Source organism: Ornithorhynchus anatinus, chromosome 2, assembly GCF_004115215.2.
Source record: "Ornithorhynchus anatinus isolate Pmale09 chromosome 2, mOrnAna1.pri.v4, whole genome shotgun sequence".
Lineage (NCBI taxonomy): Eukaryota > Metazoa > Chordata > Mammalia > Monotremata > Ornithorhynchidae > Ornithorhynchus > Ornithorhynchus anatinus.
In genome coordinates this window covers 4,216,332-4,359,176 of record NC_041729.1, presented here as the reverse complement: position 1 = coordinate 4,359,176, position 142,845 = coordinate 4,216,332, and the positions used below count along the sequence as shown (strand labels likewise).

At 53.8% G+C, this 142,845-nt stretch overlaps 1 protein-coding gene across 1 annotated transcript; it reads left to right on the top strand.

The window, feature by feature from the left end:
* Positions 1 to 24,773: 24,773 nt before the first annotated feature.
* Positions 24,774 to 134,648, top strand: NOS1 (nitric oxide synthase 1). Its single transcript, XM_029057606.2, is given in 34 exon segments — positions 24,774 to 25,004; positions 42,384 to 42,516; positions 63,670 to 63,798; positions 68,344 to 68,489; positions 69,063 to 69,225; positions 70,310 to 70,401; positions 74,496 to 74,637; positions 79,301 to 79,440; positions 80,066 to 80,240; positions 81,654 to 81,755; positions 83,220 to 83,414; positions 87,086 to 87,171; positions 92,555 to 92,699; positions 94,294 to 94,398; positions 95,743 to 95,801; positions 103,947 to 103,974; positions 103,976 to 104,029; positions 104,031 to 104,065; positions 105,577 to 105,751; positions 109,726 to 109,864; positions 110,517 to 110,595; positions 115,985 to 116,178; positions 116,358 to 116,571; positions 117,712 to 117,919; positions 118,074 to 118,099; positions 123,530 to 123,675; positions 124,759 to 124,846; positions 126,986 to 127,014; positions 127,017 to 127,106; positions 127,833 to 127,981; positions 129,101 to 129,295; positions 131,981 to 131,996; positions 131,999 to 132,095; positions 134,137 to 134,648. Coding segments are annotated over 34 exon segments (3,897 nt in total). The 5' UTR covers positions 24,774 to 24,897; the 3' UTR covers positions 134,153 to 134,648.
* Positions 134,649 to 142,845: the final 8,197 nt, after the last annotated feature.

Below are 142,845 nucleotides of genomic sequence, written 5' to 3'. Positions count from 1 at the left end.
TTATTATTCATTCATGCATTCAATCAATAGTATTTATTGAGCGCTTACTATGTGCAGTGCACTGGACTAAGCGCTTGGGATGAACAAGTCGGCAACAGATAGAGACGGTCCCTGCCGTTTGACGGGCTTACGGTCTGAGTGCTTACAGTGCAGAGCACTTTGCTAAGCGCTTGGAAGAGTACAATATAAGAGAGTCCATAGACACATTCCAATCAGTTAATCAATTGTACTTTTTGAGCACTTACTATGTGCAGAACACTGTACCAAATGCTTGAGAGAATACAATAGAATAGAGTTGGTAGACATGTTCCCTGTCCACTGGCCTAGTAGATAGAGTCCGGACCTGGAAGACAGAAGGACCTAGGTTCTAATCCGGCTCCACAACTTGTCTGCTGTGTCACCTTGGCCAAGTCACTTAATTTCTCTGTGCCTTCATTTCTTCATCAGTAAAATGGAGATTAAGACTGTGAGCCCTTCATGGGACAGGGCCATGTCCAATCTGATTAGCTTGTATCTACCCCAGCACTTAGAGCGCCTGATACATAGTAGGTGTTTAACAAATACCATCAAACAAAAAAAAAAAAGGTGACAGTTTAGAGTGGGAAACAATTTGTAAGGTTACTGTGGGGAGGAAAAGTTTCTGCTAAATCTGTTGTATTGTACTTTCTCAAGCGCTTAGAACAGTGCTCTGCACACAGTAAGTTCTCCATAAATACGATCGATCTCTGCATGTCAGGGTTTAGTAACTATTATCCCTAACCTAACAATCAGGCGATGGTGTTTATTCATTCATTCGATCACATTTATTGAGCGCTTACTGTGTGCAGAGCACGGTACTAAGCGCTTGGAAAGTACAATTCAGCAACAGATAGAGACAGTCCCTACCCAACAACGGGCTCACAGTCTAGAAGGGGGAGACAGGCAACGAAACAAAACAAATCAAGTAGACAGGCATCGGTAGCATTAGTATAAATGGAATTATAGATATATACACGTCATTAGTAACATAAATAGAATAATAAAATAATGGGCAGGGAAGGGGGTAGAGCAGAGGGAGGGAGTCGGGGCGATGGGGAGGGGAGGAGGAGCAGAGGAAAAGGGGGCCTCAGTCTGGGAGGGCCTCCTGGAGGAGGTGAGCTTTCAGTAGGCCTTTGAAGGGGGGATATCCCGAGATTTATTTATGGAAAGCTTACTGGATGCAGACAACTGTACTAAGCACATGGAGAGCCCAGTAAAAGCACTATCCTAAAGATGTTCTGTCCTGATGTAAACTATAAATTCTGGAGCTCTTGGAATTGGTTTCCTTCGATGCGGAGGGAATGGATAAATAAACCCGTCCGTAGATCCGGGAGGTCTATTAAACTGTCAAAGTGGGGAATCAAGAGCGGGTCGATATTGTCACTGAAAGATTATTTACAACAATTTGGCAGGTTTTTCCCCTTTGCTTTTCTAAGCAGAGAGAAAGAAGCTAGCCCCTACCTAGAAGTTGATGAGGATTCGTATTCCTCTAGTTCCAAAATGTTTGGATAGCCAAGACTCCGGATACGTGATGGGAAAATTAAATCCAACAAGGTTTTACGCGCGGTCTGGTGGAAATACCGCTGGTCTGGGAATCAGAGGATCTGGTCTCCTCAATAGCAATAATTAGAACAATAATGATGAATCAATCAATGGTATCTATTGAGCGCTTACGATGTGCGGAGCACAGTACAACACAGTCCTTGGCAGAAACAAATACAACAGGATTCAGAGACAGGTTTCCGGCTCAGGACAAACCTCTGGTTTTAACCTCTAGAGGATAAAAGTAATAATGATAATATTCATTCATTCATTCATTCAATCGTATTTATTGAGCGCCTACTATGTGCAGAGCACTGGACTAAGCGTGTGGAAAGTACAGTCCCACAACAGATAGAGACAATCCCTACCCAACAATGGGCTCACAGTCTAGAAGGGGGAGACAGACAACAAAGCTAAACAAGTAGATAGTAGATAATGATACTGATATTTGTAAAGTGCTTCCTAAGTCCCAAATGCTGTGCTAAGCCCTGGGGCAATAATAATGATGGTGCTTATTAAGCGCTTACTATGAGTCAAGCACCGTTTTAAGCGCTGGGGTAGCTAAAAGTTAATGAGGTTGGACATAATCCCTGTCCCACTTGGAGCTCAGTCTCAATCCCCATTTTATAGATGAGGCAACCAAGGCCCAGAGAATAATAATAATAATAGCTCTGGTTAAGCGCTTGCTATGTGCCAGGCACTATACTCATCGCTGGGGTGGACGCAGTCCCTGTCCCACGTGGGGTTCACAGTCTCAATCCCCATTTTCTAGATGAGGGAACTGAGGCCCAGAGAAGCGAAGCGTCTTGGCCAAGGTCACACAGCAGGCAAGTGGCAGACCCGGAATTAGAACCCAGGTCCTCTGACTCCCAGGCCCGGGCCCTACCCACTAGGCCTCAACGGTACAGTAACCTCAGATGAAGTTGCTATCCAACCAGCAGGTTGGCCCTGTCAGAGATGGAATCCCGGGCTGGAGAGGTAATTGGTATAACCTAGGACAGCATCTCTCAGGTATCTATCGATCAATCGATCAAGCAATCATATTTATTGAGTGCTTACTATTTGCAGAGCACTGCACTAAGCTCTTGGGAGAGTTGTTGTCGTTGTCTTATGCCGTCCAGTCGTGTCCGACCCTTTGCGACCACATAGACACATCTCTCCCGGAACTCCCCACTTCCATCTGCAATCGATCTGGTAGCGGATCCGTAGAGTTTTCTGGGGAAAAATACGGAAGAGGTTTACTACAATAGAACAAAGTTGGTAGACACGTTCCCTTCCCACAAAGAGTTCAAAATCTAGAGGGGGAGACAGACAAGAGTATAAAGAAATGAATGATATGGGTAAAAGTGCTGTGGGCTGAGGGAGGAGTGAATAAATGGTGTAAATCTAACTGCAAGGGTGATGGAGAAGGGAGTGGGAGAAGAGGAAATGAGAGCTTAGTCGGGGTTTATTTTATTTATTCCTGTTATATTTCTTTTCCTAAGGAGTGAACGGAGATTCGGTCAGACATTTCTCATCAGAGATTTCCAAAAGACTTTATTTCCAGCAGGACATCTTCCGTCCAGCCCTGTCCCTATCTCTCCACGCCTGTCTTTTGTGTGCCCCTATCTCTCTCGGGCTTTCTCTTTCTCTTTCTTTTCCTCTCATTTAAAAAAAAAAAAAAAAAAGATCATCCAGTGGACCGAGAAATCAGTGTGGCTTCCGTGACGGCCCAACCTTAAATTCTCCCCAGCACTTTAATTAGAGGCGTGAGTCATTCTTCTTTATGAAAATCAGTGACACCACCACTTATTGTTGTTTGGTATCCTAATTGAGCCTCTTCTCCCTCGCCTGTTACCCCGGGAGGGATTTTACAGCAAGGGGGGACCATTTCTTCTGGTTAAAGGAGAACGTGAAAGAAGCGGGTCCTCTGAGAAATCGAGAAATTAGCTTGACAGGTATCCCCGGGACTAATAATAATAAATTATGGTACTTGTTAAGCGCTTTCTATGGGCCAAGCACTGTTCTAAGCACCGGGGTAGATACCAGCGAAGCCGGTTGGACACAGTCCCTGTCCCACGTGGGGTTCACGCTCTTCATTCCCATTTTACAGATGAGGTATCTGAGGCCCAGAGAAGTTAAGTGTCTTGCCCAAGGTCACGTAGCAGACGGGTGGTGGACTGGAATTCGAACCCAGGTCCTTCCGACTCCCAGGCCCGGGCTCTAGCCGCTAGGACGTGCTGCTTCTTCGTTCGCTCCTGGTCTAAGCTCTCCCTCTTATTCTGCGATCAGTCTGTCACACATAAGGATGTTTTGCCATTTATTCCCCACTGGTCTACCCTGAGCCTTGAGAAGCACTCGATAATAAATACAATTGATCGATAATATTCATTCTTCAGTAGTATTTATTGAGAGCTTACTGTGTGCAGAGACTGTACTAAGCGCTTGAGAGAGGACAATACAACAATAAACAGTCATGTTCCCTGCCAACAACGAGTTTACGGTCTATAGAAGGAGACAGACTTTAAAGGAAATAAATCAATGACAGATGTGGACATAAATGCTGCGGGGCTGGGAGCGGGGATGAAGAAAGGGAGCAAGTCAGGGCGACGGAGAAGGGAGTGGGAGAAGAGGAAATGAGGCCTTAGTCAGAGATTATTATTATTATTATCAAATGTCGTTGAGTCGTATCCGATTCATAGCGACTCAATGGATATCTCTTCTCCAGAACTTCCTATCTTCCGCCATATTCCGAGACCTTGCTAACGATTCTTCCCTTATCGTTCTAAGGTTTCCGTGGCATAGCGGATAATAACAGGGGCCTGGCAGTCAGACGGTCATGGGCTCTAATCCCGGCTCTGCCACTTGTCTGCTTTGTGACCTTGGGCAAGTCACTTTACTTCTCTGGGCCTCAATTACTTCATCTGTGAAATGGGGATTGAGAAGCAGCATGGCTCAGTGGAAAGAGCCTGGGCTTCGGAGTCAGAGGTCATGGGTTCGACTCCCGGCTCTGCCACTTGTCAGCTGTGTGACCGTGGGCAAGTCGCTTCACTTCTCTGGGCCTCAGACACCTCATCTGTAAAATGGGGATTAAAACTGTGAGCCCCACGTGGGACAATCTGATCATCCTGATTCCCTCCAGCGCTTAGAACAGTGCTTTGCACATAGTAAGCGCTTAACAAATACCACCATTATCATTACCGTGAGGCCCATGTGGGACAGGGGCTGTTCATTCATTCATTCATTCAATAGTATTTATTGAGCGCTTACTATGTGCAGAGCACTGGACTAAGCGCTTGGGATGAACAAGTCGGCAACAGATAGAGACGGTCCCTGCCGTTTGACGGGCTTACGGTCTAATCGGGGGAGACGGACAGACAAGAACGATGGCGATAAACAGCGTCGAGGGGTAGAACATCTCGTAAAAACCGATGGCAACTAAATAGAATCGAGGCGATGTACGATTCATTAACAAAATAAATAGGGTAACGAAAATATATACAATAAAATAAAAACAATGGCAACTAAATAGAATCAAGGCGATGTACAATTCATTAACAAAATAAATAGGGTGACGAAAATATATACAGTCGAGCGGACGAGTACGGTGCCGTGGGGATGGGAAGGGAGAGGTGGAGGAGCGGAGGGAAAAGGGGAAAATGAGGCTTTAGCTGCGGAAAGGTGAAGGGGGGATGGCAGAGGGAGTAGAGGGGGAAGAGGAGCTCAGTCTGGGAACGCCTCTCGGAGGAGGTGATTTTTAAGTAGGGTTTCGAAGAGGGAAAGAGAATCGGTTTGGCGGAGGTGAGGAGGGAGGGCGTTCCGGGACCGTGGGAGGACGTGACCCGGGGGTCGACGGCGGGACAGGCGAGACCGAGGGACGGTGAGGAGGTGGGCGGCCGAGTCCAACCCGATCTGCTTGTATCCATTCCAGTGCTTAGTACAGTGCCTGGCACCTAGTTAAGTGCTTAACAAATACCATTATTATTATTATTGTTATTCTCTGGTCCTCAGCTATCTCTCTGTAAAATGGGAATTAAGACTGTGAGCCCTTTCGGGACAGGGACTGTGTCCAACCCTACTTTCTTGTGCCGACCCCAGCGCTTAGTACAGTGCCTGGCCCCTATTAAGTGCTTACCAAACCCTGTAATTATGATTATTTTTATCATCACCTAGCTTTTGGTCTGCCTCTTCCACGTACGCCTTGGACTTTTCGTTGCATTAGTCTAGCAGCCGGTCTGCCTCTTCCACGTTCCCCCGAACTTTTCCTGGCATGAGTGTCTTCTCCAGAGAATTAGTTCTCATCTGGAGTCTTCCGGCCCTATTTCAGAAACTCTAAGGACTTGTCAGAGGTCTGGGGTGAGAGGGAGGATGAGGATGGGTGGGAGGGAGTCTGGGAGCCAAGCCCAAACCAGCTTCGGGAGTGAAAACAATGGTAACGCCCAGGTGCCCCCCAAGACTTGGCGCCGCTCCAGAAAACTCAACCCGGGAGTCCTAACCGCCAACAGGAGTCAGTTAAAAGCATTATATGCAGCTGAAAGGCCCAGCTCCACCCCCGCTTCCCCCCTCAGAAGAATGTCTTAGGGTTTAGCCGGCCAAGCCCACTCCCCCGGTTCCCTACTAAGCACCGGCCGGTACCCCGAGATCTCTTTGTTTTTCACCAAGCCGTTCATTCTCCCTCCCCGGGGGCAGGTGTGGTCTCTGATCACCGAGGAAAGGACAAGAGAGAATTGGTCCGTGGCCTGACTCAGTATGAGGTGGCTCAAATCTAAATGCAAACAGGAACTCCTTGCCATCGTCATGGGTTCTAATTCCCAGCTTCGCCACTTGTCTGCTGTGTCTCCTTGGGCAAGTCGCTTAACTTCTCTGGGCCTATCTCGTCTGTAAAACGGGGATCGAGACGGTGAGCCCTACGTGGGACAGGGATTGGGTCCAACCCAATTGGCTTGTCAACACCCCAGAGCTTAGTAGGGTGCATAGTAAGCGCTTAATAAATAGCAGAATTATTATTAGTATTATCGTCAGTCAGTCGTATTTATTGAGCGTGTACGGTGTGCAGAGCACTGGACTAAAAACTCGGGGGAGTCTTCTGCATAGGCCGTCGAGTCATTTCCGACCCACAGCGTCTCCGGAATGTCCCACCTTCTGTCGTAAAGTCGTTCTGGTCTGTGCATCCAGAGAGTTTTTTTGGTAGAGACCGAGAAGTAGTTAACCGTCGCCTTCTTCCCCGCAGTAAAAACTCGAGCCTCGTCTGTTGTCTTCGATCGAGGTTTCGATCACTTGACTCTTGGTGTCTTTGAATCTTTCCCACGCCGCTGCTGCCCAGGAAATTGACTTTGAAGCTACGGCTTAGACCTTTCCATCCCGGGTAGCTCCGAATGGCGCAGCTCTAAGCTTCATCGGTCACGCGCTCTCCTGTCACGATAAGGCATCGACTCATAGGAGAGGCTAAACTCTGGGGCGAGTACAAAAAATAGTCACGTTCCTTGCCCAAGTGCTCTGCGCACAGTAAGCGCTCAATAAAGATTAGACTGTAAGCCCGTGATTAGACTGTAAGCCCGTCAATGGGCAGGGATTGTCTCTATCTGTTGCCGAATAGTACATTCCAAGCGCTTAGTACAGTGCTCTGCACATAGTGAGCGCTCAATAAATACTACTGAATGAATAAATATGATTGAATGAATGAGGCATTCGATCAGCTCCCCCCGACACATACCTTTTTCTCCCCGATCTGTTACCGATTTGTCCGTTCCAAGCGCTTAGTACAGTGCTCTGCACATAGTAAGCGCTCAATAAATACTACTGAATGAATGATCTCCCACCGCAACCCAGGCCGCACACTTTGCTCCTCTAATTACTACTATTAGTATGGAATATGTTAAGCGCCTACTTTGTGCCAGGCACCGCGTTAAGCTCCGAGGCACTGTACTATACGCGCCAATGCCAAGTTACTCTCTGTGAGCGGGGAACATGTCTACCGAATCTGTTGGATTGTACCCTCCCAAGCGCTTATTAATAATAATAATTATGGTATTTGTTAAGTGCTTACTATGCATGTGCCAGGCACTGGTGGATGGGCAACCACTGGAGTGTTTTGAGGAGTGAGGTGACGTGTCGTGAACATTTCCGTAGAAAAACGATCCGGGCAGCAGAGTGAAGTAGGGACCGGAGTGGGGAGAGACAGGAGACGGGAGGTCAGCGAGGAGGACGATGCAGTCACCCAGGCGGGAGAGGATGAGTGATTGGATTACGGGACAGCAGTTGGTGTGGAGAGGAAAGTTGGATTTTTAGCGATGTTGTGAAGGTGGGGCAGGCGGGATTTAGCGACGGATGGAATACGTGGGTTGAAAGAGAGGAGTCAAGGAGAACGGCCAGGTTACGGGCTTGGGAGACGAGAAGGATGGTGGTGCCGTCTACAGGGTTGGGAAAGTCAGGGGGAGGGCAGTGGGAGGATAAGGAGCTCTGTTTCGGACACGTTAAGTTTGGAGGTGGGGGGAGGACATCCAGGGAGTCTGGATGAAGGCAGGAGGAGATGCGAGACGGGAGAGAGGGAGAGAGATCAGGGCTGGAGATGGAGATTTGGGAATCATCTGCGGAGAAGAGGTAGTTGAAGCCTAGGGAGCGAATGAATTCTCCAAGGGAGTGGGTGAAGATGGAGAATAGAAGGGGACCCAGAACTGAACTTTGAGAGACCTCCACAGTGAGGGGGTGGGAGGCAGAGACGGAGCTCGCGGAGACTGAAAACGAACGGCCAGAGAGATAAGAGGAGAAGCGGGAGAGGTCAATGTCAGTGAAGCCAAGGTTGGATAAGGTTTCCAGGAGAAGGAGCTGGCCGACGGTGGCCAAGGCAGCTGAGAGGTGGAGGAGGATCGAGATGGAGTAGAGGCCGTTGGATTTGGCAAGAAGGAGCTCGCCGGTGACCTTGGAGAGGGCGGTTTCTCTGGCATGAAGGGGACGGAAGCCAGATTGGAGGGGGTCCGGGAGAATTGGAGGAGAGGAATTTGAGGCAGCGGGTGGAGGCCACCCCCTCAAGGAGTTTGGAGAGGAAGGGTAGGAGGGAGATGGGGCGATACCGGGAGGGAGCCGTGAGGTCAAGGGAGGGTTTTTTTAAGCTAGGGGAGCCATGATCATGTTGGAAAGCAGTGGGGAAGAAGCCATTAGAGAGCGGCGATGGGAATCGTTCACACCCGCTCCCCCAGTTTCTCCCTCTTCCTTCCAAACTCTCACACTTTCACCACCTCTGGGGCCCTGCCGGTGGCTTCGATCTTCATCGTCATCATCATCATCATCACCATGATCATCGCTATTAGCAACACAAGTAACAGTGTTTTCAGACTGCCTGATGCTAAGTAGGGCGTCCTCCCTTGGAGAAGCAGCATGGCGTAGTGGATAGAGCACGGGCCTGGGAGTCAGAAGGTCATGGGTTCTAATTCTGCCTACCTGAAATTCATTTTTGTATCCATCTCCCCTGCTAGGCTGTAAGATCCTCAGAAGCAGGGGTCATATCTACTAGCCCTATTGTCCTCTCCCAAGGGTTTAGTACAGTGTTCTGCGTACAGTAGACTGGAAGCCGCTTGAGGGTAGGGATTGTTTCTACTTACCCAGTTGGACTCGAAGTCCCCCTTTTCCTCAGCTCCCGCTCCCCTGCCCATCGCCCCGACTCGCTCCCTTTGCTCTACCCCTCCTCCCCACCCCAAAGCAATTGTGTTTATAATTGTATTTATTCACAATACTTTACTAATGTTTACTTGTTTCGATGTGGATATATCTAGAATTCTGTTTATTTATATTGATGCTCTTGATGCGTATTTACTTGTTTTGATGTCTGTCTCCCGCTTCTAGACTGTGAGCCTGGTGTGGGCAGGGATCGTCTCTCTTTATTGCTGAGTTGTACTCTCCAAGCGCTTAGTACAGTGCTCTGCACACAGTAAGCACTCAGTAAATACAACTGAATGAATAGGCTGTAGGCTCCTCGAGGTCAGGGATCATGCCTACTAAATCTATTATCCTCTCCCGAGTGTTTTTTTTCTTTAAAATTTGTCGGTTAAGCACATACTATGTGCCAGGCAGTGTTCTAAGTGCTGGGGTAAATACAAGAAAATCAGATTGGACAGAGTCCCTGTCCCACATGGGGTTCACAGTCTTGATCCCCATTTTACAGCTGAGGTAGCTGGGGCACAGAGAAGTTAAGGGACTTACCCAAGGTCCCACAGCAGATAAGTGACAGGGGCAGGTCCTTCTGACACGCGGGCCCGTCGTTTAACCACTAGGCCAAGCTGCTTCTAGGGTTTAGTGCAGCGTTCTGTGCGCCGTAGATTGGAAGCTCCTTGAGGTAAAAAATGTTTCCACTTACTCTGTTGCAGTCTAGGCTGTAAACCTCTTGAGGGCAGGAATTACGTCTGCTAACTCTAGTGTCTTCCGCCAAGCAATTAATCCATCCCTCCATGCAGAGTAAACATTCAATAAATACGACCGATTGATTGATAAGCATTCATTCGTATTTATTGAGCACTTGCTGTGTACAGAGCACTGTACTAAGCACTTGGGAGAGGACAGTAGAACAAGAAACGGACAAATTCCCTGCCCACAACGAGCTGACAGCCTCGAGTCAGTAAGTGCCTTTGATAATGAGGCGTGGCTTAGTGGAAAGAGCCTGGGCTCGGGAGTCAGAGGATATGGGTTCTAATCCTGGCTCCGCCGCTTGTCTGCTGTGTCACCTTGGGCAAGTCGCTTAATTACTCTGTGACTCAGTTATCTCATCTGTAAAATGGGGATCAAGACCGTGAGCTCCCCTTTTCCCTCTGCTCCCTCTAACCCCCCTTCTCCTCTCCGCAGCTAAACCCTCTTCTCCCCCCTTTCCCTCTGCTCCTCCCCCTCCCGTCCCATCCCCTCGGCACCGTACTCGTCCGCTCGACTGTATATATCTTCATTACCCTATTTATTTTGTTAATGAGATGTACATCGCCTCGATTCTATTTATTTGCTATTGTTTTAATAAGACGTTCTTCCCCTCGATTCTATTTATCGCCATCGTTCTCGTCTATCCGTCTCCCCCGATTAGACCGTGAGCCCGTCAAAGGGCAGGGACCGTCTCTATCTGTTACCGATTTGTCCATTCCGAGTGTTTAGTACGGTGCTCTGCACTTAGTAAGCGCTCAATAAATACTCTTGAATGAATGAATGGGGGACAACTTGTTGATCTTGCATCTACCCCAGCGCTTAGAACAGTGCTTGGCACATGGTAAGCACTTTACAAATACCATCATCATTATTATCATAACGATGATCTAAGGCACAATCCTTGTCCTTGAACTTACGATAAAGCGAGGGAGGCAAAATCCTACATTACGGACAGGGATCGGCACCATTTATGGTTGAATTGTACTTTCCCCCGTGTTCTGCACACAGTAAGCGCTTAAGAAATACGATTGAATGAACCAACTACGTAACAGTTAACAGACTGTGAGGAGAGAAAGCCGTGACCAGCAGAAGGAAGTGGTGAGGCGTTGAAGAGGAAGGAGGATTTATTAGGCCGGGATGGAGGGAGGTGAGCGAGCAGGGAGCTGTTTAGAGGGGTTTTCATTCATTCATTCATTCAATAGCATTTATTGAGCGCTTACTATGTGCAGAGCACTGTACTAAGCGCTTGGGATGAACAAGTCGGCAACAGATAGAGACGGTCCCTGCCGTTTGACGGGCTTACAGTTTTCAAGGAGCGGGGAGAGATGCGGTTTTTCCAAGTCGAGGGCAGAAGGCTGGGGGAGGAGGAGAGGAGTGAACTTTGTGATTTCTTCCCACTTGGCTCTCCAGATACGGCAATTTTCCCCGAGGCTGAGGAGAGCTGGGTCAGCATAACCAAGGCGAAGCCTGACCCCCCGAATGATTGGCAGAGAGAGCAGCTCTAAATGAAAACCAACGGGGCCACTGAAAAATGTTCACTATCCGGTGGAATATACGCACCCGAGGGAAGGGAAAACATATCTGCCAGACTAGCGGCTTGGGAAAGTAATGATAATAATAATAATGGTACTTGTTAAGTGACCACCGTGTGCCAGGCATCGTACTAAACGTTAGCGGATCAGTTTAGACACAGTTCCTGTCCCACGTGGGGCTCACAGTCTCGATCTCCGTTTTATAGATGGGGCAACGGAGGCCCAGAGAAGTAAAGTGACTTCATAATAGTAAGAATAACTGTGGTATTTAAGCGCTTACTATGAGCCAAGCACTGTACTAAGAGCTGGGGTGGATACAAGCAAATCGGGTTGGACACCGTCCCTGTCCCACGTGGGGCTCACAGTCTCAATCCCCATTTTAGAGAGGAGGGAACTGAGGCCCAGAGAAGTTAAGTGACTGGCTCAAGGTTACAGAGCAGACAAGCGGCAGAGCCGGGATTAGAACCCGTGACCTTCTGACTTCTTTAGTAGAGATACCAAATCTGGTTTCGTGGCCACTGACCTTATCACAATCAACTGCCCATAAATTGGTCGGCTCGTTTATAAAGGCCCCTGTTGCTCTTTAGGGTAGAAATATTAAAGGAGCCTAAACCAGCCAATCCCCTCTCTCTCTCCCGGCGTAATAACGCAATGCCTGGAGAAACTGAAAAGCAGAGCGGCCTAACAAGAATAATAATAATAATAATGATGATGGCATTTGCTAATAATAATACTCATATTGTTAAGCGCTTACTATTTGCAAGCGGTGTCTAAGCGCTGGGGTAGACACAAGGTCATCAGGTTGTCCCACATGGGGCTGATAGTCATAATCCCCATTTTCCAGACGGTCCCAGAGAAGTGAAGTGACTTGCCCGAAGTCACACAGCTGACAAGTGGCGGGGCCGGGATTAGAACCCACAACCTCTGACTTCCAAGCCCGGGCTCTTTCCACTAAGCCACGCTGCTTCTCTATGTGCCAAGCACTGTACTAAGCGCTGGGGCGGCTACAAGCAAATTGGTTTGGGCACAGTCCCTGTCCCACGTGGGACTCGCAGTCTTGATCCCTATTTTGCAGGTGAGGTAACTGAGGCAAAGAGAAGCAAAGTGACTGGTCCAAGGTCACACAGCAGACAAACGGCGGAGCCGGGATTAGAACCCATGACCCATGAGAAGCAGCGTGGCTCAGTGGAAAGAGCACGGGCTTTGGAGTCAGAGGTCATAGGTTCGAATCCCGGCTCTGCCACTTGTCAGCTGTGTGACTGTGGGCGAGTCACTTCACTTCTCTGGGCCTCAGTGACCTCATCTGTAAAATGGGGATGAAGACTGTGAGCCCCACGTGGGACAACCCGATTCCCCTGTGTCTACCCCAGCGCTTAGAACAGTGCTCTGCACATAGTAAGCGCTTAACAAATACCAACATTATTATTATTATCATTATTATTATGACCTTCTAATGGGTAGAAAGCAGACCTGAGAGTCAGGAAACCTGAGTTCTAATCCCAACTCTGTCACTCGTCTACTATGTGGGCATGTCGCTTAGCTTCTCTGTGCCTCAGTTTCCTCATCTGTAACGTGGGGCTTCAATATCTGTTCTCCCTCCCCTTTAGTCTGTGAGTCCCATGTGGGACGGGGACTGTGTCCGAAGCGGGGAGTCAGAGGACACGAGTTCTAATCCCGGCTCTGCCACACGTCTGCTGTGTGACCTTGGGCAAGTCACTTCACTTCTCTGGGCCTCAGTGACCTCATCTATAAAATGGGGATCGAGACTGTGAGCCCCAGGTGGGACAGGGACTGTGTCCAACCTGATTACCTTGTATCTACTCCACTGCTCAGGACAGGCTTGGGTACATACTAACCGCTTAACAAGTACCATTATTATTATCATTATTGTTATTACTGTGCCTCAGTTACTTCATCCATAAAATGGGGATTCAATCCTACTCCCTCCAGTTTAGACTGTGAGCCCCAGATGGGACAGGGACTGTGTCCAACCTGATAACTTCTACTTGCCCCAGTGCTTAGAATTCATTCATTCATTAGTATTTATTGAGCGCTTACTACGTGCAAAGCACTGTACTGAGCACTTGGGAGACTAAGATGCATTGCTTCATGGGTTCTAATCCTGGCTCTGCCACTTGTCTGCTGTGTGACCTTGGGCAGGTCACTTCACTTCTCTGGGCCCCAGTTATCTCATCGGTCAAATGGGGATCGAGATCGGGAGCCCCACGTGGGGCAGGGACTGTGTCCAGCCCGATTTGCTTGGATCCACCCCAGCGCTTAGCACAGTGCCTGGCACATAGTAGCGCTTAACAAATACCATTATTATTTCCCCCTCTAGACTGTGAGCTCGTTGTGGGCAGGGAAGGTCACTCTTTATTGTTGTATTTGTACTTTCCCTAGCGCTCTGTCCAGCGCTCTGCACACAGCGGACGCTTAATAAATACGACTGAATGGAAGAATGAAAGAAAGGACTTGACAAGTACCGTAATTATTATTATTCAAGGAAAGACCAGAGCCCCTTCAAAGACTCCCGGCTAAATGGGCGATCCGTTAGCAGAACTCGGTATTTTCGGGGAGGAGAAGGGGTATTGGGGGGCTCCAGGGTGTGAGCGGAGGGTTATTGTGGAGGTGTGGGAGGGCAGGCCCTCTGGTTGGAGTTCTGAAAGGGGTGTGAGAAAAATTGGCCATTGTTCTCGGGAATTGGCCCCAGCTGCTTTTATTTGAATGAGACTCCCACTCAGTGTTAATCTTGATTTTCCTTGGCTAGATGTTCCCAGGATTGCATGGGCTGGGAGACTTTTGGGGGACAGGTGTGGCTTTTTTTCCCCCAGTGGGGGTTTTCCTGGTGGCTTTCTGCCATACGGCAAACAAGTGGTGGAGCCAGGATTAATAAAACTTAATAATAAGTACAGTATCTGTTACACACTTAATAATTGTATTTGTTAAGCACTTACTCTGTGCCTAGCGCTGTTCTGAGCGCTGGGGTAGGTACAAGGTAATCAGGTTGTCCCATGTGGGGCTCACAGTCTTAATCCCCATTTTAACCAATTCTTATCCTGTTTCTTCCAATTGCTTACTGGGTGACTTTGGGCAAGTCGCTTAACCTCTCTGTGCCCCTGTTCTCCCTCCTACTTAGACTTTTAGTCCCATGTGGGATAGGGACTGTGCCCAACCTGAAAAGCTCGTATCAAAGAAGCGGCGTGGCTCAGTGGAAAGAGCCCGGGCTTGGGAGTCAGAGGTCATGGGTTCGAAGCCTGGCTCCGCCACTTGTCAGCTGTGTGACTGTGGGCAAGTCACTCACTTCTCTGTGCCTCACTTCCCTCATCTGTAAAATGGGGATTAACTGTGAGCCTCACGTGGGACAACCTGATGACCCTGTATCTCCCCCAGCGCTTAGAACAGTGCTTGGCCCATAGTAAGCGCTTAACAAATACCAACATTATTATTATTATTACCCCAGCTCTTAGAACGGACTTGGAAGCCTAGGAAGTGCTTAAACATCATTAAAAAAGACACAGAGCAGTTAAGTGTCTTGCCCAAGGTCGTATAATAGGTGCTTAATAAATTACTATTGATTTGAATTGGCTGAAAGGACTTAATTTACCAAGTCCACAGGGGAAGATGTAAGAGACCAGTGAGGTGGTCATCATATGTGTCTGACCTGATTAGCTTGTAATAATAACAAATAATAATATTTGTTAAGCGCTTACTATGTGCCAGGCACTATCTTCCCCAGAGTTTAGCGAGGTATACAATGGCAATTAAATGCTTGTTTTCTTTCCCCTTTAGATCGTGAGCTCCGGGTAGGAGAGGGACTGAGTCTGACCTGATTATATTATATCCGGGGCTTGGCAAATAGCAAGCGCTTAACATATTCTACAATTATCATTATTATTCCTGGGAGCAGAGCCCTGAAGGAGGCACTTAAAAAGGACAATAAAAATAAACAACATGGATCCTCGCCCCTGAGGAACTGACGATGATGACGACGTTGCTGTTAAGCGCTTACTATGTGCCAAGCGCTGTTTCAAGCTCTGGGGTAGGTACAAAGTAATCATGTTGTCCCGAGCGGGGCTCAGAGTCTTAATCCTCATTTTACAGATGAGGTAACTAAGGCACAGAGAAGTGATGTGGCTTGCCCGAGGTCACACAGCAGAGAAGGGGCGGAGCCGGGATTAGAACCCACGTCCCCGGACTCCCAGGCCCCGGGCTCTTTCCATTAAGCCACGCCGTTTCTCCAGAGTTGACAATCTAACGGGGAATTGTCCGTCCTCGCCGTTCGATCTACCGACCGTCTTGGTGGCTTGGATTCTCTGTGCCATCTTACCCGCCCTGTTTTGTTTTCAATAGTAGTCGTTAAGTGTTCACCGGGTGCCGGCTTCTGTACTGAGTGCTGGGGGGGATACAGGTCGATCAGATCGGACCCAGGCCCTGTCCCACATGAGGCTCACCATCTTCATCCCCACTTTACAGATGAGCTAAATGAGGCCCGGAGAACTTAGAACAGTGCTTGGCACACTGTAAGCGCTTAACAAATACCATCACTATTAAATAACTTCCCCACGGTCACATGGCAGACAAGTGGCGGACCCAGATTAGAACTCAGGTCCTTCTAGCCTGCGTCTGTCGGCCTTCCGGGGACCCATCCCCGACTCTCTGAATCCAGAGATCCCTGTCGCTCCTCCGCAGACAGCGCCGGCCGCCGGTCCTCGTCCCCGTCGGCCCGAGGGCCGGCCTGCCGCCAGCCTCTGGGGACGGTCACCCGATGCTCATTAAATGTCCTCAGAGAGTAGGAGAGCTTCGACCTCTCCGATTTAAAGGCCCGCTCTCCCTGCTCATTATACCATCAATCCCGGGGCCGGGCTACTCCACAGTCCAAACCGATTGCCCCCTCTTGACTGGCTGTTCAGGTGAAGCCTTTAAACACCACCCACTCGGTGTGGAAGTGGAGTCCGCGGATAGTTTAATTGCCGTGGAGGACTTTCATCTGGGCCCGGAGGGGAGCCATTGTGGAGAGAAGGGAGGATTAGGGGATTTGTCTGGTTTATCCGAGAGGAATTTCTGGGCTTCGATCGTTCCCCGCCAGCAGGCCGAGGGAGGAGAGAGTGGTGTTTTCGGAGCAGACTTTATGGGATCGGGTTGGACGCAGTCCTTGTCCCACATGGGGCTCGGGCTTAACCCCTATTTTACAGATGAGGCAACTGAGGCCCAGAGAAGGGGAGTGACTTGCCCAAGGTCACACAGCAGACACTTTTAGCGTCTATAAACTCCTCCTCCGCCTCCTGCTTTCCTGATCTTTGGGGCGCAGGAGTAGCATTTTGGGGTCTCTTGCCCGGAGAAAGAAAAAGGCAGAGAGTCGGGGGCTGGAGCTGAAGGGAATCGTCCTCCACTAAGGTGGGTAGGAAGTGATTTTTTGCTTTTGGATTTTCAGTCAAGTAATTGATCTGCTTGCATCTACCCCAACGCTTAGTTCAGTGCCTGGCACGTAGTAAGCGCTTAACAGATGCCGTCATTATTAAGTAACGGTATTTATTGAGTGCTTACCGTGTGCAGAGCACTGTACTAAGTACTTGGAAAAGTGCAACGGAGTACAGGTAGACGTGTTCCCTGCCCCTAGGGAGTTTACAGATGTTAAAAACGTCTGCTGAGTGACCCGGGGCAAGCCACTCCCCTTCTCTGGGCCTCAGTTGCCTCATCTGTAAAACGGGGTTAAGACCGTGAGCCCCTTGTGGGACGAGGACTCTGTTCAACCTGATTTGCTTACGTTCCCCCCAGTGCTTAGTGTCGTGCCTGGCACATAGTAAGTGCTTAACAAATATCGCAGTTATTAAAATTATGATTACGCTTATTAATAAGTGCTGTGTGATCTTGAGCTGATCACTTAACTTTGCTGGGCCTCAGTTTCCTCATCTGTAAATGGGGACAGAATATCTGTTCTCCCTCCCCCTAAGACCGTGAGCCCCATGAGGGGCAGAGGCTGTGACTGATTATGTCTTATCTACTCCAGAGCGGTTCTTGAAGCATAATACTGTGGGAGCAGCATGGCTTAGTGGAAAGAGCACGGGTTTGGGAGTCAGAGGTCATGGGTTCTAATCCAGGCTCCGCCTCTTATCAGCTGTGTGACTTTGGGCAAGTCTCTTAACTTCTCTGTGCCTCCGTTACCTCATCTGTCAAATGGGGATTAAGTCTGCGAGCCCCACGTGGGACAACCTGATGACCTGATGTCGACCCCAGTGCTTAGAACAGTGCTTGGCACATAGTAAGCGCTTAGCAAATACTATCATCATCATCATAGTAAGCACTGGATAAATGCCGCTATTAATTATCATAGCATATTGTAGTTTCCGGTTGTGGTCCACTGACCCTTTCCCCAAACCCAGGAGGCAGCTGGGTGAGGAGGAGAGGAGGACTGCAGATTATAGAGTGAAAATTAACCTAATAATGATGATGGTGTTTGTTAAACGCTTACTATGTGTCAAGCACTGCTCTAAGCGCTGGGGTAGATACAAGGTTATTACGTTGGATGCCGTCCCTGTCCCACATGGGGCTCACAGTCTTCATCCCCATTTTACAGATGAGGTAAATGAGGCCCAGAGACGTAAATTGACTTGCCTGAGGTCACACGGCAGACTAGTGGCAGAGCGGGGATTAGAACCCAGGTCCTCTGATTCGCAGGCCTGGGCTCTTTCCACTAGACCACACTGTCTTTCTCCCCCCACCCCCCTTCTAGACTGTGAGCCTGTTGGGTGGGGATTGTCTCTATCTATTGCCAAATTGTATTTTCCAAGCAACTAGTACAGTGCTCTGCACATAGTAAGCGCTCAATTAATACAATTGAATGAATGCTACCCTTGATATAGCAAGCAGCACGGCATAGCGGATAGAGAACGGGCCTGGCGGTCAGGACGTGGGTTCCAATCCCTGTTCCGCCACTTGTTTGCTGTATGGCCTTGGGCAAGTCACTTCTCTGTGCCTCAGTCACCTCATCTGAAAAATGGGGATTGAGAATGTGAGCCCCGTGGGAGACTGTGTCCAACCCCCTCTGCTTGTATCCACACCAGCGCTTAAGAAAGTGCCTGGCACATAGTAAGCGCTTAACAAATACCATCATCATTATTATTATTATTATTATTATTGTTGTTGACGTGGGCCGGATAGCCTTGTCTGTACTCTAGTTCTGCCCCAAGCAGGTGTGTGGAAGGAGGGAAAGGGGAAAGCAGGAGAAAGCTGATGGATGCGGCTTCATTCGTGGGCCGCTTGGCTTTAAATTCTTTCCTCACACGAGAACGCTGGGAGACGGAATCCAAACTTTTGCAACCAAATGGTCTCCCGGGTGGGGGATGAGAGGGGAGGAGGAGTGTGTTCTTCATCTCTGGCTGTACGCCACCGCCCGAGACCCCGGAACCCCCCAGAGACAGCTGGGAGAGGATGAAAGCAGGCAGAGCTTCTTGCTGGATTTCAGCTCTAGCAGGTGACACTGAGGCTGAGTGGTGGAGGGGGGATGGTAGGGAGAGAGACAGAGAGGGAGAGGGAAAGGGCAAAGGCAACAGAGAAAGGGATATAGAAAAGGAGGGGGGGGGAGAGAGAGAGGGATAGAAAGGAAAGCGAAGGTGAGGAGAGAAGGGAGAGAAATAGGGCAAAAGAGAGAAAGGGATAGAAAGAAAAGATGGGGAGAGAGGAGAGAAGGGAGAGAAATAGGGCAAAAGAGAGAAAAAAAGAGAGAAAGAAAAGAGGGTAAGAGAAGAGACAAGGGAGGGAGGGGGAGAGAGAGAGGGGTAGAAAGGAAAGAGGAGAGGTGAGGAGAGAAGGGAGTGAAATGGGGCCAAAGAGAGAAAGGGATAGAAAGAAAAGATGGGGAGAGAGGAGAGAAGGGAGAGAAATAGGGCAAAAGAGAGAGAAAAAGAGAGAAAGAAAAGAGGGTAAGAGAAGAGACAAGGGAGGGAGGGGGAGAGAGAGAGGGGTAGAAAGGAAAGAGGAGAGGTGAGGAGAGAAGGGAGTGAAATGGGGCAAAAGATAGAAAGGGATAGAAAGAAAAGGGGGGAGAGAGGAGAGAAGGAAGAGAAAGGGCAAAAGAGAGAAAGGGATAGAATGAAAAGGGGGGAGAGAAGGGGGGGGGAGAAGGGGGGATAGAAAGGAAAGGAGGAGAGGAGAGGAGAGAAATAAGGGCAAAAGAGAGAAAGGGATAGAAAGAAAAGGGGGGGAGGGGACAGAAGGCAGGGAAATGGGGCAAAAGAGAAAGAAAGGGATAGAAAAGAGGAGGAGAGAAGAGGGGGGGAGAGAGAGGGATAGAAAGGAAAGAGGGGGTGAGGAGAGAAGGGAGAGAAATAGGGCAAAAGAGAGAAAGGGATAGAAAGAAAAGAGGGGGAGAGAGATGAGAAGGGAGGGAAATAGGGCAAAAGAGAGAGAAAGGGATAAAAGAGAGGGATAGAAAGGAAAGAGGAGGTGAGGAGAGAAGGGAGAGAAATAGGGCAAAAGAGAGAAAGGGATAGAAAGAAAGGGGGAGAGAGGAGAGACGGGAGGGAGATAGAACTGGAAAGAGGGAGAAGGAAAGAAAGGAGGTAAATAGGACAAAAGAGAGAGAAAGGGATAGAAAGATAAGAAGGGGCGAGAGAAGAGAAGGGAGGGAGTTAGAACTGGAGAGGGACAGAAAGGAAAGAGGGGGAGAGAAGGGAGGGAGATTGTACTAGAGAGAGAGTGGAAAGAGATGGGGAGAAGAGAGACAGGAAAGGAGAGGAAGAGGGAAAGAGATTGTCAGGCACCCACACACCCACAAACACACACATGCAGGCGCACGCACACCAGAGAAACGACACAGCGGGAGAGCGATACATGAATTACGCGGAGACAAGCATACAAACCCAGAGATGCCAGATGGGTTTCGGGCACCAGGCTGGGCCTGGTGTATTCTTATTCAGTTCCCCCACACGGAGGGCCTGGCAGAGTTACATAACCTGCCCAACCAAGGGCCAAGAGGGCTCCGCGGTGTGTCAGCTTTCAAGCGGAGACCAAATCTGCCCCCGCGGGGCTGTCTGGGAAGACCCTTCCTCGCTCTCCCCGCTTACTACACAATCCCCACTCGCCCCCCTTGATAGAGCCACAAAAGAACTTGGTGGAGAAATGAAGCTTGATCATCTAATTAGGAGCCAAGGGAGGCGTCCACCTAATTCTGCTTTGACAATGGGGACGAGACAGAGAAGCAGCATGGCGGAGCGGAAAGGGCCCGGGCCTGCGAGTCAGGAGCTCATGGGTTCTCATCCCGGTTCCGCCGCTTCATTCAGTCACATTTATTGAGCGCTTACTGTGTGCAGAGCCCCGGACTAAGCGCTTGAAAAAACTATGGTATTCGTTAAGCGCTTACGATGTGCCAAGCACTGTTCTAAGCCCTGGGGTAGGTACAAGGTAAAGCAGCTTGTCCCACTTGGGGCTCAGGGTCTTAATCCCCATTTCCCAGATGAGGGAACAGAGGCACAGAGAAGTGATTTGCCCAAAGTCACAAAGTCACACAGTAGCAGAGGGGGGATTAGAACCCACGACCTCTGACTTCCAAGACTGTGCTCTTTTCTCTAAGCGACGCTGTCTGCTGGGTGACCTTGGGGAAGTCATTTAACTTCTCTGGGCCTCAGTGACCTCATCTGGAAAATGGGGATTGACTCTGAGCTCCACACGGGACAGGGACTGTGTCCAACCTGATTTGCTTGTATCCACCCCAGGGCTCAGTACAGTGTCTGGCACATAGAAAGCGCTTAACAAATACCATAATTATTATTATTGTTACTACGGTCTAGAAAGATGGTCGGGGGCACTGAGCTGGAGGCTGAGAAGGACGACAGATAGATACTAGGGCAGAGATTGTGCCTTCCAACTCTACTTTAGGATACTCTCCCCAGAGCTTAGTACAGTGCTCTGCACACTGAAAGTGCTCAAGAACGACCACGGCCCGATGGCGGGCTGCATTGGGCCCGCAGTATCGGATGCCGTTAAAGGTTGAGGGAGCCGGGCCGAGCGGGGGCGCGGGGGAATCACCGAAGAGGTTGGAGAGGATTCTTCTCCTGCTGTCGGTATGACTTAATAATAGTAATTAATAATGATGGTATTTAAGTGGTTACTATGTGCTAAGCGCTGTTCTAAATGCTGGGTAGGCACAAGGAAATCAGGTCGTCCCACGTGGGGCTCACAATATTCATCCCCATTTTTCAGATGAGGTAACTGAAGCCCAGAGAATAATAATTATTATGTTATACACTAAATTATAATTATATACTATTGAATTATAATTATATGATCGTATATAATATGATCGTTTATTATGTTATACATTAAATCATTACATTATACATTATCAAATTATATTATAATATATTGTATATATAATAATAATTATGGCATGTGCCAAGCACTGTTCTAAGCACTGGATAAGTACAAGGTAATCAGGTTGTCCCACGTGGGGCTCAGTCTTCATCCCCATTTTTCAGATGAGGTAACTGAGGCACAGAGAATAATGATAATTTATTATGTTATACATTACATTGTAGTAGATCATATATTATTATCGAATTATAATTCTATTTTATTATACTATATTGTCTATATAATAATAATTATGGCATATGCCAAGCACTGTTCTAAGTGCTGGGTAGGTACAAGGTAAGCAGGCGGCAGGTTGCTCGCAGTCTCCATCCCCATTTTCCAGATGAGGTAACTGAGGCATGGAGAAGAAGAATAATAATAATGATGGTATCTGTTAAGTGCTTAATCTGTGCCAAGCGCTGGTGTAGACACAAGCTATAATCAAGTTGACCCAGTTGGGGCGCGTAGTCTTCATCCCCATTTTTCAGATGAGGTAACTGAGGCACGGAGAATAACGATAATAATAATAATTGTTATTATGGCATTTGTTAAGCACTTACTATGTGCCAAGCACTCTTCTAAGTTCTGGGGGAGATACTGAGTAATCACGTTGTTCCCCCATGGGGCTCACAGTCTTAATCCCCATTTTACAGATGAGGTCACTGAAGCACAGAGAAGTGAAGTGACTTGCCCAAGGTCACACAGCAGACGAGTGGCAGAGCCGGGATCGACCCCCAGGTTCTCTGACTCCCAGGCCCTTTCCACTAGGCCACGCTCCTTCTCCTTTAAGTGCTCGCCAAATCTATTGCCTCGCCAGTCAATCAATCAACGGTATCTATTGAGCGCTTACTCTGTGCAGAGCTTGAGGCCGGGAATGTGTGTGCCAAGTCAGCTCTTTTAAAAAATCAATGGCATTTTGTTAAGCGCTTACTATGTGCCAGGCACTGTACTAAGCGCTCGGGTGGATAGGAGCAAATCGGGTTGAACACAGTCCCTGTCCCAGGTGGGGCTCACGGTCTCGATTCCCATTTTACGGATGAGGTCACTGAAGCACAGAGAAGTGAAGTAATAATAATAATGACGATGATGAAGGTATTTGTTAAGCGCTTACTGTGTGCCGAGCACTGTTCTAAACGCTGGGGTAGATATGAGATAAGCAGGTTGTCCCACCTGGGGCTGACGGTCCCCATTTTCCAGGTGAGGTAACTGAGGCCCAGAGGAGTGAAGTGACTTACCCAAGGCCCCACAGCAGACAAGCGGCGGAGCCGGGCTTAGATCCCACGACCCTCCGGCTCCCAGGCCCGGGCTCTGTCCACTCCGCCGTGCTTGCCCGTCCTCTCCCGAGCGTTCCCTTCAACGTTCTGCACCAGCAAGCGGGCGGCGATAACGGTAATAATGTCGGTATCTGTTAAGCGCTTACCATGTGCAGAGCACCGTTCTAAGCGCTGGGGGAGATACGGGGTCATCGGGTCGTCCCCCGTGAGGCTCACGGTTAATCCCCATTTTCCAGATGAGGGAACTGAGGCCCAGAGAAGTGAAGTGACTCGCCCACGGTCACACAGCTGACAAGCGGCAGAGCCGGGAGTCGAACCCATGACCTCTGACTCCCAAGCCCGGGCTCTTTCCACTGAGCCACGACTTAATAAGCACTTAGTCTGTGCCCGGCACCGTTCTAAGCGCCGGGGTAGATACAGGGTCATCAGGTTGTCCCACGTGGGGCTCACGGTCTCAATCCCCATTTTCCAGATGAGGTGACCGAGGCCCAGAGAAGCGAAGCGGCTTGCCCGAGGTCACCCGGCCGACCGCTCCTCGGACTCCCAAGCCGGCGCTCCCGCCGCCAGGCCGCCGGGCCCCGACGCTCGCCGGACGGACCGACGGTGGGGCCCGCCCGGGTCCGTCCCGCCTTTCCTCTCCTCCCGAAGAGTCCCCGCTGCGTCCCGAGGCCTCGCTGACCGCCATGACCGAGGAGCGGGGCCCGGCCCGGGGCTAGCCGGCCGGGCGCGGCCGGTGGCCGAGGACGGCGGCCTGCCCACCGGAGAGGCCCCGGCTTCGGCCCTCTGCCCCGAAGCCCCTCGAACACGGTCCCCGTGCCGCTCTGGGTGGGGAAGGGAGTCCCGGGACCGCGTGATCGCACGTGCGGCCGCCCCTCCGACACGACCCCACATCCGCTTTCGGAGGGAAAGGGAGTCGGGGGATCCGTCGAAGCCGCAGCGCGTGGTCGCGCGTGTGGTCACCTGTCCGACACGAGCCCCCCCCATCTGCTCTGGGCTGGAAAGGGAGTCCGGGGAGCCGTCGGAGTCGCAGCGCGCGGTCGCACGCGCGGCCGCCCCTCGGACACGACCCCCGTCCGCTTTCGGAGGGAAAGGGAGACCGGGGAGCCGTCGAAGCCGCAGCGCGCGACCGCACGTGCGGCCTCCGACACGAACCCCCAACTGCTTTTGGGGGGAAAGGGAGTCCGGGGAGCCGTGGAGGCCGCGGCGCACGGTCGCACCTGCGGCCGCCCCTCGGACACGACCCCCCGTCCGCTTTCGGAGCGAAAGGGAGACGGGGGAGCCATCGAGGCCGAAGCACGCGGTCGTACCTGCGGCCTCCCGTCCTGACACGACCCCCTAACCGCTCTGGGAGGGAAAGGGAGTCCGGGGAGCCGTCGAAGCCACAGTGCGAGGTCGCTCGTGTGGCCGCCCCTCGAGGCCCTCCGGCCCATCCCACCCAGGGAGCGGATGAGCGGGTCCGGGACGCCGCCGGGAGCGTAGTAGGCGCCCGACACCTACGCCTTCGACGCCGGCCGGGGATATTATGGAAGAGGACCCCCGGGGCGTCCACCGGCTCCCATCCGACGCGATTTGGGGAGGGGGACCCGGGGTCCCCGAGGCGGGAGAGGGGCGGGGGACCCGCGGACATCACCCTGGCCGTTAACGGCCGGTCCCGGGCGGACACGAGGTAGGAGCGCGGCCGGACGTCCTCGGAGGGGGTGGGCGAGGACACCCCGGCCGTCCTCGTCCCCCGGGGGCCCGAGGGCAGCGCCGCCCACCCGGACACCACCGGCGGCAGCCCGAAGAGCGTCGGGGGTCCCCCGGCCCCCATGGGCTCCCTGGGCTCGTCCTGCGGCCGAGAGGCCCGGGGGGAAACCCAGCCCCCGGCCCGGCCCAACGGCCGTCGGGGGAGGGACCCCCAGCTGCAGGTGGACAGGTAGGACCCCCCTCCCCTCCCCCATCCCCTCGTCTCCATCCCCAGCGCTTAGAACAGTGCGGGAGGGAGCGCTTCCAAAACGCCCCCGTCTGAGGCTTTAACGTCAGCCTCCTCATCGCGAAAATGGGGGGGGGGGGGGTCAAGGCCCGGACCCCCCCACGTGGGACAGGCCTGGGATCCGCCCCGGCGCTCAGTACGGGGCCGGCTATGGAGCGAGCGCTTTAAGATAGGCCATTAGTATCGATATCATTATTATTCTCGTCTGGAAAATGAGGGGTGAAGACCGGGAGCCCCACGTGGGACAGCCTGATCGCTTTGGATCCGCCCCGGTGCTTAGTACAGGGCCGGCTATGGAGTGAGCGCTTTAAAATAGACCATTAGTATCGATATTATTATTATTGTTATTCTCATCTGGAAAATAGGGGGTGAAGACCGGGAGCCCCACGTGGGACAAGCCTGATCGCCTTGAATCCGCTCCGGCCCTTAGTACAGGGCCGGCTATGGAGAGGTCGCTTTAAAATATGCCATTGTTATTATTTATTATTATTCCCATCTGGAAAATGCGGGGTGAAGACCGGGAGCCCTACGTGGGGCAGCCTGATCACCTTGAATCCCCTCTGGTCCTTAGTACAGGGCCGGCTATGGAGTGAGCGCTTTAAAATAGGCCATTAGTGTCGATGTTATTATTATTAATGTTATTCTCATCTGGAAAATGGGGGGTGAAGACCGGTAGCCCTACGTGGGACAGGCTGATCGCCTTGGATCCTCCCCGGTGCTTAGTACAGGGCCGGCTACGGAGTGAGCGCTTTAAAATTGGCCATTAGTATCGATATTATTATTATTGTTATTCTCATCTGGAAAATAGGGGGTGAAGACCGGGAGCCCCACGTGGGACAAGCCTGATCGCCTTGAATCCGCTCCGGCCCTTAGTACAGGGCCGGCTATGGAGAGGTCGCTTTAAAATATGCCATTGTTATTATTTATTATTATTCTCATCTGGAAAATGAGGGGTGAAGACCGGGAGCCCTACGTGGGGCAGCCTGATCACCTTGGATCCACCCCGGCGCTTAGTACAGGGCCGGCTACGGAGTGAGCGCTTTAAAAATGCCATTATTGTCATTATTATTATTATTATTATCATTAGTCTCCTCATCTGGAAAAGAGGAGGTGAAGACTGGGAGCCCTTCACGGGGTTAGCCCGATTACCTTGGATCTGCCCTGGCGCGTAATACAGTGCTTGGCACATAATAAGCCCTTTAAAAATACCCTCGTCATTATTATCATCATTATTATTATTCTCATCTGGAAAATGGGGGGTGAAGACTGGGAGCCCCACGTGGGACGGACTGATCGCCTTGGATCTGCCCCGGCGCTTAGCACAGTGCTTAGCACAGAGTGAGGCCTTTAAAAATACCATCATCATCATTATTATTATTATTCTCCTCATCTGGAAAATGGAGGGTGAAGAGCTGGAGCCCCCACATGGGACAACCTGTTTACCTTGGATCCGCCCTTGCGCTCAGTAGAGTGCTTAGCACAGAATGAGCCCTTTAAAAATACCATTATTATTATTATCCTCCTCTGGAAAATGGGGATGGAGCCGGTGAGCCCCACTTGGGGCAGGGATTGGCTCCAACCCCTTTTGCTTAGCGCCCCTCCAGCGCTTAGTACAGTGCCTGGCACAAAGTAGTGCTTAACAAATACCATCATCATCATCATCATCATCATCATTATTATTATCTCCAGGGATCCCCGCCGTGTCCTTCTTGGGTGGAAGGCCCATTTTCTCCCTCCGTCGCGTTATCCGGGAGAAATCCTTCCCGAAAATAATCAGCCTGGCCCTGGCTAAGCGCTTACTAGAAGCAGCGTGGCCGACTGGATAGAGCGCGGGCTGGGGAGTCGGAGGACGTGGGTTCTGATGTTACCGCTTGTCTGCCGGATGATCTCAGGCAATGATGCCCCTTTACTTGGTTTGTTGGGTATAGAGCAATAATTTGATTTCTTTCTATTGCTGGCCTTGTTTTGGTGTCTGTCTCCCCCTCCCCTATAGACTGTAAGCCCAGGTGGGCAGGAATTGTCTCTCTTTATTGCTGAACTGCACTTTCCAAGCGCTTAGCACAGTGCTCTGCACACAGTAAGGGCTCTATAAATACGATTGATTGAATGAATGAACGAACGAATGAAGTCACTGCACTTCTCTGAACTTCAATTCCCTCACCTGTCAAACTGGGGTTCAATACCGGTCACCTCTCCTTAGACTGCGAGCCCTGTGTGGGACGGGGATTTACTTACCCCGGCCTTTCGAACAGTGCTAGGCACATGGAAATAGTAATATTAATAATGATATTTGTTAAGCGCTTATTCTGTCCCAAGCACTGTTCTAAGCGCCAGGGTAATATCATAATGATGGTATTTGTCAAGTGCTTCCTATGTCCCAAGCACTGTTCTAAGCGCTAAGTTCTAAGCGAGGTTGCTACCGGGTAATCGGGTTATATCCCACGTGGGGCTCACCGTCTTAATCTCCATTTCACAGATGAGATCACTGAAGTTCAGAGAATAATAATTCTGGTATTGGTTAAGCGCCTACTCGGTGCCAGGCACTGTACGAAGCGCTGGGGTGGGTACAAGCCAGTCGGGTTAGGCGCAGTCCCTGTCTCCCGTGGGGTTCATAGTCTCCATCCCCATTTTACAGATGAGGTCACTGAGGCCCAGAGAAGTGAAGGGAAGTGACTTGCCCAAGGTCACACGGTCCTCCAGCTCCCAGGCCCCTGGTCTCTCCACGCTGAAAGAGCGTGATCTGCCTTCCATATGGAACTGGTTGCAGCGCTTAGAGCGGTGCTTAACTCATAGTGTGCCTTTAAACACCATAATAATAATAATATTAATAATAATCAACATTCGCCCGCTGTGGCGAGAAGGAGGGAGGAACTGGGAAAGGAAGGAGGCGGGACTTTCCATGTAGCTGAGGAGGAAGGAACCCAGGCTGACTCTGGGATCAAACTCAGTTTCCCCCCGAACCTCTATGTGAGGTGGGGGGAACCCAGTTTCCACCCCTCCTGGCCCCCTTCCTCCTCCTCTCTGTCTCTTTCTAAATATATATATGTTAATATGTATTATATATAATATATTATATATAAATATAATATATATAAATATATATGTTGTTTGTTAAGCGCTTACTTTGTGCCAAGCACTGTTCTAAGCGCTGGGAGAGCTACAGGGTAATCAGGTTGTCCCACATGGGGCTGCCAGTCTTTAATCCCCATTTTCCAGATGAGGTCAATGAGGCATAAAAGAAGTGAAGTGGCTTGCCCAAAGTCACCCAGCTGACAAGTGGCGGAGCCGGGATAATAGCAATAGTAATGATAATAATGATGATACTGCTAAGTACTTACTATGTGCCAAGTACTGTTCTAAGCGCTGGGGTAGATACAAGGCAGTCAGGTTGTCCCACGTGGGGCTCACAGTCTTAATCCCCATTTTACAGATGAGCGAACTGAGGCACAGAGAAGTCAAGTGACTTGCCCAAAGTCACACAGCTGACAAGCGGTGGAGCTGGGATTAGAACCCATGCATTCTCTCCATCTGTAATCAAGTCTCCAGGAGGTTTCAGGGCCTTTGGCCAAGACCACTGGGAAAATGAGGTTCAAGTCGGGATTGATTATGAGAAATGAGGGTTTAGAACCGTACCCTGAATTAACTCCTTCACCCGGGCGAAGGGAGATGAGAGAGGGTCGCCAAAGCGCCACAGGAATTTTCAGGGATAAGCCCCTGTTGTGTCATAATAGTAATAATTAATAATGATGGTATTGGTCAATCGCACACTCTGTGCCAAGCACTATCCTAAGCACTGGGGAGGATACAGGGTCATAATAATAATAAATAATAATAATAGTTTGGTATTTGTTAAGTGCTTACTATGTGTCAGATGCTGGGTAGATATAAGGTAATCAGGTTGTCCCACGTGGGGCTCACGGTCTTCATCCCCATTTTCCAGATGAGGTCACTGAGGCACAGAGAAGTGAAGTGACTTTCCCACAGTCACCCAGCTGACAAGTGACAGAGCCAGGATTCGAACCCATGACCTCTGACCCCCCAAGCCCAGGCTCTGTCCACTCAGCCACGCTGGTGACATCCGAGTTACTGCCCAGATGCCCGTTTCTTCTGGGCCACGTCTGCGCTTGGATTGGCTCCTTTAATAATAATAATAATAATAATGTTGGTATTGGTTAAACGCTTACTGTGTGCAGAGCACTGTTCTAAGCGCTGGGGGAGATACAGGGTCATCGGGTTGTCCCACGTTTTATTTATTTGTTCTGTCGTCCGTCTCCCTCCCCTAGACTGTGAGCTTGTTGTGGGCAGGGAATATCACCGTTTATTGTCGTACTGTACTTTCCCAAGCGCTTTGAACAGTGCTCTGCACCCTATAGGTGCTTAATAAATGAGACTGAATGAAAAAATCGATGGACATAAGTATTGTGGGTCGGTAAAGAAGTACCGAAAGAGAGTAAAGAAGGGTAGAGAAGCGGTGTGGCTCAATGGAAAGAGCCTGGGCTTGAGTGGCAGAGGGTGTGGGTTCTAATCCCAGCTCCGCCACTCGCCTGCTGTGGGACCTTGGACAAGTCACTTCACTTCTCTGGGCCTCAGTTCCCTCATCTGGAAAATGGGGATTAAGAGTATGAGCCTCATAATAATAATAATAATGTTGGTATTTGTTAAGCGCTTACTATGTGCCGAGCACTGTTCTAAGCGCTGGGGTAGACACAGGGGAATCAAGTTGTCCCACGTGGGGTTCACAGTCTTAATCCCCATTTTACAGATGAGGTAACTGAGGCACCGAGAAGTTAAGTGACTTGCCCAAAGTCACACAGCTGACAAGTGGCCGAGCCGGGATTCGAACCCATGACCTCTGACTCCAAAGCCCGTGCTCTTTCCACTGAGCCACGCTGCTTCTCTCATGATTTACCTTTTATCTACCCCAGCACTTAAAAGAGTGCTTGGCACATAGTAAGCGCTTAACAAATACCATAATTATCATTATTATCATGTACGAAAATGTGGATATGCACACTCACTCTGAGACCTGCTGTGGCGGTTGTAGTTGGCCAGGTGGTCCCTCAGAACTGGGAAGTTTCGAGCCTGGGAATTGGAAATGTTCATTTTCCTCAGAGGAATTTATTAATTATTGTTATTAGGGTATTGGTTACCACATTAGTCCAAACTCCCGGACTACGAGCGTAGCTCCTACCCAGAAGGCCCCTGACATTTTCCAGAGGTCTTGCGAATCAGGAACCTTCTTCCCCCACCCCTGGAGTTGCTTCTCCAGGGACGCGGGTGGATTTAGGACGGAGAAGAAGCCTAAAGCGATGTGGCCTAGGGGACACAGCCCGGCCCTGGGAGTCGGGAGGACTTGGGTTCAGATCCGTCTGCCGTGTGACCGTGGGCAAGTCACTTTGCTTTTCTTGTGCCTCGGTGACCTCCTCTGTATAATGGGGATTAAGACCTTGAGCCCCACGTGGCCCAAGTGATTAACTTGTATCTACCCCAGCACTTAGTGTAGCTGCCTGGCATGAAGGGAGCGCTCAAAAATACCACAGACGAGTTTACAGACATTAATAGAAATAAATGATGTATATGAACATTCCAAGATGGAATCCTGGGCCGGACAGACCCTGGAACCAACATACCGTGCCTACCTTGCTCGTTGCCCCCCTTTATTTTTTTTTTTACGGTATTTGTTAGGTGCTTACTATGCGTCTACCCCAACTAAACACTGGGGTATATGCAATTTCAGTTCATTCACTCATTCAATCGTATTTATTAAGCGCTTACTGTGTGCAGAGCACTGTACTGAGCGCTTGGGAAAGAGCTACGCAACAATAAACGGTGACAATCCCTGCCCCCAATGATCTCAGTCTAGGTGTTAGGGGGAGACAGCAATAGAGATGAATAAAATTACAGATTTATACGTGAGTTAAAGAACATTTGCAACATAATATATACATATTTGTTGCTGAATTGTACCTTGCGAGCGCCTAATACAGTGCTCTGCACACAGTAAGCGCTCAATTAATACGATCGAATGAATGAATAAGTGCTGTGGAGCTGAAAGGGGGCAAGGTCCCTAATAATAATAATAATGATGATGATGATGGTATTTGTTAAGCGCTTACTATGTGTCAAGCACTGTTCTAAGCGCTGCGGTAGATACAGGGTCATTGGATTGGCCCACGTGGGGCTCACAGTCTTCCTCCCCATTTTACGGATGAGGTTACTGAGGCACAGAGAAGTGAAGCGACTTGCCCAAGGTCACAAAACAGACAAGCGACGGAGTCGGGATTAGAACCCAGGTCCTTCTGACTTCCAGGCCCGGGCTCTATCCACTAGGCCTCACTGCTCCCCCTGTCCCGCATGAGGCTCGCAGTCCAAGTAGGAGGGAAAACGGGGAACTGAGGCCCAGAGAAGTGAGGTGACTTGCCCGAGGTCACGCAGCAAGCAGCAGGCAGAGCCTGGACGAGAACCCGGGTCTTCCGACTCCCGTGCTCTTCCCACTAGGCCACGCTGCTTTTTCATTCAATCATATTTATTGAGCGCTTACTGTGTGGTGAGCACTGTACTGAGCGCTCGGGAGAGTCCAACGCCACAATAAGCAGACAAATTCCCTGCGCTGATGCTTCATCCCAGGGAGGCTGCTCATGGGAGATGGGAGCCTGACACGGGCTAGGCGATTTCAGGTCCGAGGGATAGCATAGAAATGGACAGGAGGCGTCATGATGATAATATAATAATAACGATGATGGCATTTACTAAGCTCTTCTTACAAGCAGAGTGTTGGGCTATGTATAATAATAATATGCATATTACATAGTAAGTGCTTAACAAATACCATTATTCTATAATTATTTAATACTTATAATTTAATTGAATTATAATTGCATTAAATAGAATTGGTTAATATATTTTATGTTGGTATTTAATATAAATGCAATTATTGAATATAATAATTATCTAATGATAATAATGATGGTATTTATAAAGTGCTTACTATGTGCCAAGCCCTGTTCTAAGCAGTGGGGAAGATACAGGGTCATCTGTCCCATGTTGGGCTCACAGTTTAAATCCCCATTTTACAGAAGGGGTGACTGAGGCCCGGAGAATAATAATAATAATGTTGGTATTTGTTAAGCGCTTACTATGTGCAGAGCACTGTTCTGAGCGCTAGGGTAGATACAGGGTAATCAGGTCGTCCTACGTGAGGCTCACAGTCTTCATCCCCATTTTCCAGATGAGAAGTGAAGTGACTTGCCCACGGTCCCACAGCTGACAAGTGGCCGAGCCGGGATTCAAACCCCTGACCTCTGACTCCCAAGCCCGGGCTCTTGCCACTGAGCCACGCTGCTTCTCCAAGTATACGGGTAGAACCTGTTATCCGACTGGACGCGATGCCTTCCCTACGCGGGGCTCGCGGGCTTGTGCCCATTTTCCAGCTGAGGAAACCGAGGTCCAGAGGAGGTTGTGACTCACCCAGGGCAACGGGGCAGTCCAGTGGTGGAGCTGGGACTAGGACCGGGGACTCCTGGCTTCCAGTCCCGAGGACATCCCAACAGGCCACAAGGTTATGGCTGACGTTATTATCATTATCGTCATTATGGTATCTGATTGGCGCTGGCTTATGCGTCAAGCACTGTTCTAAGCACTGGGGTCAGAGTCAATCAGGTTGGACCCATTCCCTGTCCCCCATGGGGCTCACAGTCCAAGGAGGAGGCCTTCCCGGACCGAGCCCCCCTTTTCCTCCGCTCCTCCTCCCCTCCCCAGCGCCCCGATTCCCTCCCTCTGCTCTACCCCCTTCCCCTCCCCACAGCAACTTGTGTCTACATATACCTATTTATTATTCTATAATACGTAGAATATAATAAATAATTTATAATGATAATAATAAATGATTTATGATAAATAAATAATACATCGAGAAGCAGCGTGGCTCAGTGAAAAGAGCACGGGCTTTGGAGTCAGGGCTCATGAGTTCGAATCCCAGCTCTGCCACGTGTCGGCTGTGTGACTGTGGGCGAGTCACTTAACTTCTCCGTGCCTCAGTTCCCTCATCTGTAAAATGGGGATGAAGACTGTGAGCCCCACGTGGGACGACCTGATTGCCCTGTGTCTACCCCAGCGCTTAGAACAGTGCTCTGCACATAGTGAGCGCTTAACAAATACCAACATTATTATTATTATTATTATTATTTATCTTTTTAATGATGCATATACGTCTATAATTCTATTTATATCGATGCTATTGATGCCTCCCTACTCGTTTTGTTTTGTTGTCTGTCTCCCCCCTTCTAGACTATGAACCCGTTGTCGAGTAGGGATTGTCCCCAACTGTTGCCCAGTTGTACTTTCCAAACGCTTAGTTCCAGTGTTCTGCACACAGTAAGCGCTCCGTAAATACGATCGATTGAATGAATGAATGATCAGGTGTTGAATCCCCATTTTACAGAGAGGAAACGGAGGCACGGAGACGTTTAAATGACCTGGCCGGGGTCCCGCGACAGGCAACTGGCAGAGTTGAGATTAGAACCCAGGCCCTTTGACTCAGCGTGGCCTAGTGGAAAGAGCGTGGGTGAGGGAGTCAGGACCTGGCTTCTCATCCTGGCTCTGCCGCTTGCCAGCGGTGCGGCCTTGGGCGAGTCATTTCACTTCCCTGTGCCTCAGTTCCCTCTTCTGCCAAATGGGCCCTCAATTACCTGTTCTCCCTCCTACATAGACTGTGAGTCCCATGCGGGACCTGATTATCTTGTGCCTACCCCAGCGCTGAGTACAGTGCCTGGCCCACAGTAAATGCTTAACCAACGCCACAATTAATTTCACTCCCTGTGAAATTTCATTCATTCATTCAATCGTATTTATTAAGCGCTTAATGTGTGCAGAGCACTTTACTAAGCGCTTGGGAGAGTACAATACAACAATAAACAGATACGTTCCCTGCCCACAGGGAGCTCACAGTCTTTCCACAAGGCCACGCTGTTCAAAATATCCTAAGGTCGACATGCTCCTTCCCGAGTCCAGCGGTGGTCTCAGCGGGGCTCTGGGTTCGAGCTGGGAGCCACGGGGAAGATTGATTTCTTCCCAGCGGGGATTGTCGGGGGGAATGTCGGATTTGGGGCCGTGCAGCGGACAAGCACTTGCTTTGTTTCGCTGTCCGTCTCCCCCTTTTAGGCCGTGGGCCCGTCTTTGGGCAGGGGTCATCTCCATCTGTTGCCAAATTGTGCATTCCAAGCGCTTAGTAGAGTGCTCTGTACACAGTAAGCGCTCAATAAATTCAGTTGAATGAATGAAAAACACTTTTGCCCATTCTGGTTCTCAGGGCCAGGCCGGGCAGGGGCTGGCGGGGGGAACGCCATGTTTGCTGGAAGCCTTGTCCATTCCACAGCGGGTGGAGCTGGAGAGATCTGGTCATTTGCCCAGAAGGGCTAAATCAGACAGGAAAATTCCAGGAAAATTCCACCTTATCGAAATGCAGCTCTGAGGCAGCAAATCTGGACTGGTGGAATGGAACGGAGAAATAATTGGGTGGGGGGAGAGGACTTAGAGAGATGGGAAGGGAGGGAGGGAGAGAACGAAGACAGAAAAGAGAAAGGAAGAAAGAAAAAAGGAAGAGAAGAGAAAGGAAGAGAGAAAGAAGAAACAGAAAAAAGGGGGCTGGGGGGGAGGATGAAAGGAAGAAAGAAAAAAAGAGAAGAGAAAGGAAGAGAGAAAAAAGAAACAGCAAAAAGGGGGCGGGGGGAGGATGAAAGGAAGAAAGAAAAAAGAAAGAGAAAAGAGAAAGGAAGAGAGAAAAAAGAAACAGAAAAAAGGGGGCGGGGGGGAGGATGAAAGGTAGAAAGAAAAAAAGAGAAGAGAAAGGAAGAGAGAAAAAAGAAACGGAAAAAATGGGGCGGGGGGGAGGATGAAAGGAAGAAAGAAAAAAAGAGAAGAGAAAGGAAGAGAGCAAAAAGAAACAAAAAAAGGGGGCGGGGCGGAGGATGAAAGGAAGGAATATTAATGCCTGCCTCCCCCTCTAGATCATAAGCCTATGGTAGACAGGGAATGTGTCTGTTGATTGTTGTATTAAGCACTTAGTACAGTGCTCTGCACACAGTAAGCGCTCAGTAAATAAGATTGAATGAACGAATGAATGGAGAGAGAGAGAGAAGTTGGGAGAGGAGAGCAAGAGAGAGTTGGGGAGGGATCGAGTCCGAGAAGAAAAAGAAAGAGATTCAAATCTTGTGACTGTCAGGGTTCATGATAATAATGATGGTATTTTATTAAGCACTTGCTATGTGCCAGGCACTGTACTAAACGCTGGGGTGGAAAAAAGCAAAACAGGTTCGACACAGTCCCTGTCCCATGTGGGGCCCACAGTCACAATCCCCATTTTCCAGAGGGGTAACTGAAGCCCAGAGAAGTGAAGTGACTTCCCGAGGTCACACAGCCGACAAGTGGCCGAGCCGGCATTAGAACCCAGGACTTTCCGACTCCCGGGCCCGAACTCTATCGACTCCGCCACGCTGTTTCTGTGACATTTTATTCCTCGGATTCCTTCTCTGCCCTCAGGTGGCTCGGGTTCCCCTCTCCCCATCCCCGCTCCCCCCAGTGGCTCTGGCTGGTGGGGATGGTTGGACTGGATCCCTCCCCGTATTGCTTGTATTCACCCTGGCGCTCAGTACAGTGCCTGGAACGTAGTAAACGCTTAACCAATACCGTTATTATTATTATTATTATAAATAGTAGAAGGATCCCGGATTGGACAAGAACTGGAACTAGGACCCTGTCGGGCCCTAAGCGCTTCACAAATACCATAATTATCATTATTATTATTATTACGTCTGCCTCTTAACACATAGTAACGCTTAACAAACACCATAATCATTATTATTATTATGTCTGCCTCTTGGCACCTAGTAAGCTCTTAAATACCATAATTATTATTATATCTGCCTCTCCCACTAGAATGTAAGCTCCGTGAGGAGAGGGAACCTACATACTAACTCCATCGTCCTCTCCCAAGTGCTCAGCACAGTGCTGTGCACCGAGTGGACTGTAAACTCCTTGAGGGGCAGGGAGCGGGCCTGTTAAATCTATTGTCCTCTCCCGAGTGCTTAGTCCAATGTGCCGCACAGAGTAGACCGCAGGTCCTTGAGGGCAGGGACTGTCTCTTAACTGTCTTGTCCTCTCCCGAGTGTTTAGTACAGTGTTCCGTCCAGAGTAGAGTTTAATTACCTTGAGGTGAGGGATCAGGTCTGTTAACTCCAATGTTCTCTCCCAAATGCTTAATCCAGCGCTTGGGAAAGTACAAGACTCATCCGTTCTCCAAGTTCCGCATGATCGTGCCTACACCATTCATTCAGTCGTATTTATCGAGCGCTTACTGTGTGCAGAGCGCTGTACTAAGCGCTTGGAATGGACGGTTCGGCAACGGGGACGATCTACCCAGGGCTCGGCAGAGGGGACGGCACAGAGTAAGCGCTCAAGGGAGATGACAGTTAATAAATCAATCAGAATTTTCCCAGCCTGGGTGGAAGCGGCGGGGCGTAGAGGATAGGGCCCGGGCCCGGGGGGGGTCCGAAGGACCTGGGTTCTAATCCCGGCTCCGCTACCCGTCCGCCGTGTGACCTCAGGCAAGTCGCTGTACTTCTCCGTGCCTCGGTTACCTCATCTGGAAAATGGGGAGTAAGACTGTGAGCCCCAGCTGGGACAGAGCTTGGGTCCAACCTGATGAGCTGGTATCTTAGAATAATAATAATGTCGGTATTTGTTAAGCGCCTGCTGTGTGCAGAGCACTGTTCTAAGCGCTGGGGTAGACACGGGGTAATAAGGTTGTCCCACATGAGGCTCACAATCTTAATCCCAATTTATAGATGAGATAACTGAGGCCCAGAGAAGTGAAGTGACTTGCCCCCAGTCACCCGGCTGACACGTGGCCGAGCCGGGATTCGAACCCGTGACCTCTGACTCCCAAGCCCGTGCTCTTTCCACTGAGCTACACTGCTTCTCCCGGCCCATGGTAAGCGCTTAACAAATAGCCTTTTTTCCTAGCGCCGAGAATGGCTCCTGGCCCGTAGTAAGCGCTTAAGGGATTCCATCGTTATTATTCCTATTATTGCCACGAGAATCAGAATTCAGGGCCACCGTCCTCCGCGGACATCAGCTGTCAGACGGGCGTTAGAGGACAATAGCACCGACCGGCTGCCTCGTCTCCAAGAGCCCAAATACCGGCTCGGGACGGATCGGGCTGAATCACAATAAATATCGCCAGTTATCAATTCCTGGCTCACGGGCTGGCGAGCAGATGCTTGGGCCCATTTAGCAGCAGATGAGGTCCTCCTCGGATGCTATTCTTCGGCCCCCGCGGGCGTAGACGTGACACGCGCGTCTCCGAACGAATGATCTGACTGCCGTGGGCCTCAGTTTCTCCGCCTGCGGAAGGGGCTGGGCTAATAGGCATCCCCTCTGGCCAACTAGTGTTGGCGGAACACTTTGGCCACCAGAAACGCCACGTGGATCCATTATTCCGTCTCCAGCGGTGGCCGCGGAGAATACCGGGAAAAGCCAGGTGACCGTTGCCCTTCCAGTCGTTCGCTCCTTAATGTTGGTATCTGGTAAGCGCTTACTAGGTGCCGAGCGCTGTTCTAAGCGCTGGGGGAGACACAGGGGAATCAGGAGGTCCCACGTGGGGCTCACAGCCTTAATCCCCATTTTACAGATGAGGGAACCGAGGCACCGAGAATTAAATGACTTGCCCGAAGTCACCCGGCTGACAAGTGGCCGAGCCGGGATTCGAATCCATGACCTCTGACTCCAAAGCCCGTGCCCTTTCCACTGAGCCATGCTACTGCTTGGCAAAGCCCGCTGCCCCTTGACATTTTAGGTCGCTTTTTTGTTCTCGTTTTGTTTTTTCCCTCCTGTGCGTCTCGGGACGATTCCCTTCTGTCCTCTCCATTTTTTTAGACTGTGAACCCCGTGGAGGGGTAAAGGTGGCTCGGTGGCAAGAGCCCGGGCTCGGGAGTCAGAGGACGTGGGTTCTGATCCCGCCTCCGCCGCTTGCCTGCCGTGTGACCAGGGGCAAGACCCTCCACTTCTCTCTGCCTCAGTGACCTCATCTGGAAAATGGGGATTATTCATTCATTCATTCAGTAGTATTTATTGAGAGCGTACTATGTGCAGAGCACTGGACTAAGCGCTTGGAATGGACAAATCGGGAACAGATACAGTCCCTGCCCTTTGACGGGCTTACGGTCTAATCGGGATTAAAAGTGTGAGCCCCACGTGGGCCAGCCTGGCTACCCTGTATCTCCCCCGGCGCCTAGAACAGTGCTTAGCACATAGTAAGCGCTTAACAAATACCATTATTATGATTATTACTAATATCCACCCGGGTGTCCTTGTCCCGCACTTAGTACGGTGTTCTAAAGTACTTACTGGGGGAAGGGGCACGGCCTAGCGGGTAAAGTACGGGCTCGGGAGCCAGAGGAGCTGGGTTTTGAGCCAGACTCGGCCACTTTCCTGCCGTTTGACCTTGGGCAAGTCACGGGACTTCTCTGTGCCTCAGTCGCCTCGACTGCAGAAAGGGAATTTAATATCTGGGCTTCCACCTGCTCAGATTACGTGGCCCCCAAGTGACACAGGGATAAGCTTGTTGTGGGCAGGAATGTGTTTATTGTTATATCGTACCCTCCCAAGTGCTTAGCACGGTGTTCCGCACACAGTAAGCGCTCGGTAAAGATAATTAACCGACTGCATCCGGCCTAATCAACTTGTATCTAGCTAGCATTCGGAACTGTGCTTGACGCCCAGTGAGCGCTCAACAAAATATACCGTAAATAAAAGAAATGAATAAATAAATACTATCCCTACTACTTCAGTAAAAAATATCAGTGTTTAGGCAAAGGATTGCCCTTGAGAAGCAGCACGGCCTAATGGAAAGAGCCCGGGCCTGGTAGTCAGAGATCCTGGGTTCTAATCCCGGCTCTGCCACCTGCTCGCCGTGGGACCCTGACCAAGTTCATCCGTTGGTTCGGTCGCATTTTATCGAGCGCTTAACGGTGTGCAGAGCGCTGTCCTAAGCCCTTGGAAAGTACAACTCGGCAACGATAGAGACAATCCCTGCCCGACAACGGGCTCGCCGTCTAGAAGGGGGAGACAGACAACAAAACAAAACGAGTAGACGGGCGTCGACAGCCTCAGAGTCAAGGCGCTTCGCTTCTCTGGGCCTCAGTTTTCTCATCTGTAAAATGGGGATTCAATACCTTTAAGACGGTGAGCCCGTTGTTGGGGAGGGATTGTCTCTGTTGCCGAACTGGACCTTCCAAGTGCTTAGTACAGTGGGGAGAGATTGTCTCTCTCTGTTGCCGAACTGTACCTTCCAAGTGCTTAGTACAGTGCTCTGCACCCGCTAAGCGCTCAGTAAATACGATTGAATGAATGAATGAATTAATTAATTAATACCCCTCCTCCCTCCCTCGTCGACAGCGAATCCCTTGTGGGCCAGGGACTGTGTCTGATCTGATTGTATCCTACCTACTGCAAGCTTATTATTTTGCTTGGCACATAAGAAAGTGCTTAACAAATATTATGATTATTGACAGGAGTGATAATAATAATAATAATAATAATCACGCTAAGCTTTCAAGCAGTGAGGCTTCAATTACAGCTCACAATCCCCAGTTCATATAAGGAAAAGAGGACCGTCAGCCAAAACAGCATCCCGTCCCCACAAGACGCAATTTGGGGAGCAGGGGCGGACTGAACTCTTCTCTTCCTGGCCAAACAGCTCGCCCGAATACCTGCCGTCCGCCGCTCCACGCAGAGGGAGCAAAATGTTCCACCTCTTAACTGCACCTATCTTTGGAAGTGAGGGAGGAATGATTTTCATTCCCGCCAAGGACTTCCTCTTTATCAGACCCGTCGGAAAATACGGGAGAACAGGAGCCTGGCTTGGGGGTGTTGGAAGCCAGTCAGTCAATCGATCGATCAATCATTGCTATCTATCGAGCGCTTGGGAGACTACAGTAGAGTTCATTCGATAGTATTTATTGAGCGCTTACTATGTTGGTAGTTGGTCGACTTGATCCCTGCCCTTAAGGAACCTTCAGGCCGCTGGTGCCGAGCTCTGTACTGAGCGCTTGGGAGAGTACGAAAGAGTAGGCAAGATAATAATTATAACTGTAGTATTCATTCATTCATTCATTCAATCATGTTTATTGAGCGCTTACTATGTGCAGAGCACTGTACTAGGTGGTTGGAAAGTACAGCGGGCTCAGTGGAAAAAGCCGGGGCTTGGGAGTCAGACGTCATGGGTTCTAATCCCGGCTCCACCACTTGTCAGCCGTGTGACTGTGGGCGAGTCACTTCGCTTCTCTGGGCCTCAGTTCCCTCATCTGGAAAAATGGGGATTAACCGTGAGCCTCACGAGGGACAACCTGATGACCCTGTATCTCCCCCAGCGCTTAGAACAGTGCTCTGCACATAGTAAGCGCTTAACAAATACCAACATTATTATTATTATTATTGCAATTTGGCAACAGATAGAGATAATCCCTACCCACAGTGGGCTCACGGTCTAGAAGGGGGAGACAGACAACAAAAACAAAAAAAAAAAACAAAACAAGTAGACGGGCATCAATAGCATCAATAGAAATCAAGAAAATTATAGATAGATACACATCATTAATAAAATAAATAGAATAATAAATAGGTATATATAGACACAAGTGCTGTGAAGAGGGGAGGGTGGTAGAGCAGAGGGAGGGAGATGGGGCGATGGGGAGGGGAGGAGGAGCAGAGGAAAAGGGGGGGCTCAGTCTGGGAAGGCCTCTTGGAGTAGGTGAGCTATACCAAGTGATAATAATGCTGGTATTTGTTAAGCGCTTACTATGTGCAGAGCACCGTTCTAAGCGCTGAGGTAGATACAGGGTCATCAGGTTGTCCCACGTGAGGCTCACAGTTAATCCCCATATTACAGATGAGGTCACCGAGGCACAGAGAAGTGAAGTGACTCGCCCACGCTCACACGGCTGACGGGTGGCGGAGCCGGGAGTCGAACCCATGACCCCTGACTCCGAAGCCCAGGCCCTTTCCACTGAGCCACGCTGCTTCCCCGCTGGGATAGATGTAAGATAATCTTACAGAAGCAGCGTGGCTTGGTGGTAAGAGGGCATGGGCTTGGGAGTCAGAGGTCGTGGGTTCTAATCCCACCTCTGTCACTTGTCCGCTACGTGACCCCGGGGAAGTCACTTCGCTTCTCTGTGCTTCAGTTCCCTCATCTGTAAAATGGAGATGAAGACTGTGAGCCCCACGTGGGATGGCCTGACTACCTTATATCTACCCCAGCGCGTAGAACAGTGCTTGACACGTAGGAAGCTCTTAATAAATACTATCGTTATTATTATAATCAGTCCACAGTCCAAGTAGGAGAGACAACAGGTACTGAATTCCCATTTTACAGGTGAGGAAACTGAGGCTCGGAGCAGCCAGTCGACTCGTCTGAGGTCACACAGCAGGCTAATGGCCGAGCGGGGATTAGAGCCAAGGCCCTCCGACTCCCATTCACTCATTCATTCATCCATTCGTTCGTTCAATCGTATTTACTGAGCGCTTACTATGTGCAGAGCACTGTACTAAGCGCTTGGAATGGACAATTGGGCAACAGATAGAGACGATCCCTGCCCAGTAACGGGCTCACAGGCCCAGGCCCAGGCTCTCGTGGCTTAGTGGCTCGTGACTTAGTGGGAAGCAGCGTGGCTCAGTGGAAAGGGCCTGGGCTTCGGAGTCAGGGGTCATGGGTTCGACTCCCGGCTCTGCCGCTCCTCAGCTGTGTGACTGTGGGCGAGTCACTTAACTACTCTGTGCCTCGGTGACCTCATCTGTAAAATGGGGATTAACTGTGAGCCTCCCGTGGGACAACCTGATGACCCTGTATCTACCCCAGCGCTTAGAACGGTGCTCTGCACATAGTAAGCGCTTAACAAATACGGACATTATTAAGGAGCCCGGGCTTGGGAGTCAGAGGTCGTGGGTTTGAATCCCGGCTCTGCCACTTGCCAACTGTGTGACTCTGGGCAAGTCACTTCACTTTTCTGTGCCTCAGTTCTCTCATCTGTAAAATGGGGACTAAGACCGTGAGCCCCACGGGGACAACCTGATCGCCTGGTATCTAACCCAGCGCTTAGAAAAGCGCTCGGCACATAGTAAGCACTTAACAAACGTCACCATCGTTGTCAGCGCTTAGAACAGCGCTCGGCACGGGGTAGGCGCTTAACAAATGCCATCATTACGATTTCCAAGGATCCCTCCCGAGATGCTAACCGGTATTGCCCCTCCCTCTCCTTTCCCCTCCCTCAGTGGCAAAGATCTGGGCGAGAAATCCCACCAGCCTATTCCAGCTGGGATGGAGAATGACCGGGTCCTCAATGACCTCTGGAAGAAGAACAACCAGCCAGTTGTCCTGAACAACCCGTATTCGGAGAAGGACCAGGTGAGGAGATTACCGGGGCACCTCGGTGGGGTGGCGGGTATCGGTCGTTTGCGATTTTTCCGGTCGGCGGCGTCTGTTAGGGCGGCTTGTTGTGGCTCTTCTAGCCTGACGGTCGTGTGACTTTACTTCTTTCGTTGTCGGTCTCCCCGCTTCGAGGCCGTGAGCCCCTTGTTGGGTAGGGATTGTCTCTCTCCGTTGTTGTATTGTACTTCCCAAGCGCTTAGCACAGTGCTCGGCACCCGCTAAGCACCCGGTAAATACGATGGAACGGATGAATGAGCTCCACAAGGTTGTCGGGTTAAGTGTTGGAACCGCAGCTCGAGGACGAGGCGGGAGGAAACGGTGGCGTCGTACGTTTCTGTCACTGATTTGTTTCTGTTATTGTCTGTCTCCCTCCCAGACTCTAAGCGCGTTGTGGGGAGGGAACGTGTCTGCTTATTGTCGTATTCTGCTCTCCCAAGCGCTTGGTACAGTGCTTCGCACGCAGTAAGCGCCCCGTAAATGCAACTGAATGAATGACTGAGTGGAACCGATCGATCGAAGGTCTTCTGACGTGCGGAGGGTGGAGGGGAAGCAGCGTGGGGTGGCGGGTAAAGCGTCAGCCTGGGAGTCAGAAGGCCGCTTCTCTGCTGTGTGGCCTTGGGTAAGTCACTTCACCTCTCTGGGCCTCAGTTACCTCATCTGGAAAATGGGGATGAAGACTGGGAGCTCGAAGCTTGAAGCCTACTGAGAGCTGACCTCCTCCACGAGGCCTTCCCACACTGAGTTTCCCCTTTTCCCTCTGCTCCTTCCCCTCTCCCTTCCCTTCCCCTCAGCACTCTGCTCATTTGGATAGATTTTTATTACCCTATTTATTTTATGACCCTATTTATTTTGTTAATGAGGTGTACATCCCCGTGATTCTATTTATTGTGATTAAGTTGTCTTGTTTTTATCCGTCCGTCTCCCCCGATTAGACTGTGAGCCCGTCGATGGGCACGGATTGTCTCCATCTGTTGCCGAATTGTACATTCCAAGCGCTTAGTGCAGTGCTGTGCACATAGTAAGCGCTCAATAAATACTATTGAATGAATGTTTGAATGAATGAATGAATGAATGAATAAAGCAGCGTGGCTTAGTGGAAAGAGCCCGGGTTTGGCAGTCAGAGGCCGTGGGTTCTAATCCTGGCTCCACCGCTTGTCTGGTGTATGATTTGAAGCAAGTCACTTCACTTCTCCGTGCCTCAGTGAACTCATCTGTAAAATGGGGATTAAAACTGTGAGCCTCACGTGGGACAACCTGATCACCTTGTCTCTACCCCAGCGCTTAGAACAGTGCTTGGCACATAGTAAGCGCTTAACAAATGCTGTCATTATCATTATTATTATTATTGTGTAGAGCGGGGACTATAACCACCCCGACTCACTTTATCTACCCCAGGGCCTGGCACATAGTAAGTGCTTAACAAATGCCATTATTATTATTGTTATTTATTTATTCAATCAGTGCAATTCGATCAGTGCAGAGCACTGTACTACGCACTTGGAAAGTACATTTTATCAATAAAGGAAGACAATCCCTGCCCTCTCCGGGCTCACGGTCTAGAAAGGGGGAGACAGACATCAAAACAAGTAAACGGGCGTCGATATAAGTGAATAAAATTAGAGATATATATACACACATCAAAACAAGTAAACAGGTATTAATATAAATAAATAAAATTAGAGATATATATACACACATCAAAACAAGTAAACAGGTATTAATATAAATAAATAGAGTTATAGATATGTACAGGTATATACAAGTGCTATGTGGGGAGGCGGGTAGAGCAAAGGGAAAATGCAAGAGAGTTTGTTTTTTAATGGCATTTGTTAAGCAGCGTGGCTCAGTGGAAAGAGCCCGGGCTTGGGAGTCAGAGGTCGTGGGTTCAAATCCTGGCACTGCCGCTTGTCAGCTGTGTGACTGTGGGCAAGTCACTTAATTTCTCTGTGCCCAAGTTACATCATCTGTAAAATAGGGATTGACCATGAGCCTCACCTGGGACAATCTGATTACCTTGGATCTCCCCCAGCGCTTAGAAGAGTGCTCTGCACATAGTAAGCGCATAACAAATACCAACATTATTATTGTTATTATGTGTCACTGTTCTAAGCGCTGGGATAGGTGCAAATTAAGTTGGTAGACACAATTCCTGCCCTCAGAGAGCTTGCGATGTACTCTGCGCAGAGCACTGGACTGAGCCCTTGGGAAAGAACGAGAGAGTTAGTGGACTCGATCCCTGCGCTCAAAGAGTTTACAGACCAACAGAGGAAACAAGACGTTAAAATAATTTTCAGAGAGGAGGAAGAAGGAAAAGGGGATATGTAGATGAGTTTCTATATCACTTGTCAGCTGTGTGACTGTGGGCAAGTCACTTCACTTCTCTGGGCCTCAGTGACCTCATCTGGAAAATGGGGATTAACTCTGAGCCTCACGTGGGACAGCCTGATGACCCTGTATCTAACCCAGCGCTTAGGACAGTGCTCGGCACATAGTAAGCGCTTAACAAATACCAACATTGTTATTATCATTATTATTAATTATTAGGGAACAAAAGTTGGTACACAAGCGCTAAGGGGGTTGTGAGTTCGCAATTGTGTTAGTTGCTGAGGGAGTCGTAGTGGGGGGGCTAGAAAGCAGCGTGGCTCAGTGGAAAGTGCACGGGCTTTGGAGTCAGGACTCATGAGTTCGAATCCCTGCTCTGCCACTTGTCAGCTGTGTGACTGTGGGCGAGTCACTTACCTTCTCTGTGCCTCACTTCCCTCATCTGTAAAATGGGGATTAAGACTGTGAGCCCCACGTGGGACAACCTGATTCCCCTGAGTCTACCCCAGCGCTTAGAACAGTGCTCTGCACATAGTAAGCGCTTAACAAATACCAACATTATTATTATAACCTGGGACGGCTAGAAATTAATCCGGGAAGGCTTCCGGGAGGAGGTGTGCTTTCAGAAGTCCTCCAGGCCGGGGAAAGGTGGACACGGTTCCCTGTCCAACTGAAAAATAACAGTGACAATGATACCGATTATGGGATCTGTTAAGCGCTTACTATGTTGCCAAGCACTGTTCTAAGCGGTGGGGGAGATACAAGGTAGTAGGTCGTCCCACGTGGGGCTCACAGTCTTCATCCTCAGTTTACAAGCGAGGTAACCTAGGCCCAGAGGAGTAAAGAGACTTGCCCAAGGTCACCCGGCAGGCAAGAGGCGGGGCTGGGATGAGAACCCAGGTCCCCCTGAATCCCCGGCCCGGGCTCTAACCACCAGGCCACGCTGCTCCTCTGGCCAAGCCGCTTCTCGCCCCGGCCACGAAGAAGCACCGCCACGGCTTCCTGCCCAAACCCCAAGGAACTGACGACCGTGAGGTTTTCCATCTGCGGGGTTTTATTATTATTTTTCTCTGAATCACAGCCTCCCGAGGCCCTAAAAAAAGCAGAGCCCCAAGCGGGGAGGGGGAGAATTCGGGAACATGCCTTTATTTTTCAGGAACTCGGTTCTATTTGAGCCTTGACTTCGGAAATCAGAAAAGAGCACCGTTTCCTCCTGTTGGAATTCTCAGCGGCCCACACGGCTCAGAACGGTTTCCAAGGGAGAAGCAAATTAGCCGGAAAACACAATGTCCCTCCTTTCCCCAAAATACCATCTCCTATACTTAGCTTCCCGCTACCTGCACAAAAGGCTGGTCAGGATTCGTGGTCCTCAGACCTCCTCTCACCTCATTCATCCCCGCCCTTTCGCTCCCAACGAACGTTAGTAAGAGAAGCGGTTCGAGAAGCAGCGTGGCTCGGTGGAAAGAGCCCGGGCTTGGGAGTCAGAGGTCATGGGTTCGAATCCCGGCTCCGCCACTCGGCAGCTGTGTGACCGTGGACGAGTCACTTCACTTGTCTGGGCCTCGGTGACCTCATCTGTCAAATGGGGATTAACTGTGAGCCTCACGTGGGACGACCTGATGACCCTGTACCTACCCCCGCGCTCAGAACAGTGCTCTGCACATAGTAAGCGCTTAGCAAATACCAACATTATTATTATTATTATTATTAAGCGCTTAGGAGAGTACAACACAATCAGGTTGGGAGACAGGGTCCCTGCCCATAAAGAGCTTACAGTCTGGTGGACAGAGGTTGTGTTTCTAAATTCCAGTGTGCTCTCCAAGCATTCAGTACAGTGCTCTGCACAGAATAAGTGCTCAGTTATGTTGGTCGATGGAGCATGGCCCGGCGGGGAGAGCCTAGGCCTGGGGGTCAGAAGGAACTGGGTTCTAATCCCGGCTCCTCCGCTTCCCTGTGTCTATCCCAATTTGCTTGTATCTTCCCCAGCACTTAGTAGACATAGTAAGTGCCTAAACAATACCGCAAGTATTATTACTATTGCTGTGTGACCTTGGACAAGTAATTTGACTTCTCTGGGCCTCAGTTACCCCTTCTGAAAAATGAGAATTAATAATAATAATGTTGGTATTTGTTAAGCGCTTACTATGTGCAGAGCACTGTTCTGAGCGCTGGGGTAGATACAGGGTCATCGGGTCGTCCCACGTGAGGCTCACAGTTAATCCCCATTTTCCAGATGAGGTCACTGAGGCCCAGAGAAGGGAAGCGACTCGCCCACGGTCACACAGCTGCCGAGTGGCGGAGCCGGGATTCGAACCCGTGACCTCTGACTCCCAAGCCCGGGCTCTTTCCAGTGAGCCACGCTGCTGTGAGCCCCACCGGGGACAGGGGCTGGGTCCGACCTGTTTAGCTTCTACGTACCCCGGCGTTTAGAACAGTGCTCGACACCTAATAAGCGCTTAACAAATACCTTATTCTTACTGCTATTGTCGACATGCTCTCCAAAGGGTCCAAAGTCTTTTTGGCACCAAGAACAGACCCACGGAGAGGTTGAAAATCTGGCAGAAGGCCCCCGAGACAGATCGCCGAAGCTCTTTCGTTGAAATGCTCCTGTCGGACTCAGCGTCATCAGCAAAGAGGGGGCTCCTCTCCTGGTGAAACAGTGCTTGGCACATAGTAAGCGTTTAACCGATGCGATAATTATTCCATCGTTATTATTATTAAACCACCAGCAGTGGGAATTTGACTCTTCCACGCTGCTCGATTGGATGAGAAGCAGCGTGGCGCAGTGGATAGAACCCGGGCCCGGAAGTCGGAAGGTCATGGGTTCTGATCCCGGCTCCGCCACCTGTCTCCTGTAGGACCTTAGGCAAGTCTCTTCGCTTCTCTGAGCCTCAGTTCCCCTCATCTGCAAAATGGGGATGAAGACGGTGAGCCCCATGTGGGGCAGGGACCGTGTCCAACCCCATTACCTCGTATCCACCCCAGGGCTTAGAACAGTGCCTGGCACATAGTAAGCGCTTAACAAATACGATAATTATTATCCTGACCATCGGGAAGCAGCATGGCTCAGTGGAAAGAGCCTGGGCTTCGGAGTCAGAGGTCACGGGTTCGGCTCCCGGCTCTGCCACTCGTCAGCTGTGTGACCGTGGGCGAGTCACTTCACTTCTCTGGGCCTCGGTTACCTCATCTGTAAAATGGGGATTAACCGTGAGCCTCGCGGGGGACGACCTGATGACCCTGTATCTACCCCAGCGCTTAGAACAGTGTTCTGCACATAGTAATCGCTTAACAAATACCAACATTATTATTATAATCATTCCCACGGCTTATCACCAGGTCCCAGAGCACCTAAACAGACGCGTCATTCCGACAAAATAGAGACCCGGGGAGGCCGGGGGGAAAGTCCGAAATTCAATAGACAGCGGCTGGGAGGGGGAGGGCGAATTTCCGGGATTTGGCTGTGAATCCCGGCCTCGCAATATCCAATATCTCACCTCCGCTCGGCGCATTCATCGCAGCGGACCGCGACTCTCCCTCTAAATTGCATAGAGTGAGCAGGCCTCACCAACGCGCCTCGTAGAGAGCATCTGTTTTCAGATGATAAGTAACTGTGGAGAGGGTAACTGCCCCCGCCTCATTCCTCATTCGGGGGTTCACGATAAATATTTCGGTCGATTTTCTTTTTTTTTAAAAGAAAAAACCCCTAACCTCATCAGCGCACTGGCATTTCTCCATCCCTCAGGGGAAATAAAAGGCCTGTGGTAGCTTTCAAAATGTCACAATCTGTCTCGAGGCTTTTCCCAGATCCCCAGGTAGGATTAGCACGACCTGGCGACCGCCGCCGTGAGTCAGTCCACTAAGAAAAGGCAGAGGTGGGTGGTGGTTATGTTTGACATCTCCGTTCTGATCGCTTGAGGGGCAGAGGGGCCTGAACGGAGGCAGCGTGGCCTAGTGGGAAGATTCCCCGGGCCTGGGAGTCGGGGGATCTGGGTTCTGATCCTTGCCTGGTGTCGGAAGAGTCCTCGGGCCTGGGAGTCGGGGGACCTGGGTTCTGATCCTTGCCCGGTGTCGCACCTGGGGCCAGCCACTTACTTCTCCCCCTTTCGTACCGTGAGCCCGTTGTTGGGCGGGGATCGTCTCTATCTGTTGCCCAATTGTACATTCCAAGCGCTTAGTACGGTGCTCTGCACACAGTAAGCGCTCACATAATACGAATGAACTTCTCTGCGCCTCAGTTTCCTCAACGGCGAAGTGGAGATTCAATTGGCCGTTTCTCCCGCTTAAATAAATAATAAATAAGGATGCCGTCTATTAAGCACTTACTCTGTGCCAGGAACTGTTCTGAGCGCTGAGGTTGATAGAGGCGAATAAGAAGAAGAAGAATTACGGAACTTGCTAAGCGCTTACTATCGTGCCAAACACTGTTCTGAGCGCTGAGGTTGATACAGACAAATAATAATCATAATGATAATGATAGTACTTGTTGAGCACTTACTATTGTACCAAATACTGTTCTAAGTGGAGAGGTAGATGCAAGTTAATAGTAATAATAATAATAATGGTATTTGTTAAGCGCTTACTATGTGCCAAGCACTGTTCTAAGCACTGGGTTAGATGCAAGGTAATCAGATTGTCCTCCGTGGGGCTCGCAGTCTTCATCCCCATTTTCCAGATGAGGTCACTGAGGCCCAGAGAAGTGAAGTGACTTGCCCAAGGCCACACAGCAGACAAGTGGCAGAGGCGGGATTAGAACCCACGACCTCTGACTCCCAAGCCCGGGCTCTTTCATTCATTCATTCATTCATTCATTCATTCAATAGTATTTATTGAGCGCTTACTATGTGCAGAGCACTGGACTGAGCGCTTGGAATGGACAAATCGGTAACAGATTTCACCTAGTAAGCGCTTAATACATACCATCATCATCATCATCGTTGCCACGCAGTACTACCCGCTAGGGTAGATACATACTAATCAGGTTGGACATAGTCCATGTCCCACATGGGACTCACAGTTTTAACCGCCATTCTACGGATGAGATAACTGAGGCGTGGAGCAGTAAAATGACTTGCCCGAGGTCACACGGTAGATGAGTGGCGGACCGGGGATTAGAACTCAGGTCCTTCTGACTCCCGGGACGTGCTTTATTAGCCATGTGGCCTCTCAAGAACCTATCATGGTTACAAGCTAATCAGTTGGACACAGTCCCTGCCTCACACGGGGCTCCCAGTCTTTATCCCCATTGGACAGATGAGGGAACTGAGGCCCAGAGAAGTGAAGTGACTTGAGCGAGGTCACCCAGCAGACAAGTGGTGTTGCTGGGATTAAAACCCCAGTCCTCTGATTCCCAGGCCTGCGCTCTAACTACTGGGTCATACCGCTTCTCGCTAGGCTAGATTTTAGTAGGTTTTGAAGATGGGGAGCGTGGGGGAGTGTCGGATATGAAGCGGGGAGGGATTTCTTCGCGGGAGAGAGGACGTGGGCGAGGGGTTGGTGGCACACGAGGTGAAAACACCAGGCTTCATTAAGAAGAAAACCAGCCAACGTAGCCAGGAACAGAGCCAAGATAAAATCCTTGCCTCTTGCTGTCTGACCCGTGCTACTAAGCCTCAAAAAAAGGAAGGTTTTGGGGGTTTTATTTTTTTTTTATGGTATTTGAGGGCTTCCTATGTACCAGGAACTGTACTAAGCGCTGGGGTTGATATAAACTAATCGGGGTTGGACACAGTCCCTGTCCAACGTGGGGCTCACAGTCTCAAGCCCCATTGTAGAGATGAGGTAACTGAGGCACAGAGAAGTGAAGGAACAGATACGTGAAGTGACTTGCCCAAGGTCACACAGCAGACGAAGGGGGGCGTGGGGAGTCCTTCCGAATTCCAGGCCTGGGCTCTAGCCACTAGGCGACATTGCTTCTCCGAATCTGCAAGCTCTAGCCTGTAAGCTCGTTGTGGGCGGGGAATGTATCTCCCGAGCGTTTAGTACAGTGCTCGGCCCAGTGCAGTTGAATGAATGAATGAGTCAGTCGGCGTGACCCCTTTAATAATAATAATAATAATAATAATGTTGGTATTCGTTAAGCGCTTACTATGTGCAGAGCACTGTTCTAAGCGCCGGGGTAGACACAAGGGAATCGGGTTGTCCCATGTGGGGCTCACAGTCTTAATCCCCATTTTACAGATGAGGTCACTGAGGCACAGAGAAGTTAAGTTTTAGATTTTCTGTCTCTATCTGTTGCCGATCTGTCCATTCCAAGCGCTTGGTACCGTGCTCTGCACATAGTAAGCGCTCAATAAATACTATTGAATGAGTGAATGAATTTTCCAGTACGGCGCTCTGCACCCAGTAAGCGCTCAATAAATACAACCGAATGAATGAAGGAAGGAAGGAGTCAGGCAGCGTGATCCCTTCAGCTTTCCTTGCGGAGCCTGGGCGGGACGTGATACGTTTTGGTTTATCGCCCCCGGCCCCTGGCCATATGCCGTTGATTTCCTTAATCCTTGTCCTCCGGCCAGGGGGCCTCCGATGTCCTCTTCACCTACGTGTCTGTGACTTAAGCCCTTGAGAACCTCCTGGGTTTGGAGATTAATTTTTCTCCATTCGAGCGCTCCCCCAAATCCCTCGACGTAAGCTGCTATTAAACTCATTTTGCCTCCCACTCCATCCACGCAAGTCTTCCCTTGACCCTGTTCGTCCTCAGAGTAGACGCCCCCCCGCTCCTACCGGCTAAGCGTTTTCTTTAGCCCGACCTCTAGCCCTCCCCCTCATCTCCCTCTCATCGATAATACTAATAATTATAGTAATCGCGATAGTTGTTCAGGGCCTCCCTGTGCCGGGCGCCGTTCAGAGCGCTGGGTAATCAGGGCTGGACACGGTCCCCGTCCCCCGCGTCTTAATCCCCATTTGACGGATGAGGGAACTGAGGCCCAGAGAGGTGAAGCGACTTGCTCAGGGTCACGCAGCGGATGAACGGTGGGGTTGGGATTCGAATCCGGGTCCTTCTGACTCCCGGGACCGGACTCTGTCCGCTAGGCCGTGCTGCTTCTTGTGTTGAGGGCTTCCGACTGGTCAGTGACCTTGACCTCCCTCAGGAGTAAGGCTTAACGCGGAGCTCAAGTCCCGGTGGACGGTCGGCGCTTTAGTCATTTTTTTATAGTATTTGTTAAGTGCTTATTATGTATCGGGAGCTAATAATAATAAAGAAAATAGTAATAATAATAATGACGGTATTTGTCAAGCCCTTACTACGTGCCAAACAGTGTTCTAAGCGCTAGGGGAGATACAAGGTAATCGGGTGGCCCCACGGGGGGCTCAGGGTCTTAATCCCCATTTTCCAGATGATGTGACCGAAGCCCAGAGAATAATAATGATCATGATGGTATTCGTTAAGCGATTACGATGTGCCGAGCACTGTTCTAAGCGCTGGGGAGGATACGAGGTGATCAGGTCCGTCCCACGTGGGGCTCACAGTCTTCATCCCCATTTTCCAGATGGGGTCACTGAAGCCCAGAGAATAATAATAATAATGGTGGTATTTGTTAAGCGCTTACTATGTGCAAAGCACTGTTCTAAGCGCTTGGGGGAGACAAGGTGATCAGGTTGTCCCATGTGGGGCTCACCGTTATCAATGCCCATTTGACAGATGAGGGAACTGAAGCACAGAGAAGCGAAGTGACTTGCCCACAGTCACACAGCTGGCAAGCAGCTGAACCGGGGTTTGAACCCATGACCTCTGACTCCCCAGCCCGTGCTCTTTCCACCGAACCACACTGCTTCCAAGTGAAGTGACTTGCCCCAGGTCACACAGCCGACAAGTGGCGGAGCCAGGATTAGAACCCACGACCTCTGACTCCCAAGCTCGGGGCTCTTTCCACTAGGCCACGCTGCTTCACACTGCTTCCATCGTAATAATGTAATTAGAGAAGCAGCGTGTAATTCTCTAATGTAATTAGAGAAGCAGAAGCAGCGTGGCTCAATGACACGAGCCCGGGCTTGGGAGTCAGAGGTCACGGGTTCGAATCCCGGCTCGGCCCTTGGCTTCACGGACTCTGTCCTCTCCCGGTTCTCCTCTCACCTCTCCGGCCGATCATTCTCGGTCTCCTACGCCGGAGCCTCCTCCCCCTCCCGTCCTTTAACTGTCGGAGTTCCTCGAGGGTCGGTTCTCGGCCCTCTTCCGTTCTCCATTTACACTCACTCCCTCGGCGAACTCATCCGCTCTCACGGCTTCGACTACCGTCTCTACGCAGATGACACGCAGATCTACATCTCCGCCCCTGTCCTCTCCCCCTCCCTTCGGGCTCGCGTCTCCTCCCGCCTCCGGGACGTCTCCGCCCGGATGTCGGCCCGCCACCTAAAACTCGACGTGAGCGAGACCGAGCTCCTCGTCTTCCCTCCCGAACCCGGTCCGCTCCCGGACTTCTCTATCACCGTGGATGGCACGACCGTCCTTCCCGTCCCGCAGGCCCGCGATCTCGGTGTCATCCTCGACTCGTCCCTCTCGTTCACCCCACGCGTCCTATCCGTCACCGAGACCTGCCGGTTTCACCTCTACGATATCGCCGAGATCCGCCCTCTCCTCTCCACCCAGACGGCTACCTTACTATTACGGGCTCTCGTTATATCCCGGCTAGACTACTGTGTCAGCCTTCTCTCCGACCTCCCTTCCTCCTCTCTCGCCCCGCTCCGGTCTATCCTTCGCTCCGCTGCCCGGCTCATCTTCCCGCAGAAACGATCTGGGCATGTCATTCCCCTTCTTAAACGACTCCGGTGGTTCCCTATCGACCTCCGCTCCAAACGAAAACTCCTCACTCTAGGCTTCGAGGCTCTCCGTCACCTCGCCCATTCCTACCTCTCCTCCCTTCTCTCTCTCTACCGCCCACCCCGCACGCTCCGCTCCTCCGCCGCCCGCCTCCTCGCCGTCCCTCGGTCTCGCCCGTCCCGCCGTCGACCCCCGGGTCGCGTCCTCCCGCGGTCCCGGGACGCCCTCCCTCCTCGCCTCCGCCGAACCGATTCTCTTTCCCTCTTCGAAACCTTACTTAAAAATCACCTCCTCCAAGAGGCCTTCCCAGACTGAGCTCCTCTTCCCCCTCTACTCCCTCTGCCATCCCCCCTTCACCTCTCCGCGGCTAAAGCCTCATTTTCCCCTTTTCCCTCTGCTCCTCCACCTCTCCCTTCCCATCCCCTAAGCACCGTACTCGTCCGCTCGACCGTCTATATTTTCGTCACCCTATTTATTTTGTTAATGAATCGTACATCGCCTCGATTCTATTTAGTCGCTATCGGTTTTTACGAGACGTTCTTCCCCTCGACGCTGTTTAGTGCCATCGTTCTCGTCCGTCCGTCTCCCCCGATCAGACCGTAAGCCCGTCAGACGGCGGGGACCGTCTCTATCTGTTGCCGACTTGTTCATCCCAAGCGCTTAGTACAGTGCTCTGCACATAGTAAGCACTCAATAAATACTATTGAATGAATGAATGAATAACGATGGAATCCCTTAAGCGCTTACTATGTGCCAGGAGCCATTCTCGGCGCTGGGAAGAAATGCTATTTGTTAAGCACTTACTTTGGGCCGGGAGAAGCAGCGTAGCTCAGAGGAAAGAGCACGGGCTTGGGAGTCAGAGGTCATGGGTTCGAATCCCGGCTCGGCCACTTGTCAGCTGTGTGTCTGTGGGGCAAGTCACTTCACTTCTCTGTGCCTCAGTTACCTCATCTGTAAAATGGGGAGTAAGACTGTGAGTCCCATGTGGCACAGTCTGATTACCTTGTATCTCCCCAGCGTTTAGAACAGTGCTCTGCACATAGTAAGCGCTTAACAAATACCAACATTATCATTATTATTATTATAATGATGGAATTCGTTAAGGGCTTATTACGTACCAGGGAAGCACCGGGGTTTATACCAGGCAATCGGGTTGGACCCAGTCCCACATGGGCCTCACCGTCTTAACCCCCATTTTCCAGATGAGGTCACTGAGGCCCAGAGAAGTGAAGTGACTCGCCCACGGTCTCACTGCAGACGAGTGGCGGAGCCAGAGTTAGAACCCGGACCTTCTGACTCCCGGGCCCGGGCTCTATCCACTAGGCCACGCTGCTTCCCTAGTCTTCCCTGTAGACTGTAAGCTCGTTACGAACAGGGACTATGTCACTTTACCGTTCTTTTGGACTCTCCCAAGTGCTCGGTGCAGTGTTCCGCACACGGTAAGCGCTCAATAGATCCGAGTGAACGAACGGTCTCCCGTGAGGGTCGCGCCTTCCGTAGGTATCAACCTTTTCCCCACCTCCAGTCCTCACACCCTCGTGGCTTCGAGCATCCTGTGGACAAAACCTAGTAATAATAACGTTGGTATCTGTTAAGCGCTTACTATGTGCAGAGCACCGTTCTAAGCGCTGGAGTAGACACGGGGGAATCAGGTTGTCCCACGTGGGGCTCCCAGTCTTCATCCCCATTTTACAGATGAGGTCACTGGGGCCCAGAGAAGTGAAGTGACTCGCCCACAGTCACACAGCTGACAGATGGCCGAGCCGGAATTCGAACCCACGACCTCTGACTCCAAAGCCCGTGCTCTTTCCACTGAGCCACGCTGCTTCTCCAGATCCACTCCTCTCAGCAGTACAAGCCAGGGTGTAGTCAGGAAACCCGTGTTGAATTCGGGTGGACTTCTGTTTAGTTTAGCCCAGATCCACGGCATTTCCCTGAATTTTGCTCGGCTTGTTTGTCTTAACGTCGCACCTATTGAATCGAGGCCTCACCCAGCCGCCGTTCCTCACGGTCAAACACCGGACATCCCGGGACGGTGCCCACGGAGATTCCAGATGCGGGGCGCTTTGAGCCGTTACTTCCCAAAGGGGCCGGCGCACTTCCGTGAAGCCCGAGCCTCCGGGGGAGAGGCCTCGGAGGCCGCGAGGTTACGGAAAACTAAATCGCAGACCAGTCGGGGCGGCGTCACCCGGGCCGGCTCCTCTCCGTTCCTCCGATTATAAAACCCTGGGCGTTCTTTTTCGGTTTTCTGGCGTGGCTTAGTGGAAAGAGCCCGGGTTTGGGAGTCAGAGGCCGTGGGTTCTAATCCCGACTCCGCCACTTGCCTGTTGTGTGACCTTGGGCAAGTCGCTTCGCTTCTCTGTGCCTCAGTTGCCCCATCTGTAAAATGGGGATTAGAAGTGGGAGCCTCACGTGGGACAACCGCTTTACCCATATCTACCCCAGCATTTAGAACAGTGCTTGGCACACAGTAAACGCTTAATAAATACCATGATTATTATCACTATTATTCCTTTTTCCAGACAAATGCCTGGTGGAGGAATATGGAGCCACTCCTTCATAGTTATGGCATTTATTAAGCGCTTACTATGTGCCGGACACCGTATTAAAGCGCCGGAGTGGGTACAAACAGATGGGGTTGGACACAGCCCCGGTCCCACGTGGGGCTCACGGTCTCCGTCCCCATCTTCCAGATGAGGTAAGTGAGACCCAGAGAAGTGAAGCGACCTGCCCAAGGCCACGCAGCAGACAAGGGGCAGAGCCGGGATTAGAACCCATGACCTTCAGACTCCCAGGCCCGGACTCTAGCCCCTAAACCACTAGCCGCTTGGGAGAGTACAATACAACAAAGTCGGTAGACATTTTCCCCAGCCTTAAGGAGCTTAAGTCTTGAGGGAGAGAGAGAGACAGACATTAAAATAAATTACGGATGTGTACATAATTCCGAAGGTATCAACCTTTTCCCCACCTCCAGTCCTCACACCCTCGCGGCTTCGAGCGTCCTGTGGACAAAACCTAGTATTCCAGATCCACATCGAGTGAACATCGGGTGTTTTAAAGGTAGAAATCCAAGTACGAGGGGAAGCAGAAGGGAGTGGGAGAAGAGGAAATGAGGGCTTAGACCGGGAAGGCCTCTTGGAGATGGGATTTTAATAAGGCTTTGAATGTGGGAGAGAGTGGCGGGTGGGCGGATTTGAGGAGGGAGGGCGTGGCGGGCCAGAGGCGGGACGTGGGCGAGGGGTCGGCGGCGAGATGGACGAGATGGAGGGACGGGGAGAAGGTTGGCGTTCGAGGAGCGGAGCGGGCGGGCCGGGTCGGAGGAGGAAATCGGGCCAGGTAAGGCAGGAGGGGGTGAGCCGATTGAGTGCTTTAAAGCTGCCGGTCGGGAGTTTCTGTTTGTCCGAGAGGTGGACTGGGCAACCGCTGGAGGTTCTCGAGGAGCGGGCAGACGCGGACTGAGTGGGGGTCTTTTGGATGCAGAACTCTTACCCCGAAGAACACCGCTCCCTTCTTGGCAGGAGGACGCCAAGCTCGCCCGTCCTCAGCCACTGACTCCCAGCGCTCGGCTGGGATGAAGCGGTGCCCGGGACTTTGAGCTGTCAACTGGGAGGACATTTCGGTCCGGAGAAGCGGAAATTATGACCGTCAGTATGAACGATAGCGTGAATAATGGAGACGCCAATAACGATAATGATGATATCTGTTTTGATGTCATCTCGGGAGCCAGAATGTGCCACCGTGGGGTGTAAATTCACGGCGTAGAGGAAAGGGCACCGGCTACCTTGACGAAAGGCCGAGAACGATGGCCCTTTCACTCATTCATTCATTCAGGCGTATTTATTGAGCGCTTACTGTGTGCAGAGCACCGTACTAAGCGCTTGGCTTTTAGTAATCAGCGTGGCTTGGTAGAGCACAGGCCCGGGAGTCAGAAGTCATGGGTTCTAATCCCGGATCCCCCTCTGGCCTGCTGCGTGACCTTGGGCAAGTCACTTTGCTTCTCTGGGCCTCGGTGACCTCATCTGTAAAATGGGGATTGAGACCGCGAGCCCCACGTGAGACGGGGACTGTGTCCAACCCGATCTCCTTATATTCACCCCAGCGCTTAATAGGGTTCTTGGCACGTAAGCAGCATGGCGCAGTGGAAAGAGCACGGGCTTAGGAGTCAGAGGTCATGGGTTCTAATCCCGGCTCCGCCATCTGTCAGCTGTGTGACTCTGGGCAAGTCGCTTCACTTCTCGGTGCCTCGGTGACCTCATCTGGAAAATGGGGATTAAAACCGTGAGCCCCACGTGGGACAACCTGATCACCTTGTATCCCCCAGCGCTTAGAACGGTGCTTGGCACACAGTAAGCGCTTAACCAACACCGCCATTATTATTATTATTATTATTAAGTGCTTAACAAATACCATTATCATCATCTATCTCCCTGTGGTATCTATGGATATTTTCTGCCTGCTCAACTTCCCCCCGGTAAGGAATTCTAAATGTTTCCATACCTTGTGGGAAAAAGCATTTCCTTTTGTTTGAAACCTAACCTCCTTCGGGCTTCTTTGGCCTGTCCCCTTATCCTGAAGGTGTGAGATTTAATGAAAAAATAACTTCACGTTTGCCCTGTCCCACTCAGAAAGGTTTTGCAAACCTCAGGCCTCTTCCTTGAGGACTGAGTAGGTTGGCATTAGAGGAGCGAAGTGTGTGGGCTGGGTTGTAGTAGGAGGAAAGCCCATTGAATGTTTTTCATGATATACTTTGAAGAGTGCCTGGCATATAATCAGAGCTTAGCAAATACCGCAATCCTTAATATTATTACCTAGTAAGCGCTCCTTGATTCCGTTTACTGCTCTTGATTCTATTTATCGCCATCGTTCTCGTCCGTCCGTCTCCCCCGATTAGACCGGAAGCCCGTCAAAGGGCAGGGGCCGTCTCTATCTGTTACCGATTTGTCCATTCCAAGCGCTTAGTACAGTGCTCTGCACCTAGTAAGCGCTCAATAAATGCTATTGAATTGAATGAATATATGATATGATATGATGATATAATAACAATGTTGGTATTTGTTAAGCGCTTACTAGGTGCCGAGCACTGTTCTAAGCGCTGGGGGAGATACAGGGTCATCAGGTGGTCCCACGTGGGGCTCACACACTTTTAATCTCCATTTTACAGATGAGGGAACGGAGGCACAGAGAAGCTAAGTGACTCGCCCACAGTCACACAGCTGACAAGTGGCAGAGCCGGGAGTCGAACTCATGACCTCTGACTCCGAAGCCCGGGCTCTTTCCACTGAGCCACGCTGCTTCTCTATATGATAAGATATATGATATGATATGATATGATATGATATGATATGATATGATGATATGATATGAACCCCTTGTGGGAGAGGGACTGTGTCCAACCCGATTAACTCGTATCTACCCTAGCGCTTAGAACATTTCTTGAAGAGAAACCGCACAGCAGCAGCGTGGATAGAATCCAGGCCGGAAGGGCAGCGTGGCTCAGTGGAAAGAGCACGGGCTTTGGAGTCAGAGGTCATGGGTTCGAATCCCAGCTCTGCCGCTTGTCAGCTGTGTGACTTTGGGCGAGTCACTTCACTTCTCTGAGCCTCAGTTCCCTCATCTGTAAAATGGGGATTAAGACTGTGAGCCCCACGTGGGACGACCCGATTCCCCTGTGTCTACCCCAGCGCTTAGAACAGTGCTTTGCACATAGTAAGCGCTTAACAAATACCAACATTATTATTTTTATTAAGTCAGAGGTCATGGGTTCTAATCCCGCCTCCGCTGCTTGTCTGATGGGTGACGTAGAGCAGATCACTTCCCCTCTCTGTGCCTCAGTTCCCTCATCTGAAAAATGGGGATAAAGACCGTGAGCCCCACGGGGGCCGGGGACTGTATCCGATCCGATCCGCTTGTCCGTACCCCAGCACTTTGAAGAGTGCCTGGCATATAATAAGAGCTTAACGAATACCGCAATCCTTAATATTATTACATAGTAAGCGCTCAACAAGTATCATAATAATAAATACCAAGGGGGGAGGGAGTTCCAGCCAGGAAGGAAGGCTTGGGCGTGGGGGCGGCAGGCAAGGGAGGCTCTACAAAGTTTCCTCGGGTAACTAGTAGAGTGGAGAAACTGTTCCAGAAACCCTGCGTCCCGACTCCCCGGGGCAAGCCGGCAGCCGGTGGCTCGGTCCAAAAAAAAGGAAGGAACAGAGAATACGACTTGATCAGCGAGAGAAGACGGGCTTCCGGTGCAGCTGTGACTTTCTTATCTCAGCTCTGCCGAGCTTCGGGAGTTCATCCCATTCGAAGGGTGGATTCACGGCGCCTTCCCCGGAGAGTCGCTTTCGAATTCTCCACCCGTTTCTACAAGTCTCCGCGACTCCTCCAACTCGGAGGGTCCTTCCTACCTCCCTTTTACACGTACCTGCTCGGGGAGGTCTCTCATCTGGGTTTGGATGGCGAAGGAAGAGCGGGCCGCCTCACAGGAGACCAGGGATGTTTGACGAGAAAGAGGAAAGGCTTTGAAATGCGGTGCAAAGCCGAAGCAGAGCGTTCGAAGAGGCCTCTGAATTCGGTGCCGTGTGGCTGGAATCTGCCCAATTTGAGAGCTCCCCTGCCTGACTCGGCGGGGGACCGAGTAATAATAATAATAATGTTGGTATTTGTTAAGCGCTTACTATGTGCACAGCACTGTTCTAAGCGCTGGGGTAGATTCAGGGTAATCAGGTCGTCCCACGTGAGGCTCCCAGTCTTCATCCCCGTTTTCCAGATGAGGGAACTGAGGCACAGAGAAGTGAAATGACTTAATAATGTTGGTATTTGTTAAGCGCTTACTTTGTGCCGAGCACTGTTCTAAGCGCTGGGGTAGACATAGGGGAAGCAGGTTGTCCCACACGGGGGCTCACAGTCTTAATCCCCATTTTCCAGATGAGGGAACTGAGGCCCAGAGAAGTGAAGTGACTCGCCCACAGTCACCCAGCTGACAAGTGGCCGAGCCGGGATTCGAACTCATGACCTCTGACTCCAAAGCCCGTGCTCTTTCCACTGAGCCACGCTGCTTCTCTGTGACTTGCCCACAGTCACACAGCTGACAAGTGGCAGAGCCGGGAGTCGAACCCATGACCTCTGACTCTTTCCACTGAGCCACGCTGCTTCCCTGTAATATTCGTAATATTCCCCATAATATTCATGATGATGAATAATCACCGTCATAATAATACCTGTTAAATGCTTACTATGGCCAAGAACTATACTAAGCCTCGGGGTGGATGCGAGCTAATCAGGTTGGACCCAGTCCCTGTCCTTTTGCGGGGCTCGCGGTCTCAATCTCCCTTTTACAGCTGAGGCAACTGAGGCCCAGAGAAGTGAAGTGACTTGCCCCACGTCACCCAGCAGCGGACCTGTGGCGGAGCCGGGATTAGAACCCGTGACCTTCTGACTCCCGGGCCCGGGCTCTATCCACTACACCACGCTGTTTCGGTGAAGAGGGTGATGGGCTGTGGAGAATAATTATCGTAGTATTCGTTAAGTGCTCACTCGGTGGCAAGCACTGCGCTAATCCGTGGGGTAGATACGATATCATCATCATCATCTTCAGCGGTATTTATTGAGCGCTTACAACGTGCGGAGCACTGTACTAAGCCCTTGGGAGAGCGCCGTGCAGCAGAGTTGGCAGACTCGTTCCCCGTCCGTACGAGCTTGCGGTCTAGAGGGAGAGACGGACATTAATGAAAATAAATAATTACTGATAGAGAAGCAGCGTGGCTCAGTGGAAAGAGCCCGGGCTTAGGAGGCAGAGGTCGTGGGTTCTAATCCCGGCTCCACCGCCTGTCAGCTCTGTGACTCCGGGCAAGTCACTTGACTTCTCGGTGCCTCAGTTACCTCAGCTGTCAAATGGGGATGAAGACTGTGAACCCCAAGTGGGACATCCTGATGACCCTGTATCTCCCCCGGCGCTTAGAACAGTGCTCGGCACATAGCAGGTGCTTAACAAATACCAACGTTATTATGATGATGATGATGATGGAATCAGGGCAGATTCAGTTCCTTTGCCACACTGGGCTCACAGTCTAGAGAGGCGGAAGAACGGGTACCGGATCCCCATTTTACAGATGAGGAAACCGAGGCCCGGAGAAGTGCGGTGACTTGCCCCGGGGTCTCCCGGCAGCCAGAGCCGGGATTAGCACCCAGGCCCTCTGACCCGCGGGCCCCACTCTCCACTCGGCCCCGCTGCTTCTCGTCGGTCACGTTCCCGGCGAGGGTTTCGAGAACCGCCCGTTGGAAACATTCTTTCGGAAAACGGCCGGTCCCGGCTCCTCCCGTGTCATCCGAGAAATGACTTGGTTTCGAAGCAAGAAATCCGTGATAGGAAGAGTCGGTCGTGCGTGTTGGTGTGCACGCGTGGGTGTGTGTAGGCATGCACAGGGGCAGCTTCTCAGATGATGGAAGAGATGCTTGGCTTTTGCCAAAAGATCCCCAGAGTTTTCTCTCTGCCCTACCTGACCTCGCCGCTCTCCTACTCCAACCCAGCCCGCACACTTGGCTCCTCTAACGCCAACCTTCTCACTTGTCCTGCCATCTCGTCTATCTCACCGCCATCCCGCCCACGTCCCGGGATGCCCTCCCTCTCCGTAATGATAATGTTGGTATCTGTTAAGCGCTTACTATGTGCAGAGCACCGTTCTGAGCGCTGCGGTAGATTACCCCGTATCGGGGTAATCCGGTTGTCCCACATGAGGCTCACGGTCTTAATCCCCATTTTCCAAAAAAAATAAAACGAGTGAGAGAGCCGGGATTCGAACCCATGACCTCCGGCTCCCAAGCCCAGGCTCTTTCCACTGAGCCACGCTGCTTCTCTTATAACCCACAGACAATGACTCTCCCCCTCTTCACAGCCTTACTGAAGGCCCACCTCCTCCAAGAGGCCTTCCCCGACTAAGCCCTCCTTTCCTTTTCTCCCGCTCCCTTCTGCGTCACCCTGACCTGCTCCCCTTATTCATCCCCCCTTCCCAGCCTCACATCACCTAGGTCCATATCTGTCATTTCCTTTCCTTCTTTATAATATCTATTAAGTATACTTATCTTATTATTTACATCTTATATCTTATATATCTTATATATATTCATTCAATAGTATTTACCGAGCGCTTACTATGTGCAGAGCACTGTACTAAGCGCTTGGAATGTACAGATCGGCAACAGATAGAGACCATCCCTGCCCACTGACGGGCTTACAGCCTAATCGGTCTTATATATACACATTTATAATTGTTATCTCATATCTTATATGTATATATATATATATATCTTATATCTTATACTTATCTTATTAAGTATAAGTAATAGATAAGTAAGTATAAGATATAAGATATATATATATGATATGAGATAACAAATATATATGTGCATATGTGTATATATGTGTATATATATTTGTTATCTTATATCATATATATATCTTATGATATATAATATCTTATAATATCTTATAATATATATACACACATATATATATTTGTTATCTTATATCATAAGATATATATCTATCTTATATATCATACTTACCTGTCTTATTAAGTATAAGTAATAGATAAGTAAGTATAGATAAGTATCTAGAGAAGCAGCATGGCTCAGTGGGAAGAGCCCGGGCTTGGGAGTCAGAGGTCATGAGTTCTAATCCCGGCTCTGCCACTTGTCAGCTGTGTGACTGTGGGCGAGTCACTTCACTTCTCTGGGCCTCAGTGACCTCATCTGGAAAATGGGGATTAACTGTGAGCCTCACGTGGGACAAGCTGATAACCCTGTGTCTACCCCAGCACTTAGAAAAGTGCTCTGCACATAGTAAGCGCTTAACAGATACCAACATTATTATTATTACCAATAATGTCTTTCTCCCCTCCTAGACCGCAGTCCCACTGTGGGCAGGGAATGTGTCCGTTCTACTGTTCTGTTGTCCTCTCCCGAGCGCTTAGTGCAGTGCTCTGCACACCGTAAGCGCTCGATAAATACCATCGACCGACTGACAGCCTACGCCGTTTTGCTGTGGTCTGTTTCAGCCTCCGGCTTCCGGTCGGAAGTCCCCAACCAAGAACGGGAGTCCAACCAAGTGTCCCAGGTTCCTCAAAGTCCGGAACTGGGAAACGGATTTGACCCTGAGCGACACCCTGCATCTCAAGAGCACGGTGGTAAGTGGTCCCTCGGGCTCCGGGAGACGGGTCCCCGCGCGCTTCGGTCGGTCAGCCGATGGTACCGATGGGGCGCTTACTGCGTGCGGAGCACTGTACTGAGCGCTTGGGAGAGTCCGATGCAACGGTAGCCGAGCGGGGCCTGGGGCTGGTTGGGGAAGGGAGAGGTTCTCGAATTAAACCCAAGCCCATACCTGCGTTACCGGCATTTTGGGGCAGCCCCACCTGCTATCGGCAGAATTGTGGTTTTTTAAATGTCATTTTCATTCATTCAGTCGTATTTACTGAGCACTTATTCTCTACAGAGCACTGTACTAAGCGCTTGGAAAGTACCACTCGGCAACAGATAGAGACAATCCCTGCCCAACAACGGGCTCACAGTCTAGAAGGCGGGGACAGAAAACAAAATAAAACAAGTAGACGGGCATCAGTAGCATCAAAATAGATAAATAGAATTATAGGTTTATATCCAAAATAATGATGGTATTTGTTAAGCGCTTACTGTGCGCCAAGCACTGTTCTAAGCACTGGGGGGATACAAGGTCATCAGGCGGTCCCACGTGGGCCCCATTTACAGAGAAGGTACCCGAGGCACAGAGAAGTCAAGTGACTTTCCCAGAGTCACACGGCTGACTAGTGGCGAGCCGGGATTAGAACCCACGACCTCTGACTCCCAATTCTGTGCTCTTTCCACTGAGCCACACTGCCTCTGTGAAACCCTCCGGATCCGCTACCAGAACGATGGCAGACGGAGGCGGGGCGTTCCGGGAGAGATGCGTCCTCGGCGTCGCTCTGGGTCGGAGATGACCCGACAGCGTGAGACGAGACATTTACGAAGCGCCGACTGGGTGCCGAGCACTGTGCTGAGCATTTGGGAAGGCCCAAGATAAGCAGGAGGGGCTCAGTCCCTGTCCCACATGAGGCTCGCCAGTCTACGTAGGAGGGAGCGGGATTGAACCCCCGATTTTCCGATGAGAAAATGGAGGCACGGAGAGGTGAAGTGACTTAGGGGAAGCAGCGTGGCTCAGTGGAAAGAGCCCGGCTTGGGAGTCAGAGGTCATGGGTTCGAATCCCGGCTCTGCCACTTGTCAGCTGTGACCGTGGGCAGGTCACTTCACTTCTCTGTGCCTCACTTACCTCATCTGGAAAATGGGGATTAAGACCGTGAGCCTCACGTGGGACAACTCGATTACCTTAGAACAGGGCTCCGCACGTTGTAAGCGCTTAACAAATAGCAACATTATTATTACTTAATAACTGTGGCATTCTTTGAGAGCTTACTCTGTGCCATAGTATTATACACAATAATATAATATTATTATATTGTGATTATACAAGTTGGACCCAGCCCCTGTCCCACGTGGGGCCCGCGGTCTCAATCCCCATTGTACGGAAGAGGTCACCGAGGTGCGGAAAAACGAAGCGACCCGCCCCGAGCCACCCAGCGGAGGTGAGATTAGAACCCGGATCCTCCGACTCCCGGGCCCACCCTCTTTCTGCTGGGCCGTGCTGCTTCCCTGGGGTCGATGGGCACGGTCTAGGCGGGGGGCAGGGGTAGGGGAGGTAGAGAAAGACCCCCGCAGAGGACAACCAAAACCATTCGGCGGCTCGTTGGACGCCCGCTGGGCGATATTCTGTCAGATAGAACCCTCTACTGGTCCCAGGCAAAACGGCAGTGCGTTTCAGGGGGGACCGGATGCTTTCACCCCTTCGGCAGGAAGAGTAACGATAGTAATGATGTTGGTATCCGTCAAGCGCTTACTGCGTGCGGAGCACCGTTCTAAGCACTGGGGGAGATACGGGGCGATCAGGTTGTCCCACGTGAGGCTCACAGTCTCCATCCCCATTTTCCAGATGAGGGAACTGAGGCCCAGAGGAAGGGAAGTGACTCGCCCGCAGTCACACAGCTGCCGAGTGGCAGAGCCGGCCTTCGAACCCGTGACCTCTGACTCCGAAGCCCGGGCTCTTTGCACTGAGCCACGCCGCTTCCCGTTCTGGCCTCACGCCGTCGCCGTCTCCCACCCTTAGCGACGCCACGGATGCCATCTCTCCCAGAACGCCCCGCTCTCCGTCCGCCACCCTTCAGCGCGGCTCGGTGGAAAGAGCCCGGGCTTAGGAGTCCGAGGTCATGGGTTCGGATCTCGGCTCCGCTGCTTGTCAGCTGTGTGACCTTGGGCCAGCCACTTAACTTCTCTGGGCCTCAGTGACCTCATCTGGATAACGGGGATGAAGACTGGGAGCCCTGTGTGCGACGACCTGATGACCTCGTATCTACCCCGGTGCTTAGAACAGTGCTTGGGGTAGATACGTTATTATACGTGTGAGCCCGTCATTGGGCAGGTATTGTCTCTATCCGTGGCCCAACTGTCCGTTCCAAGCGCTTAGTCCAGTGCTCTGCACATAGTAAGCGCTCAGTCGATGCTATTGAATAAATGAATGTAGGAGTAGGAATAGGAATAATGATCATAGTATTTGTTAAGCGCTTACTATGTGCCAGGCACTGTTCTAAACGCTGGGGTTATGAGGTTGTCCCACGTGGGGCTCACAGTCTTCATCACTACAGATGAGGTCACCGAGGCCCAGAGAAGCTACGTGGCTCGCCCAGAGTCACACAGCCGTCAAGCGGGGGAGCCGGGATTAGAACCCACGACCTCCGACTCCCAAGCCCGAGCTCCTGCCACTGAGCCACGCCGCTTCTCAGCAGTAGGGGAAGCAGCGTGGCTCAGTGGAAGAGAGCCTGGGCTTCGGAGTCAGAGGCCACGAGTTCGACTCCCGGCTCTGCCACTTGTCAGCCGGGTGACTGTGGGCGAGTCACTTAACTTCTCTGTGCCTCAGTTCCCTCATCTGTAAAATGGGGATTAACTGTGAGCCGCACGTGGGACAACCCCATTACCCTGTATCTCCCCCAGCGCTTAGAACAGTGCTCGGCACACAGTAAGCGCTTAACAAATACCAACATCATCGTCATCAGTAGCGGTAATAGTAGCAGAGGCACTTACTGTGTGCAGAGCACTGTACTGAGCGCTGGGCGAGAAAACACAGTTGGGGATTAGACAGGGTCTCCGTCCCTGGGCGGGCTCGCAATCTAGGAACGCTGAAATGGCGTCGCGAACATCCAGCACGGAGACGGGACCGCACTGGGAGACTCCTCACCACCCGGACAGGAAGGTTCTTGGATCTGGGTTGGAGGAGATGGAGGGAAAGCCCCCATACGACCCAGACTATTTCCCGCCCCTTGGGCCCCGAGTGGTTGACTGGCAGTGTGGCCTAATGGAAAGAGCACGGGCCTGGGAGTCACAGCACCTGGGTTCTGATCCTGGTTCACCCCCTTGTCTGCTGGGTGACCTTGAACAAGTCCCTTAACTTCTCTGTGCCTCAGCTCCCTCATCAGTAAAATGGGGATTAAATCCTTCTCCCTCTTAGCTGGACTGTGAGCCCGGCGTGGGCAGGGATTGTCTCTCTCTGTTGCTGAATTGTACTTGCCGAGCACTTAGTACCGTGCTCCGCGCGCAGTAAGCGTTCAGTAAATATGAATGAACGAACGAATATCTAGACCTTGAGCTCCATGAGGCCCAGGGACTGTGTCTGATGTACTATCTTGTAACCTAACCCAGCTCTTAGTAAATGTAGAGAAGCAGCGGGGTGAAGTGGCTAGAGCCCGGGCCTGGGAGTCGGAAGGTCTTGGGTTCTAATCCCAGCTCCGCCACTCGTCTGCTGTGTGACCTCGGACAAGTCGCTCCACTTCTCTGGGCCGCGCTTCCCTCATCTGGAAAATGGGGATTGAGACCGTGAGCCCCACGCGGGACGGGGGCTGTGTCCAGCACCATCTGCTTGTATCCTCCCCAGGGCTTAGTACGGTGCCTGGCACATAGTTAAGTGCTTACCAAATACCATCATTATTGTTATTAAATACCATTAAAAAGTCTTTCAGAGCCAGGAAGCCTCCCGGGTAATAAATATAGGGATCTCATTCTTAGCGGTGGTCCTGGATCTCAGTGTATGGTTTTGGAAGGAACCAGTTCAGGGAATCTGAGTTGAAACTCTCTGGGGCAGGGGAAGGGGGTAAAGGGATGGTCGTGTGTGTGTGTGTGTGTGTGTGTGTGTGTGTGTGTGTGTGTGTATCTGTATGTGTCTGTGCCAGACACTGTACTAAGCAGTGGGATGGATACAAGCTAATAGGGTTAGACACAGTCCCTGTCCCCCATGGAGCTCCCAGCCTCAATCCTCATTTTACAGCTGAGGTAACTGAGGGCCAGAGTGGTAAAGTGACTCGCCCAAGGTCATACAATAGACAAGTGGCGGAGCCGGGATTAGAACCAAGGTCCTTCTGACTCCCAGGGCCGGGGTCTATCCGTTAGGGCACGTTCCTTCACTCTTCTCCCCCCGCTACAGCCTTTCCTCATCCAAATCGACCCACAGCAGCGACTCGGGGCCGACGGTTCCGCAGCGGAGGCCGTCCTCCCGTCAAATGGAGGTCTCCAGTTTGGCTCGGAGGGGTTGCCCCAAACCCAGGAACGTACCCAGCTGCCTTCTCTGTCCCCCCAGGCCATGCCGTGCAGTGAGCAGATCTGCCTGGGTTCCATCATGCTCCCGTCTCCACACATCAGGAGACCGGAAGATTTGAGGACTAAAGAGCAGCTCTTCCACCTGGCCAAGGAGTTCATCGATCAGTACTACACGTCGATTAAGAGGCGAGTGGCCTAGATTCTTGGTGAACTGGGTTCACGCAGGGATGGTCGAGTCGGGCTGCGTGGACTGTCGATCGACCGATTGCATCTGTTGAGCTCTTACTGTGTGCGGAGCGCTGTACTAAGCACTTGGGAGAGTACAGTATAGAGTTGGTAGACTCGTTCCCTGCCTGCAAAGAGCTTACAGTCTAGACGGGGACGCGGACGGTAATATAAATAAATAAATTCCGGGTGTGGACGTAAGTGCTGTGGGGCTGAGAGTGGGGTGAATGAAGGATGCAGATCCAAATGCGAGGGTGATGCAGAAGGGAGCGGGAGAAGAGGAAACGAGGGCTTCGTCGGGGAAGGCCTCTTGGAGGAGATGGGATTTTTATAAGGTTTTGAAGAGGGGGAGACGAGACGGACGAGGGTTGGCATTAGAGGATCGAAGAGCAAGGGCCTGAACCCGGATCCTGGTTTTCTGGCTGTGTCTCGGCGCCCGTCACCAGGTCCCGGGCAAGTCCTTGGGGCGCCCGGGTTAACACCGGCTCCCCAGGGACCGCGTGCCGACCCTGTCCCCTTCTCCTCCCCATCCAGGTTCGGCTCCGTAGCCCACAAGGCGAGGCTGGAAGAAGTAAATAAGGATATAGACGCCACCAGCACCTACCAGCTCAAAGACACGGAGCTCATCTACGGGGCCAAACATGCCTGGCGCAACGCCGCCCGCTGTGTTGGCCGTATCCAGTGGTCCAAGCTGCAGGTGGGCGACGGTTCATTCATTCAATCGTATTTCTCGGGCGCTTACTGTGTGCAGAGCACTGTACTGCTAAGGGCGTGGGCCTGTCTCCCTCCTCGCTCTCCTCTGGAGAGCCGCTTGGTTGGTGCGGGAAGAAACGAGGCCCAGAGAGAGAGGAGAGAGGAAACAGAGGAAAGAGGGAGAGGAGACAGAGGAGAAAGGAGAAGAGGAGAGAGAGAAGAGAGAGGAAAGATAGGAGCGAGAAAAGAGAGGAGAGAAGTGACGGGAGCAAATAGAAATGAAAGGGAGAGAAGAGAGAAGAAAGGAGAGAGGAAAGAGAAGGGAGGAAATAAAAAAGAGAGAGACGATAGAGGAGAGAGGTGGAGGAGTGAGGAGACGGGAGAGAGAGAAGAGAGCACTCGATGGGGAGTGAAATCCAAGAGGAAAGTGAGAAAGGAAAGAGAGAAGAGAGAAAGAGGAGAGAGAGAGAGAAAACTTGATGGGGAGTGAAATCCAAGAAAGGAGAGAGAGAAGAGAGAGAAGAAAGAGAGATCCTGATGGAGAGTTAAATCCAAGAAAAGAGAAAGAGAAAGTAGAGAGAAGAAAGAGGAGAAAGTGAACTTGATGGGATGTGAAATACAAGAGGAGAACAAAGAAGGAGAGAGAGAGAGAAAGAGAGAGAGAGAGAACTTGATGGGGAGTGAAATATAAGAAATGAGAGAGAGAGAGAGAGAGAGAGAAGAAGGAGGAGAGTGAGAACTTGAGGGAGAGTGAAATCCAAGAGGAGAACAAGAAAGAGGAGAGAGAGAGGGAGAGGGAGAACTTGATGGGGAGTGAAATCCAAGAAAGGGGAGAGAGAAAGGACAGAGAAGAAAGAGGAGAGAGAGAACTTGATGGGGAGTGAAAGCCAAGAGGAGAACAAGAAAGAGGAGAGAGAACGAACATGAACTGGATGAGGAGGAAAACCCATCTTCTTCAGGCCTCTGGAGACGGCGGTCCTGCGCCGAGAATGGGATCTGGGGTCTTCCGCGTGGGTGGTCCGGTCTGGAGAAGGGAGGGGAGAGAAGGTGGAGGGAGGCCCAGCAAATGCCTCTTCCTTGGGCTTCAGGTGTTCGATGCCCGAGACTGCACTTCGGCCCACGGCATGTTTAATTACATCTGTAACCACATCAAGTACGCTACCAACAAAGGCAACCTCAGGTGAGCTCCACCGCGGACCGGACCGTCGGATGACCGCGCCCTTGGGGAGGGGCCTGCCGGCAGATCGGACTTCCCTCTGTATGGTCATAATGATAATAATAACAGCGATAATACCAATTATCATGGTATCTGTTAAGCACTTACTATGTCCTAAGCGCTGGATAATAGTCGTAACAGGGGTATTTCTTACCAAACACCATGAAAAAGCAGCGTGGCCTAGTTGGAAGAGCCCGGGCTTGGGAGTCAGAGGACCTGGGTTCTCATCCCGACTCCACCACTCATCTTCTGCGTGACCTTGGGCGAGTCACTTCACTACTCTGGGCCTCGGTCACCTCATCTTTAAAATGGGGATTAAAAGTGTGAGCCCCACGTGGGATGACGTGATTACCCCGTATCTGCCCCAGTGCTTAGGACAGTGCTTGGCACATAGTAAGTGGCACACAGTAAGTAATGATAATAATCATTATTATTATTATTACTGTGTACCAAGCACTATTCTAAGCGGGGGAGTAGATAAAGATAATCAAATCAGACCCAGCCCCCATCTCTCCTGGGACTCACTCACAAACTAAGAAAGACAGAGAAGGGGTGTTTTGTTTCTGTTTAAAGGTAAGGAAACTGAGGCACCAAGAAGTGAAGTGAGTTGCCCAAGGTCCCACAGCAGGCAAGTGGCGGAGCCTGGACTAGAACCCGGGTCTATTGAGTCTGAGTCTTATGCTCTTTCTCCTAGACTGAATTGCCTTCTTCCGCCCTCGAGTTTATAATCTAATAGGGAAGGCTGAGTCTACGGTAATTCGGAGTGAGAAAAAAGACACGATTAGGGGACCCAAGCGATTCAGGAAGTCGATAAATACGGTCAGGTCTTCTGTATTGTGTTGGCAGGATAGCAACGTTTAGCCTGAAGGCTGCATTCTCTCCCCTTCCTGAGCCCCAGTGATTTGGACCTCTGCCTCTTACTCCTGATTTTTCTGGGATAATTGTGTCCGTTAAATGTTCGCTACGTGCCAAGCACTAAACTAAACCCAGGAGAAGATCCTAGATACTCCAGTCGGACACAGTCCCTGCCCGACATGGTGCCTACAATCTAAGGGAGAGGGAAAGCAGGTACTGAACCCCCATTCTAAAGATGAGGACACCGAGGACAGGTGAAGTGACTTGCCCAAGGTCACCCGGCCGACAAGCGAAGCAGCCTGGAGTAGTGAAAAGCAGCATATGCTCTCTAGGGGCATAGAGAAGCAGCGTGGCTCAGTGGAAGGAGCCCGGGCTTAGGAGTCAGAGGTCGTGAGTTCTAATCCCGACTCTGCCCCTTATCAGCTGTGTGACTTTGGGCAAGTCACTTCACTTCTCTGTGCCTCAGTGACCTCATCTGGAAAATGGGGATTAAAACTGTGAGCCCCACGTGGGACAACCCGATGACCTTGTATCTACCCAGTGCTTAGAATGGTGCTTGGCACGTAGTAAGTGCTTAAAGAATACCAAATTATTATTATTATAGTGGATAGAGCACAGGCCTGGGAGTCAGAAGGTCATGGGTTCTGATTCCGGATCCGCCACTTGTCTGCTATGTCACTGTGGGCGAGTCATTTTACTTCTCTGTGGGCGAGGCCTCAGTGACCTCATCTGGAAAATGGGGATTGAGACTGTGAGCCCCACATGGGACAGGCACTGAGTCCAACTTGATTTGCTTGTATCCACCCCAGCGCTTAGTACAGAGCCTGGCACAAAGTAAGCACTTAACAAATACCATCGTTATTATTATTATTATTATTATTATTATGTGACAGAGCCGGAATCGGAACCCAGGTCCTCTGAGGACACCCAGGCCCGCGCTCTTTCCATTTCATTCAGAGCAGCAGGGTGGCTCAGTGGAAAGAGCCCGGGCTTGGGAGTCGGAGGTCATGGGTTCGAATCCGCCTTCGCCACTTGTCTGCAGTGCGACCTTGGGCAAGTCACTTCACTTCTCTGTGCCTCAGTTCCCTCATCTGTCAAACGAGGATTAAGACTGTGAGCCTCACGTGGGACAGCCTGTTTTCCCTGTATCTCCCCCAGGGCTTAGAACAGTGCTCTGCGCAGAGTAAGCGCTTACCAAATACCAACATCATCAGGCCACACTGCTTCCCTTTCTAGCGGATGTCTCAGATTCTCTTCCCCAAGAAGTAAGAGGTGCACAGATCCTGTACTCGACTCACTCCTGGAGCCCTAAAACAAGGGCTCGGAGTCCGTCGTTCCCGGAGACCCCGGCTGGGTCGGAGAGCCCGTGGCGAGATCGCACGTGGCCCAGAGAAGAGCAGTCGGCCCCGTTTATCCTCCTCGCCCCTCCCCGCCCCGGGCCTGTCCCAGTTGATGCGGATCACCGGCCAAGCGAGGGACCGGACCCACACTTGGCAATAGCCGGAACCACGTTGGGAATTTCCCGGGAGCCCCGGGGGCAGCTCGGGGTTGATGCATGAGTTCACCCGCTGGCTTGGTCCCAAAGCAACAGGCCCAGGCCCTGGGTCTCCACGGCGCCGTCAATTCCCTGGTCGAGGAAAAGAGACCAGCTGGGATTCAGCTCGGTCTGGCCGGCCCCGTCCTCTGCCCTGAGTTCCCAGGGAAATCTGAATTGGGAATGTTGTGTCCGCCACACCCAGCCTCCTGGCTCTAAGTTGGGCATCTGAGCCTCAGTTGGAGAAGTTGGACCCTTTGCCCGTAATGAGTCTGTTGCCAAACACCAATTTTGATCCTTGAAAGCTTATCATTAATATGATCGTCATCATCGTTATTATTCTATTCTGTAAATGCCTAATAAGGGCCAAGATCTGTGCTAAGCCCTGTGGTAGATACCAGATGATAAACGTGGAGAAGCAGCATGGCCTAGTGGATGGAGCAAAGGCCTGGGAGTCGGAGGACCTGGGTTCTAATCCCGACTCCTCCAACTGACTGCTGTGTGACCTTTGGCAAATCACTTCACTTCTCTGGGCCTCAGGTACCTCATCTGTAAAATGGGGATGAAGACCGTGAGCCCCACGGGGGACAGGGACTGGGTTCACCCTGATTATCTTATATCTACCCTAGTGTTCAGAACAGTGCCTGGCACATATTAAGCACTTAACAAATATCATTTAAAAAAAAAATGAACTCAAGCAATTCCTTGTCCCATTCAGCACTCACAATCTAAGAGGGAGAGAGAACAGGTATTTTATCCCCATTTGACAGTTGAGGAAACGGAAGCATCGGGCGGTGAAGTGACTCGTTCAAGGTCACACAGCTGATAAGTGGTGGAGCCGGGATTAGAACCCACGACCTCTGACTCCTTAGCCCGCGCTCTTTCCACTAAGCCATGCTGCTTCTCTGAGCACTTGGTGTGTGCAGAGCACTGTACTAAGCGCTTGGGAAAGTACAGTACAACAATAAACAGTGACAATCCCTGCCCACAACGAGCTCACGATCTGGAGGTGGGGAGACAGACATCAGGACAAATCAAGCAGATATTGCAGATAAATAAAATGACAGATATATACATAAGTGCAGTGTGGCTGGTGGAGGGAGAGAGCAAAGGGAGCGAGCCAGGCGAGGCAGAAGGGAGTGGAAGATGAGGTAAATTGGGGCTTAGTCTGGGAAGGCCTCTTGGAGGAGATGGGCCTTCAATAAGGCTTTGAACGGGGGCAGAATCACTGTCAGTGGGATGTGAGGAGGGAGGGCGTCCGGGCCAGAGGGGGGACGTGGGCCAGGGGTCGGCGGCGAGACAGGCGAGGTCGAGGCACCGTGAGAAGGTTAACACCAGAGGAGGAGAGAAGTATGCGGGCTGGATCGTGGCAGGGTCGTAGCACCCATGTCTGCTGTGCGACCTTGGACGAGTCGCTTCATGTCTCTGTGTCTCAGTTATCGCATCAGTAAAATGGGGATAAGAGTGTGAGCCCCATGTGGGACCAGGACGGCGTCCAACCTGATTAACTCGTATCTACCTCAGTGCTTAGAATAGTGCTTGACACGGAATAAGCATTTAAGAAGTGCCATGATTATTATTATTATTATTATTTTCTGGGCAATTAGTTCCCAAACACCCCTGCTCCTCCCAGGGGTTACCAACCCCCCACTCCGCTCCTCTCCCACAGGTCCGCCATCACCATCTTCCCCCAGAGAACCGACGGCAAGCACGACTTCCGGGTCTGGAACGCCCAGCTCATCCGCTACGCCGGCTACAAGGAGCCAGACGGCACCATCTTAGGAGACCCCGCCAACGTAGAGTTCACAAACGTAAGGGCTTAGCGGGAGGGGAGGTTTGTGGGGGGAAGGGGGGCGTCCCTGGGGAAGGGTCCTAAATAGGGGTCCCCTGAAGACGGAGATGGAAGGACTCGGTTTCTCCGCCAGCGTGGTCTCTGCCCGGTCTCCTGAGAAGATCCCGTAGGCCCCTTCTAGACTGGAAGCCCGGTGTGGGCAGGGATTGTCTCTCTCTATTGCTGAACTGTACTTTCCAAGCGCTTAGACCGTTCAGTCATTCATTCGATAGTATTTATCGAGCGCCTACTATGTGCAGAGCACTGTACGGAGCGCTTGGAATGGACAGTCCGGCAACAGACAGAGACAATTCCAGTGCTCTGCACACAGTAAGCGCTCGATGAATACGTCCGAATGAATGAATCCCTGAGAGACCTCAACTGCCGTTCTGACTTCCGCCTGAGGCGTGCCTGTCTCCCCTACTAGACCGTAAGCCCGTTGTGGTCAGGGAATGCGTCTGTTACATCGTTCTATTATTATACTCTCCCAAGCGCTCAGTACGGGGCTCTGCCCTCGAAAAGCTCTCCGGAAATACGATCGACTGACTGACCCAAGTAACGATCGATCAGTCAGTGGTGTTCATTGAGCACTTTCTGCGTGCGGACCACTGTGTGAAGCGCTTGGGTGAGTCCAGTACAACAGAGTTGGTAGACTCCGCCACTTGTCAGCTGGGTGACTGTGGGCAAGTCACTTAACTTCTCGGTGCCTCAGTGACCTCATCTGTAAAATGGGGATTAACTGTGAGCCTCAGGTGGGACGACCTGATCACCCTGTATCTCTACCCCAGCGCTTAGAACAGTGCTCTGCACATAGTAAGCGCTTAACAAATAGCAACATTATTATGCCCACGAGGAGCTTAAAGTCTAGAGGGGCAGAGGAATCTGATCCTGTTTTCCTCTAGGGAATAATTGGCCTCCCAAGGGACCCAGCCACATCCTGCCTCTGGCCCGGAACGCCCTCCCTCCTCATATCCCAGACAGTGACTCTCCCCCGCTTCAAAGCCTTATTGAAAGCCCATCTCCTCCAAGAAGCCTTCCCTGACTAAACCCTCCTTTCCTCTTCTCCCACTCCCTCCTGCATCGCCCTGATTTGCTCCCTTTACTCATCCTCCCGGCCCCCCAACATTATTTCTAATAATAATACATTATTATATGATTATTATTATATATTATAATGTTATAATTATACAGGTAATAATAATTACAATGCTGGTATTTGTTAAGCGCTTACTATGTGCCGAGCACTATTCTAAGCGCCGGGGTAGATGGGGGAATCGGGTTGTCCCCTGTGAGGCTCACAGTCTGAATTCCCCTTTTACAGATGAGGTAACCGAGGCACCAAGAAGTTAGAGAAGCAGCGTGGCTCAGTGGAAAGAGCCCGGGCTTGGGAGTCAGAGGTCATGAGTTCAAATCCCGGCTCTGCCTCTTGTCAGCTGTGTGACTGTGGGCAAGTCACTTCACTTCTCTGTGCCTCAGTTCCCTCATCTGTAAATTGGGGATTAATTGTGAGCCTCACATGGGACAACCTGATTACCCTGTATCTCCCCCAGCGCTTAGAACGGTGCTCTGCACATAGTAAGCACTTAATAAATACCAACATTATTATTATTATTATTATTATTAAGTGATTTGCCCCAAATCACACAGCAGACAGGTGGCAGAGCCGGGATTAGAACCCATGACCTCTGACTCCTAAACCCGAGCTCTTTCCACTGAGCCATGCTGCTTCTCTACACATCTGTCATTTATTTATTTCTATTCATGTCTGTCTCCCCCTCGATCGTAAGCTCGCTGTGGGCAGGGAATGTGTTAGTTTATTGTTGTGTTGTACTCTCCCAAGTGCTTAGGACAGTACTCTGCACACGGTAAGCGCTCAATAAATACGGTCGACTGACTGAGTATCCTCTAGCTGTTGAACAGCAAAAGCTGGGCAAGTGGAGTCAGTCAGGGCCAGGAGCCAACTCTTGGAAGAAGCAGAATGGTTTAGCGGATAGAACACGGGCCTGAGAGTCAGAAGGACTGGGGTTCTAATCCCGCCTCCCCCACTTGTCTGCCGCGTGGCCTCGGGCAAGTCAATTCACTTCTCTGGGCCTCGGTTACCCCATGTGTAAAATGGGGATTAAGACCGTGAGCCCCATGCGGGACGGGGACTGTGTCCAACCCGATTTGCTCGTAAGCACCCCAGCCCTTTGTACGGTGCCTAGTACCTAGTCAGAGCTTAGCACATACCACAATTCCTATGATTATTATATTCAGTCCCCAGGCGCACTGCCTCATCCCCTTCTGACCTAGGGGTGACCATGGCGAGGGCTACAGGAGGTGGGGAGATGGCCGGGGAAGGAAGGCATCCCCGGGCCTGGGAGTCAGAAGAATCCCTGCTCTTCCACTTGTCTGTTGTGTAACCTTGGGCAAGTCACTTCACTTCTCTGCGCCTCAGTTCCCTCATCTGGAAAATGGGGAGCCCCAGGTGGGACAGGGACTGTGTCCGGCCCAATTTGCTTCTATCCACCCCCGCGCTTAATACAGTGCCTGGCACGTAGTAAGAGCTTAATAAATACCATAATAATAGTAATAATAATAATAATTCTTCTGTGGCTTTCAGCCAATTATAGCCATTCAGTCGGATTTACGGAGCACTTGCCGTGACTCCAGTGGTTGCCTATCAACCTCCGCTCCAAACAAAAACTCCTCACTCTAGGCTTCGAGGCTCTCCGTCACCTTGCCCCTTCCTACCACTCCTCCCTTCTCTCTTTCTACCACCCACCCCGCACGCTCCGCTCCTCCGCCGCCCGCCTCCTCGCCGTCCCTCGGTCTCGCCCGTCCCGCCGTCGACCCCCGGGTCGCGTCCTCCCGCGGTCCCGGAACGCCCTCCCTCCTCACCTCCGCCAAACTGATTCTCTTTCCCTCTTCGAAACCCTACTTAAAACTCACCTCCTCCAAGAGGTGAGACTGAGCTCCTCTTCTCCCTCTACTCCCTCTGCCATCCCCCCTTTACCTCTCCGCAGCTAAACCCTCTTTTTCCCCTTTTCCCTCCGCTCCTCCACCTCTCCCTTCCCATCCCCACGGCACCGTACTCGTCCGCTCGACCGTATATATTTTCGTTACCCTATTTATTTTGTTAATGATTCGTACATCGCCTCGATTCTATTTAGTCGCCATCGGTTTTTACGAGACGTTCTTCCCCTCGACTCTATCTATCGCCATCGTTCTCGTCCGTCCGTCTCCCCCGATCAGACCGTAAGCCCGTCAGACGGCGGGGACCGTCTCTATCTGTTGCCGACTTGTTCATCCCAAGCGCCTAGTACAGTGCTCTGCACATAGTAAGCGCTCAATAAATACTATTGAATGAATGAAAGTGTGCAGAGCATTCATTCAATTGTATTTATTGAGTGCCTGCCATTTGCAGAGCACTGTACTAAGCGCTTGGGAGAGTACAGTACAACAACAGACACATTCCCTGCCCACAGTGAGCTTACAGTCTAGAGCCTACAGCCAGGTGGAACTGGAACGGTTCTGGGGAGTGAAGAGCTGATGAGGAGAGGAGATGCAAAGCTTAGACCGTTCCTCTGTCAATGTAATCCCTTATGGGAGCTCAGCAAAGCCTTGTGGAATTCTTTTCACCCGAGCACCAACAGCTAGGGGGTGGACAGGCTCGCAGGTCATGGGGGTGAAGGGTTTAGCTCAGCTGACCACCCCCTCCAGTCTCCCCCCAGCCTCCCTCAGCTCCTCTCCTTCAGTCCCTAAATCATGGCCTTCCCCTCAGCCTCTCTCTTCCTCCCCTTAGCCTCTCTGGGCCTCCCCTCTGCTCTTATCTGTCACCCTTCAGCCCCTCTCTGCTTCCCCTAAGTCCCTCTCGGCTCCCCCAGTCCCTCTCTGCCTCCCCTCAGCCTCTCTCGGCCTCCCCTCACCCTTCTCCACTTCCCCTCAGTTCCTCTCTGCCTCCCCTCAGCCTCTCTCTTCTCCCCTCAGCCCCTCTCTGCCTCTCCTCAACCTTCTCCACTTTCCCTCTGCCTCTCTCTCCCTCCCCTCATCCTTCTCCACTTGCCCTCAATTCCTCTCCGCGCCTCTCGTTCTCCCCTCAGTCCCTCTCTGCTTCCCCTCAGCCTCTCTCTTTCTCCCGCCAGCCTCTCTCTTCTCCCCTCAGCCCCTCTCTGCCTCCCTTCAACCCTCTCCACTTTGCCTCATCCTCTCTTCCTCCCTTCAGTCCCTCTCTGCTTCCCCTCAACCTCTGTCTTCCTCTCCTCAGCCTCTCTCTGCCTCCCCTCGACCTCTCTCTGCCTCCTCTCGACCTGTCTCCCTCCCTTCAGCCTCTCTGCCTCCCCTCAACCTCTCTCATCCCCCGCTCACCCTTCTCCACTTCCCCTCAATTCCTCTCTGCCTCCCCCCAGCCTCTCTCCCTCCCCCTCAACCCCTTTTCACTTCCCCTCCGACCATCTCTGCCTCCCCTCAACCCTCTCCACTTTCCCTCAGCCTCTCTCTTCCTCCCCTTAGTCCCTCTCCGCCTCCCGTCAGCCTCTCTCTTCCTCCCCACGGCCTCTCTCTCCCCTCCGCCACCCCTCTCCGGCCTCCCCTCAGCTCCTCTGACATCGTAGCGCGGAGACCTGGCCCGGAGCCGTTAACCCAAACTCTCGTTCCGACGGCAGATCTGCATCCAGCAAGGCTGGAACCCGCCGAGAGGACGCTTCGACGTCCTTCCTCTCCTGCTGCAGGCCAACGGCAACGATCCGGAGCTGTTCCAGATCCCCCCGGAGATGGTGCTGGAAGTGCCCATCAGACACCCCAAGTAGGCCGGGCCCCGGGAGAGGCGGAGAGCCCCGCTGGGCATTGGTCGCTGACGGAAAGGGAGAGGGTGGGCGTATCTTGGGTAGCCTAGCCTGGGCTCAAGCAGTCTGGACAGCAGTTGGAGGGGTCCCCAGGGGCGACCCTTCCTTAGGGATCCCCCAAGGGCCGGGGGCTTTGGGTCCGGAGGACCCCGGATCCGTCGACGGGTCGGCCTTCGTGGCGTGGGGGGGGTGGTCCCTGAAAACCAACCAAACCTCTGCCCCGCTGCTTTCATCCCGCCTCTGGCCTAGAGCATCCTCCCTCCTCAAATCCAACGGTCCGTGACTCTCCCCTCCTTCAAAGCCGTATTGGAGGCCCTCCTCTTCCAAGAAGCCTTCCCTGATTAAGCCCCCCTTTCCTCTTCTGCATCACCCTGACTTGCTCCCTTTCTCCATCCCCCCTCCCAGCCCCACGGCACTCACGTCCGCACCCGTCATTTCTTTCTTTCTCTGAATGCCCGTCTCCTCCTCGGGGCTGTAAGTTCGCTGTGGGCAGGGAATGCGATTGCTGACTGTTCCCCTGTCCTCTCCCCAAAATCGAGTCCAGTGCATCCGATCGAATGAACGAATGAAGGTTGATGCCCACAGGTTCCCGTGGTTCAAGGACCTGGAGCTGAAGTGGTACGGGCTGCCCGCCGTGTCCAGCATGCTCCTGGAGATCGGAGGCCTGGAGTTCACCGCCTGCCCCTTCAGCGGCTGGTACATGGGCACCGAGATCGGGGTCCGGGACTTCTGCGACAACTCTCGCTACAACATTCTGGAGGTAACTGCGGCGCGGCGGCCTAGCGGATAGACCCCGGGGCCTGGGAGCAGGGAGGACCTGGGTCCTAATCCCGGCTCCGCCGCTGGTCTGCTGTGGGACCCTGTGGGAGTCGCTTCACTTCCTAGCGCCTCGGTGACCTCATGTGTAAAATGGGGATTGAGACTGTGAGCCCCAAATGGGACGGGGACTGTGTTCAAACTGACTAACTCGTATCTACCCCAGAACTAGAATAGCCCTTCGCACATAGTCAGCGTTTAACTAGGACTGTAATTATTATTATTCACTTCTCTGGGCCTCAGTGACCTCATCTGTAAAAGGGGTATTTAAAGTATGAGTCCCATGTGGGACGGGGACAGTGTCCAACCTGATTAACTTACATCTACCCCAGCGCTTAGAACAGCGCTTGGTCCATAGTAAGTGCTTAAAAAACATGATTATTATTATTCACTTCGCTGGGCCTCAGTGACCTCTTCTGTAAAATGGAAATTAAGAGTGTGAGCCCAGTGTGGGACGGGGACCGTGTCCAACCCGATTAACTTGTATCTACCCCAGAGGTTAAAACAGTGCCCGGCACATAGTAAAAGCTTAACACACACCATTAAAAAGAAAAAAAAAAAACCTGGCCAGGCCTGGCACCTGAGACCCCTTTCTGCTCCTAGTCTGGCTTAGCTCCCATTTGGGAGTCTGCCGCCCTCCTTCCCGCCTCACCCCGGGGGGGCTGTGGGCGCCGGAGTTGCCCGCAGGAGTCCGCTAGGGAAGCACTGAGGCTTAGTGGATAGAGAACAGGCCTCGGAGTCAGAATTCGGCTCCGCCGCTTGTCTGCTCTGTGACCTTGGGTAAGTCCCTTTACTTCTCTGAGCCTCAGTTATTTCATCTGTAAAGTGGGGATCAAGACCGGGAGCCCCACAAGGGACAGGGACTGTGTCCAACCTGATTTCCTCCTACCCACCCTAGCAGTACGGTCCCTGGCAAATGCCGTTATTGTTATTATCCGAGAAGCAGCATAGCTCAGTGGAAAGAGCACAGGCTGGGGAGTCTGAGGACGTGGGTTCTAATCCTGGCTCCAACCCTTGTGGGCAAGTCACGTCACTTCTCTGGGCCTCAGTGACCTCATCTGTAAAATGGGGATGAAGACTGTGAGCCTCACGTGGGTCAACCTCATTACCCTGTATCTACCCCGGCGGTTAGAACCGCGCTCTGCACATAGAGTAAGCGCTTAACAAATACCAACACTATTGTTATTATTACTATAATTATTATCACTACTGCCGACTGTACTGCTGCTCAAGGTTATGTGACGATAATTATAGTTTGGCGGGGGACGGGGTGAAAAGCTGAACTTTGACTCCGGCTCATGAGGAAGGCAGCCAATCCCGGCTCTCCACTGACGCTAGTTTTTCCCTCCCTTTGCAGGAAGTCGCCAAAAAGATGAACTTGGACATGAAGAAAACCTCGTCCCTGTGGAAGGACCAAGCCCTGGTGGAGATCAACATCGCTGTGCTTCACAGCTTTCAGGTATTTGAGCCTCGATGTCAGCAGCTTGGGGCCTGGACGACTGGCCCTCTGGGTGGTTTTGGCCCCCGTTTTAGGGGCCATGAATTATTATTATCATTAATAATAATAGTGGTATCTGTTAAGCATTTACCATGTGCCAGGCACTGTACTAAGCGCTGGGGGTGGATCCAAGCAAATCGGGTCGGACACAGTCCCTGCCCCACGTGGGGCTCGCAGTCTCAATCCCCATTTTCCAGCTGAGGGAACTGAGGCCCGGGGAAGTGAAGTGACTTGCCCGAGGCCACATAACAGGTAAGTGGCGGAGCCAGGATTAGAATCCATGACCTTCCGACTCCCAGGACCGTGCTCTACCCATTAGGCCACGCTGCTTCTTGAAGCGCTTGGGAAATTGCGGGATAGCAATAGAACAGACACATCTCCCACCCGAAAGTCCTCCTTTTTTTTTCCTTTTTACAGTATTTGTTAAGCGCTTACTATGTGCCAGACGCTGTACTAAGCCCTGGGGGAGATGCAGGCTAATCAGGTTGGACACCGTCCCTGTCCCGCTTGGGCGCACAGTCTTAATCCCCATTTTCCGGACGAGGTAACTGAGGCCCAGAGAAGTGAAGCGATTTGCCCAAGATCAAACAGCAGATATCTGTAAAATAATAATAACGTTGGTATTTGTTAAGCGCTGACTACGTGCAGAGCACCGTTCTAAGCGCTGGGGTAGATACGGGGTCATCGGGTCGTCCCACGTGAGGCTCGCGGTTGGTTAATCCCCATTTTCCAGATGAGGTAACTGAGGCACAGAGAAGTTAAGCGACTCGCCCACGGTCACCCAGCTGACGAGGGGCAGAGCCGGGAGTCGAACCCGTGACCTCTGCCCCCGAAGCCCAGGCTCTTTCCCCTGAGCCACGCTGCTTCTCTATGGGGATGGCGACTGTGAGCCCCGTGCAGCCCAGGCACCGGGTCCGACCCGATTTGCTCGTCTCCACCCCGGCGCTTGGTACAGAGCCTGGCACGCAGTAAGCGCTTACAAATACCGCAAGTCTCATTATAAGGGGCGGAGCGGGGATTAGAAACCAGGTCCTTGGGACTCCCGGGCCCGGGCTTGTCCACAGGAGGTGCTCGATAAATACGATGGAATGGAGGAACGGAAATCGGCCAACCCCCCTCAGCCTCCCGGAGGGGGGACGGTAAGGCCGGAAGGGCCCGCCGAGGGAGCAGGATTGGCGGGGGAGAGGGCGGTGAGCGCCGGGGGTGGATCCAGGCAAATCGGGTCGGACACAGTCCCTGCCCCCCGTGGGGCTCGCCGTCTCAAGCCCCATTTTCCAGAGGAGGGAACTGAGGCCCGGGGAAGTGAAGTGACTCGCCCGAGGCCACATAGCGGATAAGTGGCGGAGCCGGGATTAGAACCCGTGACCTCCCGACTCCCAGGACCCCGTCCCCGACGCCCCGCGCTCTCTCTCTTCCCCATAACAGAGCGACAAAGTGACGATCGTGGACCACCACTCGGCCACCGAGTCGTTCATCAAGCACATGGAGAACGAGTACCGCTGCCGGGGGGGCTGCCCCGCCGACTGGGTCTGGATCGTCCCGCCCATGTCCGGCAGCATCACCCCGGTCTTCCACCAAGAGATGCTCAACTATCGGCTCACGCCGTCCTTCGAGTACCAGGTACCGCCCTCGGGCCCCGTCCTCTGCCCTTCGGCGGCGGAGGTGGAGGGGATCGGAGGGCTCGTGTGGAGGGAGTCGGCGAGGAGACGCGACTTCTGCTCTTGCTGCAGGCCCACCTCCTCCGAGAAGCCTTCCCTGACTGAGCCCTCCTCTTCTCCCGCTCCCTTTCTTCCTCCCGCCCCTCCCGGCCCCACACCCTTCTGTCCCCCTCTGTCATTTATTTCTTTCTCTCCGCCTCCGTCTCCCCCTCTAGACTGTTCAGTTCGTTGCGGGCAGGGCGTGTGTCCGTTCGTTGTCCTAGCCTCTTCTCCCGAGCGCTTAGCACAGCGCTCTGTTCGCAGGAGGCGCTCCCTCAATAGGATCGACCGACTGACTGGCCTGGCGGCGAGAGCCCGGGCTTGGGAGTCAGAGGTCGTGGCTTCGAATCCCGCCTCCGCCACTTGTCTGCTGTGGGAACTCGGGCAAGTCGCTTCACTTCTCTGGGCCTCAGTGACCTCACCTGGAAAACGGGGATGGAGACTGTGAGCTCCACGTGGGAGCTATCCCAGCGCTTAGAACAGTGCTTGGCACGTAGGAAGCGCTTAACAGTGTGGTTCAGCGGAAAGAGCACGGGCTTGGGAGTCAGAGGTCATGGGTTCGAATCCCGGCTCTGCCGCTTGTCAGCCGTGTGACTGTGGGCGAGTCACTTCACTTCTCTGGGCCTCAGTTACCTCATCTGTAAAATGGGGGTGAAGACTGTGAGCCCCACGTGGGACAATCTGATTCCCCTGTATCCCCCCCGGCGCTCAGAACAGTGCTCTGCACATAGTAAGCGCTTAACAAATACCAACATTATTTTTATTATTATTCACTTCTACGACTACAGTCCCCCCCGGACTGTAAGCTCACTGTGGGCAGGGAACGTGTCTGCTCTATTGTATTGTACTCTCCCAAGCGCTTAGTACAGTGCTGTGCACACAGTAAGCGCTCAGTAAATGCGATTGACTGACCGACTGCCTGACTACTTGCTGCTCAACCCCCGGCCTTGCCAGGTGCTCTGTGGGAGACGGAGGCATCTGTCCAGGCAGGGTCTGCCTACCCGCCTCTCGTCGATTGCCCCGCCATTCATTCATTCATTCGGTGGTATTTACTGAGCGCTTACTATGTGCAGAGCACTATGCTAAGCGCTTGGAGTGGACAAATCGGTAACAGATAGAGACGGTCCCTGCCCTTCGACGGGCTCGCGGTCTAATCGGGAGAGACGGACGGACGAGAACAACGGCGATAAATAGAATCGAGGGGAGGAACGTCTCATTAAAACAATAGCAAATGAATAGAATCCATTGATCGATCACTCATATTTATTGAGCGCTTACTACGTGCAGAACACTGGAGTAAGCGCTGGGAGAGGACAACAGAGTTGACAGATGCGCTCGCTGCCCATAATGATCTCTTAGCACCCGCTTAAAACATTCCCTCCTCGGGATGGGAGCTGGAGATTCCATCATCATCATTTAAAGCCTGGAACCCCGCTGGCCTCCCAGGGGAGGGTCAGGACGCCTCGACGTCTCCGCCGATCAGACCGTGAGCCCGTCAGAGGGCGGGGACCGTCTCTATCCGTGACCGATCTGTCCATTCCAAGCGCTTAGTCCAGTGCTCTGCACATAGGAGGCGCTCAATAAATACTACCGACTGAATGAATGAATGAGATGCCAATCTGAGGGCCCCCGTCCTCACCTCATCCGCGCTTAAGAGCGCTTTTTTACGGTATCTGTTAAACGCTTCCTTTGTTCTAAGCACCGGGGAAGGTGCCGGAGAATCAGGTCGGACGCAATCCCCGCCCCACGTAGGGCTCCCAGTTCAAGGGGGAGGGGGAACAGGTAGCGAATCCCCATTTTGCCGATGAGGAGATTAAGGCCCAGAGAAGTGAAGTGACTTGACCAAGGTCACTCAGCAGGCAAGTGAGAAGCAGCGTGGCTCAGTGGAAAGAGGCCGGGCTTGGGAGTCAGACGTCGTGGGTTCTGATCCCGGCTCCACCGCTTGTCAGATGTAATAATGTTAATAATGTTGGTATCTGTTAAGCGCTTACTATGTGCAGAGCACCGTTCTAAGCGCTGGGGGAGATACGGGGTCATCGGGTCGTCCCACGTGAGGCTCACAGTTGATCCCCATTTTACAGATGAGGGAACTGAGGCCCAGAGAAGTGAAGCGACTCGCCCACAGTCCCACAGCTGACAAGTGGCAGAGCCGGGGTTCGACTTTGGGCGAGTTACTTAACTTCTCCGGGCGTCAGTTCCCTCATCTGGTAAAATGGGGATGAAGACTGTGAGCCCCACGTGGGACAACCTGATCGCCTTGTATCCCCCCAGCGCTTAGAACAGTACTTTGCACATAGTAAGCGCTTAACAAATACCAACATTATTAGTAGTAGTATTAAGTGGCGGCGCCGGGACTAGAACCCGGGTCTTCCGGCTCCCGGGCTCGGGCTCTATCAGCTAGACCACGCCGATTCCCTTCCGTAGAGTGAGCCTGGGGTAGGCGAACACCCTGAGCTTATGTGTCGGGAACCAGGGTTCTCTTGCGGAGAAGCCGTGTGGCTCAGTGGAAAGAGCACGGGCTAAGGAGTCAGAGGTCATGGGTTCTAATCCCGACCCCACCATTTGTCAGCCGTGTGACTTTGGGCAAGTCACATCGCTTCTCTGGGCCTCAGTGACCTTATCTGTAAAATGGGGACGAAGCCCGTGAGCCCCACGTGGGACGACCTGATGACCCTGTATCACCCCCCGGCGCTTAGAACAGTGCTCGACACATAGTAAGCGCTTAACAAATACCACAATTATTGCGTAGTGGCTAGAGCCCGGGCCTGGGAGTCAGAAGGGCATGGGTTCTAATCCTGGCTCCCCCACTGGTCTGCTGTGGGACCTTGGGAAAGTGACTTCACTTCTCTGGGCCTCAGTGACCTCCACTGTAAACTGAGGATTGAGACTGTGAGCCTCACGTTGGGACAGAGACTATGTCCGACCCCATTTTTTTTTTCTGAGAAGCAGCACGGCGTAGCGGATAGAGCCCGGGCCTAGGAGTCAGAAGGTCATGGGTTCGAATCCCTGTTCTGCCAGGTGTCTGGTGTGTGACCTTGGGAAAGTCACTTCACTTCTTTGGGCCTCAGTGACCTCATCTGTAAACTGAGGATTGAAGACTTGACCCCCCTCTTGGGACAGGGACTGTGTCCAACCTCATTTGCTTGTAGTAATAATAATAGTAATGATGATGACGATAATCATGGTATTTGTTAAGTGTTTACTGTGTGCCGAGCACTGTTCTAAGCGCTGGAGTAAATACAAGGTAATCAGATAGTTGGTATTTGTTAAGCACTTACTATGTGCCGAGCACTGTTCTAAGCGCTGGGGAAGATACAGGGTCATCGGGTTGTCCCACGTGGGGCGCACGCTCTCAATCCCCATTTTCCAGATGAGATCACTGAGGCCCAGAGAAGCGAAGTGACTTGCCCAAGGTCACGCAGCAGACGGCTGGCGAAACCGGGATTAGAACCCACGCCCTCTGACTCCCAAGCCCCGGCTCTTGCTTCTAGGCCGTGCTGCTCCTCATTGTATCCGCTTGTATCTACCCCAGCGCTTAGTACGGCGCCCGGCACGTAGTAAGCGCCTAACGCATACCATTATCATTATTCCCAGCCTGATCCTTGGAACACCCACATCTGGAAAGGGTGCACGGCCACCCCCACCAAAAAGAAATCCATCGGCTTCAAGAAACTGGCAGAGTGAGTATCAGCTCGGCGAGCCTCGGGGGGAGGAATCGGGGTTGAGATTATCGATTTATTTCTTTTATTACGGTCTCTGTTAGGCGCTTACTACGTGCCAGGCGCTGTACCAAGCCCTGGGGTGGATCCAAGCAAATCGGGTCGGACACCGTCCCCGTCCCACGTGGGGCTCACGGTCGCAGTCCCCATTTTACCGACGGGGCCACTGAGGCCCAGGGGAGTGAACTGCCTTGCATTCATTCATTCAATCGTATTTATCGAGCGCTTACTGTGTGCAAAGCACTGTACTAAGCGCTTAGGACTTGCCCGAGGTCGCACGGCAGACAAGTGGCGGAACGGGGATTAGAACCCAGAACCTTCTGACTCCCAGACCTGTGGTCTATTCATTCATTCAATAGTATTTCTTGAGCGCTTACTATGTGCAGAGCACTGTACTAAGCGCTTGGGATGAACAAGTCGGCAACAGATAGAGACGGTCCCTGCCGTCTGACGGGCTTACGGTCTGATCGGGGGAGACGGACGGACGGGAACGATGACGATAAACAGCGTCGAGGGGAAGAACATCTCGTAAAAACAATGGTCTAGTAAAGATGGCTCTGCACTCCGCTTCTCCCCACAGAGAAGAAGGCAGAAGGGCAGCACGGGTCATGATTATTATCAAAATTATTATTACGGTATTTGTTAATAACAATAATAACGATAATTATGATAGTTGTTAAGCGCTTACTCTGTGCCCAACACCGTTCTAAGCTCTGGGAGAGCTACAAGGTAATCAGGTTGTCCCACGTGAGGCTCACAGTCGTAAGCCCCATTTTACAGACGAGGGAACTGAGGCACAGAGAAGTTAAGCGGCTCGCCCAAGGTCACACAGCAGAGAAGGGGGCGGAGCCGGGATTAGAACCCGCATCCTCTGACTCCCAAGCCCGGGCTCTTTCCACTGAGTCACGCTGCTTCGTTCTGCTAAGTGCTTACTATGTGTCAAACACTATTCTACGCGTGGAAAGAGCCCGGGCTTGGGAGCCAGAGGTCATGGGTTCTAATTCCCGCTCCACCACTTGTCGGCTGTGTGACTTTGGGCGAGTCACTTCACATCTCTGTGCCTCAGTGACCTCATCAGGAAAATGGGGATTAAGACTCCGAGCCCCACTTGGGACAACCTGATGACCTTGTATCTACCCCAGTGCTTCGAACAGTGCTCGGCACATAGTAAGCGCTTAACAAATATCATCACTTTTATTAAGTTAATCAGATCAGGCGTTGTCCCTGTCCCAAGGGGGGGGGGGCTCACTGTTTATATAGGATGGCATTTGTTAAGCGCTTACTATGTGCAAAACACTGTTCTCAGTGCTGGGAAGATACAAGGTGATCAGGCTGTCCCACGTGGGGCTCAACAGTCTTCATCCCCATTTTCCAGATGGGGTAACTGAGGCACGGAGAAGTGAAGTGACTTGCCCAAAGTCACACGGCTGACAGGTGGCTGAGCCGGGATATGAACCCATGACCTCTGACTCCCAAGCCCGGGCTCTTTCCACTGAGCCGCGCTGCTTAGAGATAAATTAAATCATTTACAGTGGTAGAACCGCCCACCCCCCTCTCACTTGCATTTGGAGGGCAACCAGTGAGATTCGAATCCGTTTCCCAGACGAGGAACCCGAGAGAAGTGAAATGACTCCCCCAGGGTCCCTCAGCGGGCAGTGGGCGGAACGGGGATTAGAACCCAGGTCCTCTTTCCACTAGGCCACAACTGCTTCGCGAAACCTCCCCCCCCGCCCCCGGTAACCCGTTTCGAGTCGGCGGTTGGGCAGATTTCGGTTCGAAAGTCTTGAGGGGGCCGGGGGGAGGATGCTAAAACATTCATCGCACCGTTATGGTTTGAGGAGAAACAGTGTGGGTTAATTATCGGTGCTTTCTCGGGCTCGTCGTTCAATCAGCGCCCTTCAAAACGGCCACCTCATAGGCACCCGGTTCCCCTCTCGTCGTAGCTCTGGCCCCGGCGGGCGGGTGCTGTCCGTGGAACATCGGCGAGAAATCGGCTTTTTCCCCCCCAGACGGGGTCATCTGGTGGCCGAAACAAAGGCGCCTCCCGGCTCGTCGCAGCTGGCTCTCGAAAGCCGCGCCAACCTTCGTCATTATCGTTATTATCATTATCCCTATTACTATTATTATTATTTCCATTAGCCGCGTTAAGCTCTCACGGTGTGCCGAGGGCTGTCCCTGAGGGCTTGCTGTAATAATAATCGCGATAATAATCCAAATGCTTGCGGTGTTTGTTAAGCCCTTGCTATGTGTCCAGTGCGATCCTAAGGGCTGGTGGAATAATAATAATAATAATAATAATAATAATGATGATAAGGATAATTGTGGTATCGGTTGAGCGCTTAATATGTGTCAAGTGCCCTTTCAAGGGCTGGTGTAATAATAAGAATGATTGCGGTATCGGTTAAGCACTCACTAGGTGCCGAGCGCTGTTCTGAGAGCCGGGGCGATAATAATCACGATAATAATCATAACTGTGGTATTTGTTAAGCACCTACGATGTGTCGAGCCCTCTTCGAAGCCTGAGCCTGGGGTGATAACAATAATAATAATAATCATGCTATTTGTTAAGCACTTGCTATTTGTCGAGCGCTGTTCTAAGGGCTGCTGTGATAATCGTAACGATAATTGTGGTATTTTTTAAACGCTTGCTAGGTGCCAAGCATTGTCCTAAGCACTGGGGCTCACGGTCCAAGTAGAAGGGAGCCCAGGTAATAACGTTGGTATCTGTTAAGCGCTTACTACGTGCCGAGCACCGTTCTAAGCACCGGGGTAGATGCAAGGTAATCAGGTTTTCCCACGTAGGGCTCACAGACTTCATCCCCATTTTACAGATGAGGGAACTGAGGCCCAGAGAAGTGAAGCGACTTGCCCAAGGCCACACAGCTGACAAGTGGCGGGGCCAGGATTAGAACCCATGCCCTCTGACTCCCGAGACCGGGCTCTTCCCCATTTTGCAGATGAGGGACCTGAGGCCCGGAGAAGTTAAATGACTTGCCCGAGGTCACACGGCAGGCAAGCGGAGGAGTCGAGGTTACGGCTCGGGTCCTCTGACACCCAGGCCCGGGATCTTTCTACTACTAACAATAATTATGATATTTGTTAAGCACTGACTATGTGCCCAGCACCGTTCTAAGCGCTGGGATAGATGCCAGTTAATCCGGTTGGACACAGTCCCTGTCCGATATGGGGTTCACAGTCTTAAGCCCCATTTTCCAGATGAGGGAACTGAGGCCTAGAGAAGCGAAGCGACTAGTCCGAGGTCACACAGCAGACAAGAGGCGGAGCCGGGATTAGAACCCAGGTCCTCTGACTCCCAGGCCCGGGCTCTTTCCGCCAGGCCACGCTGCTTCTCTGGCGTAGAGACAGATCAAGTCGGAGCCAGTCCGTGTCCCATCTGGGGCTCGCAGTCTAAGGAGGCGGGGCAGAGAAGCAGCGGGGCTCAGTGGGTAGAGCCCGGGCTTGGGAGTCAGAGGTCGTGGGTTCTAATCCCGGCTCCACCCCTTGTCCCCTGTGTGACCTTGGGCAAGTCACTCCACCTCTCTGGGCCTCAGTGACCGCCCGTAAAATGAGGATTAAGACCGTGAGCCCCACGTGGGACAACTGATCACCTACCCCGGCGCTTAGAACAGTGCTTGGCACATAGTAAGCGCTTAACAAATGTCATCGTTATTATATGATCCCTCGGCTGGGCCGGCCCGCAGGTCCTCGAGAGCGTTCGAAGGGCTCCGGAAATCTGGGCTCCTTGGCGCTGCAGCGCCTTGAAGCAGCGTGGCCTAGTGGGTCGAGCCCGGGCCTGGGACTCAGCAGGTCGTGGGTTCTAATTCCGGCTCTGCCGCTCGTCTGCCGTGTGACCTTGGACAAGTCACTTCGCTTCTCTGGGCCTCAGTTCCCTCGTCTGTAAAACGGGGATTAAGACCGTGAGCCCCACGTGGGACGACCTGACTGCCTTGTATCTACCCCTGCGGGGTGTATATCTCCATGTTTCTAGTTCTCTTGATGACGTTTTGTTTTGTTCTGTTTTGCATTGCTGTCTGTCTCCCCCGTTTAGACTGTGAGCCCGTCATGGGGCAGGGACGGTCTCTATCTGTTGCCGACTCGTCCATTCCAAGCGCTCAGTCCAGCGCTCTGCACCTACTAAGTGCTCAATAGATACGACTGAATGAATGAATGAGTGATCAGTGCTTGACATTTAGTGAGCACTTAATGAATACCATAATTATTGTTATTATCTCGCCGCCGACCTCTTGCCCGCGTCCCGCCTCTGGCCCGGAACTCCCTCCCTCCTCAAATCCCACAGACAATATCTTCCCCTCTTCAAAGCCTTATCGGAGGCCCCGTCTCCTCCAAGAAGCCTTCCCTGACCACTCCCTCCTTTCCTCTTCTCCCGCTCCCTTCCGCGTCGCCCCTTTCTTCATCCCCCGTCTCAGTCCCATTTAATAATGACGTTGGTATTTGTTAAGCGCTCACCATGTGCCACGCACTGTTCCGAGCGCTGGGGCAGATACAGGGTCATCAGGTTGTCCCACGGAGGGCTCACAGTCTTCATCCCCGGCTCTGCCACTTGTCAGCTGTGCGACTGTGGGCAAGTCGCTTAATAATGTTGGTATCTGTTAAGCGCTTACTAGGTGCCGAGCACCGTTCTAAGCGCTGGGGTAGACACAGGGGAATCAGGTCGTCCCACGGGGGGGCTCACCGTCTTCATCCCCATTTTCCAGATGAGGGAACTGAGGCCCCGAGAAGCGAAGTGACTCGCCCACGGTCACCCAGCTGACAAGGGGCAGAGCCGGGGTTCGAACCCGTGACCTCTGACTCCAAAGCCCGGGCTCTTTCCAGTGAGCCGCGCTGCTTAACTTCTCTGTGCCTCGGTGACCTCATCTGGAAAACGGGGATGAGGACCGTGAGCCCCACGTGGGGCAACCTGTCTACCCCGTATCTCCCCCAGCGCTTCGGACAGTGCTCTGTACCTAGTGAGCGCTTAACAAACACCAACGTTGCTATTATCCCAATTTTACGGACGAAGTCACCGAGGCCCAGAGAGGTGAAGTGACTTGCCCGAGGTCCCACGGCTGACGAGCGGCGGAGCCGGGATTCGAACCCGTGACCTCTGACTCCCACGCCCGGGGGCTTTCCACGGAGCCACGCCGCACTTATATCCACGTCCCTCATTTCTTTCTTTCTATCGACGTCCGTCTCCCCCTCTAGACTGTCGGCCCGCTGCGGGTCGACACCGTGTCTGCTTTCCCCTCCCAAACGCGTAGTCCAGTGCTCCGGCACCCAGCGAGCGCTCAATAAATACCACCGACCGTCCGACTGACTGACACCTGTCTTCCCCGCCTGCCCACAGAGCCGTCAAGTTCTCCGCCAAGCTGATGGGGCAGGCGATGGCCAAGAGAGTCAAAGCCACCATCCTCTTCGGCACCGAGACGGGCAAGTCTCAAGCCTACGCCAAGGCCTTGTGCGAGATCTTCAAGCACGCGTTTGACGCCAAGGTAGGAAAGGCGACGACGACGATGATGATGATAATAATAATAATAATCGTGTTGGCATTTGTTAAGCGCTTACTACGTGCAAAGCGCCGTTCTAAGCGCTGGGGGGATACAGGGTGATCAGATTGTCCCACCTGGGGCTCACCGTTTTAATCCCCATTTTACAGATGAGGTCTCTGAGGCCCAGAGAAGTGAAGTGACTCGCCTAAAGTCCCACAGCTGACAAGTGGCAGAGCCGGGATTAGAACCCACGACCTCTGACTCCCAAGCCCGGCCTCTTTCCACTAAGCCCCGCTGCTCCCCTAGCTAGCTACCCCCTCCCCCATTTTCCGGCGGATCTGGGGGTCTTGGGCTTCCCGAGGGACTGCGGTGTGTGTGTGTCTGTCTGTCTGTCTGTCAGTGTGCGGCTCTGTGTGTGTCTGTATTTGCGTGGGGGGTCTGTGCGTATGTATGTGTTTGTGAGTGTGTATGTTGGCATGTGTTAAGCGCTTACTACGTGCCGAGCGCCGTTCTGAGCGCCGGGGGAGATACAGGGGAATGAGGCCGCCCCCCGTGAGGCTCCCAGTCTTCATCCCCGTTTTCCAGATGAGGGAACTGAGGCCCAGAGAAGTGAAGTGACTCGCCCACGGTCACCCGGCCGACAAGTTCGTCCGCTCGACCGTCTGTATCTTCATCACCCTATTTATTTTGTTTAATGAGCTGTACATCACCCTGATTCTGTTTATCTGCCGTCGTTTTAATGAGACGTCCTTCCCCTCGACTCTCTCTGTCGCCACCGTCCCCGTCCGTCCGTCTCCCCCGATGAGACCGTGAGCCCGTCGGAGGGCGGGGACCGTCTCTATCCGTTGCCGACTCGTCCGTTCCGAGCGCTCGGTACGGCGCTCTGCACATAGCGAGCGCTCGATAAATACTCTCGAATGAAAGGGACATATGTGTGTCTGTGCTCGTATTTGTCTGGGTGTCTGTGTGGGTATGTGTGCATGTGTGTGTGTGTGATCGTATGTGTGGGTCTCCGCGTGGGCGCATTCGTGTGTGCCTGCGCGTACGTCTCTGTACGCGTGCCTGTTTATCTGCGTGCGCCTCCATTTGTGTGTCTGTATTTGTCTGGGTGTCTGGGTGGGTGTCACTGTACGTGTGGCTCTCCGCGTGGGAGTATCCGTGTGTGCCTGTGCGTACGTCTCTGTACGCGTGCCTGTTTATATGCGTGCGCCTCCGTTTGCGTGCCGACACGTAGGCATCTGTGTGTGTGTGTGTGTGTTGGTACGCACGCGTCTGTATCTGTGTCTGTGTCTACTCGTCTGCGCGCGTGCGTCTAGCTGCATCTGCGTGTGTATGTTGGGTGGGCGTCTGGATGTACGCGCGTCTATACGTCTGCGTGTATATCTCTAATCCTCTTCATTTTAATGGCGGCGATGCCCGTCTCCCCCTTCTAGACTAGGGCGGGGTGGGGATGGTCTCCTTCCGGTGCCGAGCTGTACCGTCCGAGCGCTTAGTCCGGTGCTCCGCGCGCAGCGAGCGCTCAGTGGATACCCCCGAACGGACGGCCGCGTGTGTACCTGTGTGTGCGTCTGCGTGCCTGTCTCTCTCTCCCCCCCAGGTGATGTCCATGGAAGAGTACGACATCGTGCACTTGGAGCACGAGACCTTGGTCCTGGTGGTGACCAGCACCTTCGGCAACGGCGACCCGCCGGAGAACGGAGAGGTAGGCTCCGGGACCGCCGCCTCCTCCCCTCCGACCCGCGCCCCCTAAGCGCCGGAGGTAGAGGCAGGGTGATCGGGTCGTCCCCCGCGAGGCTCGCAGTTAATCCCCATTTTCCAGACGAGGGGACCGGGGCGCAGAGAAGCGACTCGCCTGAAGTCACCCGGCCGACGAGCGGCAGAGCCGGGGTCAGGACCCACGACCCCTGACCGCCGAGCCCGGGCTCTTGCCGCTGCTTCTCCAGCCGGCTAGCCGCCGCCTCCCCCATTTTCAAGAGGATCCGGGGGTCCCCGAGGACACCCGCGGTTCGGGCCGTCTCGGGCCAGACGGGAGGAGCTAAACCACGCGCGGTGTCGGGCGTGGACGTCGGGGTGCGTGGGTGTCTGTGGGACTGCGTCTCTTTCCTCGACGGAGAGGACGCCCGTGTCTCCCCGCCCCTCGCGCGGGCCTCGGGTCGCCCAGGTTGGGCTCCCTCTCCCAGAAGCCTCTCCCCCGACAAGAGCCGAACGCCGGCGGCCCGCCGGCTCCGACCCGCCCGTTGGACCCTCCCGTCCCCCTACCCACCCGGTCGACCGCCCTTCCCTCCGCCGGCCCCCGCCCTGTCGTCGAGAAGCGGCACGGCCCGGTCGGAGGTCGCGGGTTCCAATCCCGGCTCCGCCACACGCCCGCCGGGCGACCTCGGGCAAGTCCCTTCGCTCCTCTGGGCCTCAGTTCCCTCACCTGGAAAATGGGGATGGAGACCGTGAGCCCCGCGTGGGACGGGGACCGTGTCCGAGCTTGGATCTACCCCGCCGTTTAAAAAAGGGCCCGGCACGCGATAACAGTGATGACGTCGGTCTCTGTCAAGCGCTTACTAAGTGCCGAGCACTGTTCATTCATTCAGTGGTGTTTATCGAGCGCTTACTATGTGCGGAGCACTGTACTAAGCGCTTGGGGTGGACAGATCGGTGACGGGTAGAGACGGTCCCTGCCCTCCGAGGGGCTTACGGTCTAATCGGGGGAGCCGGACGGACGAGAACGACAGCACTGGGGCATCAGGTCGTCCCACGAGGGGCTCCCGGTCTTCATCCCCGTTTTCCAGATGAGGGAACCGAGGCCCGGAGAAGTGAAGCGTCTTGCCCGAGGTCACGCGGCGGACACGTGGCGGAGCCGGGGTTAGAACCCAGGTCCTCTGACTCCCAAGCCCGGGCTCTTTCCGCTAAACCGCGCCGCCTGAGCGCCGAACCGACACCATCCTCGTCATTAACATTACCCCGTATCTCCCCCAGCGCTTAGAGCAGTGCTCTGCACCTAGTAAGCGCTTAACAGATACCGACATTATTACTATTATTCTCCCTCTTTCTCCAGAAATTTGGCTGCGCCTTGATGGAGATGAGACATCTGCATTCCGTGGCGGAAGAGAGGAAGTAAGTGAGGGGGTTCGGTCGCCGGCGGGGCCGACGACGAGACCCCTGAGGGCACCCAATTGGTCCCCCTGGGTTTGGGCGGGGTGGGTGGCGAAGCCCCCATGCCATTCCCGGCCAGTTTTTCTCCCCCGCCCCCCGCTTTCTTCTTCTTTTCTTTATAACGGTCTCCGTTAAGCGCTTACTACGTGCCAGGCACTGTCCTGAGCGCTGATCCGACATTCCGCGGAAGGGTTCGCGCAGCAGGGGTCCGGTGCTCGCTCTGGTCGCCGGAATGACGGTAACGACGACAGTCGTCATTCCGGGATCCGTTAAGCGCTTCCTCTGGGCCGGGCACTGTACCGAGCGCGGGGGTGGATGCCAGCAGATCGGGTCGGACGCCGTCCCCCGTCCCACGTGGGGCTGGCGGTCTCAGTGCCCTTTTTCCAGAGGAGGCCACTGAGGCACCGGGAGTGAAACGACCCGTCCCGGGTCCAACAGCAGACGAGCGACGGAGCCGGGGTTAGAACCCACGACCCCGGGCTCTAGCCACCAGGTCACGGTCGACCCAGCCCCGGTCCCGTTCTCCCTTGGCCGCCCCTTGCCTGCTGGGTGACCTCGGACGAGTCGCTTCACTTCTCTGGGCCTCAGTTCCCTCCTCTGGAAAATGGGGATTAAGGGCGTGAGCCCCAAGCGGGACCGGACCCGCGTCCAACCTGACGACCTGGTACCTGTCCAGGCGCTTGGCATGTAGTAAGCGCTTAACAGGAAGCGCGATGTTTATTCGGATTATTAGGGGGAGGCGCAGTCAGGGAAGGCTGCCTGGAGGAGGGAAACTCTGTCCCTCGTCTATTTATTCGTTCAGTCGTATTTATCGAGCGCTGACTATGTGCAGAGCACTGTACTAAGCGCTTGGAACGGACAGCTCGGCCACAGAGAGAGAGAGACGATCCCTGCCCACGGACGGGCTCACGGTCGTGGCTCAGTGGAAGGAGCCCGGGCTTGGGAGTCAGAGGTCGTGGGTTCTGATCCCGGCTCCGCCGCTCGTCAGCTGTGTGACCGTGGGCGAGTCACTTCACTTCTCCGGGCCTCAGTTCCCTCATCTGGAAGATGGGGATGAAGACTGGGACAACCTGATGACCCTGTATCTCCCCCAGTGCTTATAGAACGGTGCTCGGCACATAGTGAGCGCTTAACAAATACCAGCGTTATTATGAAAAGCAGCGTGGCTCAGTGGAATGAGCGCGGGCTTGGGAGTCAGAGGTCACTGGTTCTAATCCCGGCTCCACTGCTAGTCAGCTGTGTGACCTTGGGCAAGTCACTTCACTTTTCTGTGCCTCAGTTACCTCATCTGTCAGATGGGGATTCCAAAACTGTGAGCCCCACGGGGTGGGACAACCTGATCACCTTGTATCCCCCAGCGCTTAGAACAGTGCTCGGCACATAGTAAGCGCTGAACAAATACCACAGTTTTGAATCGACTAAAGTCCGTCTCCCCCTCCGGACCATTAGGCTCCTCGGGGGCCGGACACACGCTCATTCATTCGTTCATTCAATTGTGTTTATTGAGCGCTCACTCTGTGCAGAGCACTGTACCGAGCGCTGGGAACGGACAAATCGGTAACAGATAGAGACGGTCCCCGCCCTCTGACGGGCTTCCGGTCTAATCGGGGGAGACGGACGGACCGAGGACCGTGGCGATAAATAGAATCGAGGAGAAGAACACCGCTTCCGTTCCGTGGTGCCCTCCCAAGCGTTGGGTACAGCGCTGGGCACACGGGAGGCGCTCGATAAAGGCCAAGGTTGGATGGATCTAGCTTCTGTGAGTTCCACCCGAGGCCCGGGGGGGAGAATCTTCCCGCAGCCTCTGCTCCCGGGGAGAAAGATGGGGAATCCATCCCTTCTCCTCTTCAGGTTCCCAGAATCCTTGCGTTTCTTTCCCCGCAACGGGCCGACCCCGGCCTCGGCCGGCCCGAAGGCCCGCAGCTTGACCGCGGCCCGAGACGGTAAACGCAGGTACCGTGTGTGCTCGCGCCGGCTGCCGCGTGCGCTCCCTCGAGGCGGGGCGCGTGCTTAGCGCCAGGTACCGCGTGCGGCGATGGCGGCCTCCCCGCGGGCTTAGCGCTTAGGCCGTGTGGGGTCACGCCGAGTACCCGTGCGGGCTTCCCGCGGGCCCGGTACGCGGCTCGCGCAGCGAGGACCGCGGGCGACGGCGCCAGGTTTGAGAAGAAGCAGCCCGGCGGAGCGCGTAGAGCCCGGGCCCGGCACTCGGAAGGTCACGGCTCCTAACCCCGCCTCTGCCCCCTCATAATAACAACCGTCGTACTCTATCACGCGCTTCCTGTGTGCCAGGCACTGTACTAACCGCTGAGGTGGTCCAAGCCAAGCAGGTCGGACGGGGTGCCCGCCCCCCATGGGCCTCACACTCTCCATCCCCATTTCACGGATGAGGAAACGGAGGCACCTGGCTGCTGGGTGGCCTTGGGCAAGTCGCTTCACTGCCCCGGGCCTCGGTTTCCTCATCGGCGAGACGGAGATCGTGGCCCACGTGGGACAGGGACGGCGTCCAATTCGATTGAATGATAATAATAGTAATGTCGCTGAAGCGCTTACTATGTGCCGGGCACCGTTCTAAGCGCTGGGGGGAGGTGCGGGGTCGTCAGGTTGGCCCACGGGAGGCTCACGGTCTCCATCCCCATTTTGCAGATGAGGGAACTGAGGCACCGAGAAGTGAAGTGACTCGCCCAAAGTCACACGGCTGACAGGTGGCGGAGCCGGGATTAGAACCCACCACCTCTGACTCCTAAATCCGTGCCCTTTCCACTGAGCCACGCTGCTTCGCGTGTATCCGCCCCGGCGCTTAGTACAGTATCTATAGAGTCTAGAGGAGCAGCGTGGCTCAGGGGAAAGAGCCCAGGCTTGGGAGTCAGAGGTCACGGGTTCGAATCCCGGCCCTGCCGCTCGTCAGCCGGGTGACTGTGGGCGAGTCACTTCACTTCTCTGGGCCTCGGTGACCTCAGCCGTAAAAGGGGGATGGAGACCGCGAGCCTCGCGTGGGACGACCCGATGACCCCGTATCTCCCCCGGCGCTTAGAACGGTGTTCTGCACGTAGTAAGCGTTTAGCAAATACCAACATTATTATTATTATTATTATTATTACAGTGCCTGGCGCATAGGAAGCGCTTAACAGATGCCGTAGTTATTATTAGTATTATTATTATTATCATTAACGCGCTCAGCCCCCAGGAGTTCTGCTAAGCACGCACCCGCCCGCTCTCACTAACACGGTGGCCACAGCTCGGGTCTGTTGCATGAGTTTGCCGCTGTGTGGGGCCGGGATTCACATTTTGGGGGATTATTCTAGACCCTTTCTTTGGATCTTCTTCCCCCTTCTCGTAGTTTGACTTTCCTGAGAACGGAAATCTGCATCTCAGGAAGAGAAACTCTCTGAGTTTGACTTTCCTGAGGAAAGAAATCTGCGGTTCCCAAAGGGAAACTCTCCCAGTTTGACTTTCCTGAGGAAAGAGATCTGCGTCTCACGACGGGAAACTGGATCTTAAAACCCCGTCACTGGCGCGAAGTGTCAGCCCGGGGAAAACGGTCGGTCGGAGATGGGAAGCGGCAGGGCCCGGGGGGAAGAGCCCGGGCCTGGGAGGATGAGGCCCTGGGTTCTAATCCCGCCTCCTCCACCCGTCTGCCGTGTGGCCTTGGACAAGTCACTTCGACTTCTCTGGGCCTCGGGTCCCCCGTCGGCAAAGTGGGGATTCGATTCCTGTTCTCCCTCCTACTTCGACTGTGGGCTCCGTATTGGAACTGATTACCTTTTTATAATAATAATAATAATAATAATAGTATTTGTTAAGCGCTTACTATGTGCCGAACACCGTTCTGAGCGCCGGGATAGATACAAGGTTATCAGGTTGTCCCCCGCGGGGCTCCCAGTCTGCATCCCCATTTTCCAGATGAGGTCACTGAGGCCCAGAGAGGTGAAGTGACTGGCCCGAGGTCACACAGCCGACAGGTGGCGGAGCCGGGATGAGAACCCACGACCTCCGATTCCCACACTCGGGCTCTTTCCACTGAGCCCCGCTGCTTCTCTCTCCACCCAGTGCTTCCTGCGGGGCTTGGCGCAAATGCCCGCAATTATTATTATTGATATATTATTAGGTCCTTGCCTTTTTGAGTGGGAATCTCTCCAACTCCCAGGAGGGAAAGGGTCACGCAGGCACTCCCCTGTTTACACGGGGCTTACTGTCACAGCAGACAAAGATTCCCGAAATGACCGCACCTCCGCCTCCCAAGACCTCTAGATTGCCGGCGTCGGACGCGTGACTGATCTCAGCAGCTGCTCCAGGCGCTCAGTACAGTGGCTTGGCACGTAGGCGAGCTGCTTAGAGAAGCAGCGCGGCTCAGTGGAAAGTAGCCCGGGCTTGGCGGAGTCCAGAGGATCATGGGTTAAAATCCCGGCTCCGCAGCCTTGTCCAGCGGGTGACTCGGGGCCATGTTCACTCAACTTCTCTGTGGCTCAGTCACCTGCAGCTGCAAAATGGGGTGAAGACGGTGAGCCCCACGTGGGACAGTCCTGATCACCTTGTATCCCCCAGCGCTAGAACAGTGCTTTGCACATAGTGAGCGCTTAACAAATGCCAACATTATTAACCCACGCCATCAGCGTGGCGTGGCTCAGTGGCAAGGGCCCAGGCTTGGGAGTCAGAGGTCGTGGGTTCTAATCCCGGCTCCGCCACTCGCCACGCTTCACTTCTCCGGGCCTCGGTGACCTCATCGGTCAAATGGGGATGAAAAGGGTGAGCCCCACGGGGGGGGGACGACCTGATTACCCTGAATCGTCCCCAGCGCTTAGAACAGTGCGGGGCACATAGTAGGCGCTTCAACAAATACCATAATCATCATTATCACCGTCGTTTTTACTATCACCATATCCGTCGAGGGCAGGGAACGCGTCTGCCGACTCCGGCGAAGCGTGCTCTCCGAAGCGCTCCGGTGACCTGCACCCAGCGAGCGCTCCATCGATACCTTGGATTGATCGATCGCCGGCCTTCTAATAATAATAATGACGATGTTGGTATCTGTTAAGCGCTTACTATGTGCCGAGCACTGTTCTAAGCGCGGGGGAAGATACAGGGTCATCAGGTTGTCCCACGTGGGGCTCACAGTTAACCCCCATTTTCCAGATGAGGTCACTGAGGCCCAGAGAAGTGAAGTGACTGGCCCACAGTCACAAAGCCGACAGGTGGCGGAGCCGGGATTCGAACCCACGACCTCTGACTCCCAAGCCCGGGCTCCTGCCCCTGAGCCGCGCCGCTTCTCTTAAGAGGAAGGTGTTGAAAGACTGGCTCCCCCGCGTACCGTGCTCCGCACGCGGTAAGCGCCCGCCGAATCCGACGGGACGGATGGTTTCTCTCGGCCGGCGACCAGAAGCGTTCAGTGGGGAGTCGGAGAGCTTATTCGCCACCGGCGACTGCAGGTTCACGCATTCATTCCTTCATTCGGCCCTGTTTATGGAGCGCTTGCCGTGCGCCGAGCACCGTACTGAGGGCTTGGGGACGTGCAGTTCGGCCACAGAGACGATCCCTTCCCAACAACGAGCTCACAGTCTAAACAGCCAAACGAGAGCAAGTAGTCAGGCATCAATTGCCAATCAAACTAGATAAATAGATTTATAGATATATACACAGATATATTCGGTAATATTTATGAGCGCTTACTATGTGCAGAGCACTGTACTAGGCGCTTGGAATGGACAAATCGGTACAGATAGAGACGGTCCCCGCCCCTTGACGGGCTTACGGTCCAATCGGGGGAATATATACACAGATATATCTATATCTATCTCTGTGTGTATGTCTATGTCTATGTAGACATAGATATATACGTTCACAGCTATAGGCACATATACACGTGTTCGGGGCAGGAGATTAATGCACCCTGCGGCGTTGAGTGTTGTTAGACAAGATCCCTGCCCTTAAAGAGCTTACAGTGGACTCTGTTGCAGAAGCACTGCACTGAGCACCTGGGAGAGTACAGTAGAGTTGGTAATACACGATCTCTGCTCTCAAAGAGCTCGCGGTCAACTGTGTGCAGGGGCGCTGTACTGAACTAAAAACCCGTCTCGGCGCCGAGGTCCTCACTTTCTCAAGCCCAAGTGGATTTGGTACCAGTGAGCTCTGTTCAGCGTGGCTCAGTGGAAAGAGCACGGGCTTTGGAGTCAGAGGTCATGGGTTCGAATCCCGGCTCGGCCATTTGTCAGCTGTGTGACTTTGGGCAAGTCACTTAACTTCTCGGTGCCTCAGTTACCTCATCTGTAAAATGGGGGATTGAAGACTGTGAGCCCACGTGAGACAACCTGATTCCCTTGTGTCTACCCAGCGCTTAGAACAGTGCTCGGGCACATAGTAAGCGCTTAACAGATACCAACATTATTATTATTATTACTCTCGCACCACCCCCCTTTCTCTCTCCCTCTCTTCCTCTCCTCCTCTCTCCTCTCTTCTCCCTCCTTCTCCTTTTTTCTCTCTCCCCCTTTCTCCTTTTCTCTCCCCTTTCTGTCTTCATTTCTATCTCCCTTTCTCTCCCTCTCACTTTCTCTCTTCCTCTCCCTCCCTCTCCCCCCTCTTCCTCACCTTCTCTCTTCCTCCTTCTCCCTCCCTCTCCCCTAATCTCTCCCTTTCTCTTTCTCTCCCTCTTTCTCCCTCTCCTTTTCTCTCCCTCTCACTTTCTCTCTTCCTCCCTCTCCCCCTCTCTCTCTCACTCTTATTTTCTCTCTTCGTCCCTCTCTCTCTCCCTCTCACTTTCTCTCTTCCTCCCTCCCCCTCCCCCTTTCCGTCTCTTTCTCTCCTCTCTTCCTCTCCCTTTATCCCTCTTTCTCTCCCTCTCGCTTTTTCTCTTCCTCCCTCTCCCTCCCTCTCCCTCTCTCTCCCTCTCATTTCTCTCTTCCTCCCGCCCTCTCTCCCTCTCCTCTCTCTGTCCCTCTCATTTTCTCTCTTCCTCTCCCTCCATCTCCCTCTATCTCTCCTTCTTTCTCTCCCTCTTTCTCTCTCCCTCCTCTCCCTCTTTCTCTCCCTCTCCCTTTCTCTCTTCCTCCCTCTCCCTCCATCTCTCCCTCTTTCTCTCCCTCTCCCTTTCTCTTCCTTCCTCTCCTTCTCTCTCCCTCTCCCTCTCTCCCTCTCTCTCTCCCTCTCTCTTTCACTTTCTCCCTCCCTCTGCTCAATTAAAAACATGAGTCTCAGCCCTTGTCTCCGATCAACGGTTTGGTCGCTCGATCCTCCTCCTCTGACCCTTTCTCACGCCGCCGCCGCCGCCCAGCGCGGGGGGCATCGACTTGGACGCTTTGGCTTCGACCTTTCCATCCTAGGGTAGCCCTTTACGGCGCCGCTCTAAACTCCATCGGCTCACGCAGACTCTCCTGCCACGTTAAGGGGTCAGTTCTTAGGAGAGACTTCTGTACATATCCGGACTTTATTTCTATTGATGTCTGTCTCCCCTCCTCTAGACTGTAAGCTCGTTGCGGGCAGGGAACGTGTCCGCAAATTCTGTCGTATTATAATAATGATGATGATGGTATCGGTTAAGCACTTACTCTGTGCCAAGCCTCTGTTCTAAGCGCTGGAGTAGAAACAAGGTAATGAGGTTGTCCCGCGTGGGGCTCACGGTCTTAATCCCCCCATTTTCCAGATGAGGTCACCGAGGCCCAGAGAAACAAAGTGACTTGTCCAAGGTCACCCAGCTGAAAAGTGGCAGAAGCGGGATTCGAACCCAGACCTCTGACTCCCAAGCCCCGGGCTCGTTTCCACTGGAGCCAACGCTGCTTCCCCGCCAAGCGCTTAGTATATCGCTCTGCGTTTATTAAGCCACTCATAATTACTACGAATAGCACGGCCTAGCGGTAAGAGCCCGGGGCTTGGGAGTCAGAGGTCGTGGGTTCGAATCCCGGCTCCGCCACCCGTGCTGCCCTGTCGACCTTGGGCAAGTCTCTTCTCTGACCCTGGGTGACCTCATCTGGAAAAAATGGGATCAAGAGGGTGGAACCTCACCGGGGGGACCGTGTCCAACTCGTGCCCCTCCCGGCGCTCAGAACCAGTGCGTGGCACGTGGTAGACGCTTAACAGATACGTCGTCCGTGATCGTAAATTGCCGTCGATCGTTCACAGGAGCTACAAGGTCCGTTTCAACAGTGTCCTCCTCGTACTTGGACGGGAAACAATTACTCAGCGACGGGATCGACACCAGGGATAAACTTCGAGAGTGCCGGCCCGCTGGCTAACGTGAGGTGAGGACTGTGGGGCTGGACGGGGGGGGGGGGTGGGGGGGGTCGGGGAAGCCACCTGGACAGAGGAGAAGCAGGGCGGCCTAGTGGCTAGACCCCGGGCCTGGCGGTCGGAAGGATCTGAGTTCTAATCCTTAGAGAAACAGCGTGGCTCAGTGGAAAGAGCCCGGGCTTGGGAGTCAGAGGTCATGGGTTCTAATCCCCCCCCGATTAGACTGTAAAACCCGTCAGTGGGCAGGGATGGTCTCTCTCTGTTGCCGATTTGTCCATTCCAAGCGCTTAGTCCAGTGCTCTGCACATAGTAAGCGCTCAATGAAAACTATGGAATGAATGAATGAATGAAAATCCCCGCCCTGCCACTCGTCAGCTGTGTGACTGTGGGCAAGTCACTTCACTTCTCTGGGCCTCAGTGACCTCATCTGTAAAATGGGGGTGAAGACTGTGAGCCTCCCGTGGGACGACCTGATGACCCTGTATCTCCCCCAGCGCTTAGAGCGGTGCTCTGCACGTAGTAAGCGCTTAACAGATACCAACGGTATTATTAATAAATACGATTGAATGAATGAATGGCCTTGGTCGAATCACTTCGCTTTTTTGGCCCTCAGTTCCCTCATCTGTAAAATAGGGATTAAGACTGGGAGCCCCACGCGGGACAACCTGATGACCCCGTATCTACCCCAGCGCTTAGAACGGTGCTCGGCACATAGGAAGTGCTGAACTAATAATAATCATGCTAATTGTGGTGTCCGCTAAGCACTTAGTAGGTACCGAGCACTGTTTTGAGCAACTGGGATAGATACGAGATAATCAGGTTGTCCCACGTGGGGCTCACAGTCTTAATCCCCGTTTTACAGATGAGATAACCGAGGCACATCCATTCAACCGTATTTATGGAGCGCTTACTCTGTGCGGAGCACTGTACTAAGCGCTTGGAAAGTACAACTGGGCAACAGATAGAGACAATCCCTGCCCACCGACGGGCTGACGGTCTAGAAGAGGGGAGACAGACGGCAAAACGAAACAAGTAGGCTTCGATAGCGTCAGACCAGAGAAATGGAATCATCACCCATGAGCGGCTCGCCCAAGGTCACACAGCAGACACGCGGCGGAGCCGGGATTAGAACCCACGTCCTCCGACGCCCGAGCCCGGGCTTCTTAAATACCGGTGATCGTGAGCAACGGAGTCATTCAGCCGCACGCGCCGAGCGCCGACGCCGTGCGGAGCACTGGACTAAGCCTTCATTCATTCGACAGTATTTATTGAGCGCTTACTGTGTGCAGAGCGCTGGACTAAGCGCTGGGAATGAACAAGTCGGCAACAGACAGAGACGGTCCCCGCCGTCTGACGGGCTTACGGTCTGAGCGGGGGAGACGGGCGGGCGAGAACGATGGCGGTAAATAGGGTCAAGCGTTAATAAATTGAGTCGAGAGTCAGTAGGTAGACTAAGCGTCAAGAGCGTTCTCGTTCCCACCTCGGGCGGTCCCAACCCGGGTCTGGCGGGCAACGGTTGCAGGTTCTCGGTGTTTGGGCTGGGCTCCCGGGCCTATCCCCACTTCTGTGCCTTCGGCCACGCCGTGGACACCCTCCTGGAGGAGCTGGGCGGAGAGCGCATCCTGAAGATGAGGGAGGGCGATGAGCTCTGCGGGCAGGAAGAGGCTTTCCGAACCTGGGCCAAAATGGTCTTCAAGGTAACTCCTTCCCTTTGTCTCCTGGGGCCGGGGGCGAGGGCGGCGGTGGCGGAGACGGGCGGGAAGAACGCTGGCAACCAGAAAGAGGCCTTCCCTCCCCGCATCTAGTAATAATGATGGTGTTCGTTCTGTTAGGCGCTCACTGTGTGCGGAGCACTGTCTTAAGTGCTGGGGTCACCAGGTCGTCCCACGTGAGGCTCCCGGTCTTCATCCCCATTTTCAGATGAGGTCACTGAGGCACAGAGAAGGGAAGCGACTCGCCCACGGTCACACAGCTAAGGGGCAGAGCCGGGATACGAACCCGACCTCGACTCCCAAGCCCGGCTCTTGCCACTGACCACGCTTCATCTGGGCGGTGAGCTCACCCTGGGCAGGATTCATAATAGTGTTGGTATTTGTGAAGCGCTGATTGCGGAGCACTGTTCTAAGCACTGGGGAGATACGGGTTCATCAGGTCGTCCCACGGGAGGCTCCCAGTCTTCATCCCCATTTTCCAGATGAGGTCACTGAGCTCAGAGAAGGGAAGCGACTCGCCCACGGTCACACAGCTGACAAGCGGCAGGGCTGGGATTCGAACCCATGACCTCTGACTCCCACGCCCGGGCTCTTGCCACTGAGCCACGCTGCTTCTCCAATTATCGTCGTAGGAACGCCCCAAGCGCTTGTACGGTGCTCGGCACAGGATGAGCGCTCAGTAAGTAATAATAATACTGATGGTATTCGTTCAGCGCTTACCGTGTGCCGAGCACCGTCTAAGCGCTGGGGAGATACGAGGCGATCAGGTCGTCCCCCGGGGGCTCACGGTCTTCGTCCCCATTTTCCAGGTGAGGTCACTGAGGCCCAGGGAAATGAAGCGACTTGCCCAGCGTCACACAGCTGACCAGTGTGTGACAAGTGAATTAGAACCCACGACTCTGATTCCCAAGAGCCCGGGCTTGGGAGTCAGAGGTCATGGTTTGAGTCCCGGCTCCTCCACTCGTCAGCTGTGTGACCGTGGGCGAGTCACTTCACTTCTCTGGGCCTCAGTTCCCTCATCCGGAAAATGGGATTGAGGCTGCGAGCCCCACATGGAACAGGGACTGTGTCCAACTCGATTTGCTTGTATCCACCCCAGGGCTTAGTACAGTGCCCGGCACGTAGTAAGCCCTTAACAGACCCATCCTTGTTCTTAGTAGTAAGCGCTCAATAAATACCATCGTTCGAGTGAATGGCACACAGAAGTGCTCGGGATCAATTAATCGATCATATTTATTAAGCATTTACCGAGTACAGAGCACTGGACTTGGGTTTAAATTCATTCATCATTCCATCGTATTTATCGAGCGGTTCCTGTGTGCAGAGCAGCTATTAAGCGTTTGGGAGAGCACAGTTCAGCAGCAAATAGAGACGATCCCGCCCAGAAAGGGCTCACGGTCTAGAAGGGGGAGACGGACACATCAAAACACAGTATACGGCATCAGTAGCGTCATTATAAATAAAATAGAATTATAATATATACACATCGTAATAAAAATAGATTTATAAATGTATGCACATCATTAATAAAAATAAATAGAATTATAATGATAGAGAGAGAAGAGACTGAACCCTCCCTTTCCCTCCGCCCTTCCTCTCCTCCCCATCGCCCCGACTCCCTCTGCTCTACCCCCTTCCCTCCCCTCAGCCCTTGTGTATATTTGCATATATTTATTACTCTATTTCATTAACGAGATGTCTATATCTGTGATTCTATTTATCTGCACTGATGCCGACTACTTTTCTGCTGTCTGTCCCCACTCCCCCTTTTAGGCCGTGAGCCCGTTGTTGGCAGGGATCGTCTCTATCTGTTGCCCAGCTGTACATTCCGAGCGCTTAGTACAGTGCTCTGCACACAGTAAGCGCTCAGTAAATACCATTGAATGAATGCATGAATGAATATAAATGAGAGCTGGAGGTGGCTGGTGAGATTGTACCCAGTTTCCTCATCCATAAAATGTGATGAAATACCGGTTCTTCTTCCCCTTAGACAGGGAGCCCCATGTATAATAATAATAATAATTAATAATAATAACGGTATTTGATAAGCACATACTGTGTGGCGGGCACCGTACTGAGCGCTGGGTGGATACAAGCCAATCAGGTTGGACACAGTCCCTGTCCCACGTGGGCTCACAGTCTCAATCCCCATTTTAACAATAATAATAATAAAATGTTGGTATTTGTTAAGCACATACTATTGCCGAGCACCGTCCCAAGCGCTGGGGAGACACAGGGAGGGAATAAGGTCGTCCCACGTGGGGCTCACGGTCTTAATCCCCATTTTACAGATGAGGAACTGAGGCACCGAGAAGTGAAGTGACTTGCCCAGAGTCACCCGGCTGACAAGTGGCTGAGCCTGGACTCGAACCCATGACCTCTGGCTCCCAAGCCCGGGAATCTTTCCACTGAGCCACGCGCGTAGTGGGTTCTAATCCTGGCTCCACCACTTGTCTGCTGTGGGACCTTGAGCAAGTCACTTGGCTTCTTTGGGCCTTCAGTTCCCTCATCTCTAAAATGGACTTAAGACCGTGAGCCCCGGTGGGGCAGGGACTGGCTCCGACGTGTTTAACTTGTATTTCCCCAGCATTTAGTACAGTGCCCGGCACGTAGGTGCTTAATAAGTACCATTGAAAAAGAAGAACCGTCCTTGTCGCCGGGTTGCGATTGGAGTGAAAATGGCCCCTTGGATCCCTTGAAATTTGAGGCAGCTTTTCAGAACGAAAGGAGCAGACAAGCCTGGACTGTGTCTAACCTGATTATCTTGTATCTCCCCAGCGCTTAGAACAGTGCTTGGCACACAGCAAGCGCTTAACAAATACCATCATCATTAGCATCCGAGGACCGAGGCGTAGCCACGCGCTAAGGCGAAGGCTCGATCCGTACTTCTTAAAGGCAGATGCCGCATGAACTGTAGCGAGAGCCCGGGGCCCGGGAGTCGGAGGACGTGGGTTCTAATCCCGCTCCGCCGCTTGTCTGCTGTGTGACTTGGGCGAGCCACTTCTCTGGGCCTCGGTTCCCTCATCTGTTAAATGGGGCTGAAGACCGGGAGACAACCTGGTGACCTTGTATCTACCCCGGCGCTTAGAAGAGTGATCGGCACATAGTAAACGCTTAACACATATCGTTATCGTCATAAATATTGTAATGATAATAAACGAAAGGTCGAGAGCAGGCAGCTGGACCGAGACCAGGCGAAGGGCTGGGACGTTTAGAGATCTGGGTCGGTGGGTCTCCCCTGGATTCCCAGGCCTGATTAGTCCGGGTGGGCTTCCGCTGGAACCCCTGGACCCCGAGGAGCCGGGCTACCTCTGGACCCCCAGGCCTCGGCCGGGTTGGGCTTCCGCCGGACATCCGGGTCTCGGCCCGTCTGAGGCAGAGAATGCTCGTCTTGGATCGATTGAATCGTCCATTCCAACCCTCAGTACAGTGTTCTGCACGCGGTAAGCGCTCAATAAATGCGATTGGAATGAATGGCTCTTTTAGCTCCAGGTAATAATGATAGTTATACCAATAATGATCGTGGTATTTAAGTGCTTACTGTGTGCCAGGCACTGAGGTGGATGCAAGCGAACAGGGCGGGCACCGTCCCGTCCCACCTGGGGCTCACGGTCTCGTCCGCCTTTTACAGAGGAGGGAGCTGAGGCCGGAGAGGTGAAATGACTTGCTCAAGGTCACAGAGCAGACGAGTGGCGGAGCCGGGATTAGAACCGCCATCTGCCGACTCTACCCAGTAGCCCACACTGCTTCTCCGTGTCCTCCTCTACGGCGGACCGGGAGGTGCGGGTTAGGAAAGCACAGGCTGCCTGGTCCGGAGCTCGGGGGGGGGGGTCCGGGGCGGTGGGGAGGGGGAGAGAGAGGGGGCACCGGCCCTCCCCCTGCCCCAGCCGCCGCCGCCGGCCTCCGGCTCCGCCTGGCACGGGGAAGACCCCTCTCTGAGAGGCCTGCGTGTGTTGCAGACGGCCTGCGACGTGTTCTGCGTGGGCGACGACGTCAACATCGAGAAGGCCAACAGCTCCCTCACCAGCAACGACCGCAGCTGGAAGAGGAGCAAGTTCCGCCTGACGTACACCGCCGAGGCTCCGAAGCTCATTCAGGGTCAGGACCCCCGCCCCACCCTCCTCTCCCGGGCACCGTCCTCCCAGCTCCGACCGCGTCGACCCCCGGCGTCTCTGGCCTAGGCCCAGGCCCGGTCCGGACGGGGCGGGGAGGTGGGGTTCGGGGTCTTCGTTTATCCTGAGGGGCTTCGGGGAGAAGGCCCCCACGTGGAAGCCGGAGGCCGGTGAAGGAGGAGGGAGGTTGCGGGATGGGCGGGGGGGGGGGGTCCTCCCGAGGCGGGAAGTCACCTCGGAGGACCGAGGGGAAGACGGGCGAGGAGGAGGCCGGCGGGGCTCTCTGTCCCCAGCGGGAGGGATTTGGACGAGGGTGAGAGCGGCCAGTTAGACGTGGCTGAGACAGCAGTGCCGGGGAAGCACCAGGTTGGGCCAAAGGCGCGTGTCCAGGAGCCGGTCCCTTGAGCGGGCCGGGCTCGGACCGGCCCGCAAGCCCTCGGGTCGTTGGACGGGCGGCCCGAGAGATCGGACGGGTTGGGCCCTTTGTCAGGGTAGAGAGATGAGGAGCGACAGCTGGTCCGGCCTGGCCCTGACCCAGTCCTCCGGGCGACCCCCTCCCGATCCCCCCGCCCCGGCCCTCCCCGGGACCCCCCTTTGGGGCGCGCCGTCTGACCCTCGGCGAAACTTCTCTCCCACAGGGCTGAACGGCGTCCATAAGAAACGGATCTCCGCCGCCCGGCTCCTCTCCCGCCAAAACCTACAGAGTCCCAAATCCAGGTGGGATGCCGGCGGGCCCCTTCTTTACCGCGCCGCCTCCGCCCGCCTCAAGGGCAGGTTTCCGACGGAGTGACGTCCCCTCGACGAGCGCCGTCCAGAAAAACACCCCCGGGCTCCCTTGACTCTCCTCTAGGCCACTGGGTCAGCCCCGCAGCGCCGCTGTTCCCAACCACCTTTACAGCAGCAGCGCCACGGTCAACAGAGTTGACCGGTCGCCTGCTCGGAGGGAGCACTGCCAGGGGACCCCTCGAGCGTCTTGGGAGACGACTAGAAGGGAAACGGAGGATCCCTCAGATCCCTGGTCCCGGAATGACGCAGAGATGGAAATGGATGAGGAGAGCCCTGGGGGGAGGATGACGGTTAGACGGAGAAGCCCGTGGGGAAATGTAGCGAATGGAAAGGCCGGGGAGTCGAGCGGGGATTGCCAAGTGGGGTTTTCTTCTGTGGACTTGTGTGGAGGGGGTGTGGTTCGGTGAAGCTGGGGGTGCTGTGGGGAGAGAGGGGTTCCAACAGGGGGAATGTCAGGAAGAGCGGGTCATCCGGGGTGGGAGAGTTTGAGGGCAGGACGGGCGAGGAGGTTTGCTTAGGAGGATACCGCAGATTCCCCAACTCTGTAAAATGGCGCAGTGGCTAGAGCCCGGGGCCTGGGAGTCAGAAGGCCATGGATTCTAGTCCCGGCTCTGCCGCTTTGCCGTGGCGCAGTGGAAGGAGCACGGGCTCTGGAGTCAGGGCTCACGAGTTCAAATCCCAGCTCCGCCACTTGTCGGCCGTGTGACGGTGGGCGAGTCACTTAGCTTCTCTGTGCCCCAGTTCCCTCATCTGTGAAATGGGGATTAAGACCGTGAGCCCCAGGTGGGACGACCCGATTCCCCTGTGTCTACCCCAGAGCTTAGGACGGTGCTCGGCACATAGTAAGCGCTTAACAAATACCAACATTATTATTATTATTATTATTAAGTCACTTGACTTCTCCGTGCCTCAGTTAACCTCACCTGTAAAATGGGGATTGAGACGGTGGACCCCACTTGGGACGGGGGTCGTCTCCATCCCGATTTGCTGGTATCATCCACTCCAGCGCTCGGGACGGTGCCCGGCACATAGTAAGTGCTCGACACATACCGGCGTCGTCATTATTATCACTCTCCCGAGCGCTTATCAGACTGCTCTGCGCCCGGTAAGCGCTCAAAAAATACGATCGATTGGTTGATTGATTTCCCTCTTAGCTGGGTCGGGGGCCAGAGGGCTCAGGCATTAAATGCCTCTCCAGAATTTTCTTTCTCTGGTCCGCGTGACCCTGTTGTGACCTTCCTGACAACCCCTCACCCTTGGCAGAGGCTCAGCCCTGGTATAAGACCAAGGCACCTTTTATCTCCGGGAGCGGACACCTCCGGGTGCGATTCCCTGCGGGCAGGAAGAGGAGAAAGGTGTGGGGAGTTTGGGAAAATCAAATGATCCTGGGAGGAAACAGAGAGGTAATTCATGAAGATTCACATCCAGGCTTCAAAGACAAGGCTCAGGACTCCCCCTGATGGCCTCGGAGCAGCTGAGAATGTATCAGAAGAGGGCAGAAGCGGCTGATCATAATAATGATAGTGATAATAACATAATTCTATATAATGATTCTGGTGTGTATAATAGAACCGTAATGCCATTGTATATGTTATATGACATATAATAGTAAGAGCTTAAATACCATAAAAATACTGCATTTATATATTCTATTCTATGTTATTCATTCAGTCGTATTTATTGAGCGCTTACTATGTGCAGAGCACTGGACTAAGCGCTTGGAATGGACAATTCGGCAACAGATAGAGACAATCCCTGCCCTTATGTTATGTTATATATTCTAGTCATTCAATAGTATTCACTGAGCGCTTACTACGTGCAGAGCACCGGACTAAGCGCTTGGAATGGACAGTTTGGCAACAGATAGAGACGGTCCCTGCCCAATGATGGGCTTACAGTTAATCATTATCCTATAATGGTTATAATAATGTAATTATTATATATAATAATATACACTATATGATATTAGAGAAGCAGCGTGGCTCAGTAGAAAGAGCACGGGCTTTGGAGTCCGAGGTCATGGGTTCGAATCCCGGCTCGGCCACCGGTCAGCTGTGTGACTCTGGGCAAGTCACTTAACTTCTCGGTGCCTCAGTTACCTCATCTGTAAAATGGGGATTAGGACCGTGAGCCCCACGTGGGACAACCTGATTCCCCTGTGTCAACCCCAGCGCTTAGAACGGTGCTCGGCACATAGTGAGCGCTTAACAAATACCAACATTATTATATCGTAATTATATTATGGTGTGATATGGTATATCGTGGTATATTAATTGTTATGTTGTATTATATATTATATTAATTATTGACGTTATGGTATTTGTTAAGCTCTTACTATGTACCAGGCACTGTACTAAGCGCTGGGATAGATACAAGCAGATCGAGTTGGACACAGTCCCTGTCCCACATAGGGCTCACAAGTCTTAATCCCCATTTTGTAGATGAGAGAACTGAGGTACAGAGAAGTGACTCACCCAAGGACACACAGCAGACGCGTGGCAGAGCCGGGATTAGAGCCCATGACCTTCTGACTCCCAGGCCTGGGGTCTATTCCCTATGCCATGCTGTTCCTCTGATAATAATAGTAGTAATAATAATAATAATAATGGTGTGTTAAGCATTTACTGTATGCCAAGCACCGTACTAAACACTGGAGTAGATACAACATAATCGGATGGGACAGAGTCCCTATCGTACTTGGGGCTCGTAGGCCTCCTCTATCACAGCCCCACAGCGCTTACGTCCTTATCTTTAATTTATTTACTTGTATTCTTGTCCATCTCCTCTTCTAGACTGTAAGCCCTTTGTGGGCAGGGAATGTGCCTGTTTATTGTTGTACCGTGCTCTCCCAAGTGCTTAGTACAGTGCTCTGCACCAAGTAAGAGCTCGATAAATAAGATCGAATAAATGAAACCCTGGAGTTTCTTGAGGAGGGGGGAAACAGGGCCTGAACATTTTGTAGAAAAACGATCCGGGCCGTAGAGTGAAGTATGGACCGGAGTGGAGAGAGACAGGAGGCGGGGAGGGCAGCGAGGAGGCCGATACAGGAATCCAGGCGAGAGAGGCTAAATCCTTGGGTTACCGTCGTAGTGGTTTGATTGGAGAGGGAAGAGTGGATTTCCGTGATGTTGTGAAGGTAGAACTGAAGATTTAGGGACAGATCGAATGCGTGGGTTGAGCGTGAGAAATGAGCGGAGGATAACGCCAAGGTTACGGGCTCGTGAGAACGGAAGGATGGTGGTGCCGTCTACAGTGACGAGAAAGTCGTGGGGAGCCCAGGGGGAAGATGAAGTGTTCTCTTTGGGGCATGTTGGGTTTGAGGTGTCGGTGGGACATCCAAGGAGAGATGTCTGGAAGGCAGGAGGAAATGTGAGACTGCAGAGAAGAAAAGAGATCAGGGCTGGAGATGGAGATTTGGGAATCGTCCGCGTAGAGGGGATAGTTGAAGTCATGGGAGTGAATGAGTTCTCCGAGGGAGTGGGTGGAGATGGAGAATAGAAGGGGACCCAGAACTGAACCCTGAGGGACCCCCACAGTTCAGGGGTGGAAGACGGAGGAGGAGCCCGTGAAAGAGACTGAGAACCACCGGCCGGAGAGATAAGAGGAGAACGGGGAGAGGACAGGGACAGTGAAACCGAGGTCGGATCAGGTTTCCAAGAGAAGGGGGTGGTCCACAGTGTCCGAGGCAGCCGAGAGGTGGAGGAGGATTAGGGTGGAGTAGAGGCCGTTGGATTTGGCAAGAAGGAGATCGTCGGTGACCTTTGAGAGGGCGGTTTCTGTGGCGTGAAGGAGGCGGAAGCCAGATTGGAGGGGGGTCAAGGAGAGAACTGGAGGAGAGGAACTTGAGACAGCGGGTGTAGACGACTCGCTCAGGGAGCTTGGAGAGGAAGGATGGGAGGGAGATGGGGCGATGACTGGAGGGGGCCGTGGGATCAAGGGAGGGTTTTTTTAGGTTAAGGGAGATATGGGCCTGTTTGAAGGCAGTGGGGAAGAAGCCGTGGAGAGCAAACAGTTTTCTTCCTAAACGTAAAGTCGTCTTCCACTCTTTGTAATTTAGACATCTTTCCCCCGGATATCTTCACAACTCACGGGGAAAGTCTCCAAGGTGAAACATTAAACGAGAATGTGCCTGTTTACTGTTGTATTGGACTCTCCCAATTGCTTAGTACGGTGCTCCAAACACTGTAAGCGCTCAGTAAATACGATTGAATGAATGAAGGAATGAGGAAAAATCCACCGTAGCCTCTCTGCCCCCTTCAGGGGAGCAATGAGGCCGAGGTACCTGGCACCCTGGTGGCCCCAGAAATCCGCTCCGTTGGATTCTTGGAAAAATAGCCCTCCACACCCCCAAGCACACCCAAGTTTAGATTGGAAGCTTCTCAAGGGCAGGGAGCACATGTGTTTCCCTCCCTCGCCCCTTCTCCAGCCCTTAGGACAGTCATTCATTCAGTCGGTCAAGTTTATTGAACGCTTACTGTGTGCAGAGCGCTGTACTAAGAACCTGAGAGAGTACAGTACAATAAACAGACACAATCCCTGCCCACAACGAGCTTAAAGTCTAGAGGGGGAGACAGACAGGAATAGAAATTGAGAAATGGCAGATACGGACATAAATGCTGTGGGGCTGGGAGGGGGAGATTATTGATGCCTTTCTGTTTTGTTGTCTGTCTCCCCACTTCTAGACCGTGAGCTCGTTGGGAAGGGATCGTCTCTCTTTGTTGCTGAATTGTACTATCTAAGCGCTTAGTACAGTGCTCTGCCCACAGTAAGCGCTCAATGAATACGATTGAATGAATGAATGAATGAATGAATTAAGGAAAAGATCAGGTCAGGGTGACGCAGAAAGGGAGCGGGAGAAGAGGAAAGGAGGGCTTAGTCAGGGAAGGCCTCTTCGATAAGGATTTGAAGGAGAAGGGAGGAGTAATTGTCTGTGGGATATGAGGAGGGAGGGAGTACCGGGCCAGAAGCGGGACGTGGGCGAGAGGTCGGCGGCGAGATCGAGCTCCAGTGAGAAGGTTGGCATTAGAGGACTGACGTGCGAGGGCTGGGCCGAGCATCGAGAGGGGGCTCTCAGTGATGGATGAATTCATTCAAACGTATTTATTGAGCACTTACTGTGTGCAGAGCACTCTACTAAGCGGTCGAGAGAGGACAGTGCAACAGTAAACGGACACATTCCCAGCCCTCGACGAGCTCCCGGTCTAGGGGACGAACGGTTCCCGACCAACTGACCGGCCGACGGAGCGAGTGGGAGGGATCGGGCGTGGCGGGAGGCCCGGCGAGCGAGCCGCCGGGCTGACCCTCGTCCCCTCGCCCTCAGCCGCTCGACCATCTTCGTGCGGCTCCACACCAACGGGCACCCGGACCTCCAGTACCAGCCGGGAGACCACCTGGGGGTCTTCCCGGGGAACCACGAGGACCTCGTCAACGCCCTGATCGAGCGGCTGGAGGATGCCCCCCCCATCAACCAGCTGGTCAAGGTGGAGCTGCTGGAGGAGCGGTCCACGGCCCTGGGTAACCGTGGCGACCCCGGCTCCCTCGTCCCTTCCCCTCCGTCGCTTCCCGAGGCTTCCCCACCCCCCCGGGGATGGAGCATTTCGGCTCAGCGGAGGGGAGGGGGCCGGTCCCTGGGTTCCCTGGCCACTCCGGGGAGGGGCCCGGCTCTCGGCCTAACCTCTCCCGGATCCGAGCAGGTGTCATCCGTAACTGGGAAGACGAGAACCGCATCCCGCCCTGCACCATCTTCCAGGCCTTTAAGTATTACCTGGACATCACCACGCCTCCGACGCCCCTGCAGCTGCAGCTGTTCGCCTCCCTGGCTTCCAACGAGAAAGAGAAGCAACGCCTTCTTGTCCTCAGCAAGGTCAGCCCGCGCCCTCCCCGCCCCGGAGCGGTCATCGACGGGCGGTGGGGGGGGGGGGGTGTCGAGCGCTCTCCGGGAGCCAGGCACTGTACTAAGGAGCGGCGTCGCTCAGTGGGTTGAAAACGGGCCCGGGAGTCAGGAGCTCCTGGGCTTTAATCCCGGCTCCGATGCCTGTCTGCTGCGTGACCTTGGCCGAGTCACTTCTCTGGGCCTCACTGACCTCGTCTGTAAAATGGAGGTTAAGAGCGTGGGCCCCGTGGCGGACGGGGACAGGTGTGGCATTCACTCAGTCGTATATATTGAGCGCTTACTGTGTGCAGAGCACTCTACTAAGTGCTCGGGAAGTACAATTCAGCAACAGAGACAATCCCTGCCCACAGCGGGCTCACGGTCTATAAGATCATAATGATGGTATTTGTTAAGCACCTACTAGGTGCCTAGCACTGTTCTAAGCGCTGGGGTAGAAGCGGCGTGGCTCAGGGGAAAGAGTACGGTCTTAGGAGTCAGAGGTCGTGGACTCTAATCCCGGCCCCGCCACCCGTCAGCTGTGTGACTTGGGGCAAGTCACTTCACTTCTCGGTGCCTCAGTGACCTCATCTGGAAAATGGGGATGAAGACCGGGAGCCCCACGTGGGACGACCTGATGACCCCGTATCTCCCCAGCGCTTAGAACAGTGCTCGGCACATAGTAAGCGCTTAACAAATGCCAGCGTTACTATTATTATTTTGTTGAACCACGGGGGTGAACGGTCGTAATCCCCCTTTTACAGATGAGATAACTGAGGCGTAGAGAAGTTAAGGGACTTGCCCAGAGTCGCCCAGCTGATAATGCAGAGCCGGGATTAGAACCTCCAAACCTCTGACTCCCAAATCCATCGTCTTTCCACTGAGCCACGCTGTTTCTAATCTGATTAGCTTGTAATCTACCCCAGCGCTTAGAACAGCGCTTGCACATAGTAAGTGCTTAACGAGTACCATTATCTTTATTATTACTAGCCGGTGGGAGATACAAAGTAATCGATCAGGCAACGTCCCTGCCCGCACGGGGTTCGCGTCTGAGGGGGAGGGAGAGTCGGTATGGAACGCCCATTTTACAGAGGGAGGGACCGAGGCCCGGAGAAGGGAGTTTGGGCGCAGGCCTCACCCCCGGTCCCCCGGCTCGGTCCCTTCCTCTCGCGGTGCAGGCCTCCAAGATACGAAGAGTGGAAGTGGGCAAGAACCCCAACCATCGTGGAGGTGCTCAATGAGTTCCCCGTCGGTCGAGATGCCCTCGTCCCTGCTGCTGACCAGCTGTCCCTGCTGCAGCCTCGCTACTATTCCATCAGCTCCTCGCCGGACATGTACCCCGACGAGGTCCATCTCACCGTCCGCCGTCCTCTCTACCGCCCCAAGGTAAGGGCGGCCCCCCGACGGCCGCCTCGGGGGCCGGGCGGTCGGCTAACTCGGGGCCGAACCGCTTCGAGCCGGACCGGTCGGGTGAACCCTGACCCGAAACGTCCCCGCTGACCCCAACCGCTCCGGCGAACTCTGGGCCGGACCGTTTCAGGTTCGCTTTGGAGCCGAAGTCTTCCGGTGAACTCCGAGCTGAGCCCTTCCGGTGAACTCTGGGTCAAACCCGTCCCGGGGCGGCCGTGGGCCGAGCCGTTACGGGTTAACCCTCCGTGGAGGCTTAATGGATAGAGCCCGGCTTGGGAGTCAGACGGACCTGGTTCTAATCCCGGCTGCGCCACCCGTCCGCCGTGCGACCTTGGGGACGTCGCTTCGCTTCTCTGTGCCTCAGTCCCCTCATCTGCAAAATGGGGATGAAGCCCGTGAGCCCCACGGGGGACGACCCGATGACCTTGGACCTACCCCAGCGCTTAGAACGGAGCTGGGCACGGAGTAAGCGCTTAGCAAATACCATAATAATGGTAATAATAATCACCATTCTGGTGAACTCTGCCTTAACCGTCGGGTCACCGCTCGGGTTGACTTTGAGCCGAGGCGTTGCGGCCCACTCTGAGCTGAGCTGTTCCGGTCAACTCCGGGTCCAACAGGGCCGGGTCACTCTCCGCTAAACCATCACCGGTTAACTCTGGAACCGTTCTGGGTGAACGCTGAGCTGCACTGCTCTGGCTAACTCTGGGCTGAGCCGTTCCGGCGAACTGGAAAAGCGGGGCGACCCGATGAAGAGAGCCCGGGCCTGGGAGTCGGAGGACCCGGCTTCTTAATTCCGGCTCTGGGCCAATCGCTTGCTGCGTGACCTTGGGCAAGTCACGTAGCTCCCTGTGCTTCAGAACTGTGGCCAACACTGATTGACTTCTATAATAATACGTTGGTATCCGTTAAGCGCTTACTATGTGCCGAGCACTGTTCTTAGCGCTGGGGGAGACACAGGGGAATCGGGTTGTCCCTCGTGGGGCTCACAGTCTTAATCCCCATTTTAATAATAATAATAATAATATTGGTATCTGTTAAGCGCTTACTATGTGCCGAGCACTGTTCTAAGCGCTGGGGGAGATACAGGGTAATCAGGTCGTCCCACGTGAGGCTCCCAGTTAATCCCCGTTTTACAGATGAGGAACTGAGGCACCGAGAAGTTAAGTGACTCGCCCGAGTCACACAGCTGACAAGTGGCCGAGCCCGGGATTCGAACCATGACCTCTGACCTCGCAAGCCCGGGCTCTTTCCACTGAGCCATGCTGGTTCTCTCTGCACCAGTGCTCAGAATACCGTTGATACATAGTAAGCACTTAACAAAGAGCTCCTTGGGGACAGGATTGGGTCTGTTTGATGTTGCATAGTAATCATGTTGGTATTTGTTAAGCGCTTACTATGTGCAGAGCACTGTTCTGATCGCTGGGGGAGATACAGGGTAATCAGGTCGTCCCACGTGAGGCTCACAGTTCATCCCCATTTTACGGATGAGGTAATGAGGCACAGAGAAGTTAGTGGACCTCCCCAGGGTCGCGCCGCAGACGAGTGGCAGAACCGGTAGTCGAACCCATGACCTCTGACTCCGAAGCCCAGTCTCTTTCCACTGAGCCATACTGCTTCCCTAGCCACGGCCGCTTCCCCTAGTACTCTCCCAAGCGGTTAGTATGGGCTTATGCCACCCGTAAACGCTCAATAAATTATGACTGAATGGAATAACGGTTTCGAAAACAAAAATTAAAAAAAAACTGGGACCACAGGTTTTCCGGTCAGCTTCTGGGCTAGAACAGTTCTAGTTAGGCTCTGAGCCGAACCGTTCTGGTTAACTTTGAGCCAAACCGTTCTTTGTTGTTGGTTCTTAGCCATTATTATTATTATGATATTTGTTGGGGCACTACTGTGTGGGGGAGCCCTGTAGAAGTAGATGCAAGACAACAGATTCCCCCGTGGGGCTCACAGTCGAAGTAGGAGGGCCAGCAGGTAGCGAATCCCCATTTCCCAGATGAGGGAACTGAGGCCAGAGAAGTGAAGTGATCGCCCCCCAGGTCCCAAGGGCACACACGAGACGAACCCGTCCTCCCCGATCCCCGTCCTGCGTCCTAGCCCTCGGGACCGCACCGCTTCTGGTCCGTGTCCGGGGAGAACGTCCGGAAGCCCCGTTCCGTGATTCCGTCACCAAGAGTCGGGCGGGGGCGGTTGAGAATCACCCCCACAGTCGGGAGGTGATCCCGTTCTAAGAGGGGCAGGGCAGAAGCCCCCGTTTCCAAAACTTGCCGTAGATGACTGTGTCGGAGCTGCGGAGCCGGGGGCTGAGACCGGAGCGGACCTGATTAGGGGGTAAGACTGAGGCTGGGGCTGGGGTTTGCCCCCTCCAGGCTCGTCCTTCCCACCGGTCCTCCCACAGGTGTTTCGTGGTCGTCAGCTTGAGATCCTAAGCCCCGCCCCTCAGAGAGCAGGGTGGGCTCACGGCTTCCTCGTCCCTTGGGCCTCGGGCGGTCTGAGGGGGCCCGTCGGAGAGCCGGGTGGGTTCACTGCCTCTTTCCCCCCCGAACTTCCTGTCGGCCCGAGGGTTCACTTCTTCCTCGCCCGTGGGCCTCCGGCGGCCCGAGGGGTGGACCCGGCTCTCGGCCCCTCAGAGAGCGGGGTGGGTTCACTGCCTCTTCTTCCCTGGCTTCCAGTCGCCCTTGGGGCTTGGACCGGCTCGGCGGTCCCTCAGAGAGTCGGGTGGGTTCACCTCTTGCTCTCCCCCCGGCCTCCCAGCGGTCTGCGGGGCTCACGGCCCCGCAGAACCCTGAGCTGCCGTCCCCTCGGCCCCTGAAGGGAAACGTTTCTGCCACCAATAAGCCACTCTGGCCTCATTCGTCATCATTGGTATTTATTGAGCGCTTACTGTGTGCAGAAGCAACTGTACTAAGCGCTTGGAAATGGACTGAGACAATCCCTACCCGAACCGTTGGGCTCGCTCGTTGGCCAGAGATTATTCAACTCCACGACGGGGACGGGGTCTGAGGGGTCCTCCGACCCACCAGCTTTTCTCGGGCCACCTCCCAACCCCTGGCCCCGGCGAGCCCGGGAATAAAATAATAAATGATATTTGTTAAGTGCTTACTGGGTGCCGAGCACTTTTCTAAGCCCTGGGGTAGGCACGAGGCAATCAGGTCAATTTCATTCGTTCATTCAATAGTATTCATCGAGCGCTCACTACGCGCACAGCACCGTACTAAGGGCTCGGAACGGACAGATCGGCAACGGACAGAGCCGGGTCCCCGCCCTCCGACGGGCTCGCGGTCCGAGCGGGGGGACGGACGGACGAGAACGGTGGCGAGAGATAGAGTCGAGGGAAGGACGTCTCGTAAAGGACGACGGCGACTAAACAGAATCGAGGCGATGTACATCTCGTTGAACAAATGAATAGGGTGACGAAGATATAGACGGTCGAGCGGACGGGGTACGGTGGCCGAGGGGATGGGATGGGGGGGGAGCGGAGGGAGATGGGGGGAGAAGGAGGGTTAAGCTGGCGAGAGACGAAGGGGGGCGGTAGAGGGAGTAGAGGGAGAAGAGGAGCTCAGTGTGGGAAGGCCTCTCGGAGGAGGTGAGTCTTAAGTAGGGGTTTTCGAAGAGGGGAAGGGAATCGGTCCGGCGGAGGCGAGGAGGGAGGGTCCGTCCGCGGGACCGCGGGAGGACGCGGCCCGGGGTCGACGGCGGGACGGGCGAGACCGGGGGGACGGCGAGAGGCGGGCGGCGGAGGAGCGGGGCGTGCGGGTGGGCGGGAGAAGAGAGAAGGGAGGAGAGGTAGGAAGGGGCGAGGTGACGGAGAGCCTCGAAGCCTGAGTGAGGAGTTTTCGTTTGGAGCGGAGATCGACGGGCAACCACCGGAGGTGTTTAAGAAGGGGAGTGACAGCCCGATCGTCTCTGCGGGAAGATGAGCCGGCAGCGGAGTGAAGGATAGACCGGAGCGGGGCGAGAGAGGAGGAAGGGAGATCGGAGGGAAGGGTCATCCCACGTGGGGGTCACAGTCTTAATCCCTATTTACAGATGAGGGAACTGAGGCACAGAGATGTGAAATGGCTTGCCCAAGGTCACACAGCAGACAAGCGTGTCTGCTTGCCTACAGTAGACGGACAAGCCGTCGACGCTCGGCCACGTCCTCCCGCTGACCTGAACGCCCTCCCTCCTCACATCTGCCAAACTCGCTCTCTTCCCCCGCTTCGAAGCCCTACTGAGGAGCTCACCTCCTCCAGGAGGCCTTCCCGGACCGAGCCCCCCTTCTCCTCAGCTCCTCCTCTCCGTCGGCCCTTCGCCCTCCCTCTGCTCTGCCCCCCATCCCCACGGCCCTTGCGTATATATGTACGGATTTATTATTCTATTTATTTTATTAATGATGCGTATCTATCCGTAATTCTATTTATCTATTTTGATGCTGTCGATGCCTGTCTACTTGTTTCGTTTTGTTGTCTGTCTCCTCTTGTAGACTTTGAGCCTGTCGTTTGGGTAGGGATTGTCCTTATCTGTTGCCGATTGGTACTTTCCAAGTGTTTAGTACGGAGCTCTGCACTGTACTTTCCAAGCGCTTAGTCCGGTGCTCTGCACCCAGTAAGCGCTCAATAGCTACGATTGGAATGAATGAATGAATAAGTGGCGAAGCTGGGGAATAATAATAATGATGGCATTTGTTAAGCGCTTACTATGGCAAAGCGCTGTTCTAAGCGCTGGGAGGACCCAGAGTGATCAGGTTGTCCCACGTGGGGCTCACAGTCTTCATCCCATTTACAGATGAGGGAACTGAGGCCCAGAGAATAATAATAATGATTGTGGTGTTTGTTAAGCGCGTCGCTGTGTGCCAAGCACTGTTCTAAGGCGGCTGGAGTGGATACGGGGTCATCAGGTTGGCCCAGGTGGGGCTCAAAGTCTTCCATCCCCATTTTCCAGATGAGGTAACTGAGGCACAGAGACTTGCCCAAAGTCACACAGCAGACAAGTGGCGGAGTCGGGGTTAGAACCCACGACCTTGACCTCCAAGCCCGGACTCTTGCCGGCTTCGCACGCTGCTAGAGCTGGGCAGCTGAAACCATTTTATTATTATTAATTTATACTTGTTAAGCACGTACTATGTGCCAAGCACGTTCTAAGCACTGGAGTAGATACGAGTCAATCCGGTTGGACCCAGTCCCTGGCCACATGGGGCTCTCACTCTTCATTCATTCGTTCATCGTCGGTCGTATTTATTGAGCGCTTACTGTGTGCAAGCGCTGTACTAAGCGCTAGGGAATCGTATGATAACAGCAATGAAGAGAGACGATCCTGCCCACTACGAGCTCACAGTCTGGGGCGTTGGGGGAGACAGACATCGCCTACAATGTAAAACCGACATTTAAAATAAATAAATAAAATTCAGATATATACAGCAATGCCGTGGAGCGGCCGGGGAGAGCAAGGGAGCAAGTCAGGGCGACGCAGAAGGGAGAGGATGGGGGCACTGAAGCCCGGAGAAGGGAAGTGACTCGCCCAGGGTCACACAGCAGACGTGCGGTTGGACGTGGGATTAGAACCCAGGGCCTGTTGACTCCGGGCCGGCCCTGTCCGTTAAAGCCGCAAGCCCCGGGACGTGGAGCCCCACGGACCCGGACATCGCTCGCTTCCCTGCTCCTCGCCGGACCTCGATCCCGTTCCCCGCTTGCCTGGAGACCGGGCCGCCGCCCACCGGACGCTCGTGTCCGGGATTCTGTCTCCAAGATGTTGGGTGGGAAGAGCTTCTGAACCTGGGGATTCCAAGGAAAGGGGAAAATGGAGACCATTATTATCCATTATTATTATTAGTAGTAGTAGTAAGTTAGTAATGATATTTCGTTAAAGCTCGTTACTAGGCTTCAGGGCTTGTAATAACATAAATAGTGATCGGGTATTGTTAGACGTCTTAGTAAGGCTGCCAGAACCCTGTACTAAGCACCAGGGCGTGGCTCAGTGGAAAGAGCCCGGGTTTGGGAGTCAGAGGTCATAGGTTCGAATCCCGGCTCTGTCACTTGTCAGCTGGGTGACTGTGGGCAAGTCACTTCACTTCTCTGGGCCTCACTTACCTCATCTGCAAAATGGGGATTAACCTTAAGCCTCACGTGGGACAACCTGATGACCTGTATCCACCCCAGCGCTTAGAACAGTGCTCTGCACATAGGAAGCGCTTAACAAATAGCGACATTATTATTATTACAAGCTAATCGGGTTGGAGCCAGTCCCTGTCCCGTGTGGGGTTCACAATCTAGCGAAGCGCTGGGGTGGATACAAGAAAATAGGGTTGGACATCGGTCCCTGTCCCAGAGGGGTCTCACAGTCTTGATCCCCATTTTACAGATGAGGGAGCTTAAGCCCAGAGAAGTGAAGTGACCTGCCCAAGGTCACACAGCAGACAAGTGGCGGGGCCGGGATTGGAACTCATTACCTTCTGACTCCCGGGCCCGGGCTCTTTCCACTACGCCGTGCTACTTCCGGCGAACGGAGCCCGGGCTTAGGAGTCAGAAGGACCTGGGTTCCAATCCCGGCTCCTCCGTTTCTCTGCTGCTATGTGATCTTCGGCAAGTCGCTCTGCTGTGTGACCCGGAGCAAGTCACTTCGCTTCTCTGTGCCTCAGTTTCCTCGTCTGTAAAATGGGGATGGAGACTGTGAGCCCCGTATTGGACGGGGACTGTGTCCAACCTGATTTGCCTGTATCCTCCCCAGCGCTTAGTACAGTGTCTGGCACATAGTAAGCCCTTAACCAATACCATAAAAGCAAAAAAAAACCAAGTGGCCCACTGGACCACCCTCCTGTTGCTTTCCTTTGGCAGATGGGAATGGCCCCATCCATCATGGCGTCTGCTCCTCTTGGCTCAACCAAATCTCGGCCAACGAAGTCGTGCCCTGTTTCGTCAGGGGGTAAGTGGCAAGCCGTCACTCGGTCCATCAACCAAGGTATTTATTGAGCGCTTGCTGCGTGCGGATGCTGTACTAAGCGCTTGGGAGGGTCCAGAGACGCATTCCCTGCCCACGAGGAGCTAACAGTCTACTGTGTGCGGAGCGCTGTACGAAGGAGTTGGGGGCAGTCCAGTAGAACGAAGTTGGTAGAACACATTCCCTGCCCATAGGGAATTTACAGTCTATTATGCGCAGAGCACTGTACTAAGGCACTTGAGAGAGTGCAGTAGAATGAAGTTTGGCAGGCACATTCCCTGCCCAAGGGAATTTACAGTCTATTATGCGCAGAGCACTGTACTAAGCACTTGAGAGAGTGCAGTAGCATGAAGTTGCTAGGCACATTCCCTGCCCATAGGGAATTTACAGTCTATTATGCGCAGAGCACTGTACTAAGCGCTTGGGAGAGTCGAATTGAACAGGGTTTGTAGACACATTCCCCGCCCACATGGAGTTTAGAGTCTACTGTGTGCAGAGCACTGAACTAAGCACTTGGGAGCAGAGTCCAGTCGAATGAGGTTGGTGGGCACATTCCTTGCCCCTAGGAAGTTTACAGTCTATTGTGTGTAGAGCACTGTACTAAGCACTTAGGAGAGTCCAGTAGAATGAAGCTGGTAGCCACATTCCCTGACCATAGGGGATTTACAGTCGACTGTGTGCAGAGCACTTTACTAAGCGCTTGGGAGAGTCTAACTGAACAGGGTTGGTAAACACAATCCCCTCCCACGTGGAGTTTATAGTCTAACTGTGTGCGAAGCACTGTACTAAAGCGCTTGGGAGAGGTCCAATAGAACAATAAAGAGACACATGTCCCCACCCACGACGAGCATACAGTCTAGAGGCTTGGGTCAGGGGACAGCAGAGGCCTGGCTACTCTCGAGACGCTTCCTTTCCTAATAAGCGGGAAAATGGATCCCAATTACAAGCGCTATAAACATCCGCTCAAGTGGGGAAAAAAAAAGGGGACACTGGGGAGTCATTCTTCCTTCCTTCATTCATTCACTCGATCGTATTTATTGAGCGCTTACTGTGTGCAGAGCAGTGTACTGAGCGCTTGGGAGAGGACAATAGAACAATAAAGGGGAGACATTCCCACCCACAGTGAGCTTACAGTCTAGAGGCTTTGGGTTCAGGGGACAGCAGAAGCCTGCTACTCTCGAGACGCTTTCCTATCCTAATAAGGGGGAAAATGGATCCAATCACAAGGCTATAAACATCTGCTCACAAGTGGGGGAAAAAAAATGGGGACACTGGGGGAGTCCTTCCTTCCTTCCCTTCCTTCCTTCCCTTCTTCCTTCCTTCCTTCCTTCCTTCTTCCTTCCTTCCTTCCTTCCTTCCTTCCTTCCTTCCTTCCTTCCTTCCTTCCCTCCCTCCCTCCCTCCCTCCTCCCTCCATCCCTCCCTCCCTCTCTCCCTCTCTCTCTCTCTCTCTCGTCTCTCTCTTCTCTCCCTCTCTCCCTCTCTCCCTCTCTCCCTCTCTCCCTCCTTCCTCCTTCCCGTCCTTCCTTTCTTCCTTCCTTCCATCATAATTTATTGAGCGCTTACTGTGCGCAGAGCACTGTACTGAGCGCTTGGGAGAGGGACAATAGAACAATAAAGGGAGACATTCCCCACCCACAGTGACGCTTACAGTCTAGAGGCTTGGGGTTCAGGGGACAGCAGAAGCCTGGCTACTCTCGAGACGCTCCCTATCCTAATAAGGGGAAAATGGATCCCAACTACAAGCGCTATAAACATCTGCTCAAGTGGGGAAAAAATGGGGACACTGGGGGAGTTTCCTTCCCTTCCCTTCCTCCCCTCCCCTCCCTTCCCTTCCCTCCCCTCCCCTCCCTTCCCTTCCCTTCCTTTTTATTGAGCACTTACTGTGTGCAGAGCACTGTACTGAGCACTTGGAAGAGGACAATAGAGCAGTAAACAGACATTCCCCACCCACAGTGAGTTTACGGTCTAGATGGGGAGGGACAACAGGGGCCCTAGGTCGTGTCTGTGGGGCGGGGCTCAATCCGGGAAGGCTTTCCGGAGGCGGAGGGCCCCGAGTCGCAGCTCCCAGAAGCCCCTCGCCGGGGCCCTGCTCACCTGACTTTCCCCCCAACCCCCTGCCCAGGGCGCCCAACTTCCACCTGCCGCAGAACCCCAGGTGCCCTGCATCCTGGTGGGCCCGGGTACCGGGATCGCTCCCTTCCGAAGCTTCTGGCAGCAGCGGCTCTTTGACATCCAGCACAGAGGTGAGCCGTCCGTTCGGTTCGTATTTACTGAGCGCTACTGGGGCGGAGCACTGGACTGAGCGCCTGGGAGACTACAGTGCAACGATAAACACTGAGAATCCCGGCCCACGGTGAGCTCACAGTCTAGAAGGGCTGGGGGGAGATGGATGGCAATGCAGATGAATAAAATGACAGATAGGGACGTAAGGGGTGCGGGGCTCGGAGGGGGATGAAGAGAAGGAGCGAGTCCGGGCGACGCGGAAGGGAGCGGGAGATGAGGAAGAGCGGGGCTTAGTCTGGGAAGGCCTCCCGGAGGAGTGGGCCGTCAGGAAGGCTTTGAAGGCGGGGAGAGGAATCGTCCTGGGCCTCCCACCTCAGTCGATCAATCAGTCAGTCCATCAATCAACTGGTGATGAGCACTTAATAATTATCGTTCTAACTGCTGGGGGAGATGCAGGGTAATCAGGCTGTCCCACGAAGGGCTCCCCGTCTTCGTCCCCATTTTCCAGATGAGTCACTGAGGCCCAAGAGAAGTGAAAGCGACTCGCCCAGGTTCACACGGCAGAGTGGCGGAGCCCGGATTAGAACCCAGGTCCTTCTGAACTCCCAGGCCCGTGTTCTATCCACGCCCCTTCTAGAGACTGGGTCCGCGACCTGAGGGGGTTTGTCGCTACCCCAGCACTTAGGAGAGCGCTTGACACGGGGCTTAACAAATACCGTCATCGTCATTATCATTATTTCTGCAAGGAATCGCCTCAGGCCCCATGGTGCTGGTGTTCGGATGCCGCCAGGCCGAGATTGACCACATTTACAAGGAGGAGACCAAGCAGGCCAAAAAGAAAGGCGTCTTCAGAGAGCTGTACACTGCTTACTCCCGGGAGCCGGACAAACCGAAGGTAACCCCGGACCCCCTTAGCTCGCCGAACCCCAAATCGACGCTCGATTCATCCCCACACGGCTCCCGGCCCTATCCGTCATTTATTTATTCCTATTCATGTCCGTCTCCCCCCTAGACTGTCAGCTCCTTGGGGGCAGGGAATGTGTCTGTTCTGTTGTTCCACTGTCCTCTCTCAAGGGTTTGTAATAATAATAGTGATGGCATTTGTTCATTCATTCAAATGGATTTATTGAGCGCTTAACAATAATAATAATAATAATAATGTTGGTATTTGTTAAGCGCTTACTATGTGCAGAGCACTGTTCTAAGCGCTGGGGTAAACCCAGGGGAATCGGGTCGTCCCACGTGGGGCTCACAGTCTCAATCCCCATTTTACAGATGAGGGAACTGAGGCACAGAGAAGTGAAGTGACTCGCCCACCGTCACACAGCCGACACGTGGCCGAGCTGGGATCCGAACTCATGAGCCCCGACTCCAAAGCCCGTGCTCTTTCCACAGCGCCACGCTGCTTACTATAATGTTGGTATTTGTTAGCAGCGTGACTTAGTGGAAAGAGCCTGGGCTTGGGAGTCAGAGGCCATGGGTTCAAATCCCAGCTCTGCCACTTGTCGGCTGTGTGACGGTGGGCGAGTCACTTCACTTCTCTGGGCCTCAGTTCCCTCATCTGTAAAATGGGGATTAACTGTGAGCCTCACGTGAGACAACCTGATGACCCTGTATCTACCCCAGCGCTTAGAACAGTGCTCGGCACATAGTAAGCGCTTAACAAATACCAACATTATTATTACTATGTGCGGAGCACTGTTCTAAGCGCTGGGGGAGATACGGGGTCATCAGATTGTCCCACGTGAGGCTCACAGTTAATACTCACAGATTTGTAAGTGCTTAACAGATACCATAATTATTATTTTCTGGGCCTCAGTGACCTCATCTGGAAAATGGGGATGAAGACTGGGAGCCCCAAGTGGGACAACCTGATTAGCTTGTGCCCCCCCCCCCAGCTCTTAGTACGGTGCTCGGCACATAGTAGGCGCTTAACAAATACCATCATTATTATGACGATCGTTATCCCTCCTCCTCCTCATGTGCCTCGATTTCCGTGTCCCCCCGCCTCCAGAAATACGTGCAGGATGTGCTTCAGGAACAGCTGGCGGAGACCGTGTACAACACGCTGCAGAAGCAGGACGGCCACGTGTACGTGTGCGGGGACGTCACCATGGCGGCGGACGTCCTCAAGGCCATCCAGCGCATCATCGCCCGCAAGGGGAAGCTCACGGCCGAGGAGGCCGGCGGCTTCATCGGCAAACTGAGGGTGAGAGGCTGCCTGGGGCCCCGGAATCCCGCCGGCCATCAGCCGGCCGGCGCGTCGCCCGAGCGCTTCCCGATCATTCGTTCATTCGGCCGTATTTACTGAGCGCCGACCGGGTGCAGGGCACTGTCCTGAGCGCGGGGAAAGTACAATGCGGCAACAGGTAGAGGCCATCCCCACCCAACGACGGGCTCACGGTCTAGAAGGGGGAGACAGACAGAAAATAATAATGTTAATAATAATGTTGGTATCTGTTAAGCGCTTACTATGCGCCGAGCACCGTTCTAAGCGCCGGGGGAGATACAGGGTCATCGGGTTGTCCCACGTGAGGCTCACAGTCTTCATCCCCATTTTACAGGTGAGGGAACCGAGGCCCAGAGAAGTCAAGTGACTTGCCCACGGTCACACAGCTGATAGGTGGTAGAGCGGGGATTCGAACCCATGACCTCTGACTCCAAAGCCCGTGCTCTTTCCACTGAGCCATGCTGCTTCTCTACAGGAGACCGGCGTCGATACCATCAAAAGAGATCAATAGAATTGTAGATTCATTCATTCATTCATTCATTCATTCAATAGTATTTATTGAGCGCTTACTCTGTGCAGAGCACTGAACTAAGCGCTTGGAATGGACAAATCGGTAACCGATAGAGACAGTCCCTGCCCTTTGACGGGCCTGCGGTCTAATCGGGGGGGAGACGGGCAGACAAGAACAATAGCGATAAATAGAATCGAGATAAATAGAATCAAGATCTAGACCCATCGTTAATAGAATAAATAGAATAATAAATATGTGCAAATATTCACCGGTGCTGTGGGGAGGGGAACGGGGCACTGGAATAAACGCTTGGGAGAGGACGATACAACGAGAAGCGGTCACGTTCCCGGCCCACGACCAGCCATTTCGTCCAGCCGTGCGTTCAGTCGCGTTTATCCAACGCCTCCCGAGTGCAGAGCCCTGGACTGATAATAATAATGTTGGTCTTTGTTAAGCCCTTACTATGTGCCGAGCACCGTTCTAAGCGCTGGGGGAGATACGGGGTCATCGGGTCGTCCCACGGGAGGCTCCCAGTCTTCATCCCCATTTTCCAGATGAGGTCACTGAGGCCCAGAGAAGTGAAGTGACTCGCCCACAGTCCCACAGCTGACAAGTGGCAGAGCCGGGATTCGAACCCATGATCTCTGACTCCCAAGCCCGTGCCCTTTCCACTGAGCCCCGCTGCTTCTCTAAACAGACACATTCTCCGCCCACGATGAGCTTCTAGTCTAGAGGGGGAGACAGGCATTAAGACGGTCATAATAATAAAATAATGATGATGATGGTTTAAGCGCTTACTATGTGCCAAGCACTGTTCTAAGTGCTGAGGGAGATGCAAGGTCCTCAGGTTGTCCCACGTGGGCTCCCAGGCTTCATCCCCATTTTGCAGATGAGGTCGCTGGAGCCCAGAGGACAATAATAATAATGGTATATGTTAAGCGCTTACTATGTGCAGAGCACCGTTCTAATAATAATGTTAGTATTTGTTAAGCGCTTACTATGTGCCGAGCACCGTTCTAAGCGCTGGGGGAGACACAGGGGAATCAGGATGTCCCACGTGGGGCTCACAGTCTTAATCCCCATTTTACAGATGAGGTAACTGAGGCACCGAGAAGTGAAGTGACTTGCCCAAAGTCACACAGTTGACAAGTGGCGGAGCCGGGATTCGAACCCATGATCTCTGACTCCCAAGCCCGTGCACTTTCCACCGAGCCCAGCCGCTTCTCTGACTAAGCCCTTGGGGGAGTACCGTATAACTATAAACAGACACATTCCCTGCCCACGATGAGCTTCTAGTCTAGAGGGGGAGACAGACATTAAGACGGTAATAATAATAATAATAATAATGGTTTTAGGCGCTTAATATGTGCCTAGCACTGTTCTAAGCGCTGAGGGAGATGCACGGTCATCAGCTTGTCCCACGTGGGGCTCCCAGGCTTCATCCCCATTTTGCAGATGAGGTCACTGAGGCCCAGAGAATAAGAATAAGAATAAGAAGAGAATTTGTTAAGCGCCTACTATGTGCCGAGCACCGTTCTGAGCGCTGAGGGAGATGCAAGATAAGCACGTTGTCCCACGTGGGGCTCACGGGCTTCGTCCCCATTTTACAGATGAGGTCACCGGGGCCCAGAGAACAATAATGATAACGTATCTGTTAAGCGCTTGCTATGTGCCGAGCACCGTTCTGAGCGCTGGGGGGAGATCCAAGGTGATCAGGTGGTCCCACGTGGGGCTCGCGGTCCTCATCCCCATTTTCCAGATGAGGTGACCGAGGCCCAGAGAAAGCGAAGCGACTCGCCCAGGGTCACACAGCCGACGCGCGGCCGAGCCGGGATCAGAAACCCGCGTCCTCTGACGCCCAGGCCCGGGCTCACCAGGCGCACCAGAGTAGCCCCGATCCCGCCTTCGAGCCTTCCAATCGACCGCCCGATGGATCCGCGGTATTTACCGAGCGCCCGCTGCGTGCAGAGCGCCGGGTCCCGGCATCCGGGAGAGGAGGACGGAGCGGAACTGGGAGACGGGTTCCCTCCCCGGCGCCAGCCCGCGGGCTAGGCGCTCGCTCGCGGGCCGGAGACGAGTCGACGGCGTAGAGGCCCGCCTCCGGGGCGGACACGCGCCTCGGGCCTTCCAGGACCAACGTTTCTGTCCCTCAGGATGCAAACCGCTACCACGAGACATATTCGGGATCACCCTGCGGACCTACGAAGTGACCAACCGCCTCAGGTCCGAGTCCATCGCCTACGAGGAGATCAAAAAGGACCTCGACGAGTAAGCCGCCCGTTCCGTTTCTCCGGGCCCTTTGACCCCGAGCCCCGTGGGCCAGAGCAGAGGTGCCCGGACACGTCCGCCGTGCCCTTTGACCCCGACCCCCGGGGGCCAGAGCAGGTGCCCGTCACCAGGGCACGTCTCCCTTGTCCTTTGACCCCGACCCCCGTGGGCCAGAGCAGGTGCCCGCTCACACCGGGCACGTCTCCCTTGCCCTTTGACCCCGGCCCCCGTGGGCCAGAGGCAGTGATGCCCGGACACGTCCTCCGTGCCCTTTGACCCCGGCCCCCGTGGGCCACGGTAGGTGCCCGGACGCCCGGGCACGTCCGCCCCGCCTCCTCCCCTCACCAAGAGCTCCCGATGTTAGCCGGGAACTTTTCTTCCGGAGGGCGGCCATCGAGCCAAGGGCCCCGTTATCAGAGGCCTTGGCACTCGCTGCCCGCTCCGAATCGTTAATACCGTCCACCCACCGGTTGCCCCTGCTAATGCCCCATCTGAGCCAGCTGGGGCAGCCCCCCTCAATCCTCCACTCCAGATTCACCCCGCCTTTGCCAAGGTCAGTGGGCGGGCAGCGTCCAACGCCTCCCCCACCCCTCCAGGTCGGCACGCTCCTTCCCCGGCCGGGTATTCGCGGGGCTTAGCGTCGTGGGTAGAGCCCGGGCCTGCGGGTCAGAAAGTCACGGGTTTTAATTCTGACTCTGCCCCTCTTCTGCTGGGAGACCTCGGGCAGGTCACTTCACTTCTCTGGGACTCGGCTCCCTCATCTGGAAAATGGGCTTGAGGCTGGGAGCCCCACGTGGGACGGGGACCGCGTCCAATCCTAATAATAATAATAATAATTGCGGTAGGCTTTCGAGAATGCCTTGGACCTCCCAAAAAACAAAAAAATGGATTTGGGAGTCAATAAAGGCAATGTGGTCTTCGGAAGGCCAAATGACTCGACTTAGATGAGCCTATTTTGGACCCGTGATGAGGACGACCGATTCTCTGGAGAAGACACTGATGGTAGGAAAAGTCCAGGGAAAACGCGGAAGAGGCACCCGGCAGCTAGAGGGATAGAGACCGTAACAACGAGCACGGAGGCACCTTTAGAAAGGTTCATTCAATAGTATTCATTGAGCGCTTATTAGGTGCAGAGCGCTGTACTAAGCGCTTGGAATGTCCAATTCGGCATCCAAAGGTCGCGGATCACGGCCGAGGCGGGACGTTCTGGAGAAAGTATATCCACGGAGTCGCCGTGAACCGGAAACGACTCGACGGCGCTTTAGAGTAATTATGTGTCAAGCGCTTACTCTATGCCAGGCCCTGTACTGAGCGCTGGGGAAGGTACAAGGTAATGGGGTTGCCCCCAGTCCCTGTCCCACTTGGGGCTCACAGTCTTCATCCCCATTTTGCAGATGAGTTACACAGAGAAGTGAAGTGACTCGCCCAAGGCACACAGCAGAGAAATGGAGGACCTTGGATTTGTTTTCAGACCCAGAGTTAGGTACAGTGCCTGGCACATAGGAAGCCCTTAACAAACGCTGTAATTATTATTTAATTAAGACAGCCTGTCCTAATTAGGATAGCCTGTCCTAATACCAACATTATTATTATTAATGAGTAACTGTCACCGCCCTCAGAATAACAATAATAATAATAATAATGGCATTTGTTAAGCGTTTATTATGTGCCAAGCACCGTTCTAAGCACCGAGGGAGATACCAGGTCACCAGGTTGTCCCACGGGGGGCTCACGGTCTTCCGCCCCGTTTGACGGCTGAGGGGACCGAGGCCCAGAGACGTGAAGCGACTTGCCCAAAGCCACACGGCCGACACGTGGCGGAGGCGGGATCCGAACCCGTGACCTCCGACCCCCAGGCCCGGGCTCTTTCCACGGAGCCGCGCTGCTCCTCACCCTCAGCCCGGCCCCCCTGCCTGTCCTCGGAGGACCCGAAGGACGGCCTTGGCTTTGGGCCTCCCCCCCGAGAGGATGGGCAGGGGCTCCCGGCCTCCCCGGCCTCCCCCTTGACCCTCGTCCGCCGTCCGGCCCCTCTCTCCCACAGGGTGTTCAGATCGTAACCGGAAGAGAGGCCTCCTCGCCGGGTTTTGTACGCACGGACTCTGCCGCATCTTTTCTGCCGGACTCCACGCCCAGCGCGTCCTCCTTCATTTTGACCTTCTACGTCTCCGACCTCGTCCCGTGGCTCTTCCCGTTGGGCCCCGTGGAACCGCCGCCCGCCCCGGCCCGCTGAGCGCGACGGCTTCACGCCCCTCGGCGTCGCGGACAGAAGACGCTTCTGCCCCTCCTCCCTCCCCCGGCCGGGCCGACTCCCTCTCCGCCCTTCCCTCGGTCACCGCCAAGGTCCCCCGCCCGGGGTCCCGGAGCCTCTCCCCTCTCCCGTCTGTTTCTCGGGGTTCCTTCTGTTTCTTGGGGCTCCTTCGTGACGCCGTGGAGTCGGGGAGAAGGGGCTCCCCTCCCGGTGTAGCCCCTCGCTGTCTCTCGTTCCCTTTGGCCCGCCTTTGCTCCCGCTGCGTTTCCCCCGTTAAAAATGGCTGTCCTCCGGGCTTCGAGACATCTGACGCGGTGGATTTCTCGGCGTCGGGGTGGTGTGCCGGAGGGCCCGGTCACTCGACGCGATCGGGTCAATCGCCGGGGGGATTATCGGGCGCTTACTGTGCGCAGAGCGGTGGGCTGAGCGCTTGGAGAGGACAGCAGAGCAACGCAACGGAGCTGGTGGACGGGTCTCCTGCCCCCGGAGAGCTTACGGTCTAGGAGAGAGAACGAGGTCGCTCGCCTCCCGCACGGCCCTCCCGCCCGCCACCGTCACTCCGGGGCTTCTTCCTCGTTGGCCGCTCCGCATTCCTACCCTCCGAGCCACCCGAGAGGACGGGCGGGCGCCGGACCGGAGCCTGGAGTCCCCGGCCTCCCCGCCTTCCCCGCCGCCGACCTGCTGGGCCGCCTCCGGAGAACGGCCGCACCTCTCCGGGCCGGCGTAACGCGGGGAGGAAGGGTCCCTGTCCCCCTCCCTAGGCGGCACCCAACGCTGCAAGGCGGTCGTTGGCGAAGCCAGGACCGCCCATTACCGTGCCTCAGTGACCTCATCTGTAAAATGGGGATTGACTGCGAGCCTCCCGTGGGACATCCCGATGACCCTGTCTCCACCCCAGCGCTTAGAACGGTGCTCGGCACATAGTGAGCGCTTAACAGATACCAGGCGGTCCGCTTGGCGTTCCGGGCCCTCCCAATCCGGAAGGGAAGCCGAGAGGCGGTTCGGACGGCGGCCGCCGCCTCCCTCGCGCTCGGCGGCCGGCTGGAACGAGGCGGAGGTTCGGGGTCTGCCCGGGGGAGTTTGGGCCGGGGGCGGGGCCGTCGGCGTTCGCCTCTCCTCGAGGCAAGCCGCGTATCTGCCGGGCGGCTCACTGGGTGCGGGGGCACCGTTCTAAGCCTTGGGAGAGGACGATTCAGGAGACACCTTCCCCGCCCACGGCGGCCTCCGTGGGCCATCGAGGCTCAGACGCCGGAACCGGGACACCCCAAGGCGTGCTGGCAGTTGGCCGGGTTAAGAAGTCCGCTCCCGCTCCGGGCAGCCTCGGTTTCGCCTCCCTATCCCGTCCCTTCCGGTCGTTGCATTCTGATTTCTTTCCCTCCCCGGCGAGCGGCCTGGTTTTTTGCAGGAAGTGCATTCTTGGTCTTTTGGCTTCTCACGCCTCGGTCCCAGCAGACGGAAGCATGCCGGGCCTCAGGAGGGGGGCCCGCAGGGCTCCTGCCAACGACCGCCGCCGGCGCCCAGTGGGACGTCCCTTCCTGGGAATTCTCTGGCTGCCGCCTCACCCCTTCCTCCTCCTCTTGCCTCCCCCCGACCCAGTCTTCTCCTCTTCAACCCTCCCTTCCTCTTTCCCCTCTTCCTTCTCATCTCCCTCGCCTCATCCTCTCTCTCCCTCTTCCCCTCCTCGTCCTCCCCATCCTCGTTTCCCTTCCTCGTCGTCCTTGCTTTCCTCCTCCTCCTCTCCTCTCTCCCTTCTTCTTCCTCCCCTTCTTCTTCCTCCTCCTCCTCCTTTTCCTGGCTCCGCAGGCCCCCCCGCTTCCGCCTAACCCCGATCAGGCCTCAACTCCTTCCCGCTGCGGCAAGCTCGCCGGTCGTCTCCCGGTTGCTGCGTTTCTTCCAACTTGTCCGTCTTTCTCGGAGCCCGGGAGAGGGGCCGAGCTACGGTGAACTAGGGGGCTCAAGGCCGGGCCCCCCCCCCGCCCCCAAAAGCAGGCCACGGCCCCGTTCCCCCGGTCCAAACCATCCGATGGCGTTTCGGGGGGCGGGGAGAGCGCCGAAGAGGATATTTGGGCAGGGGAGCCCCGTCGGGGCCCAGCGACCCCCGACCTCCCCGGACCGGCCTACGCGGAGTTCGGGCCGACGGGAGAGGAGGTCCGTGGATGGGATCGCTGGCCTCTTGTGGTGAGCCACGTGCGGCTCGCCACGACGCCCCGAAGAGGGTCTTCCACCCGGTGGTGGGGGGCAAGCCCGCCCTGCCCCTCCCCCCCAGGGCCGCACCTGAAAAGCAGCCTGGGAAACTCACCTTCGAAAGGGGGCAAGGGACGAACCGGGTCAGGACCCCCGGGCAGGTTCGTAGCGATCGACCCATCGGTCGATCGCGCTTATTGAGCGCTTACCGGGTGCAGGGCACTGCACCAAAGGCTTGGGAGAACACAAGATAATAAAAGGACACATTCCCTGCCCGCAACGAGCTTCCGCTCTAGAGGAAGGGGAAGCGGACATTGATAGAAATACATAAATGACGGACGCGGACGTAAAGCGCCGAGGGGATGAAGAAAGGGGGCCGGTCGGGGCGACGCAGAAGGGAGAGGGAGGTGAGGCGAGGAGGGCCTAGTCAGGGAAGGCCTCTTGGAGGAGACGGACCCTCGATGAGGCTTTGAAGGCGGGGAGCGCCATCGTCTGTCGGATGCGAAGAGGCGGCGCCGTAGACGGGCTCGGGGTACGGTGAGTAGGTTGGCGGGCTGCTTGCTAAAAAGCCTCCTCGTGGTTCGCCAGCCCGTCTCGCTCTTGACCGTTGGGAAGGACCGGGCCGAGGTCGTGACGCACCGAGTCCCGGCTTGAAGGCGGGTTCCGGCCGGCGGGACCCGCAGGAAGGCACCTGGGCGGGAGCCGGGCCCGCGTCGGATCGGCCGAAGCGCCCTGACTGAAAACGGTTGCCGTGGCCTAGTCGCTCTGTGGTGTTTACCGAGCGCCGACTGCGCGCGGGGCACTGGGACCGAGCGCCTGGGAGAGCGCAGCGCCACAGAGTTGGTAGAAGCGGCCCCCGGCCCCAAGGAGACGACAGGGCCCGGGGAGGTTACCGTCTCAGCTCGCCAACGTTTCCCCCTGCGCAGGGGGGTGGGAGAGATGACCCTCGAACTTCCCCCAGAGAGGAAATCCTGCCGAGACAAAACAAAAAATACCTTCGCTCTTCCGCTGGCATCGCCAGCTAAGACGCCCCGACGTCGGAAGCCACCCTTTAATCGCCAGTTCCCAGCCGCCGGGATCCCGCCTCCAAATCCGCCTGGCCTCGCGGACGGAGCCCGGGCCTGGGAGTCGGAAGGACCTGGGTTCTCATCCCGGCTCCGCCGCGCGCCTGCTGCGTGACCTCGGGCGAGTCGCTTCTCTGGCCTTCAGCTGCCTCGGCTGCAGAATGGGGACGCGAAGACCGGAAGCCCCACGTGGGACAGGGACCGTGTCCCACCCCATTATCTATCCCAGTGCTTAGAACGGCCCCCGGTACCTCGTGAGCGCTTAAGAAGCCATCGGTTATTTTTTCCCCCGTCGGCCGGGCCCGCCGGGCGTCCCCCCGGCTCCTCCCGCCCCATCCGCAGTCAGTCGGTGGCGTCTATCGAGCGCCTACCGTGTGCAGAGCACCGTACCGAGCGCTCGGGAGAGTCCAGGGCGACAGAATCAGCGGGACACGATCCCTGCTCATAACGAGCCGACGGTCTAGAGGGCATAAACCATCTGCCCTCCCGTGGGACTGCCAATCTGCGAAACCTAGCGGTGACCGGCTGGTTTTCTCATGGCATTTACGATGTTGCAAATTCAAGGCCACGACGCCCTGGCGGGAGAAAGAGGGAAAAGAGGAAGACGGGGAGGGGAGACCAGAAGCGACCGATCAACTCATGGGATTCATCGAGCGCTTATCGTCCTAAGCGGGCGGGAGGAGGCGACGTAACAGAGCGGGCAGGCCCTCTTCCCTGCCCGCGAGGAGTTCGCGTCCAGAGGGAAGTGTGAAGGGGATCCATCCCGAAAGAGGAGAGAGCGGGGCGATGAGGTGGGAGCTGAATGGAAGAGGCAGGGGGAGAACTGGTCTCCATCGTCGCGAGCCCCCCGGCCCCAGGAGCTGATCGGGTCGAGAAGAGCTGCGTGATCACGAGTAGCCTTCCCGGCCCCCCCTCGAGCCGAGTGGACCCGCCGACCGGGCCCGGGGACGTCGAGGATTCCGTGCTCCGGAGTCCAGGCGGAGCGGGGGCCGAAGCGGGAATCACCGCCGCCCGCGGCCCACGTCCCTCCGGAGGCCCCGCGAAGCCTCCGGTCGATCCGTCGGTCACTCGATGGCATTTACGGAGCCCTTTCCGGGAGCGGAGCACCGGACCGAACGCCGGGGAGGGTGCGGTGCCGCAGCCTCGGTAGACCCGTCCCCTGCCCACGAGGACAGTCCGGAGCGGGAAGGGACGTCAACCGATGGACCGACGGCACTCCACGAGCACTTCCCGGGTGCAGGCCGCTGTGCCGAGCGCTCGGGAGAGTTCCGTCGGAGAAGGTGGCGGGGCAGAGCGGGCCGGACGGCACCCCTCCGGGAGACTCCGCGGGATATCAGTCGTTCCGCTCGTTCACCGAGCGCGGAACGCTGGACCGGACGCTCGGGAGAGGAGGAGACCGCCACCGACGGACACGTTCCCCGCCCACGAAGCTCACGGCTCGCCGGTCGTCCCGGTCGTCCGGGCGGGAAAAGGCCCGCCGGCTCTGAGGGACGACGTCCGTCGGCCAGCGGGCCGACAGACGAGCGGGACGAGGGTGGGAGGCCGGCCGAGATCCAGGGCCGAGCCGCTCCGATCCCTGACCCTCCCCCGCCGGCCCCGCTCTCCAGATCTGGGCTACACGTCCTCCGTTCCCCCGCCGTTATCCCGCGGACGCTCCGGCTCGCCAATTCATCTAGCGGCGTCCTCTACGCCAGTTTTATTTTCGGGGTTGAGGGGCGGTCAAGCAGATGTCGTAGTTAACCCTCCACGGAGATGTGGATTCATTTTTCTTTCCCCCCTACCTCTGAGCTCTTGATGCTGCTAAAAAATCTCCGCCAAGCGTACAACGGACGCCAGCACCCCGCGGGAGAACTGGCTTCCCTTCCGTTTGCAAGGTGACCGTTCTGAGCATGCACTCCTTCTTCTGAATAGTTCCGATCTTCTGATTTTATGGAATTAAAAAACCGAACCCCAATTAAAAGCACTTATGCCTGTTTGCGTTACGGTTCAAGATTAAAAGCGAACTCCACTCATCTGCCTCTCTGTCTTTTTTAAGTGCGGTTGGGGAGGGGGGGATTCTTCTCAAGGCTTGGATCTTACCCCGGCGCTCAGTGTAGCGTCTGGCACTCAGTAAGCGCTTAACAAAAATCACAATCCTTAAAACTCCATCTCCCCTCAGATAGACTCTGCCCCTTGTCAGCTGTGTGACTGTGGGCGAGTCACTCGACTTCTCTGTGCCTCAGTTCCCTCATCTGTAAAATGGGGCTGAAGGACCGGGAGACTCACGTGGGACAACCTCATTCCCCGGTATCTCCCCCAGCGCTTAGAACAGCGCTCTGCACGAAGTAAGCGCTCAACAAATACCAACGTTATTATAGACGATCGTTCTGTTCTCCTCTCGCTGCTGTATTTATTTACATCGGGGGTCTCTCTCCCCCTCTAGACTGTAAGCTTGTTTGGGGCAGGCAACGTGTCTATTATATTGTCCTCTCCCAAAGCGCTCAGTACAGCGCTCGGCCCCCATTAAGCGCTCAAGAAATATGATTGAATGCGTGAAATGGGACATCCATCGTTGAATCGGTGGTATTTATCCGGCGCTTACCGGGGGCCGAGCGCTGTACTAAGCGCTTGGGAGGGGACAACAAAGAATAAGTGGACACTACCGGTGCTTTCAAGGAGCTTAGAGTCTAATGTTGATATTTGTTCAGCGCTCACTAGGCGCAGAGCACTGTTCTAAGCGCCGGGGGAGATGCAGGGGCATCAGAGTTGAATCCCAACTCTACCGCTTGTCAGCTGTGTGACTGTGAGCGAGTCACTTCACTTCTCCGCGCCTCAGTTCCCTCATCTGGAAAATGGGGATGAAGACGGCGAGCCTCACGTGGGACGACCCGATGACCCCGTATCTCCCCCAGCGCTTGGAACCCCAGTTTTGGAACCCCAGTTCCCAAATCCTAGAACGAGTCGTCTACAATCGCCGCTTAGAATTCCTTAACTCCCATTTTCTCCCGGACCCCCTCCGATCTGGCTTCGTCCCCTCCGCTGTACCGAGACCGCTCTCTCTAAGGTCACCCGTGACCTCCTTCTTGCCAGATCCAATGGCTCCTACTCCATTCCGGTCCTCCTCGACCTCTCTGCCGCCTTTGACGCCGTCGACCGTCCCCTCCTCCTCCACGCCTCATCTCGCCTCGGCTTCGCGGACTCCGTCCTCTCCCGGTCCTCCTCTCGCCTCTCCGGCCGGTCCTCCTCGGTCTCCTTCGCCGGCGCCTCCTCCCCCTCCCGTCCTTCAACCGTCGGAGTCCCTCGAGGGTCGGTTCTCGGCCCTCTTCCGTTCTCCGTCTACACTCACTCCCTCGGCGAACTCATCCGCCCTCACGGCTTCGACCGCCGTCTCTACGCGGACGACACGCGGATCTCCATCTCCGCCCCGGTCCTCCCCCCCTCCCTCCGGGCTCGCGTCTCCTCCCGCCGCCGGGACGTCTCCGCCCGGACGTCGGCCCGCCGCCTGAAACCCGACGCGGGCGAGACCGAGCTCCCCGTCTTCCCCCCCGAGCCCGGTCCTCTCCCGGACTTCCCTATCGCCGCGGACGGCGCGACCGTCCCTCCCGCCTCTCGGGCCCGCGACCTCGGCGTCGTCCTCGACTCGGCTCTCTCGTCCGCCCCACGCGTCCGATCCGTCGCCGAGACCCGCCGGTCTCACCTCCACGATATCGCTGAGATCCGCCCTCTCCTCTCCACCCGGACGGCTACCTTACCGCCACGGGCTCTCGTCATATCCCGGCTAGACTACCGTGTCGGCCTTCTCTCCGACCTCCCTTCCTCCTCTCTCGCCCCGCTCCGGTCTATCCTTCGCTCCGCCGCCCGGCTCATCTTCCCGCAGAAACGATCCGGGCCTGTCACTCCCCTTCTTAAACGACTCCGGTGGTCGCCCGTCGACCTCCGCTCCAAACGAAAACTCCTCACTCTAGGCTTCGAGGCTCTCCGTCACCTCGCCCCTTCCTACCTCTCCTCCCTCCTCTCTCTCTACCGCCCACCCCGCACGCTCCGCTCCTCCGCCGCCCGCCTCCTCGCCGTCCCTCGGTCTCGCCCGTCCCGCCGTCGACCCCCGGGCCGCGTCCTCCCGCGGTCCCGCGACGCCCTCCCTCCTCGCCTCCGCCGGACCGATTCTCTTCCCCTCTTCGAAACCCTACTTAAGACTCACCTCCTCCGAGAGGCCTTCCCACACTGAGCTCCTCTTCTCCCTCTACTCCCTCCGCCGCCCCCCTTCGTCTCTCCGCAGCTTAACCCCTTCTCCCCCCATCCCCTCCGCTCCTCCCCCTCTCCCTTCCCCTCCCCTCGGCACCGTACCCGTCCGCTCGACCGTCTATATTTCCGTCACCCTATTTATTTTGTCAATGAATCGTACGTCGCCTCGATTCTATTTAGTCGCCGTCGTTCTTACGAGACGTCCTTCCCCTCGACTCTATCTCTCGCCACCGTCCCCGTCCGTCCGTCTCCCCCGATCGGACCGTGAGCCCGTCGGAGGGCGGGGCCCGCCCCTATCCGTTGCCGACTCGTCCGTTCCGAGCGCTTAGTACGGTGCTCTGCACATAGTGAGCGCTTAACAAATATCAACATTATTATTATTATTATTTATTGTTATCAGATTGTCCCACGTGAGGCTCCCGGTTAATCCCCATTTTCCAGATGAGGGAACTGAGGCCCAGAGAAGTGAAGCGACTCGCCCCCAGTCCCACAGCTGACAAGTGGCCGAGGCGGGATTCGAACCCATGACCTCTGACTCCTAAGCCCGGGCTCTTTCCACTGAGCCACAATCGTGTTTATTGAGCGCTTCCCGTGAACAGGGCACTGTGCTAAGCGTTTGGGAGAGGACGATAGGGCAATAAACGGACACATCCCCTGCCCCCGACGAGCTGACAGTCTAGAGGGGGGACACGGAAAGCAATAGAAATAAATAAAGGAGAATTGAAAGGGAGCGAGTCGGGCGATGCGGAAGGAAGGGGGAGAGGAGGAGAAGCGGGGCTTAGTCCGGAAGGCCTCCTGGAGGAGGTTGGGCCTGTCTTGGGTGGGGAGGCATTCATTCAATAGTATTTATTGAGCGCTGACTATGTGCAGAACACTGTGCTAAGCGCTCGGAATGGACAATGCGGCCACAGAGAGAGACCATCCCTGCCCAAGGACGGGCTCACGGTCTAGTTCCCTCATCTGTCAAATGGGGATGAAGACCGTGAGCCTCACGTGGGACGACCCCATTCCCCTGTGTCTCCCCCAGCGCTTA